At 37.6% G+C, this 144,179-nt stretch overlaps 8 protein-coding genes and 1 pseudogene across 15 annotated transcripts in view; 2 read left to right on the top strand and 7 right to left on the bottom strand.

Moving 5' to 3' along the window:
- mpp2a (MAGUK p55 scaffold protein 2a) overlaps positions 1 to 17,323 on the top strand; it is a 17,875-nt gene extending 552 nt beyond the window's left edge. Inside the window, exons 2-14 of one of the 4 annotated variants that reach the window (XM_051713251.1) lie at positions 5,818 to 5,849; positions 5,971 to 6,019; positions 6,961 to 7,061; positions 9,116 to 9,268; positions 9,355 to 9,510; positions 9,853 to 10,080; positions 11,134 to 11,265; positions 11,900 to 12,002; positions 12,660 to 12,728; positions 12,832 to 12,993; positions 13,139 to 13,341; positions 14,129 to 14,257; positions 14,394 to 17,323. In XM_051713251.1, coding sequence (XP_051569211.1) covers positions 5,989 to 6,019; positions 6,961 to 7,061; positions 9,116 to 9,268; positions 9,355 to 9,510; positions 9,853 to 10,080; positions 11,134 to 11,265; positions 11,900 to 12,002; positions 12,660 to 12,728; positions 12,832 to 12,993; positions 13,139 to 13,341; positions 14,129 to 14,257; positions 14,394 to 14,570 — 1,644 coding nt within the window. In that variant the 5' untranslated portion in view covers positions 5,818 to 5,849; positions 5,971 to 5,988 and the 3' untranslated portion in view covers positions 14,571 to 17,323. Of the gene's footprint in view, positions 1 to 871; positions 885 to 5,817; positions 5,850 to 5,970; positions 6,020 to 6,960; positions 7,062 to 9,115; positions 9,269 to 9,354; positions 9,511 to 9,852; positions 10,081 to 11,133; positions 11,266 to 11,899; positions 12,003 to 12,659; positions 12,729 to 12,831; positions 12,994 to 13,138; positions 13,342 to 14,128; positions 14,258 to 14,393 lie in introns of those variants that run through there. The other 3 variants (XM_051713254.1, XM_051713252.1, XM_051713253.1) reach the window with 3 other exon arrangements.
- Positions 17,324 to 26,869: 9,546 nt separating this feature from the next.
- Positions 26,870 to 32,006, bottom strand: si:dkey-283b1.6 (uncharacterized). 3 transcript variants are annotated; one of them, XM_051713266.1, is made up of 4 exons: positions 31,918 to 32,006; positions 29,729 to 29,793; positions 29,311 to 29,542; positions 26,870 to 27,409 (listed from the first exon to the last, which is right to left on the bottom strand). In XM_051713266.1, exons 2-4 carry the CDS (start codon positions 29,758 to 29,760, stop codon positions 27,332 to 27,334), a joined length of 342 nt encoding a protein of 113 aa, XP_051569226.1. In that variant the 5' UTR covers positions 29,761 to 29,793; positions 31,918 to 32,006; the 3' UTR covers positions 26,870 to 27,331. The 3 variants fall into 3 exon arrangements, with proteins under 3 accessions (XP_051569226.1, XP_051569227.1, XP_051569225.1); XM_051713267.1 differs by having other exon boundaries at positions 29,311 to 29,491; positions 31,918 to 31,986; XM_051713265.1 differs by lacking the exon at positions 31,918 to 32,006 and having other exon boundaries at positions 29,311 to 29,953.
- Positions 32,007 to 32,380: 374 nt separating this feature from the next.
- On the bottom strand, positions 32,381 to 46,779 carry abi3a (ABI family, member 3a). Of its 2 annotated transcripts, XM_051713260.1 has the most exons (11): positions 46,369 to 46,779; positions 45,399 to 45,569; positions 40,639 to 40,818; positions 39,053 to 39,111; positions 36,755 to 36,850; positions 36,097 to 36,392; positions 35,805 to 35,924; positions 34,819 to 34,950; positions 34,447 to 34,542; positions 33,659 to 33,784; positions 32,381 to 33,370 (listed from the first exon to the last, which is right to left on the bottom strand). In XM_051713260.1, exons 1-11 carry the CDS (start codon positions 46,498 to 46,500, stop codon positions 33,207 to 33,209), a joined length of 1,572 nt encoding a protein of 523 aa, XP_051569220.1. In that variant the 5' UTR covers positions 46,501 to 46,779; the 3' UTR covers positions 32,381 to 33,206. The 2 variants fall into 2 exon arrangements, with proteins under 2 accessions (XP_051569220.1, XP_051569219.1); XM_051713259.1 differs by lacking the exons at positions 34,447 to 34,542; positions 34,819 to 34,950 and having other exon boundaries at positions 46,369 to 46,773.
- A 1,562-nt stretch (positions 46,780 to 48,341) lies between these two features.
- LOC127449738 (Ig-like V-type domain-containing protein FAM187A) lies at positions 48,342 to 49,595 on the bottom strand (annotated as a pseudogene).
- Positions 49,596 to 49,763: 168 nt separating this feature from the next.
- ccdc103 (coiled-coil domain containing 103) lies at positions 49,764 to 51,027 on the bottom strand. The gene is made up of 5 exons (XM_051715450.1): positions 51,005 to 51,027; positions 50,916 to 50,924; positions 50,719 to 50,832; positions 50,394 to 50,523; positions 49,764 to 50,262 (listed from the first exon to the last, which is right to left on the bottom strand). The coding sequence occupies exons 1-5, from the start codon at positions 51,025 to 51,027 to the stop codon at positions 49,765 to 49,767; spliced, it is 774 nt and encodes a 257-aa protein (XP_051571410.1). The 3' UTR covers position 49,764.
- Positions 51,028 to 52,781: 1,754 nt separating this feature from the next.
- Positions 52,782 to 54,913, bottom strand: rpl23 (ribosomal protein L23). The gene is made up of 5 exons (XM_051713264.1): positions 54,832 to 54,913; positions 53,922 to 54,005; positions 53,477 to 53,605; positions 53,149 to 53,262; positions 52,782 to 52,908 (listed from the first exon to the last, which is right to left on the bottom strand). The coding sequence occupies exons 1-5, from the start codon at positions 54,842 to 54,844 to the stop codon at positions 52,826 to 52,828; spliced, it is 423 nt and encodes a 140-aa protein (XP_051569224.1). The 5' UTR covers positions 54,845 to 54,913; the 3' UTR covers positions 52,782 to 52,825.
- Positions 54,914 to 55,960: 1,047 nt separating this feature from the next.
- On the bottom strand, positions 55,961 to 60,200 carry si:dkey-283b1.7 (von Willebrand factor C domain-containing protein 2-like). The gene is made up of 3 exons (XM_051713261.1): positions 59,682 to 60,200; positions 57,939 to 58,068; positions 55,961 to 57,164 (listed from the first exon to the last, which is right to left on the bottom strand). The coding sequence occupies exons 1-3, from the start codon at positions 60,033 to 60,035 to the stop codon at positions 56,920 to 56,922; spliced, it is 729 nt and encodes a 242-aa protein (XP_051569221.1). The 5' UTR covers positions 60,036 to 60,200; the 3' UTR covers positions 55,961 to 56,919.
- A 3,265-nt stretch (positions 60,201 to 63,465) lies between these two features.
- Positions 63,466 to 81,683, top strand: LOC127449733 (GTP-binding protein 1-like). 2 transcript variants are annotated; one of them, XM_051713249.1, is made up of 13 exons: positions 63,466 to 63,920; positions 66,256 to 66,367; positions 66,463 to 66,643; positions 67,676 to 68,024; positions 69,107 to 69,230; positions 69,324 to 69,438; positions 69,621 to 69,765; positions 69,844 to 70,026; positions 70,390 to 70,525; positions 71,218 to 71,396; positions 73,996 to 74,160; positions 74,509 to 74,559; positions 80,480 to 81,683. In XM_051713249.1, exons 1-13 carry the CDS (start codon positions 63,729 to 63,731, stop codon positions 80,576 to 80,578), a joined length of 2,031 nt encoding a protein of 676 aa, XP_051569209.1. In that variant the 5' UTR covers positions 63,466 to 63,728; the 3' UTR covers positions 80,579 to 81,683. The 2 variants fall into 2 exon arrangements, with proteins under 2 accessions (XP_051569209.1, XP_051569210.1); XM_051713250.1 differs by lacking the exon at positions 74,509 to 74,559 and having other exon boundaries at positions 63,468 to 63,920.
- An 11,719-nt stretch (positions 81,684 to 93,402) lies between these two features.
- On the bottom strand, positions 93,403 to 132,392 carry LOC127449732 (small G protein signaling modulator 3). Its single transcript, XM_051713248.1, has 21 exons — positions 132,240 to 132,392; positions 116,603 to 116,667; positions 115,400 to 115,485; positions 105,951 to 106,014; positions 105,603 to 105,814; positions 105,192 to 105,299; positions 104,537 to 104,680; positions 104,236 to 104,431; positions 101,324 to 101,469; positions 100,918 to 101,151; positions 100,374 to 100,556; positions 99,684 to 99,839; positions 99,513 to 99,567; positions 99,324 to 99,373; positions 99,041 to 99,193; positions 98,782 to 98,852; positions 98,624 to 98,672; positions 98,131 to 98,216; positions 97,933 to 98,055; positions 96,910 to 96,970; positions 93,403 to 94,573 (listed from the first exon to the last, which is right to left on the bottom strand). The coding sequence occupies exons 2-21, from the start codon at positions 116,607 to 116,609 to the stop codon at positions 94,490 to 94,492; spliced, it is 2,268 nt and encodes a 755-aa protein (XP_051569208.1). The 5' UTR covers positions 116,610 to 116,667; positions 132,240 to 132,392; the 3' UTR covers positions 93,403 to 94,489.
- Positions 132,393 to 144,179: the final 11,787 nt, after the last annotated feature.

The raw sequence follows: 144,179 nt of genomic DNA, 5'->3' as shown, positions 1-144,179 counted from the left end.
TACTCCTTTTTTTTTTTTTTTTTTTCTGTATGAATTGAGCCATTCATTATTTCTGATGAAACACAGCAGGTACAAAACAATAACTGGTTAACCATATCCACTGAGAAGATTCTTGACTATAGGGACTCCAAATTAGAACCAAATGTGTTAGACATTAATGATATTTATATATTTGAGTGTAGCTCATCAGCTGTCCATTTTCAGAAATTGCTTACTCTATGATAATAATAAAAAAGCTGGATAGCCTAATGACATTTCTCCAGTGCTACACGGTGATCCAGAGGCCTGAATGGTGTGTCCTGATGGTCTGTTTGGTTATATATTTCATACGAAGCATAATGGAATTATAAAACTAAATTATAAAATTAAATTCCAATAAATGTTTGCTGGTGATGCTCTTATTGTGCGTTCGATGAGTGCACAGAAAACATGAATGGCATTGTTACAATAGCAGATTAGGAAAGTGTTCACACACACATGAATATTTATGAGCTGTCAAAAGCAGGTGATTAGAAGCAAAGAATAATCTGGCATAGTGGCAGCGTGTCGGCATGGTTCCTTGAAGGGGAAGCAGACCTATTTGTGTGTGTTGGAGACAGATGGGCCTTTTTCTTGCTTATAGGAGCAGATGGAGAGCATGGCTGCATGTGATGTGGGCTGGGCCTGACCAGGGTGTCATTAGCACAGGGGACCCAGCAAGGTCTGCAGGAAGGATGGGAGTGGAAGGGGGTGGGGGTTCCGGAGATGCCAAGCAATGATAAATTCACCATCCTTCCTATTTACAAATGGCTGGAGGAAGACCCCATTAAGCCTTTTCTTAGGGTGATCTCACCCAGTTGCTGAGCTTGCATTCATACCTGGACAAAACGCAGATCTGTCAGCAGGTATATTGATAATGAGACTGGAATGTGAGGCTGAGCATCTCCTGCTGTTGGCTGACAGCTCTTGGAGATGTTACTGAGGTTAATATACGTGTAGATTTGTAGAAGCTTAGAAGCTCTTCGCATCATTAGTGTCTTTAAGATATAAAATTTTCTTTGTCTCAGGTCTGAAACATGCTGTTTTAAAACTGGAGTCATTTTACGAAACCCTTCATATATTTACCACGTATACTGTTTTGGATTCTTTATTTGGCTATTATTCATTTTTTCACATAGTAACACTTTATACCAACTTTATTAATAAGTCATTAACAAACAGTACTGAATAAATTATGTTTCATAGACTGTTAGTTAGTTGAAAAATTAAGTACAATGACAAAAAGGTAATTGACAAATAAGGTTGTCCGAGGTGATAAAAATGAGAAATCTTCACACAGTCTTGACGGTCTCTCAGTTGTATGTTTTCTGTTTGGTTTTTTTTTTGTTACATGACAACAAACTGGCAAAATAAATGTTGGTCTTGATATGGTGGACAGAATATTTTCAAAGATTAATATTTTAAAGCAAAATTGTTTCACTGCTTATTTTTTAAAGAAATAATACAAAAAGATTATTCAGCAAGATTTTTTTTTGTTTGTTTGTTTTTTTCAGCTTGAGATTGGTTCTTTTTTTTTTTTTTTTTTTTTTACTGTCTCCAGACATTTACACCATATGGAATTTTTTACTTTAGGCCCCAGAAAAAAAATCATCAAAATCACTTTTTCAACTCAGCAATTGAAAACATGTTCATCATAGAAAATGTTGTAACAGTTCATGGATAGGCAAGGAGGAGGCGGGAAATGGCTGAACAGTAAACATAAAGTTTTAATGAGAAACTCAACTTAAAACAAATGTAAACAAACACAGACACATATGCAACGCGGTTGCGTGCGTCTCTCTCTCTCTCTTGAACTGGCGTCTCCGGCTGCCCTTTATCTCGCTCTCCCGCTGATCAGCTGATTCAGCGCCGGCGTGCTCCATCACGGCCCGGCCACTCCCTCCTCCTCGTCACAAATGTGTATTCAAGTAATTGTTTTATGTTGCTTTTTTAAATGCATTTTTATATCAACTTAAGCCTAATAGACCCGGACAAAAGAAATGAGCGTCACGTTATTGACCCAAAATTAACTTTGAAAATAATTGAAAATTGATTGAAACCGATTTATATATTCACTTATTAATGAAAGTTATTATAAAGTGTTACCTTAAAGAAATGTTGTGTGTCATAAGCATTATATTTATTTTTGATGGATATAAGCTGGGTGAAATATTTGACTCAGATTTCATATGAGTGTCTGTGTTTGCCTTAACTAAACCGTCACCCCAGTCATCCCGATATAGCAGCATCACTTTGAGCCCTGTCATGACCGTGAATAAGCAGAGGTGTGAGAATGAGATGTGTGTGCAGTCTGACCTCTCCGTCCTGCTACGACTGATCTCAGAGCTACATAAAAAACATGATCACACTGGTATCATAAAGCCACTTGATCAAAGGGCCATCGCAATGCCATTACTTATGTTTTGCTGCTTTTTTTTTTTTATTTTCAAATTAGGTCATATATAATGCATTGCTTCAAACCCTATCTGAAAAAGACTCAGGAAAATCAACTCATAATTTAAAATTACAAATTGTTTTATTTAGTGGCCCAGCAAAACTCATCACTGTTTGTTATATAGTAAAGTGAATTGAATCAGTCGAAGGTTTTGAAGTCCTTACAGGAAAGTAATTTTTAAATGCAGCTCATTAGGATTTCATATAGGGAAAGCACTGTATGCTTATTTGACCTTTTTTTTTACCCCATATGCATTTAGTACAGCTAAGTAGTAGTAGCATTGCAATAGTCTAGATTCTTGATACAATTTTGAAGTCATTACAGCTTCCCAGGATTTATCTCAGTTTTCTAGAAGCTGGAATGTTAGTCATCTGTTTTTTCCTTCCAGGGAAGTACCAGTCAATAAGCTTATAACCTACGTAATGTGTGGGAGAAAAAGCATCGCTATAGCAACCACCTCCGTCACACGGTGCATGTGAAAGCGGTTCTCGGGTGTATGTGTATTTAGGAGATTTTTGGGAATCAATTCCATTATTTGAGTTCAAAGCTTCATTATGCCAATAAAAACGGGATCAGTTTATGTTCCCATGGGAAGATCCCTCTTTAAGTTTAAGTAATTAAGGCAGTGTAATCTCTAGAGTAAACACAAGTAATTTACAGCCTTCCAGCAACTGTATCTGTTCATGTGTGTGCAACTGAATAGAGAGAAGGTGTGTCAGGTCTAACTCATCTAATCTTTCAGGTCTTTTATAAGGATTACTGTACCTGGTGACTGGGACACTTTTGTGCCCTTCAAGTAGAGTCAGAAATTATTAGTTATTCAAGTCTCTCAAGGAAATGGAAATCTTTGGATTGTGGTTCATAGTACATTAATTGAAAGGATTTGTTTAAAGGAATGTATTTTTTTCTCTTCCATTTATCTATCATGAAAGGGATCATGTAGAGTCAGCAAGACATTGGGGCAAAATAAACCCAGACAGGGTGATTAGGACCATTTATCAGGACTTGTAACACCTGAAAGGGTTTATTTTGTGACAATGACCGACTGGCTGTAAAATAAAAACAGTATTGACATGAAATATTGATTTGAATTTACATTATTTTGCTACGTGAGAAGAAAGAGACTTTAGTGTGATCCAAGAAACATGAAACAAAACACTAAATAAATACTAAGGTTGCTCTCAACCCTGGTGACATAAAAGATTAGACCTAAAATGTATTGAAAATTAAAAATTAGTACAGCTCTGGTTTCTTTTAAACCAGCGCTTAACCAATATTATGAAAGATTTATGTCTGTTATTGATTTTAATTCAGATGATAGCATGTTCCAGAGTTGTGAACCCTTCACAGAAAAGGCCCTTTGCCCCTGAATTGTTCTGTGGTAGTCAACCCTACAGTTACCATTCACTGTGCTCCTTGTTGTTCTACTACCATCCTGTCTATTTAGCAATTTACATAATACCTGGAGAATTATTGTGGATACATTTATACACACATTTTATGTAGGGAAAATTTATAAAAATTGTAAAACTAAGAATATATATATATATATATATATATTGCAATGATGCACATGATTTGGTTTATTGTCCATGATTTTTAAAGCCTGATTGTAAAGTGACATTATACGATTTACTGTGGATTCACTTGTTTGAGTCCAAACTGTAATGCAATATGAAATATGAGACAAAATAATTGCATGCATAAAGAGCTGAGCCGCCTGCTTTGAAATGCACTGTCTAATATATTTGAAACAATGTAAGTTAATCTTTATCTTTTTTGAAAGTTTCTTTACGTGTCTATCAAATATGAGTTGAAAATCTAAAATAATTCGTAAGAAATTGACTCTTTTACCTCTTCTGTTTCTTTATTTTGTATCTTAATTTTAACTTTTCCTTTTTGTTTTCTGGTAGAGAAACACATAGAAACTGTTTTTCTGATGTTCAAAGTGAGGTGGTTATTTTGGAGCCACTGATATATTCCCTCCAAGTTTGCATTTAAAATCAGTGCAGCTGCCTTTGCTGGTGTTTCAGCTGATGTGTAAAAAATGGTGTCATCAGCATAAAGCTGACACTTAATATCTTGGCAGCAACTTGGCAAATCATTTATAAATAAACTAAATAGCAGTGGACCTAAAATTGAACCTTGGAGTATTCCTAGTTTATTGTTAATAAAAGATGATTTTTCCTGCTCAGTTATCACACATTGCTCACTTTTTTGTAGGTAAGAGAAAACCACTCAGATATTTGATTACTAAAATTAAAAGCAATTAATTTAGACAAAAGAATATCATGGTTAACAGTCTCAAATGTCTTTTTCAGGTCAATAAAAACTGCTCAACACATGCACAACATGCCCCTGATCCTACATTTTCCAAAAAATAACATTTTGTGGTTTCCGTAGTGCTGGGGCCTAAAACCAAACTGCTGTGGTGAAGGAAATGATTACTCTCTAAGTGATTTATTAATTGTTCTGCCACTATCTTCTCTAAGACCCTTGACATGACAGGTCGAAATCGAAATTGGGTGATAATTTGAGACCAAATTGAAATCACCAGATTTAAAAATTGGAGTAATTATAGCTTTTTCCAATTTTCTGGGAATATGCTTTCTCTTATTGATAAGTTTATTAAGTGATATAATGGAGCTGTCATTAAGGAGCTATATTTCTTAATAAAATTACAATCCAAGTTGTAAATATCTTTTGCTGTAGATTTTGATAGTTTGTTTATGATTTCACTTATTTTTCTTTCATCCGTTTCCATAATAATAAAGGGGTTTCGTAATTCTTCCTCACTCTTGCCTTTTGACAATGTTAGTGTAAAATTTTGAGCCAATTCTTCTGCTGAGCATATAAAATATGTATTAAATTTGTGTGCAGTAGTGGCTTTGTCACTAACAATCTCTCCCTTTATTTGTAGCTCTTTGATTCTCTGATGATTCCGGGTTTTATTTGTTAAATTATCCAGTTGTTTCCATAAATTTGAACTTTGTTCATTAGCGTCCTCTATAAGTTGAGTGTAATATGATGTGTAATATGTAATATTTTGAATTACGCAGTTCTTGTACTACTTTGTTTCTAAGACTTTTATAAATTAAGGTATCTGTTCTTATACATACAGTATATATATATATATACAGTATGAATGTTTGTCTTTCAGCACTGTGCTGTCACTCCTACCTTGTCAGTCATTGTTCTTTCCACACGCTCCTTTTGTAAACATCTCTGTCACTTTACACACACACACTAAGACTGCATTTCTCATATTTATTGTCAACAATGTCATAGCAACCACAGCTTACTATTGAATGCCCCCACTTTCTCCCTTCCATCTTGCTCCCCAGGATCCCAGCAGCAATATAATCCTGTCTTACATGTATGTTCATTCACCATCTTTCATTTGCTCCAACCTACTTTACCCTCTTGCACACATACTCTATCTACTCCTAATGTTAGTGTTAAATATTAATGTAATAAATCTCTCTATGATGCTTTAGACACAGATTTCAACCACTATGCCTGTGGCAGCCACCAGCACTGAGCATGGTAAGTCTAATACTATTAAAAGCTAAAAAAAAAAAAAAAAAAAAAAATCACTGCATTTACAGCATACGTTATAATTCAGTAAAGATCAGAAAAATTACTTATGTTTTTTCCTGTGTTTGTGCTTTCATCTTAAGTATTTTATCTTATTTTTGGACTAATACAGAAGGTTCAGCCTCAGTACTGCATCCTGTTGTTTTGTGCTTCTGGCGTCAACAGTAGAAAACTTGTTTAAATCATTCCAAGAATTTGAAGTAGTGCCAGAATTGGATAGACCATAGCTGATGAATCACAAAGATGATGATCATTGAACTCCAGTTGATTGTTTGCAGTGATTGTTTCTAGGTAATTTGATGGTTTGTGGTGAAGATTTTCCTTATACTTATAAACATGGGCACACTTGTGCCACAGATGGCTGGCAGAGATGGCCCAGCTTCAATGATTTCATTCCCTGAAATCTACTTGACATTTTCTTGCCCTACAATTTCTGCTAATAAATACCGTGCGATTCTAATTAAACTCATTCGCTACAGTTGATAATATTAAGGGGCTGTAATTACAGCAAAAGGTCAGTCTTATAGTTTAAACCAATTAAATCGTATCACCTACTCCACCAGTCAAATTACACTAGTTAAATACTATTTAATGGCAGCTTCAATGTTTAAGTCCCATTATACAGAACCAGCCTCTTATTGTGTGTTGTTGATGCCTGTATTTAATGAATGAAACCTGTCTCGATGCCCTTACAAAAGTACAGTGTTCCGGCTAATGTCTGGTGAACATTGCTTCAAATATGCCAAGTTCATATTTTATTTTCACATGTTAATAAGTTGAGCTGTATATTTGAAAAGATGTAACATAGAATAAAGTCTGTCAGTGTTTGATCGTGGAATATATTTGTATCTCAGAACCAAATGTTTGATCAGGTCTCTCTCTCTCTGCAGCAGTGCCACAGGTGCTGGACACTCTGAGTGACAGCACCAGCTCCACCACTGCCAATGACCTGGACCTCATCTTCCTCAAGGGCATCATGGAGAGTCCAGTGGTCAGTTTTCTCTCTGCATGAGACAATTCCTCAGCCCCCAGCATCTCAGTATACTACAGACACCTGAGTCTCAGCCTCAGTATTACTTCCATTCAACCAGTTAATCAATGTAATGAAGCATAGTATAATGTATAGTGGGCTTTTAGTTTGGTGTATGAGCAGTTAATGTATAACATGTTATTGAACATTTTTTAATTAAGATTTTAGGTTAAAGTTTATTTGAATGTGTAATAGAAAGTGTATATTTTAGGTGCGTGACTGGTCACTAATCACCTATTTGCACTCACTTGTTCATTTTATATGGTCCTGTGGTGTTACAAATTTATTTTTAAGTACAAATAGTCTGTATAGTCTCTCATAAAAAAATAAAAAATAGCTAAATGCTGTTTAAAATAGTTCTAGATGGAGTATAGCATGTCAAGTTCCCTAAAGTATTTTACATACAGTATGTTAACTACTAGCATGTAGCTTGCTATATAGGGAGTGTTAGGTAAATAATGGTGTACTTGTAATCTGAATTACATGATCAGACTTCAAAAATGAAGTACTTGTAATTAAATTACATTAGCTTTTTAAATGCACAATCAGATTACAGTTACTCTGTTTTAATTTAGATGATTACATATGAATTACATTACCTATCAGTCTTGATTTTGACAAAAAGCAAACTGATTTTTGATTTCATGCTTACTAATGTTTAAAGAAAAGGGTGTAAATTGGATAAAATTCAAATTAGATCAACACTTAAATTAGACTTTCATCAAAACATGCAATAAGTAATGTAAAGTAATTTTATTAGATTACCTAAAAAGTGTTATCTAAAAGATTACTGGTTAAAACTTTAGTTGTGTATTTTGTAATCAGTACCAGATCACATTTCACAATGAATATACTCAACACTGTCTATTGGCATCAACATAAAAATGGAATTTATATTATGGAGCTATATATACACCGATCAGCCACAACATTAAAACCACCTGCCTAATATCATGTAGGTCCCCATCGTGCCGCCAATACACCTCTGACCCTTCGAGGCGTGCACTCCACAAGACCTCTTAAGGTGTCCTGTGTTATCTGGTACCGAGACGTTAGCAGCAGATCCTTTAAGTCCTCTAAGTTGCGAGGTGGGGCCTCCATGGATCGGACTTGTTGGTCCAGCACATCCCATAGATGCTCAATCGGATTGAGATCTGGGGAATTTGGAGGCTATGTCAACACTTTGAACTTTTTGTCATGTTCCTCAAACCATTCCTGAACCATTTTTGCAGTGTTGCAGGGTGCATTATCCTGCAGAAAGAGGCCACTGCCATCAGAGAATACCATTGCAATGAAGGGGTGTATGTGGTCTGCAACAATCTTTAAGTTGGTGGTACGTGTCAATGTAACATCCACTTGAATGCCAGGACCCACGGTTTCCCAGCAGAACATTGCCCAGATCATCACACTGCCTCCACCGGCCTGCCTTCTTCCCATGGTGCATCCTGCTGCCAACTCTTCCCCAGGTAAACGACGCACACGAACCCGGCCATCCACATGATCTAAAAGAAAACGTGATTCATCAGACCAGGTCACCTTCTTCCATTGCTCCATGGTCCAGTTCATGGTCCATGCTCCACAAGACCTGCCATTTTGGAGATGCTCTGACCCAGTCGTCTAGCCATCACAATTTGGCCCCTGTCAGAGTCGCTCAGATCCTTACGCTTGCCCATTTTTCCTGCTTCCAACACATGAAATTCAAGAACTGACTGTTCACTTGCTGCCTAATATATCCCACCCCTTGACAGGTGTCATTGTAACGATATAATCAATGTTATTCACTTCACCTGTCAGTGGTTTTAATGTTGTGGCTGATCAGTGTATGTGTTGCTATAATGTCCTACAAAGGCAAAACTCTGTAACTATGCCAACAAAAAATTTAGAAGAATGGTTTTTAAACCTATCTGTCACAGGACAGACCATTGTCTAAGAGATCCAAAAGCTCAGTTTTAAAAAAAATGTGTAGTAGTGTATAGTCTGTTTGTAAAGAAAAACCTTTTGCATAAAACTCGCAGAGTGCAGAGAGTCTAGAGGAGGCACGTCTGGAGGCCGTGAGGGACAACAACGTTGAGCTGGTGCAGGACATCCTGCGAGAGCTGAGCCCCTTCACAAATCGCAGCAACACTGCCGCAGAGCTCTCTCGCATCCTCAACCAGCCCCACTTCCAGGTACACAGCTGCAGCTCAACAAACATGTGAAATTAAATAAGAAAAATGCAAAGCCTGATTAATCACTGACACTGTTCTTTCCTCAGTCTTTGTTGGAGACCCATGACTCTGTGGCTTCTCAGACGTGTGAGACTCCACCTCCAAGCCCCTGTGCTTTCATGGAGCCGCCCATCAACAGTGTACCAGTGCCAGCTGATGCCATACGCATGGTGGGCATCCGCAAAGTGGCTGGAGAGCACTTGGTAAGGTTGCATTCACTGATTGTATAAGATTGTGTTTTTCTTTCCCATTGGCAATTTTTTTTTTTCTTGTTTTGAGCATAAATCTAACACATTTTTTAAGGTTTATGCTTAAAATGGGGGTGGAGGGGTGGGTGGGTACAATTCACCAGTGGGGTAAGAAAAATAACCTTAATGTATTATATATTCTCTGAAAACCTGTCTTACTATACTATCTTACACAATTTAATTTCTTTACATTTACATATTAGATATATTGTTTATTTATCTTGGTATAGAGTATTTTGACTACTGGTACTAGTTCTAATATCATGATTTGTTTTCATGTTGCTGTTGTTGTGTCAGGGTGTCACTTTCCGTATTGAGAATGGAGAGCTGGTGATCGCACGCATTCTCCACGGAGGGATGATCGATCAGCAGGGCTTGCTCCATGTGGGTGACATCATTAAGGAGGTGAATGGGAAGGAGGTGGGTGGCGACCCACGTGTTCTTCAGGAGATGCTTCAGGAGGCCAGCGCCAGTGTGGTGCTCAAAATTCTTCCCAGTTATCAGGAGCCACACCCACCCAGACAGGTACCATCCCCTCTTAAATTCAGAACAGGACATGTTAAATTTCTCATTCAATGTATACTCAATGCCTGGGTGTCTGGATTGCACATCATTTGGTGCATTTTCACACTTGCTGTGCTCATTTTAAGGAGAAATATGCAGAATTCTGTGGAATGGATGTAAACATGGTAAAATGTGTGATGTTGAGTTGAAATTACTACACTCTTACACATAGCTGAAAGCACCATTCAATTAGTCAGATTACCTAATGGGCATTTCTACATCTGGAGAGTTTTCTGCAGTTGCAGATCCCATGCGGGCCTGGGAATGATGCATGTGGGAGAAATCATAATGCAAACTGTAGCCACTATACCATGTACATATGGCATGGGGAGTATTTTTAGCCTTTCATTAAGAACACAGAGGAGGAATGGGCAGATTTGTTTTTTAAATGGTGATGGCTCCACACATGCACATCACTGTTTCCTACATTTCTCTTGTTTTTCTCTACTTCTCTTTCACGGTTGTCATGGAGACCAGAGTAAGGAGTGGAGTGATCATAGCAGTAAAAGCCAGATGAGTTTCACTGTGAGAGGAGGCGGGATTGTGAGCTGGAAGGCAGAATCATGTTAGTCTCAGTAGACTGTAGTCACTCCACTATTAGACTCGCATAGCCAGACCTTTGAATAAAAATGGCAAAGACGTCTAACATGGTAAGAGCACGAACTGTGGGCGGCTCTTGGGCGTACCGACTGAGGTTGAGACTATTCCACTATTAGCGTTTTACTTTCTGAGCCCTTCATCTGTCCAGAGTGTCCAGGCAGCATCATTTTAGTTTTTAGATGGTTGGTTAGATATACTGTATATCATTATATAATGAATATCCTAGAATCAGTTCTTGCCATAAATAACTTGTTTCTCATGTATGTTTTAAATAAATCTTTGTCGAATTTTGACCTCTGAAATTAGTTGTATACCAGTCGGTCTGTAACTTTGAAGTCTTGCACTATGTGGGCATTACAGCTGTGGGCATAGAGAATCTGGACTAATGTTATCTTTGAACCTTTTTCTCTACAGGTTTTTGTGAAGTGCCATTTTGATTATGATCCTGCAAATGACAACCTCATCCCTTGCAAGGAGGCAGGACTACAGTTCACCAGTGGAGACATTCTGCATATTGTTAATCAGGAGGATGTGAACTGGTGGCAGGTTGGTTGGTTGGTCAGTTTAGAACTACCAAAATATCTTTGTGCAAAAATGGCATTTTTTATACAGTATATAGTACATGTCAGATAGTTAAAGTAATAGTTCACCCAAACATGATAATTCTCTCATCATTTACTCACCCTCATGCTGGATCTTACTCGTATGACTTTCTTTCTTCTGAGGAACACAAATGTAGATATTTTGAAGGATTTTTGATGTGTTTATATCTATACAATGCATGTCAATCAGGTCCAAAATGTTCAAGCTCCAAAAAGGAAATAAAAGCAGCATAAAAGTAATCCATACAACTCGAGTGGTTTAATCCATGTCCTCTCAAGCGATACAATTGGTTCTGGGTAAGAAACAAACCAAAATGTAACTAATTCTTCACTATAACTCTTCATGAGAGAAGCTCGATTATAATTCCTTGCACCAAGAGTAAGGAGTTACATTTTGGTGTGTTTGAGATAATTCAAAATATTTTGTACTGTTCTCAACAGTCAGGATAGAAAAATTGTAACACAAACAAACAAACAAACAATATTTTCTCAATCACTGGTTTGTATAGTTCATAGCACAATGTTTGAGTGATTTACCTGGAGAGATGTGCATTAAAGTCATATTTTTTTACCCACAGGCCCGTCATGTAGAGGGAGGCAGTGCTGGCCTGATTCCCAGTCAACTTCTGGAGGAGAAGAGGAAAGCTTTTGTGAAGCGAGATGTAGAGCTGTCACCAGCAGGTAGTCTTATATTACAGACATTTTAGTATATGTTTGGTTGTTGTCGTATTTTTTTTTATTATTATTATTATTATTGTTTTTTTTAAACCCAGTTTGACGTCATCATTGAATGGTAGATTTGTGTATATTGCCCCCTAGTGGATTTTAAGTGTATTCTCTTTCCTAAAATCTTAACTAGTCTAATCCTATTTTTATCTGACATTTACACAGTAAAGCTCATGATAAAGCACAAACTTTGTGTATGTGTGTGTGTGTGTGTGTGTGTGTGTGGCCGGGTTTGGGTGGTTTACAAGGATGATTTTTTTAGGTTACAAACTGGTAATTACAAGGGTATTCTGCTATACATGTGGTTTATGAGGACATTTCTAGTGTCCCCATAATTCAAATAGCTTAAAAAACATACTAAACAATGTTTTTTTGAAAATGTTAAAATGCAGAAAGTTTTTTGTGAGGGTTAGGTTTAGGGGATAGAATCTATAGTTCATAGAGTATAAACATCATTATGTCTATGGAGAGTCCTCATAAGGATAGCTGCACCAACGTGTGTGTGTGTGTGTGTGTGTTTAAGGTAAAGCAATACTAATAGTATTTAACCAGTGTCTTAAACTAGATCTAAAACTTGAACTAAAAGCAGGCCATTGTCGCTGTGTATTTCAGCCAATCTGTGTACTGGAATGGTTGGCAAAAAGAAGAAGAAAATGATGTATCTGACTACAAAAAATGCAGGTAAGAAGTATCTTCACTTTCATATGTCCACTGTGTCTTTTGAAACTCAACCACACTTAAACTTTTTTCAATCCTTTATTCTCACTCTTTCATTCCCTGGCAGAGTTCGACAGGCATGAGTTGCTCATTTATGAAGAGGTAGCAAAAGTACCTCCTTTTCGCAGAAAGACGCTGGTTCTGATAGGTGCACCAGGAGTGGGCCGACGAAGCCTGAAGAACAAGCTGCTTGTGTCAGATCCTCAGCACTACGGGACCACCATTCCCTGTGAGTCTTACCTCAGTGTGTATTGATCTTTAGTATTACAGGACAATGCAGGACATCTTTGGACCCACCTTTTTCTTACGAAGACAAGGCTGTTCATGCTATACAACTCCCCTAAATTCCATATGGCCTATGTATCTGTCCACAGACACCTCCAGAAAACCCAAATCAGCAGACAAAGACAATACGATGTATGCATTCACATCCCGCAGTAAGATGGAAGCTGATATTAAAGATGGGTGCTACCTTGAACATGGTGAATATGATGGTAACCTCTATGGCACCAAGATTGACTCCATCCATGAAGTAGTGGAGGCTGGCCGCATCTGCATCTTGGATGTCAACCCACAGGTGATTGCCCTCCGACTCCCTGACAAGATTAATGCTTTTGTAGTGTTTCATAACAAACAATTTGAAATCATGTTAAATGGATAGTTCACCCAACAATGAAAAATTTCATTTACTCACCTTTATGTTGTTTCAAACCTGAATTAATTTCTTTCTTCCATGGAAGACAAAAAGGAGATGTTAGGGACTGACAGCCTCAGTCACCATTCACTTTGATTTGATCTTCTTCATCTTATTTTTTTCCATACAATTACAGTAAATGTGGACCAAGGCTGCCAGTCCCTAACATTCTGCCTAAAATGTACTTTTATGTTTAAAGGTGCTGTAAGCAAAAAATGTTCCAAGTCCCTTAAGATATTAATGAAATAAGTGTCCTGAGATATCTCACCAGTCTCTGCAACAATTGTAGACTTTGTAAACAGCAAACAAAAATGTGTCTGCGGACAGCGGACATTGACGCTTTTCACAAGTGGATCATTGAGGCTATGATTCATAATTTTTGTCAGTTGAGGGCGCTATTGTGCCACTGTTGAATTTGACAGCCACAGGAACAAACAGTGCTGCTCTTTTGCTCTGTTTTGGTCTCAAAATTATCTTTGGAGGGCAGGGTTTTAGAATGAGAGGGTGAGGCTAATTCAGCGGCTCAGTCACGTGAAAGCTTCAGAACACTAAAATCGCTTACAGCACCTTAAACGGAAGAAAGTCAAAAGGGTTTGAAACAACATAAGGGTGAGTAAATGTAACGATAGCAGAATTTTCTATCCCTTTAAATGTAATCCTTCTGCCGCAGGCCCTAAAGATCCTCAGGACATCAGAGTTTTTGCCTTATGTGGTGTTCATCAAAGCCCCTGAGGTTGAGGTGCTTAAGGAAATGAATAGATCTGGGATCGAGGCAGGAGTGGCGACCAAACGCCTAACAGTAAGAGGCTCAACTTGCAGCTATATGTTATTCTGAACTTTAGTAACATGCTGTATACAATATGTGTTGTCCATTAATGCAGATTTATTTTGTTCCTTCCTATAAATCAGCCTTTTTTTCTCTCTTTGACCAATAGGACATAGAGCTGAAGAGGACAGTGGATGAGAGTGCCAAGATTCAGCGAGTGTATGGACACTACTTTGACCTCACCATAGTAAACGACAATTTGGATCAGGCATACCAGAACCTCAAGGCCTCCTTAGAAAAGTTAAAGGGAGCTCAGCAGTGGGTTCCAGTTGGGTGGGTCTTTTAGAGATAAACCATCATGGAGCTCATCATAGCAACTATTGGTTTTTTCATGTGAGATTTAAAAATAGTGCCACCCGTTTCATATCATTAGTGCCAAAGGTAGACACTGATTATGTTACTGGTCAAAGAGATCTGTCTCTTGTATGAGTGCATGTGTGAGTGTGCAGAGTTACCACCTCCACTTTTCTAACAAGGCTACATCCTGATACAAAATTTAGAACCTCGGTGTGCAACTAAATATTGTGCCAGAATTTAGCCACAGTCTTATCTTTTTATTTACAGTATAAGCAGTGTTTCAGTTCAAAGTTTCAGTTTAAACACATATTTGGAATTACAGATCATTATTACATATATAATGAGAATGAGATACATATATTAAAGGTGAAGTGTGTAATTTTTGTCAACGAACGGAATTGCAAAATAATGGCTGGTTTCAAAAATGTTTCCAGAACACTCCCCCTGAACACAAACATTCCAAACGTAAGTTCGGGAGGAGCTTGTTCATCTTGACCAGCCAATGATATCTCAAGAATATATAAGCAGCTGCTTTCCTCACTGACAATTCTTCCAACCTGGTCTCATAGAATGAACGTTTCTCTATATACATTTTGCAAACACACTTTTACGTGCTGCTTTCTACGTTTCACTGCAGTTTCCTGGTCAAATAAACACAAGAGGCGCTACAACAACTGTGCCTTTTATACAGTCAAATAAATCACGAGTACAATTGCTGATTATGACTTCATAAAAACATGTTTTTTTTTATTATTTACCCCCCACTATGTTATGATATCAAAACACTTTTGCTTTAACACATGATTTAAAAAGCGATACATTTTAACACTTGTATTACAGACCCAACTACATATACACACTTATTCCTACACCGTTAGCTTATTTGGTAGCTCACTTGAAATAGCGTTGGACTTTGAACTCTATGACTGCAGTTCAAAACCAGCCAAAGACGCACGAAAGTGAAAGTGGCATAGAAGCGACATGAAATGATGAAGTTGCTTCAGTAAATGTATTTCTTTATTTTAATTTACATTTTATTTAAAACACTTTAGGTAAGGGTAAGGTTTTGGTTAAGGGTAAAGATGTCCGTTTTGTTAAACTCTCATTTATTTTTACGGTATATCTAGTGACACTATTGGTTAGATTTAGGGTAAAGTTTTAGGTTAGAGAGGTAAGTTTTACTTATTAAAACCTCCATCTAAAATTCACCTTAAAACCCTTGTCTGATTGCAACCTCATTTTGCTCGGTTTTGGCGCCCCCCATTGGACATTTCACTTAAAAACTGCAGCCAAATGTGTAATGAAGCACATAATTTCAGATTTGCAAAAACATTGCAATGTTCACTTAAATTTAATAAGACCAGGCTGAATTCTTGTGGCATACCTCCACCTCCCCATCTCCACCTTTATATTTTATAACGCCTTTGGAAATTAATATTCAAAATTGTCTTCGTTTCTTTAGTCAGATAGTCGGGAAAGGGGGGGGGGGGCATCTCAGAGCTCAAGCCCAGTTCCGTGTTCAAGCCCCTCCATTATGGACAGCATGCAAAATCCATTAACTTCAATGCGCTCCAGGACTACATGAACCAGTGAACTTATGAAACACTTTTCAGGTGAATCAACCTACAAATGGCTTACTTATATTTGTCTCTGGATATTGAGCTGGGATTGGGAAAAGTGCTTTATCATTTAAAATAAATTACACACATCACCATTTAAATATTATTTTGTTTTTCTTCACAATCCTAAATTAGGTATTTACAGATTTGTATGGGTGGTAGGCTGATTGGACAGTGTTTCATCTCTGAATTCTATTTTTATTATAAGGCTCTATTTTGTGTGAGCTCCTATTGGTACGTCACCTTTTGTACAGTTTTTTTTTTTCTTAAACATCCACAATACAGCACTATTTTGTCTACATCTAGTGACAGAATATACTGAAATGTAAGTGGTCAAATTGAGACTCTGAGAGCACACTGACAGGGGTATAGTAATAGAAACAGTAGGCATTGCATAGAAATTATATTTTGATACACAGATACTTACCTCACAGTGTACTGTGTAAAAAGTGACAGAATGCAGTCATGTATTTTTTTTCAGACGGCTGTTTTTTTTTAACTCATCATAGCCAGTTAAGTCAAATATATATTTCCATATCCTCATACAAACATATGGCAATAATTTGGAAAGGTTCGAGAGACCAAACATTGCTTTTACCCCTTGTTTAGAAAAGAACATGTGAAATGAAGACAAGTACAGTGCTAGAGCATGACATTTGAGACCTGTTTATAAAGATCTATGAAGATACTGTTGGTGTAAAATGTAGTCACTGCATGTGTCTGTGTAATGCCGTTCTCTGGTCTGCATACATCACAATGTATTTATTCATATTGCTGTGCATGCTTCTTTGATGACTATATATCTTTTTCTTAAAGGCAAACCCTCTCTACTTTTTTATTATGTATTTTCTTCAAGTGATAATTTATATTAAGTGATTATCATTCATGCCAATATTTGGCTTGAAAACTGGCAGCTATTGCTTATTGGTTTTTATTATTTATATTTATGTGTAAGGTGTTGGAATCAGGATTTGAGTTTTGATATTACTCATTTTTTACATATCACATAATGGTAGAGTATAAGATAGAGGCAAATGTAGTCATCATGTTTCTCTTTAAAAAATCAGTGTATGGATTGAAAAACAATCTGTAAATTGCCCGATGTCTGAAATAAAATGTTTGGGGAAATAAAGTGTCAATAAATTAATGACTTATTGCATGGCTATAAAAATAAATTAACATTTTATTATGTTCTGACAGTTAATGACGATCTAAGATATAACTTGAAGCATTTTATGCACCCTTCACTTGTTTAACTGTATTGTTGAAACAGCAGTGAATGTACTTTACTGTCTTTATTTCTACACAGACTAGCACCTGATGTGACCAGGGCCATAAAATGTATGTTATTATCAGCTTCTGCAATTTATAGAGTCAATCACTTATACCAGCCTAAATATGACCTAAGTCAAGGACTATAGATTGTTATTGTTTTTAATTATCTTTGATCACCTGAGCCAATTAGGGCATTTGAGTAAATGTGTTTTTGTACATTTTCAATAGTTGCGGGCACACTGGTTTTAAGAAATATACAGGATGTCTATGTTGATTTAGCAATTGTTGTGGTGTAGCCAGACTTATCTCGATGAGACTGCAAATTCGAAGACAGTAGGTCGACAGTTCTTGAGATAAACTAGGTGTCTGTGCTTCCCGCAATTCGAAGCACTGCCCCCAGAGGCTGAAGGGCACGTGTGAGCTCCAGTTTCCGGGTGAACAGTCCAGAGTGGCGCCAAAAGCAAGTTTTTAGTTCATGATCTAATACTGTCAACACTGAATTAGTATTATTAGATTTTTTTTATTTGTTTTTTTTTATTTAGTTTTTATTGCTATTTTATATTCAGTTTGTCATTACAAATTAGTTTGGTTTTCGTTAGTTTTCACAGTTTGTCTGTTAGTTTAATTTACCTTTTCTCAGTGAATTGTAGTTTCAGTTTATTTAGTTTTCATTTTAGTTTTAATATTATTTTTTTTTTTTATGGCTGCCAAAGCTGTGTTTACTGGTGTAATTTAAAAAGTCTAATATCATTTCAATTCTCATGGCAGTCGTGTGTTACCTCTATCTAGTGGTATTTTCATGTTTAATGTGGAATGTAAATGTTGCAAATCTATAATACAGGATGAATATGGGTAAAGTGACAAAGGACATTTGCGCTTGATACACAGTATATCCATATGTATTTCCTTAAATGATTATAAACCATTACTAAACTAATCTTTGGGGAGTAAACAATTAAAGGGATAGTTCACCCAAAAATGAAAATTTTCTAATCATTTACTCACCCTCATGATATCTCAGTTGTTGAGCTTTCTTACTTCTGCTGAGCACAAAGATTTTTAGAAGATTTCAACTCTGTAGGTCCATACAATGCATGTCAATAGAGCCCAAAACTTTGAAGCTCCAAAAAGCACATAAAGGTGGCGTAAACGTAATGCTTACAACTCCAGTGGTTAAATACTATGATAGGTGTGGGTGAGAAACAGATCAATATGTAAGTCCTTTTTTACTGTAAATCTTGACATCAGCTGTCTTCTTGGCAATCATGATTTCAAGCTCGATTGTATTTCCCAGCGCCATCTAGCACTCTGCAGACTATATGTGTAATCCAGCTTGAAATCATGATCGTTCCTTTGAAAAGGAGTTACATTTTGGTCTGTTCTCACCCAAAACAGATTAGATTACTTCAAAAGACATGGATTAAACCACTTATGACTTTTATGCTGCCTTTATGTGCTTTCTGGAGCTTCAAAGTTTTGGACCCCGTTGACTTGCATTGTATGGACCTACAGAGCTGAAATATTCTTCTTAAAACTTTCAATTATGTTCAGCAGGTAAGGGGTGAGTAAATGATAAGACACCTTTCATTTTAAGATGAACTATACCTTTATCTTTTTAAGGTTTATATAGATTATTTTACTTTGGGATGTGTGGCAGAGCTCATTTCATCACCACTGATGGGAAAAGCAATGGTAAAGAAAATTATGTAAATCTTGTTAAGGTTATACAAAAATAAATAAACTTAATGTTAACTTAATGTTGTGAAAGTGTATTAGAAAATATAGAAATGAATTCCAAATACTTTTCTAGAAAATAATTTTTCCTCTGTCCCACTTTATCAGTGCTGTTAAAAAAAATATTGTATTTGATCAAAAGAGGGTCTTCAAAAGTTCTACTTCCCAGTATTGAATATTTCTTAATTTTTGCTTTTGACAAAGGTAGAAGACATCCTAAGCTTTTTTCAAAGGTATAATCTTAGGTTATGTGGCGTTTGGATAATAATTCAGTGTCAAGAAAAGTACAATTTCCAAAAGAGTCCCACTTTGACCATATTAACCCTATTACATCAAAAACTAAAACTAAAATGTATTCAAGATCATTTTTATTTTTATTTTAGTTATTTATGGAATTATGAAAAAGTATTTCAGTTTAGTTTCAGTTTTTTCCAATAATTTAAGTTTTTATTTTAGTTAACGAAAATTATTTTAGTTAGTTTTAGTTTTAGTTTTCGTTAACTATAATAACACTGCAGTGAATGCATTTCTACAGTCCAGTCAAATGGTTCTGTCCTATTGTTTCTCATGCAGCTGACTTTTATCAGTTTGACCACAAGAGGGCAGAATTTATCTCACAAAAATGTCACAACATGGGCTGAATGTAGGTCACATATGAACAACACAACTCTAAATCTGAGAGAGGTTATTGGAAATATAACTGTGTGATATTCATCACTTTCATTCAGTAATAAAATCAATCCTCAACATCCAACCTCACCCAACCCTACACTCTTAAAGATTTTCCTGTCAAAAAACAGTAAAGAACTGGCAGCAGGGTTGCCAGCATGTTACTGTAAAATTAACGGTGTCTTGCTGTTGCTGAAATTAACAGCTATATACTGTTTTTACAGCTACAGTATACAAATGTAATTTAGCAGCATATAGCTGTCAAATTACATACTATCTACTGTTGTTGAAATTTACAGCTATGTTCCCAGCATGCACTGCGGCATGAAGAAATTACTTTGATTTTTTAATATGTACTAGTTTATTTTGACGTTGTTTTTGTTGTAGTCTAAGTTACTTGTATTTTAATGTTCAGCTCTTACTCATTTACATAAAAGTATGTTTGCTAATTGTCACCATTGTTGCATTTTGTATGCTGAGAGTTGATATCTGTGTGTCTTGATAACAACTCATGTTATGCTGTAACTTCATCAAACTTGAGTTATGCTGTAAGATCATCAAAAACATCAAACATTCAATTTGTTGATAACATTTTGTTGAAATATCCTTTATTGTTTTTGCTTTTATGTATAATGCATCACTATTGCCACACATAGCACCATTTGCAAGGTAGGATCAGACATTCAGGCTACCCTTAGGTTTTGTTTTCCAAGTAGCACAGTGCAACAACTTGTCTTTTACTTTAACATAAATTGACTGGCTGGAAGAACAAAATATAATAATAAAGAAGGTCCAAGGTGCCAGCTCAAGAGAACACTAATCACCATAATGGTGACTTCAATCAAAACACAACTATAGATAACAAAACATCAACACTAATTAAACTAAGACTTCTATAAAGTCTGAACAAATAATTTTGTACGTGTTTTTTTTTGTTTGTTTTTTTTTTTTTTTTTTTTTTTAACCATGCCAAAGCATACATACTTATTCAAGTGCAAAGGCTTATGGGTATTTCACCATTATAACCCACAATGCAGTGCTATACTGTTACTTTACTGTGTACAGATGGTTGTAGTTTTGTTTTTTGTTTTTCATAAAAAAAATACACTGTTCAATCCTGGCAAAAAAAAAAATGTTTTATTATTTGACTTCTCATTAGACAGACAAGTGAAGGCTGATGTGAGATGATAAAGAACAGAGGAGTTGGTCAGAAACATCATGAACATTAACCATGTTCCACAAACTAAAATTTTCATGGGGGGGGTTAAAATATACGTTTCAAAATGTCACTATAGCTTTCACCAAAATGATATCATGATTTTAAATGTTCATATTCCCCTAATGCCTTGCACAGAACAGCTATTTACCGTAAAACTAGTTACTTCACAGTGAGCCTGCTCTTGATCTCCCAGAATGCAACATTTTTAACAGCAAACTACTTTATTTAAGAATCACAGTAGATTGCTGTAGGAATTTGGCCGTAAATTTACAGCAATTTTTTACAGTGTAGCCCTTGATTCTGTCTTGACCATGTCCTTCTTCAAATATGATCTTTGCTATCAATGTTTTTGTTTTTCAGTAATAACACATTTATTATCATCATAAAACGTTATTATTTGGAGTCTTGCAGTTAATCTTGAAAAGGCTACTTCTTCAGTCTTTGAAGGAAATTGCTTGGCTTTCCAGTTGACTTATTCAACTGTATGTGTTTTAATGAGTAAAATATTGCAAGTCCCTTTTTATCAATGCAAAAATATGAATGTGGAAAAAATAAAAACATGCACTATATTGCACAATCAAATTCCCGTAACAGTTCGGTTTTTTTTTCCGGTGAAAATTACCTTCATGCATGTTGCATGTCCATATAGTCACTACTATAGTGGTGTTTTACATAGTATTTCATACCTCCTGACCTCTATTTACAACCGTTATTTATGGATACTGCCACCACTCCCTTCTTTAACATGCAATATCTTGCTTTTCTTCACGTGTGGAGGTGAATGCCCGCTCCAGCTCAGATCCCAATCAAAGATTCCAGTAAAGGGGCCATACAACAAATGAAGGAGTCCCTTGCCAGGCACAACAAAGTGAAAGGGTGAATGGCTTTAGTACTGTGTAGGTACGGTTGAAACAGACAGTATTTGTAAAGATAGGGAACCAGTCATTCTCTGTACTGGAGGTCAAGTTGCTTTATAATGACCTGATGACTCTGAGAAAACAGCTCAAGTAGCAGAAAGCAAGAGAGAGGGCATGAACACAACAAGAGAAAATGGAGAAAAAAGAAGAAGAGCAAATGGGGGAAAAGGAGCAAAAAGATAATTTTATGGAGGACGTTTTTAACGTGTTTCTGTTGGACATACAGTAAATCTCATTTCACTCTTCGCTTTATGACAGTCCATTGATGTCATTTCTGAGAATATAGCCTGTAAGTCATAGAACCTATGTCTTATTACATTGTTTAAGATGACATGGGCGTGTTTTATTCTTTTTTCCACTGATTTAAGACTTGATGTACAAGGACAGTCGCAATGCTGAACTTTGTACTGGTAAACATTCCATTACATCCTTCATTACATTGCATATTTACAGCCAAGACACTTCTTTTATAACATTAATCCATTCTTTAAATTTCTCTTAGATCACCTGATGTGTGTGAAATGAAGTAAAGATGGAGGCAAAAATGGGTCGTCCGAGCACAATGTCAAGAGGTGTTCTGAGACATTCCTCTCATCATAACAGTCTTTTGAATGTGGATAAAATATTAAATAAATTGATTTTTTTCTCTCAAATTTTTTTTTTGGACAATGTGTTTGTATTTTCACAAGATATGCTGTCTGAATGACCCCACAAAGTTTTACAGAAAGCACTACACCTAAAGTTAAAGACCCAAAAAGTATTTGGACACTTTAGCCACACTTAAAAATTATAAATGCCATTGCATTCGATAACAAGATGTTAAACCCATTGGCATTTGAACCAACTGGTCCCCAAGCTCATTGTTATTGCATGAATGAACTATGAAGTCAGTTCCCCTCAAGTTGGACATGATCCACTAATGTTGAACATGTACAGTAACATAATTATTTTGGTCTTCATTTGAGCAATATATATTGTTTTATAACAGAAATGTATTTTGCTTGAAAAGAGTGCTTGTGCTATCTTGAAAAAATAAAAATAAAAAAATAATAATAACAATAATAATAATAATATATATATGCATTTCACTTGCATTTTAAGGCTGCATCTGAAAACAGCTGATTTGCTGCTTTGCTGCCTAATCAGTTAAAGGCTTAACTGACAGATGTTTTGAATAATTGCTGTAAATTTACAGCAATCTACTGTGATTCTTAAGTACAATAGTTTGCTGTTAAAAATGTTGCATACTGGGAGATCAAGAGCAGGCTCACTGTTAACTAACTAGTTTTACAGTAAATAGCTGTTGTGTGCAAGGCATTAGGGGAAAATGAACATTTAAAATCATGATATCATCTTGGCGAAAGCTAGTGACATTTTGAAACATATATTTTAAAACCCCCAATGAAAATTCTAGTTTGTGGCATATGGTTAGTGTTCATGATGTTTCTGACTAACTCCTCTGTTCTTTATCATCTCACATCAGCCTTCACTTCTGTCTAATGAGAAGTCAAATAAAAAATTTTAAAAATCAAGCTTTGAAGCAATGTACATATTAAATTGTAAAATAACACCACCAAGAGAAATACCCGTAAGCCTTTGCGCTTGAATAAGTATGTATGCTTTGGTAATGCAAAACTAAATTTGGGGCTACAAAAACTGTAAAATAAAATAAAAAATACATTAAAAAAAAAAAGTTTTTATTCAGACTTAATAGAAGTTTTAGTTTAATTAGTGTTGATGTTTTGTTATCTATAGTTGTGTTTTGATTTAATTCGCCATTATGGTGATTAGTGTTCTCCTGAGCTGGTATCTTGGACCTTCTTTAATATTATATTATGTTTTTCTAGCCAGTCAATTTATGTTAAAGTAAAACACAAGTTGTTGCACTGTGCTACTTGGAAAACAAAATCTAATTTCAGCCTGAATGTGTGATCTTACCTTGCGAATGGCACTATATGTGGCAATAGTGATTGCATTACACATAAAAACATTAAAGCAAAAACAGTAAAGGATATTTCAGCAATATGATATCAGCAAGTTGAGTATTTGATGTTTTTGAACTTACAGCATAACAAAAGTTGACAAGACACAAAATGCAACAATGGTGACAATTAACAAACATATTGTACTTTTACGTAAAAAAGTAAAAGCTGAACATTAAAATACAAGTAACTTAGACTGTAACAAAAACAATGTCAAAATAAACCAGTAAATAGTAAAAAATCTAAGTCATTTCTTCATGCCGCAGTGCATGCTGGGAACTTATCTGTTAATTTCAACAACAGTAGATAGTATGTAATTTGACAGCTATATGCTGCTAAATTACATTTGTATACTGTAGCTGTAAAAACAGTATCTAGCTGTTAATTTCAGCAACAGCAAAACACCGTAAATTTTACAGTAACATGCTGGCAACACTTTACCCTTTTTGACGAAAAAGTCTTTAACAGTGAAACTAGTCTCCGAACAGTTTGAAAAGCACATTATTTTTATCCTGACTCTGTATACAGCCTCCAAAGGCAGCATTTTCCTAGTTTCGGAAGCAGCCTAAGTGTAGCCTAAAGGTGCACTCAGTACGTTTTTGTTCATATCGGCTTGGACTTGACTCACTGACCCCTAGGGGCACGGATGCAGCATCATTCAAACACAATAGTAATCACTTAAGATCCTAACATGGCAGCCCCATGAGGGGACATGCTACATGTAGAATAAAATACACTATATGGCCAAAAGTTTGTGGACACCCTCTTCTAATTAATGAATTTGGTTACTCCATTAAATCCAGTAAAGAAAAATCTTAATGTTTCTTTATGTAATGGCTTGGGCTTTGTGTGCTTCCAAATTTGTGGCAACTGTTTGGGGATAGCCCCTTTCTGTTTCAGCATGACAATGCCCCTGTGAACAAAGTGAGGTCCATAAAGAAATGGTTTACCATGTCTGGCGTGGAAGAAATTGACTGGCCTGCACTAAGCCCAGACCTGAACCCCACTGATCACATTTGGGGTTAAACTGTTACAGCAACTGTAAGTCAGGCCCCATCGACCAACATCAGTTCCTGACCTCACTGATAGCCTTGTGTCTGAATGAGAGCAAATCCCTGCAGCCATGTTACTACATACAGTATAGTGGAAAGCCTTCCCAAAAGAGTGGAAGCTGTTATTACAGCAAAGGGGGAAACTGATGCCTAAGGTTTTAAAATCAAATGTTCATCAAGCACATATGGTGTCCACAAACCTTTGGCCATATAGTGTAGCTTTTATAAGGGTACTAATATGACCAAAGTCTTCATCTCATGTGAGTGTTTATGATTATATACATATGTTTCAAAATTGCAATTAATTTCTTTAGGAGTAAAACTTTTTTAATGAGGAAAAAAAAATAATACATTCTGGGGGCCTCTGTATGTGATTGTGTTTGTATATATTATTGTGAATGCACAAATAGCTTTAATATGAACAACACCCCATGAAGTCCATAATAACAGAAAGGAAACCCAAAAGCAGATTTTCTACAAATAACTTAAAATAAACCTGTGAAAGCACCATACATGTACTGTATGTGATGCTTTTACCAACTTGGTTCCTTTTTTAGGCCTATGTGAACTTTGTAGCTCTGTGTAAATGTATCCTGTGGAGATTACATGTCCGATGTAGGCTTATGTCACAGTGACTAGGATAGTGAGGACAATGACTAACTCACACAGTCGTAATGCAGGAGGTGGAGCTTTGAAACAGTGCTCACCTCGTCTGTTGTAACAGCAGCACAGGACTTTGGCCTTTGAGAGTGCAGGTGAGAGTGGGGGTGAGATTGGCATGTTGACCGATGAACAGCGACCTCTCAGACAGTTGAGAAAGATGGCTTATTACTACAAATATTTTTAATAGCATCTCTGGTCAATATTTAACCCTTCCATACGTAATAACTGGGCTCCGCAGAGTAGCGTCACACATATGTGTTTCTGCAACAGCCAATTACATTACAAGCTGCCAGATTCAAATCAGCTTTTACGCAGACACAGGCTGCGCTGGTCAAAGGTCTGTAATTTATATTCGCTCAAACAGATACTCATACAGTCTTTTAAACCACAGAATAAGTTTATTTTATATACATCCAAATCGTCACCAAAGTACCATGACCATGCTTCCTCCGATGCGTGCTGCCATTTGTTAACATTAGTAGCGGCTGCCATTCGTCAAGCAAACAGCTTCTCAAAGAGTCTTTTCAAGCACATAATATGTTTATTTTATGTAACAAACAGCCTAATTGTCACCAAAGTACCACGATAACAGTTCACAGTTTGTATATGCACAGCCATAATATCTAAATGCGATCTTCCCATGCACGCAGCCACGTCTGCTTAGGTGCAGATGTGGTTTTCATTCAAACAAACAGCAACTCAAACAGTCTTTTCAGGCATATAATACATTTGATTTTCTGAAATAGACAGCCAAACTATTACAAAAGCACCATGATAACAGTTCAAAACTTGTATACTCACAGTGAAAACATGCTGATCGAGCGTGATTATCCGATGCACGCAGCTAAGTCTGTTTACATTAGCGCTTATAACACACACACACACACACACACACACACACACACACACACACAATATCTGAGATGTCAAACAGTGCATATGCAAACCGGACTGCTGTTATTATTTGTTCATTTGTTTTTAACAGCTATAAGTCATGCAGTGTCATGTGCAAAAATTAGTCACTCCAGGGGGCATGGCAGAGGAATTTAGACCCTACTCATGAAAAGGTTAACAATATTCAGGGATGCAATGCTTTAATATGAGACTGAGAACTTTCAAGAGATGCACATATTGAATTGATTATAAAGAGTCAGTATTTCCACAACAATTTTATTTTAGTATTTGTTCCATCCATAAAGTTTTCAGCTCATTTTCACATAAGTCAAATATTTAGCTTTATATTTACCATTATAAATGAACACAGTTCACTCCACTTACAAAATCAGTAAAATACAGAACATGTACAAATATACAAGTATTCACAAAACAGAAGATATACTAAAATATACTTTAAAACTTTTCACCAAGTTCCTGCTGCTCACTGTACAAAATAGTCCACCTGTATGACTCTGTAGGACTGACACAGAATCCCATCTGAATCACACTGTAAAACATTGACTTTATCATAATTTAAAAATATGCACAGGTAGCATGAGTCCTTGGAGAAATCTTGGGAAATTTTGAGTTTCCTCATTTTCCGGAGGGTTTTTCCACATATCCACTCTCATGAATCCAAGTGCTTGTGACAGTCTTGTATATCTGGAGACACAGTTGGTGTGGTTATAAATGTGCTGATGGAGGAGAGACAGACTCTGAGTATGCAGGAGGAGGTTCCACTGGAAAGGCCTCAGGCTTCAGCTGTAAGCGCAAAAGTAAACACAACTCTGAATAATGTGAAATCATTAACTTACAACAACAAACAAAAAACAATTTATTACAAGGTAATGCTCAAATACATTAGTACACTGCAAATTACTTTTCTTAAGCAGTATTTTTGTCTTGTTTTTCAGTGAGAACATCTAAAAATCCTTAAAACAAAATGAATTTAGATGCAAAACCAACCTCAACCAGTGTACAACACATGGTTAAGATGTAAAACTATCTAATTTTTTCAACTCAGCAGCAGCACCATTTTTGTTAAAGTAAATAAAAAGATATATAATATGCTAATATGTATTGTTGCTAGCTTGTAGCAAGCTGTAAAGTTCAATGGAGTTATTTGGACAAATCAAATTTAAGTGAGGTTTAACTCAATTCCTTTGGGTTTATTCAACATAAAATATTTGAGTAAAGCCTACATTTACATTTTATATTAAGGAAACTCATTTTCATTGTGTGGAACCGATGTCCACAATTGAATTATGTAAAACCAACAACATTCAAAATATTGGAGAGTTGTCTGTCCCGCCATTGCCAGAATGTTGACATGCAAATTAGCCAACTCAGCATCCGTTTTAAAGGATTTCTGGGCTTTAAGCTGTCTCCATCTTCTAAAGGTATCTCCAGTATTTATCCTTGTTTTACTACATCTCTGGTCATGGTGGTTTTTAGACAGATGGCGAGGCTTTTTAGGTCGGGTGGAATCTGGTATCTCTGATCCAGTTCGTTTGCTGGTTTCCATGACTGCAGCACGCAGTGTTGTTTGCCTGCAAACTTGTTCAAATCTGGTAACCCGGCGGTGTCGAAATACTATTGGTGAGTGGGCAGTGGGCAGTGGGCGGGATCACACAGGCCAAAACAAACAGAAATTCCGGCCGGAATGGACACTTCAAAGTAGAATATATTGGCTGTAGCATTTTTATAGGAGAAGCCAGTAGTTCAACTTAGCAGGTTTCCTAGTTCTCTAATGATATATTATGGTCATTTTATGATTTAGTATAGTCAAAATATTACATATAGCACCTTTACCTCCTTTACTGAACATCATTATTAGATCATTAAAGACTTTACACTCTTGTTGGATGGATCAAATTAAACTAGCATGCTTTTTAGTGTGTCTGACAGAGTTGACACGAATTACAGTAAGATGTAAGTTACATAATTTATGAGATGGCTATTTCATGTAATGTTGCACGATTTTCTTCGCATAACAACTTCGTACAACTTCATCACGTTCAAATTTCCGGATAATGCGGAAGTAAGCGCGAGTTCTGTGCATGAGGCGTTAAGGACATATTTATTAATATTATGACCTTACCCAAACCCCTTTTACCTAAACTTAACCAATCAGTAGAGTGTGTGAACATGATAGGAAGCTGTTGTGTGTGACAGGAGCAAGTAATTGTCGCGTATTAGATGTAAACGATGTCCAGCGACGTCACTGATTTTAGTGAAAGTCGTGGAAATTAAAACAAAAGTGCAGTCACCATATCATACGAATTAGCCAAATTTAGAAATGTCGTTCGAATCCTGACGTTTCGCTGTGAGAATGTGTTTGTTATGAAGTGAATGAATTTCAATTTTCAGAAAAAAGCATTTTTATAAAAACCTGTTCCCTTACATAGTTCGTTTGAGACCTTTGTCTACAAATAGGCTATCCCTTTTCAAATTAATTTAGTATAAAAAATAAAAACTCATATTTTAAACATGTTTTGTCCCTTATCTCAAGAATCAGTGCGCTATACAGGTATTTTCTGAAAACAGTTCATAATATCATGTACTTTTCTGCCTCAAGGATATTTATTTTATTTTAATTTATTTTTTAAGAATTTTGAGGTATTTTTACGGTATACAAAATCTGTCAAATTAACATCGAGTACCTCATTATATGCAGGAGGTGGATCGTAGAATTGTACTGTGCTGTATCGTGGTGGTCTGTGCAGGTCATCTTCAGACAGAGACATTGGAATGACATAGACAGGCACTTGTTCCAGGGCTTGAGCCTGAGCTGCTAGACGCTCCAAACGCTCCTTACGGGCCCGCTGGAAGAATTTACAGAAACTAACACAGCAGATTGCCAAAAAAGCACACGTTACAATAGGTATGAAGATCCTGAAAAAAAGAAAAAGAAACTGTACTCTATGATTTAGATACAGTATGAGTGTAGCATGGAGGTGTGATTTTGAGCTGTTGGTAATCAGGAACATAAACTTTACATAAATTATGGAAATACAGAGGATATTAATAATATATAGAATGTAAGCAAACAAACAGTTTGTTCAAAGGAAGGATGCATACTGAAAAACTGGAAATGGATAACTCATTTCCATGGCAATGAAGAAATCTCCAATTCAGATGCACCTCTGCAAAGAAATAAATCATATTTTGTGATCACAGACATTTTTATTCTCCATGTTCATAATTCATGTGAAATTACACTCAGCTTAAGTGGCAGAATTTGTTATTTCCAAAGACTGCAAAAACACATTGTAACCTGCAATTGTTAACTTAAAGGGATAGTTCACCCAAAAATGAAAATTCTCTCATCATTTACTCACCCTCATGCAATCCCAGATGTGTATGACTTTCGTTTTTTCTGCAGAAAACAAATGAAGATTTTTAGTAGAATATCTCAGCTCTGTAGGTCCTTACAATGCAAGTGAATAGTGACCAGAACATTGAAGCCATGAAAATCACATAAAGGGAGCATAAAAGTCATCTGTAAGACTCCAGTGATTGAATTCGTATCTGCTGAAGTGATATAATAAGTGTGGGTGAGAAACAAATCAATATTTAAGCCCTTTTTTTTACTATCAATCTCCACCTTTGACCAGCCCCGACTAGTAGGTGGCTGAATGTCAAAGTCACTTGAGCACCAGAATGTGAAAGTGAAATTGAATGTGCAGATATACCGTTAAAAAAGGACTTAAATATTGATCTGTTTCTCACCCATACCTATAATATCACTTAAGAAGAAATGGATTTAACAACTGGAGTCGTATGGATTACTTTTATACTGCCTTTTGGGGCTTCAAAGTTCTGGTCACATTTTACTTGCATAGTGAGGACCAACAGAGCTGAAATATTCTTCTAAAAATCTTTGTGTTGTGCAAAGAAAGAAAGTCATTCACATCTGGGATGGCATGAGGGTGAGTAAATGATGAGAGAATTTTCATTTTTGGGTGAACTAACCTTTAAGGAGCATTTAGGTAGATTTGTTGGTGTTACTTAATAGATGATTCAGTGTCATTGATATTAAATAATAGTTTTGGCTTAAATAAAACCAGTTAATTTAGATGTTACCACAAGAAGCAAATTTTTTAGGTTATTTTTTATTTTATATTTTTCAAAATAGGTATAAACTAAGGAAGCTTAAAACAATCATTATTAAGAAGATTTGATAATCGTCCGACATTCATCTTAAAGACAAAAGAGGTCAGTATGTTTTATTCATACAATATCAAAAGATGAAATTCTTTGTAACTTGTAATGCAAAGCTGGCAAAGAAAAAATATGGACAGGTTTGATATTTAGGCCTACTGGTGGATGCAATCAAATTTATTTATTTATTTTTATTTATTTATTTATTTTTTTTTTTTGCAAAAGGACTCTAAAACTGAAATAATAATCAAAAACATGCATTTTCCCTTTTTTTAGAAATCCCATAGGAAAAGGCTATTTCTCTTTGGATAATTTAAGCCAGAACCTTCATTATGAGAGTTGCAATCATTTTAAGCACATGTATACAAATGTATACATTTCCTATGAGACCTTTGAAAATCATTGTGTAATAACTGAATATTTGAGCACCTTTAACACCCACAATAAACTTTTGTAACCTAATGAGTCAAGACAATTATGTAAGGCACAACAATCTTACCCAGAAAAACAAGGTGTCCCTATTCTATATTGCTGGCAGATATATAAGATAACAAATCACTCTCAAACTAAATTAATAAAAATAAAAAATAACTGTAAGATAAATCTTCTGGAATAACAATACTGGTTTTATGAAAGTGAAGCTTGGTACACTACAGATTGTAAATTTCTATTCACCCGACAATTTGCCATTATCATTGTATAAATTAGATTATCTCTGGTGTCTCTTTTGTGCTTTTAAACCCCACTAGAGTTTTTTTTTTTTTTTACTGACATCATAAGGCAAAAGCAGCCATTTTGATTCTCCTGTAGTTTTCTACTGCCAGCATTGTGCTCACAGAGCGCCTGTCCTTTCAAAGGCATAAGGTAAAAGAAGACTCAGTGGTTGCTGAATAATATTGAAAAGTTGGAGCCATCAGAAAAAGAATCCTGCTTTCAAAATTATTAAAGACCCAACAGATCAAATATTTATTCAAGTCACATGTGATATGAGCCCATAGGAGAACATCATACATGTTTTACTGTTGTAGTAAAGTGAATTTATTTCTTGAACAACAAAATCTTACCAGTTTTTAAGTACTTGATTGGAAGACAAATAGAACTCTTACCTCTTAAAGAACTTGGGTGATTACAGCACTTAAATGGAGGCTCTAGTGAACAGCTCTGATTTGAGAGTGAGACTTATCCAAGGGAGGGTTTAAAGTGCTGATAGTGAAGTTTGAACACTTTTATGGTGACAGTCTGGCGTTTAAAGACACAGCACCTGTTCCAGGGTTAAGTTCTCCCTATTAGTAAATCCAGCAGGCCAATGTATGCTGGTTAGTGTTGTTTTTGGTTTTGGTATAGCACTGGACCAGCACTGATGAAGCTAATTGACTTATTGGTTACCAGCAACCATAACACAAGATTGGCTTTTGATCACCTATACTGGTCTTTTCAATATATCTCCAAATATATCTTTTTTTTCTCCTCAGTGTTTTCCCTTTTGTGTGAAATAACAAAGAACATGTTTAAGTGTAACAGTCAAAAAGTCTTTATATATGAAGCAATAACAAAAAGGCAACTGGTTACTGTAAAGCTGACATGAAAGTAATTGAGCTTTATTCCAAGACATTAACATTGTTAACAAGATTGTTGATTCTCTGGACATTAAACACAAACTTGGTTTTGCAGAACAGTGAATTTGTAACTGAATTGCTGAGATATTCCTGCACATGTACATCTGTACACTTCTTAAATGTTCCCAGAGTTGAAGTGAAAAATGACATAGGTATAGAAGTCAACCAAGAATATGCATTCCTTAAAAATATTGTATTAGCAAGGGATTTATGTACATGAGTAGTATGAATTTAGCATGATCACTGTGTCGAATTATGGCACACAGAATGTACTAAACAAATTTACTGTACACAGTAGCCTATTGAAACATACATATCTAATAAACACAATCTGGAATGTTAAAAAAAGTTAACAAATGATCAAACACAGCTAAATGTGCAACATTTTTGTTTCTTAATATGTTGTACATTTACACTATAGCATAAAGTCCTGAGAGATTTCAGAAGATCATTATCATTATTTAAAACCAAACTAAACGTAAAAATACAAGAGGCTTTTTATATCATCAACAAAAGCTCACCTCTGCTGAAAACAGGTCAGCGTGTTAGTTATTTATATATATATATATATATATATATATATATATATATATATATATATATATATATATATATATATATACTGTATATATATTTCTAAGAGAGTGAAATACTCTCATTTATACATTTCTATGGCACCAAACAATCAATCATTTAGTAGATTACAGTGTTTCACTTTACAACATTTGTATTTTAAGGTGCCATGATGCTCAATTGTTTGTTCCCTGACAGATGGCCAGTTAGGCGGTGGACTCCACATAGTTACCAGGAAAATAACCCCTAACCCCATGCAGAAATCCCTCACACCAGCCATCCTCATTTCTGCTGGTAACGTAGATGATATCTCCCTCCTGAAAGACCAAGTCACCAGTCTTGCCTGTGTCAAAGCTGTATAGTGCCACCACTTGGTAAGAAAAAAAATAATTACAAAAGGATATCAGTAACTATTAGTAACTGCAGAGCTGTTTTTTAATGTGGGGAACTCGTAGGCTCAAATGCTGCATGCCACTACAAATGCTTCCTAAAAAGTGTCAGCTGAATAATACAGAAGTCAATACAGACTGTCAATACAGCAATTCTGCAAACACCTAATGCTACGATATGCTTTATGCTATTCATAATGCAAATCATTTACTTGTATAACCACATCCTCTTTACAAAAAAATTAGTTTGACTAAAATAAGTTGACTACCTTTCTCCAAATAGTCAGCTGGTGCGGACATGTCATAATCAATAGGGGGAGGTAGAGGGGGCATGTCCTCAAAGTCATCAAAACGTTCAACTGGTGGCGATGGGGGCGGAGCAGGAATCTCAAGGTCTAGATTGCATCGACATACAATGTTAACATATACAGTACTGAAAACACTAGAGCAGAGAGAATGCTGTTCTTCATCCTCATGAAAATTCTTCACCCTTATGTCGGTCCAAACATGTGTGAACTCATCTTGTGAAACAAAAGGTAGGAACTGACAGCCTCAGTCACCATTCACTTTAACTGTATGGAAAAAGATGCAATGAATGGTGACTGAGGCTGTCAGTTCCTAATATTTGTGTTTGGAACAACATGAGGGTGAGAAAATGATGACAGAATATTCAGTTTTGGTTGAACTATCCCTTTAAAGGTGAAATGTGTAATCTCTGAGCCACAAGCAGCAGAAGATAATAATACTGTATGATCTCAGTGGGCTTCCATGTGTTTGAAAACAAATATTATTTTCCATTTGGTGCTGCTAGTGGCACAGAAACTACACACTTTACCTTTAAAGCACCTAACTCATTTGAGTTTTCAAAAAAGATCTAACTTCACTGAGGATGTAGCCATGAGAACAAGTGTTGTGTCATGTTGTCTGCAGGAGTGGCGTGATGAGAGGTCAAATAATATGTTGATTTGGCTTGCTGAAGCACGGACTAGACTGAGAAGTGGTAGATAGAAAACAAGAGAGTCACAGCAATGCACAAACACACTTATGGCACACTTACCCAGATGCTCCAGGCGGGCAGGGATCCTGCACAATGGGCTCAGTGAAGTGGGTGGAGCCAAAGGAGGCGGGTATGGAGGGGGTGGGGGTATCATGACTGACAGGTGTGTAGATGACATGGACATGATATGTAGAAACATGATACCAACTAATAAAACTGTCCAATTTAGAGGCCCATTTTTCTATGCAAATAAATATTCTAAACTCTGTTTCAGTGTTAAACATAATAATAAAACAAAATAGTCTTTGAGAGCTAGCTAGGTATGGTTAAATTCAAATCTATTTTTGTTTTTTGATTCAAGAAGAGAAACTACCAATGAAATCTGAGACAGGGCTTTAATGAATCAGGTCTCAGGAAAGAGCAGGGCCTTACGTGATTGAGCAGAAGGCAGAAAAAGGGAGCGTGTGTAGAGCGAGCGAGCACTGGGGCCCATGCGGACCCTCATAGAGAGAGAGCGAGAGCTAGGAGGATGACGTCGCACTCGCGAACGCCGAGAACGCGGAGCTGAGTGAGAAAACGAGACAGGTGTGAAAACAAAAGCGTACAAAAAGACCACAGACACAAATAAAAGCAACACCATCAAAAAGGCCATAGATTAAATAAGTGGTAAGACAAAGCATACGTCCAATCATTCAAACTAAGCATTTTGAAGACAGACATATTGCTGATAGATAAAAGAACCGCAGACATTTATAAACTAAACATTTTATAACTTATTTTTAAACAAATAGTTCGGATTCTAAATTCTTATTGAAAGAACCATGTTCAAACCATTGTAAAATGACAACACATTCACTTTGAACCTCCAAAAGCACATAAAGGCAGCATAAAAGTAATACATATGACTCCAGTGGTTAAATCCATGTCTTCAGAAGCGATATGATTGGTGTGGGTGAGAAACAAATCACTATTTAAGAGGTTTTGTTTTTTACGATCAATCTTCACTTTCACTTTCACATTCTTCTTCTTTTGTTTTTGGTGATTCACATTCATTTCACCTACTGGGCAGAGAATTTATAGTAAAAAAGGACTTAAATATTGATCTGTTTCTCATCCACACCTATCATATCGCTTCTGAAGACATGGATTAAAACACTGGAGTCATATGGATTAATTTTATCCAGCCTTTGTGTGCTTTTTGGAGCTTCAAAATGTTGGTACCCATTCACTTGCATTGGTAGGATCTACAGAGCTGAGATCTTCATTTCCGTTCAGCAGAAGAAAGAAAGTCATACACATCTGGGATGACATTAGAGTGAGTAAATTATGAGAACATTTTCATTTTTGGGTGAACTATTACTTTATGCAAAATACAAGCTTTAGATGAACTTGCACTTTTTGTTTGGCCATTTTTGTACCTTCAATGTTCTCATCCCCAGGCAGAGGTGGTGGGGCTGGAAGATCAAGGCCGTCAGAGGTTGGTGGAGGAGGTATGTCACTGGGAGGTGCTGGCAGAGGAAATCCATTCTCTTCGGCCACTAGACAAAAACTCAGATCTATTACAATTCTCAAACACTATAGCTCTTACACATAAATTTAGATTTTAACTATTTTCATTCAATTCTTTCCCTTTGACCCTAAGCTTCTAAAACCTTTGAATGACCTGGAATGTTGTTGATGCTGAAATGTGTCAACCAGACCCAAACTAACCTGTTTCAAGAGGTGGAGCTGGTGGAGGAGGTGGTATGGTCATCAGGCTGCTTGGATCAGATGTGTTCGCTGAAGTGGGCATAGGAGGGGGTGGAGGAATGTCGGCACAGTCAAGTGGAGGAGGTGGAGGTGGACCAGTATCCTGCACATGATACTGCTCTACTTCTGTCTCCATCAGTGGGGGCGGAGGGGGTGGGCCTTCATCCAGCAGGGTGCTAATGATGTCACCACTACCATCAGAGCTGATGGGCCAGCTGGGCACTACTGGAGGTGGTACGGCTTTACCAAAGCTTGAACTGAAATAAAAAAAGTTAATCAATTTACAAAACTGTGAATTTAGTATTACAGTAAGAAACATTAAAAGGATAGTTCACCCAAAAATACAAACACAAAAGAAGATGTTAGGCAGAATGACAGCTTCAGTCATCATTCACTTATACAGTATTGCTTATATCTTTTTTCCATAGAATGACAGTGAATGGTGAATGAGATTAACATTCTGCCTAACATCCCCCTTTCTATGAAAGGAAGAATGTCATATGGATTTTGAACAACATGAGGGTGAGTGAATAGATTCAAAGATTTTTTCTATTTTTTTGGTTAACTATCCCTTTAAACCTTTACTAGAAGCAAAAGTAAACATATTATCTGCTCTTACGCGATTGAATTGTCATTAAGTGAGTTGACGGATGCTCCATGGGACAGAGTGGGCACCACAGGGCATTGGACAGGCTCTGGAGGACGGCTGCCCCGACTGCGACACAGAAACACATATTGAGACTGCAACAAACCACAAATTGAGTTCTGTCAAACAGTTAATATTAGATGTGTACTTCCACATTTTATTTAGTGTGCATTGTAGGGAGGAGAAACATGGTACTGTATGCTTGTGCTGAGACATTGAGGTTACCACAGTGTTTTCAGTCTGTGCAAACAGAGGAAGTGGGTAGAACAAAACTAAAATCACTTCCTGTAGAAAGGCTCTCTAACTAAGGAGGAAGAGGAACAGTAGCATGAGACGTGTAGGGTTAGTATACTGTAGGTATGGATGTTATGAACGCATTTACATGCAAGTTCTTACACCGATTATGCTTAATAAGCAGACAATGTGTGTGGTCATATAAGTGCATTAAATGGCTTTCCTTTATTGGTGTAATGACATAAATGGCTTAAGAATAAATTGTTTGACACGGGTAGATTTTTGCCCATTACCCTGACTTAACGTTGCATGTAACCACACTTTACCAGCGTTCTTACTGGCTTATCCAATGTCTGCAAGTGTTGTGTGCATGCTTCTTCGTGGTTTGATGTCAAAAGCAGAGAATTACCAGATTATGTCAAATCTCATGTAAACGTTATTTCCCTATCTGTCACTCGATATCATGACACTAGGGGACACAACGTCTCATTCCCTCCATCAGGGAACGGAGGTTACGAAAGTAACCAGGACGTTTCTTGCTTTGTCTGTTTTTTTTTGTCTGCATATTGGTGTGTATGTAAGTGGGCTTGTTTACAGTGGAGTATATTATCCAGAATAATGTTGCTGAGCCTAGACCTGACCAACTGAAGCAACCCCAGATCATAACACTGCCTCCAGAGGCTTGTACAGTTGGAATAGGGTAAATCTGGACTCATCAGACCACATGACCTTTTTCCATTGCTTCACAGTCCAATCTTTATGCTCCATAGCAAATTGAAGTTGTTTTTCCTGATTAGCCTCACTAACAAGTGGCTTTCTTGTGGCCACAAGGCTGTTAGTCCCAATCCTGTAAATTCACGTCGCATTGTGCGTGTGGAAATGCTCTTACTTTCACTATTAAACACAGCCGTGAGTTGTACTGTCAGTTTTTTACAATGTGACTTCACCAAGCGTTTTAGTGATCTCCGATCAAGATTTTTTTCTGCAAAGCTGACGGTTCACCACTATCCTTCCAAGTTTTAATAATGCGTTGGACAGTTCTTAACCCAATTACAGTGATTTCAGCGAGCAATCTCCTTAGTTGTTTTCTTTGCTTGATGCAGGCCAATAATTTGCCCTTCTGAAACACAGTAACATCCTTTCCACGACCACAAGATATGTCTTCCGACATGGTTGTTTAAGAAATGAGAAGCTACACACTGCATCAGTTAGGGTTAAAAGAATTGTTGCCAAATGAAACATATTAATCACTGCAATAATGATCCAATCATAGGCTCTTAAGTATCTGCTTATTTAAATCCAAAAGGTGACTTTTTCTTTGGGCCAGTCAGTATATATATATATATATATATATATATATATATATATATACACACACACACACACACACCAAAAAAGTTATCACTCAGTAAGGGCTAGCTAGATTGAGATCAAATGTTGGTTTGCAGTTAATGATCAACTTATTATTCAAATTATCAACTGATCCCATAAAGTAATTAAAAAGATTGGTTTAATCATTGTTTCTTACCATAAAGTATATACCACAAATATGTTACTTCTTGAGTGGAGCAATTTGTAACAGGGTTGCAGAGCTGTTAAAATGTGGGACACAGCTAAATATTATATTTTTGGTCATTCAAATTATTTAATAAATAAGCTCTTTACTACAAAAAATATTTTCAACTGATCTTGTCACGATTATGACACATATAAGACAGATACAAACATATGATGCATTTAATATGACGACCTACTTGGTTAATTTTATGATAGATCATATTTTAACATATCTAATAGTTCTCCCTCTCACAATTTAAAACTAATGTTTCTATTAAAGTAATGGGACACCAAAGTGTACACTATTCATGGAAAATGGCAGATATGATGACTACCATGATAGGTAGTGACAGGGCTGTTAAAGTTGTGTGGGCGGCCAGAGATTGTGGAGAGAATAAATAAACGTAAATGTCATTCTAATGCTGCCTGACTGCAGATGTGACAGATGAGAACAAGAGAACCTGAGCGCATTGGACTTACCTCAGTATGCTGCTGCTGCGGGTCATGGTCGCTGTTTTTAACTGTGGCTGCCCAGAATCCTGAAAACAACAAATCTGCCTATTAGTGGTTTCTAGTGGGAATTAATTTATACTGCAAATCAAGAAAAAAAAAAAAAAAAAACACAAACACAAACCAGCTAAAGACTGACCACCCTGACTCCATATTGGCATTAGTCATCTACTCATGTTCAACCACTTAACCACTGTGTTTTTCTGAGAATGCAAAGCATATTGAACAAGTATTAACTGTGATACACAAGAGCTGATGGGTCAGTCAGTAATGTCTGTATTAATGTAAATGACTGCACTGTGTGCTAAAACCATGAAGTGAATAAATGAACAAACAGTGGCCCCAAAAAGTATTTGGACACTTTAACCACTCTTAAAAATGTATGAATGTCTTTGCATTATATAACAAAATATCAAAGCAAAATTCATTTATTTAAAGAAAGATAAAGCAACAGATATATTGTTCAAAATTAAGACAACATCAGATAATAGACAAAGACATAGACGAACTAATTTAAATACACTTGTGATGACTGTTACTGTAGGTAACCAGTGTGAACTTGAGAGGAACTGACTTCATACATTCACTAAAAATTGAAACCAGATGAATAAACTTAATTGTGAAAATGGCTGAGAAAAGTGATGTTAGTTCTGAGAAAAGCATATGCCACTTTGTATAATGTTTTGCTATTTAATATACTGCAATTCATAAAATTTAAGAGTGACTCAAAAGTGTCCAAATACTTTTTAGGGTCATTGTATACAAACAGCATAAACTTAAAATTAACATTTCAAATGAAAAACTGCCTCCTAAGAGTATATGAAAAATGTGTTTGTGCTTAAGTGTACATGCATACATGTATACCGTAAGCCTAGGTGTGCATGATACTGTAAGTGATAGACTTCCTAAATATGTGTCCTTTAACAGTTTTCTGTGGCTTTGTGCCTATCTTTTGCAGGCATGCCATGTGCTGCATTCTTGTGAAATTCTTGTAGCTTTGTGGTTGTTTGTCAGCTGCTGCAAAGACCTTGCAGGGTATCAATGAACTAGCTTAGCATGGGTACCACCAATTAATGACTCTCGTAGTTTTTCCCACACTACTTAGTGGCTAGAAGCCAGCCAACTGTGTGTGTGTGTTTGAGGGAACAGAAGGGAGTAAAGAAGGTAGCAAAAGAGAGTATTTGAATGCACAGTTGCTGTGAGTGCACTCTTAATTGAGGTCAGCCTAACTGCTTTATAGCAGGATGCGGTCAAGTGTGACAATGCAACAATGGATTGTACAAAATTTCAACTTACAGACAATAAATACTTCATACAATTTATTTTTCTCATTTTTTTGCTGTTAAGATATTGAAAGTTCCATGTTGAAACAGTTCAAATGTAAACATTGTAATTTTAACATCACTTAAATCACATTTTAGCAGAACAAGAGAAGATATAGAGCTAGACCAGAATATTAAATGTGCTTTCAATGTAATTATGAATCACAAATAATTACAGTTACAGTTGAACTAACTACTTCCATTGCATTAGAGTAAATGGCAGGATGTGCTCACCTTCACACCGTGGCCTACAGAGTCCAGGCTAGAGAAAGAGATGGGTGTGCGGGTGAACTTGGGCTTGGGCTGTGTACTTTTTGCAGGGGGGACAATCTTGTGATTTCGAGGAACCCTCTTGGCAACCGTGAAAACTCCAATCTCTCGACGAGCCACCTTCTCTCTGTGCATATCCACCGTCTGCATACAAGCACAGATACTGGGAATCTGACACCTGGATAACTCTTCTAAAGGGGCGGACACACTAGACTTCGAACATGAGAAATTACTTCAGACACCGCAATGGAACGTACTGTACATGATGTCATGCTCAAGGGCTTCTGGTTTTAATAAACAATAAATCACAAATGTAAAATAATATCATATTCAAAATGGTAAAAAATATACCAGGGGTTGGGGGGTTGGGGTGGATGGGTTGGTGCTGGGGGGATTAGGGTTGACCACTGCTGCGGGAATAACAATTTTGTCATTACTTTCGTTAACAAGATTAACACAGAATACGATTGTTTGACAGCACTTAACAGGGGGTGCTGCAACGCCCCTACTTCACACGGCTATGGTCTACTCACTTTCCTGCAACAATAAAACACACAGCTTTTAAATATGTAATCTTTGTATTGAGCCAAGAGTATTTGTGTTGGTCACACATCTTATTTTTATTCATATTCGCAGGTCAAAGTTAATCGAACTTAAACATTCCGGTCTCCCATGTTCAGATGCATTTGAATGGAAGTGAATGGGGCACAAAATGAAGTGTGATCTCACCTGAATTGAATATTCTGGGTTCAATACAAGTTAAGCTCAGTCGACAGCATTTGTGGCATAATGCTGACTTCCACAAAAAATAATTTTAACTCACCCCTCATTTTCTTTTTTTTTCTTAAAAAAAAAAAAAAAAAAAAAGAGACACAATGGAAGTGGATGGGGCCAGTATTTAAAGGGTTTAAAGGCAGAAATGTGAAGCTTAAAATTTTATAAAAGCGCTTACATTAATTCTTCTGTTAAAACTTGTGTATTATTTGAGCTGTAAAGTTGTTTAAATCATTGTTTTTATGGTCATGTTTTAGGGTTTACTGTGATACATCATCATGGCAACAAAGTTGTAAAATTAGTTACAACTTTATGCAGAAAAGGTTAGCAAGCGAGTTTATTACACTAAAATCACGTTAACACACACATTGTTTACATCTTGTGGTTCTACTTTTATTTTAACAATTACAGATTGGCCCCATTCACTTCCATTGTAAGTGCCTCACTGGAACACAGATTTTTGCTTTTTTTAAAGAAAAGGAGGGACAAGTCAAAATAATTCTTTATGGTAATCAACATTATGCCACAAATGCTGTCGACTGTGCTTAACTTGTATTAAACCCATAATATTCCTTTAAGTCTCAAGTGTACAAGGAACTGATTCTTTAAATGTTTTTACCAATATAATGGGCCTGTTACGATATTAGCTACTTCCTGAAACACTAATCTCGCTCTTCCTCGCAAGTCAAGTGAAGTCAAAATGTATTTATAAAGCACGTTTAAAAACAACAGCAGTTGATCAAAAGTGCTGTACAGTCCGATAAAACAACATTTAAAAGGAAAAATATAGAAACAATAAGACAATGTAAAAAAAAAAAAAGACAAAACAATAACAGGCAAATACATCAACTCATTAAAAAGTATCAAAAGATTTAAATGAAGATTTAAAAATGGCTAGTGAAGGACTGGACCTCACGTGAAAGGGGAGACTGTTCCAGAGCTTGGGGGCAACAACAGAAAAGGCATGTCAAAAATGACTCCAAGATTTTTTACATGCCTATGTATGTTAGAGGAAAGTGGATCTAAAAGGGCTTCAAGGGCAGGGGAGAGCCTAAAATAATAACTTTCATTTTACTTTCATTTAACTGCAGAACATTTTTGCCATCCAACATTTAATGTCCTCAAGACAATTAATGAGTCTCAAAAGGACAGCCCATAGACAGGGTGAGAAGGATCCCCATTACCCCAGGTCTACTTGTTACAGCTCTTCCTGGGTGCTGGACAGACAATAGAGAACAATCAGGGTCTAAACTTTGCCTCTGAATGAGAGAACAGTGGCCCTTTCATTCCAAGTCTGGGAGCTGGCTTACCCCCTCTTAGCCTTGCCTCAGGTGACCTGGTTAGGCAGGCCGGGCACGGAGTGTGCTGGAATGCTATACTGGAGTCCCAGCCGGGGGGGGGGGGGTTGGATTTGGTGGCATGGAGTATTATCACCCTGGTGACAGGGGCCCCAAACAGTGAGTACCTACACTGAGCTTTGGGGCATTATTACTACAGTATTTTGTCCTTAGTACTTTATAGCAGAGCAGCATTCCCTGAGAGACATGTGATTATGCAATCAAGCAATTTCATTACTGTAATGTCTATAATGTTCTATTAAGTTTTTGGTCAGGAAAAAATAACAGCCTTTTAAAAAAGTTTCATATTCAGATAAAATGTGTGACAAGAAACCTGGTTCCATTCGAATAATTAGAATAATTATTAACCTGACCTAAGGAACGTTATTATTAACCAAAGTTATTATTAACCAAGGAACGTTGTCACATTTTTATCAGGACAGGTTGTCACATGTTTTAAATGTCATAAATGTATACAATTTATCAATTACAATATTTGTAGGCCAAAACAATGTTTTGGTATTTTTAAATCTTCCATTTTCCATTTTTGTTGTTTCATGAGTCATTTTGTGCATCATACTTGTAATACTTTGTTGATAAGCCAATAATAGGCTGCTTAATGCATGCATAGATAAAAAGAAATATATATATATATATATATATATATATATATATATATATATATATATATATATTTGTATTTGGGGGAATACAAAATTCACTGGAGAAAAAAAGTGAAAATTAGCCCAGTCTCCCCTATATATTATAAGTTATCCTGTTTAAAGAGGGTGAATTTGCCAGGTTAATGAAAGCACTTAAAGGGTTAGTTAACCCCCCAAAAAATCAACATTCTCTAATGATTTACTTAACTTATAGCCATCCCAGATGTGTATGACTTTCCTTCTTCAGCAGAACGGAAGTGAAGATTTTTATAAGCAGATTTCAGCTCAGTTTGTCCATACAATGTATGTAAATGGGTGCCATCAGGCTGTTGGCTGTTTGAAGGTCCAAAAGGCATATTTAAGCAGCATAAAAGTAATCCACACGACCCCAGGTGATCAATTAATGTCTTCTGAATCGAATCGATAGGCTTGTGTAAAAAAGAAATCAATAACTAAAACTTTATTCACTTTTTCTCCCAATTTGGAATGCCCAATTCTCAATGTGCTTTTTAAGTCCTCGTGGTCACGTAGTGATTCGCCTCAGTCCGGGTGGCGGAGAACGAATCCCAGTTGCCTCCGCGTCTGAGACCGTCAACCCACGCATCTTATCACGTGGTTTGTTGAGCGCGTTGCCACGGAGACATAGCGCATGTGGAGGCTTCACGCCACCCACCGCGGCAATCACGCTCAACTCACCACGCGCCCCGCTGAGAACGAACCACATTATAGCGACCATGAGGAGTTTACCCCACGTGACTCTACCCTCTCTAGCAACCGGGCCAATTTGGTTGCTTAGGAGACCTGGCTGGAGTCACTCAGCACACCCTGGGATTTGAACTAGCGAGCTAGCGAACTCCAGGGGTGGTAGCCAGCGTATTTTACCACTGAGCTACCCAGGCCCAAACTTTATTAACTTTTAAAAATCGCTTCCTGCCAGATCCGTGACGTAAGTGCAATGGAGCGTTCACGTGAGAAGTCGGAAGCACGTGCTTTGTTTAAAACAGAGGAATGAACGTCACGCAAGAGTTAGTTCATTTCAAACAGCAATCCAGCGCTGGCTGGAAGCAAAGATTTAAAGTTAAAAATGCTTTAATTATCAATTTGTTTCTTAAACAAACCTATCGGTTTGATACAGAAAACATTAATTGATCGGCTGGAGTCGTGTGGATTACTTTTATGCTGCCTAAATATGCCTTTTGGACCTTCAAACAGCCAGCAGCCTGATGGCACCCGTTTAGTTGCATTGTATGGACAAACTGAGCTGAAATCTGCTTATAAAAATCTTCACTTCAGTTCTGCTGAAGAAGGAAAGTCATTCACATCTGGGATGGCTTAAAGGTAAGTAAACCATGAGAGAATTTTCATTTTTGGGTGAACTAACCCTTTAATATTTGTTCCTATAAAATGCTCAAATTTTTCAGCCTCTGGTTATTACAGTTTATTGAAAGAGAACCAAAACCTTGTACTTACTAAGAAAAACAAGGAACCAGCACATCAGCAAAGTGGTGAATTTAGAAGTGTATCCAAATGACTAACTTCCATTTTTTTAAATGAGTGCGAAATTGTGGATACAGCTAAACAAATTTCTCAGAGTCAACACTTTAGGACTGAACTGCTTTGCACTGTGACTCAAAACATAGTCAGATTTTCTGTACTGTGATAATGTGACCATTACAAATTTGTTCTGAGACTAAACAAAAAAAGGTTGAACAAATTTGCACTAGTGGTCTGATTACACACGACAATGTCCACAGAAATACAAGCAGTTAGGCAGGACCATAACCATAACCATCATAAACATTGGGTAGGACATGTCTTCTCCAATAGTAAGATTAGTGGTCAAACCACATTGGTATTTATATACGGTTGATTCTTAAATTATTAAATTTCCCCCAATCGTGTTAACACTTGTGCTGTAAGATGCAGTATTCATGTGAGGAGGGACCAATACCTGTCCAATCAGGTTGATGGAGGACTCTATCTTGCGGAGCTGTAGTGTCTGTGCATCTAGCAGTTTGAGCACATTGGTAGCCAGGGAGCTGATCTGATAGGCCACACTAGCCAAGGACTGGGTAGTGAAGGCCTTGGTCTCCTCCAGTGCTTTGTTGGTGTCATTACCAGACTGTATTGAGTAGAAACATCCTTTAATTAAATTATTATACAGAAATTACATTTAAATGCAGCTAAACAGTCAGGTTAGTCAAACTTCATCTTCATTTACAGTATGCCTACAACTAGCCACAGCATTACTGCATAATCATGGTGTTGCATGTGAGCACTTACACAATAAATAAGTCAGTACACATAAAATAAACTGCATTAACTATTTCACAGCGAACTGGAGTTCTTACTGCCATTGCCCTTCTTTAATATTCTGTGGCAAACAGAAAAGGGGACACATTTTTCATTCCAAGTAGCCTACAAGATGACTTCTGCTGCTGAACACACACATACACAAAAGACACCAAGGTTTGAGTCAGAAATGGTCTCCATTGTAAGGAAGACGGGATTGCTGTACTTCATCTTCCTTCCTGAATAATGTAACCTCAGTCTTATAAACAGCAAACTTGAGTGTAAACAGGTCAGATCAAACTGTATAAGTTCAGCTGTTTTTCCTGGCTTCTATCTGTTCTAACTGCAGTTTCCACAACAAAAAAAAAAGTTCCCTAAATGAAACTAATCTTGGCAGCATTCACCTTTAGTTATAACACGTATGAGTACCGTCATAGAATAGAAAACTCTATTTTTGTTTATATGAATATGTGTGATAACGTCACTCAAGCATGCCATTGATTAACTAAAGTTTTTATTGTTGTTTTTATATAACACATCTGATCATTTTAAACTTCTCGTTGTCCACATCTCAGAGTGAATCTGAAGTGTGATGTGAATCTGTTGCATCTCTCATTTCAGTGTCTTACCTGCAGGTAGTTGCTCTCGCAGTATTCAGCTACTTTGTGTAAATTGTCGTAGTTGTCTAAAAGTGCTTTACGAGAAGAGGGGGCCTCCTCCAGTATTTTTGTAATTTCTTCGCCGTAGTTTTGGTCCTTCATTGCGCGACAGGCTGAGAGAGACACGTTCAAGAGCAACTGCAGGAACCTCCCTGTGACAGCGACCTACTGATGTCTGTCAGTCAGGTTACTATCCGCCTTCTTCTGTCACAAACGAGAAGCTCGCCGCACATATCTGACCAGAAAGTGTGAACGCATGAGGAAATGATGCCAACTTAAATTACCAAATTAATGTGATTTAAATATGTCGTTATTAAGTAGCCACTAAAATGACTGGACCCCGAAACGTTACTTGTTATACTCCAGTTATTTCGCAAACGGGTAATGAACCTGTAAAAGCTACTGGCTCCATCAGTGGCTGTGAGCTCTTAAATGCGTGGTGAAGAATCGCCCTCATGCGGTTGAATCACACAGTGCAAACTTGTCTGTGATGTTGCTTTTTCTACAGAACATAGTAGGCTAAATATGGCAAATTAGCTATTTAAAACAACTTTTAGTTACTGTGTAATTCACTAAGTACTTTGTTATGTATAACAGTCATGTTGACATTAAATGTCTAGTGGTGTGATGTTATGCTCTATCTAAAAATAGCATTTTAAAAAAATGTTTTATTCTTTTATAAACATTATGTATGCACCTCTATAATTTCATTTAAGGAACATTCTGGGTTCAATACAAGTTAAACTCAATCGACAGCATTTTTTGCATGATGTTGATTACTACTAAAATCGTTTTGAATTGTCCCTCATCTTTAAAAAGAAAAAGGCAAAAATCTGTTACAGTGAGGCACTTAAAATGGAAGTGAATGGGGCCAATCCATAAACATTAAAATACTGACTGTTTCAAATGTATAGCCACAAGACATAAACATTATGTGTTAACATGATTTTAGTGTAATAAAATCGCTTACTAAAAAATGTTTTGTGTAAAATTATATCCAATTTTACAACTTCGTTGCCATGACGATGTAACGCCATAAACCCTAAAATGATTGTAAAAACGACATACAGCTTTTACGATTTTACAACTTTACAGCTCAAATAATACTCTGAAGAATTAATATAAGTGCTTTTATGAATTATAAGCTATACATTTCTGCCTTTAAACCCTCCAAAATATGGCCCCATTTACTTCCATTGTAAGTGCCTCGTTCACTGTAACCTCAATTTTTAACCTGGAAGGGACAAGTCAAAATAATTTTTGTGGTAATCAACATTATGCCACAAAAGCTCTCAATTGAGCTTAACTTGTATGTAAAGCCGGAAAATTCCTTTAATACATTTTTGCCTTTTTATTAATATAGAGACTACATGGAATATTCATCTGTCACACCTGTATTTGAAAAGGCAAAAAAAAAAAAAAAGGCAAAAAAAACTGGCAAAAAAACGATTAAACCTGTGACGAGGAGGAGGGTGTGGCCAGGCCATGATGATGCACGGCCTGCGCTGAAACAGCTGATCAGCGGGAGAGTGAAATAAAGGAGAGCCGAAGGCGCCAGTTCAAGAGAGAGAGAGAAAGACACACACGCAGCCGCGTTGCATATGTGTCTGTGTTTTATGTTGAGTTTCTTATTAAACATTATGTTTACTGTTTAGCCGGTTCCCGCCTCCTCCTTGCTCGTCCTTTATCTGTCACAACATGGATAATTAACTTGCAGTTGATGCATACACTTTTCCTTATACATTCATATACATTTTAATCTAAACCTTCTGACAGTGATTAATTAGTTGTTGTTTTTTTATCTCAAGGATGTAATGCATCAACTACCCACATATCAATTTATTAATCATCCTCACCCTCAATCTGTGTTTGAAAGAACACATCCCATAAACATTAAATTAAAAGTTGTTTTAAAGATGACTCAGACAAGAAATTATGTTTGCAGCATATTTATACCTTGACTAACTGCCAAACAAATCTCGCTAAAACAGTGAAGAGAAACAGAACAGTAATACCAACATAGCAAACAAGTACAGCTCGAAGGGCATAGACAGACTCTTGATCAAAGATTTGGCGCAAGCGACCCAAGCACATATATACTCCCAGTCTGATCTCTGCCACTAGCTTTTCTTGGAGCCAGCAGAAATAAGAGCCTTTATCCTGCAACCGTACAGGCCTGAAGTGTAGGTGGTGACCTGTGTCAATGAAGACACGAGAAGCCTTATTCAGTCCTTCCATATACTGAGAGCGATAAAGTGGTACTGAACCTTTATCCCAGGCCACAGCATACTGTGGTTTGGCACCAGGGCAGGTCAAGACAAGATCAGAATCTATGGGGTGGTTGTGGAAGTGGATGGAGACTTCTGCCGAAGCTTGATCATCATATTCAAGAAACTTCAGCAGAGCTTGTTTCTCTGGGGATGCTGCAGGTTTAGTTGGGCAGGTAGTGTGACAGTTCCTCACCTCAAGCTCTGCTCCATAGCTTCTGTTTGAAAGTCCAAAGCTCGCAGGAACAGCTGAGGTGCCACAGTGTCCGATTCATGACGGTAACGTACGTGGAGATAAAGGCTTTTGACATAACAAAGGCCCACACGGGTCTGCTCTCCCTGGATGTCGCGTTGGTCACATCTAGACCATGGCCTGTATCTGGTGAATACTGGAACAGCCCGGTTTTAATGGTGCTGGGTCCTTCTGCTTGTGCTTGTGTTTTCTTATTGAGGTTCCAGGGAAATAAAACTTGATGGACCTCCTGGACATCAACTTTATGGCCATAGAAGAATTCCCCAGAGGCCGTGCCACAGTTATATAGTGCCTGAGTCAGCGTTCTGAACCCTGAAGATGAGAAGGCTAAACAAACGGATGGAAAAGCGACTACTGAGAAGCGATCCTCTGCCAACTTTGGATGATTCCACCACTTTGGTACCTTCAAAGTCTGACAGATCCTGGATGTTCATGGAGCCTATTTGTTTTTGATAGTACCATACCACTGAGTGAACCTCCTCTGGCTTACAGTGACAAGGCAGTTCAACTGTCATATCAGCTAGGAAAGCATCACTGTCAAAGACGAGAAATGCAGGACAGGCCTTGCTAGCAAAAATGTCTTCTTTATCCTCAGAGGCCTCATAGGCAGAAAGTAACAAAGCAGAGATTGCCCAAAAACAAATTACTAGCACTTCTTTTGGCATAATTTGTGCCATAAAACATTTCTCCACCTTTTCTAAGAGTGGGATACTTCCTAGAATGTTAAATACATTCTCAAGTGACTTTAATGTCTACACCTTTAATTAAAAAAGGGGTTGAACTCCCCAAAAAAGAAAAGAAAATCCCTACACCCTAATAATGGTATTATTTCACTACGAACTATTATTAACTATTTTGGAGGCCATATTTCTCGGTTACTCCTTTGAGTTTTACCAGTATGCCAGAGTCACCTGCATTCACATTTGTTTGACTGGCCTCATAAACTCCTGAAGGTTTATTGCTGTCCAAAGAAGTGACAAAAGAATCCTCTTTAGAAGGATGATGTTCTCCAACTGCAACCTGCAGCTTGTCAAAAAGCTCCACACAGGCTTTCTGTTCAGCCTGACTAAGCAGAGACAGGTTGAGGCTGAAACGTCCAGTCTTTGAGAGCCCTTCCAACACGCCGATCACTTTTTCCTCATCTCCTGACTTTAGACACTGTGATAGAATCAGAAGAAACTCGCCTAGAAGGCCAAAGGCGACCTCGGTGCTGAAGATTCCCAGCAAAACTTTGCCTCCCAGACTGATGAGGAGATTATACTTTTCAAATGAGCTCCCTGCAAGCCTGCGCCACTCACGGCTGAATTCTGATGCATTTCTTGGCTGGATCTCAGATAAATGAGGCTGAAAATAAATACATAGAGATAGTAAATTAGTAACAAATTGAATCCTCAAGAGAGATAGTCTATCATGAGATGAGATGCTAATAGTCATTTATTCATGTGAAGAACTTAAAGGTTTCTAGAACATCTCACCTGGACTTGCTCTGATGAAGGGCTTTCAAGCTGTATTCCTGCAGCAATGGTATTCCATGGCTGTTTTCGGGGTGTGCCATAAATGTCCTTTTTATCAAGGGGCTTTAAGTGAGATGCAAGTACTATATCCCTAAAAAAAAAAAAAAAAAAAAAAAAAAAAAAAAAAAGGATGTTAAAGTTGTTTAAATAAGATTTGTGTATATATAAAGGCAAAAAACATACTGCCTGGTGTTGATGTGGCGGGAGAGGTAGATTTCCAACTCTTAGCCAAGTATTTTATGTTGTGTCTGCAAAATGTGTAATATTGGATAATACTAAATCTTACCTGAATTCCTCGTAGCTGGCGACATTTTGATGCAATGCACGAAATTTGGCGTCGTTTTCCCTCTGGTATTTCCTGTCAGCTTCCAGAGCAGTTTGCAGTTCTCTTTCAAGAGCACTGAAATTTATAATATCCGATTTATCCATACCTGCTCTTACTGTTTACCTAGAAACACGACCCTACCAATTCATCCAATTTACCTTATGCTTCTTCATGCAGAAGACTCGATTAGTTAGCCAAATTGGACTGCAGCTAACTTCCGAACTCGTGCCGCATTTCCATAACAAACTGGTCGTCTTGACAACAGCGCATCTGCGTAGCTCTTTAGGTAATCGACAGCTTTTGTGGCAAATGTTGATTACCACAAAAAATATTTTCTAGTAAAAAAAAACAAAAAAAAAACAATTTTGGTTTCCTACAATGAAAGTGAATACGTGGCCAATCCTTAAACGTTAAAATACTTTCCAAAAAGTATTTTAAAACTATAGCCACAAGACGTAAACAATACGCATGATTTTATTCTGAGATAAAATTGCTTACTAAACGTTTCCTTACGAAGTTATATCCAATTTTATAATTTCGTTGCCATGAGGTCCTAACGCCTTAAACCTTGTAATCCCGGTAAACAATGATTTAAACAACTTTACAGTTCAAATAATACACAAGTTTTAACAGAAGCATTAATGCAAGTGCTTCTATAAAATTATAAGATTCACTTTTCTGCCTTTAAACCCTCCAAAAATTGGCCACATTCACTTCCATTGTAAATGCCTCGCTGTAACCTCAAATGTAGCTTTTTTTTTTTAGGAAGGACTAATCGACAAGGATTTTTTTTTTGGTAATCAACATAATTTTTTATTATACAAACATAGAAAATGCTTAGCAATTCTATTTTATTATTGTATTTTAGCTGGGGTATCATGTAATTGAGGTCTCTTTTGCAGGTCTGAAATCACAGGAAATTGCAAAAATGTTATGGGGGGTATCCAGATTACTCTAATTCAGCCAATTTGAAATATTTCTGGCCATACTGCAAAGTTATTGGAACGTAAACTGGATTTTAATGTGGAAGTGACATCCCAATTAAATGCAGCCCTTAGTAATTGATATTCACTTCATAAAAACTATGCAGATTTACATATAATTAATATAAAATCCATATAAAATATTAAAATACATATAAAAATTGGTGGCATGAGGGGACCTACACAATATTAGGCAGGTGGTTTTAATGTTGTGGCTGATTGGTATATGTTCTAACTTTTTAAATAATCTTTGATGTGATTATTAAACAAAGAATTTATTTTGGTCATGTATGGCACCAACAACCATCCATGTGATTATCTAATCAGCCAATTGTGTGGCAGCAGGGCAGTGCATAAAATCATGCAGATACAGGTTTGGAGCTTCAGTTAATGTTCACATCAACCATTAGAATGGGGAAAAAAATGTGATCTCAGTGATTTGGACCATGGCATGATTGTTGGTGCCAAACGGGCTGGTTTGAGTATTTCTATAACTGCTGCTCTCTGGGATTTTCAAGCAGAACAGTCTCTAGAATTTACTCAGAATGGTGCCAAAAACAAAAAACATCCAGTGAGCAGCAGTTCTGCGGACAGAAACGCCTTGTTGATGAGAGAGGTCAACAGAGAATGGCCACACTGGTTCGAACTGACAAAGTCCACAGTAACTCAGATAACCACTCTGTACAATTGTGGTGAGAAGAATATCATCTCAGAATGCTATTGAGATGCGGGTTGGCGCTGTTTTGCCGGCACGAGGGAGACCTACACAATATTAGGCAGGTGGTTTTAATGTTGTGGCTGATCAGTGTATATGCAGATAACTGTAAAAGACAATAATTCCTGCATGTACAGACAAAACTAGTCAAATAATAAAATTTCTTGTGCTTTAGTTAAAATTGTTAGTGGACATCTGTAAAACCTTACAGAACTTCTGCATTACAGCTCATAAAATGTGATCCGAAATGTATTATATAGTAAACTCCTAACTTTTTAAAGCCTAAAGTCAAGATTTCCACCAATCAACAGACTGCGACACGTGCGTAAACTTTGAATATTTTATTGAAAACAACAAGCCACATTTGAGCTCAGGCAATGCTACCAGCATTGGACGCAATCCTGGGCCACAAGTCTGCACATTCCTTGGCTACGGGTCCTGTGATAGCTGAGCCTATAAAAGAAAATGAGCAATTTAGCACAATTACCAAATGAAATTTAAAAACTGATGACAGGTCTAACAGGAGTAAATGTTCCATCACCGATTGAGATAAAACAGCACATGGTGACTGCCATCTCACCCAAAAGCAATGGGGCTTGCTATATCCTTCCACGACAACTCACCCAGCCACTGACCAGACAAAGCAAGTGCTTTTGAGAAGGAGATTGAAATTATTTTACATTCACAACCCACCTTTCATTTCTCCTTTGTTATTCACTATGACCCCCGCATTGTCTTCAAAGTAGAGAAACACGCCATCTTTTCGCCGATACGACTTCCGCTGTCGTATCACCACCGCAGGATGCACTAAATCATAAGGGGACAGACAGTTGTGCAAGTGCATACACTTAGCAATAAGGTCAACATCATTGAAAATCTCCATTAAGACTACATCATAGAAACCTGACCACAGGTGATAACCAGAACACCCATGGTTGTCAAAAGATGCTAAAGGCAAAATTACTCAAATCAAAACCAGTCTACAGAAGCCCAGCCCCTGTTGCTGGCTAAAAACACTCACCCTTTTTCCTGAGTTCTGGCTTGCCTTTCTTCACTGTGGCCATAACCATGTCGCCCACACCAGCAGCAGGGAGCCTATTCAGACGACCCTTGATGCCTTTGACGGATATGATGTACAGGTTCTTGGCACCTTAGTAGGACGATAGGGACAGATTTATTTAGAAAGAGTAAAAAAAAAAGTGAATTTATGCAATATTCACTCATGCTGCACTACAAATATTAAAGAATGCTTCACACTGCATATACATTGCAACGTCCGACAATCTCTAAGCATTTGTTCCATCACAGATTGAGACTGAACAGCACATGGTGACTGCCATCTCACCCAAAGGCAATGGTAATTACTATTTCCTTCCACGACAACTCACCCAGCCACTGACCAGACAAAGCAAGTGCTTTTGAGAAGGATAACAAAATATCATGCTTGATGTTGGCGGATCTTTTACCTGTGTTGTCAGCGCAGTTGATGACCGCTCCCACCGGGAGACCCAGTGAGATACGGAACTTGGCTCCCGATGACCCACCACGTCCTAAACATCAAAAGAAAAAAAATGCATTAACATTTTACAATAGTATAACACGATAACAACATAAACACATACAATCGTGACATACAATAACAAACTGATTCCAAAGATGTCACTCAATTAAAATTGACAATAACGCTAGTGATTTTATATGCAGCTACAAAACACAGCACAATCAGGTTATCAGTTGTCTGTAGTCAAACAGGTACAAAACCATTTAAGTTTTTAACACGATTTTAAATCTTTAAGATACCTTCACCAGGGAAACAAAACTTTAACAGCAATCTTCTTTAACTCTGCAAATGTCTATTGTTATAGCTACGGTTTAAATAAGAGATCGGACAGTCCACACTCGAGACAGACTCGCATTTTTTTTTTAGCACTTTGCTTGACCTGTCTACACCGGGTGACAAATTTAAATTTTTCGCAATACACCAACAAGCCAACGCGTTTTCCTCATTATCATCTAACTATGTGTACACTTGATTAGTAGCATGATATAACTCCACTATTAGCACCTCTAGAGCTTTATGTCAGTATTTACTTAACATAACAGTTACTATTGTTTCACAAAGTCACATCGCTCGACAGTTTGCGTAAAAAGTGTTTATTCATCTAACTAAAAGCCACACGGTTGTACAGGTTTGCGAACATGGCTTCTGCTGCTAGCAGCAAATGATTAAGATTTACCAACGATATCATCGTGAACCGACAACAATATGCCAAAACCGTAAACCCACTATCATCGATTAAAACAACTTCTTATTTTAGCGGGCTGCGCTATGGCTCATTTTAAGGATGCTTGTGGATTTTCACGTGCGTTTCTTACCTCTCTTAGACATTGTCGCCGAAAGGGAAAGAGGAAGAGAGAGAAAGGAATGCTGGGATACAATCGTGCGCAAAACACAGCATCCGGCGGACACGTCAACATCAGTATTATTGTATCGCCATCTAGTGTTGCGTAGGGGAACTTGGTTGTAAACGTAGTGTTGTAGATATGAATTCCTATATTATTATTATTAATATATAGGAGTTATTAATTTAATCATTATTAATATACACAGCTTCTAGAAGAGGTCAGATGTAGCAGTAGCCACATTCAAATCCACACTGAAAACACACTGATTTACTTGTGCATTTAAATCAAATGGAATAAAAATTAAACTTTTATTATTTCTGTTTATTACATTTTATTCCTTGTTCTTAAAGGTGCACTCAATAATTTTAGTGTTTAAGTTGTCTTTACAATGACACCTTGGGGAGGGGATGCAGCATCATTCAAACGCAATAGTTATTATCAGTTACCAGCGTCAAAATGTAGAAATATACTAATCACAGTCAGCCTTTAATCCATGAGTAAACATATCCAATAACAGGACAGTTACTGAGATTAAGCAAGTGGTATTCAGCTGAACATGTGATCCTAACATGGCTGCCCCCATGAGGAGACCATCTCCATCTCAATAAAACAGCTTTTATAAGGTTACTGATATGACTGGAGTCCTCATCTTATGTGAGTGGTCATGACTTTACACATGAGTTTCAAATTTATTATTTATTTCTTTAGAAGTAAAACTTTTTTAATAAGGAAAAAAATGCTGTGTGCACCTTTAAGTCTTAAAATTGTTATGTGTCTTTAATTTTTCTTTATTTTAATGATGTCTAAGTAAAGCACTTTGATTTACCATTGTGCCTGAAATATGCTATAGAAATAGACATGCCTTGCCTACTAAGGGGTGAATTCGGTTAAAGTGGGACACTTTTTGTCCCACTTTAACATAATTCTCCCATTAAAAGATTGTATAAATAACATTATCATTAGTGAGAGAATATGCTATAAATAGAATCCAGATATTTAAGAATCTCATTCCCTATCCAAATATATTAAATATAGGCTATGCACCTCAATGCTGATGCTACCCTACCCTCTATAGTGGATATTTAGTAAGTCATATAGATTTACAAGACGGTTTCCTTGATTTTTATTTTTCTATTTTAACATTACAACATGCCACTGTTGAAATAAAAACCAATATTCTACAAATATATTTTTAATTAATAAAGACAATTTTGCCATGATATTTACATTAGTCCTTTGCACAATGGCCGCCTTGAATTTCATTCTGTGCATTTTATAAAAGAAAACACCTGTTTACAGTGAGTAAAATCAACAAACCATCAAAGATGCAAAGATTTAGCTGTTATATAAATAATGAGGAAAAGGATCACATATTCAAACCTGAGGTGATCTTAATACATACATTCTATTTTTCCATTTGACTAGCCCTTTGAAAACTAGTTGTTTTTTCATGTCTCATAACATGCCACACTAAACTATTTTAGCAATCTCCAGTCTAAACAAGCACATATGTTAATTGTCTTTCTGAGAACAAAATTGTATCAGAGGTTATATGTAATAATACTGTAATTTAATTAAATAAATACATTTGTTGTAATGGACATTGAAAATAATTATATACATGATATTCACCATGGAAGAAATCAATTCAATGTACTAGAAAAATTGTGAAACCAGTGCATTCATAAACATGCTACAAGAATGAGATGAAAAATGGTATTCAATGATTATGTTTTTAAATATAACACTCTATAATTAAATATAATGCTACATAACTGCATTTTAATAAGAACAGATGTGGAGAATCATATACAGTATTACACACAAATATACACTATACAAACAGTAATAAAGTAAGAAATGTTCCATGTCCAGTAAATACATTGCTACTGCACGTGATTGGCGATCTATGGCAGGGAGGGTAGGGGGGCTGAGTTTGGCTAAAGAAGTCAGCTCTGGCAGTAATCCCAGCGCAGGTTGTGTTCACTCTGGGCACAGACACCTGCATGGTGCTCACTTCCTGCCTTTCAGGAGAGTTGGTGCCAGGCACACTTCCCTTCATGGGATGGCATCCAGCCTAGGCGAGAACACTCTCCCCTTCTCTTTCTCCTGCTCCTCCATCTGTTTGAATGTGTCATCAGAGTCAGTGGCCTCATTGTCTGGTTGCTGGAGCTCCTCACAGGTAGCGTGAGGGTGTGTCTGCCACGTTCCATCCTGGTAGGTGCAGAAACACACTAGACGCTCGTCAATTTCAACACGTTCTCCAACTGGGATCACGCGATTTCCAGCAAAGCAGTTTGGCCCTTTGAGAAGGACATAGAAGCACGACTCATTATAAGAGGAAGCCCTCTTTGCTTTTTGGATAAGTGACCTATAAATAATGCAGAATATTAAACATTTCATATTCATTTTATGTTATCATAATGTTTCTTTGTTGAACATTTGTCAAAATCCTAAAACTTTCTGTTTATTTCCAGGTTTAAATTAGATTTTGAATGACAGATTTCAATTTGATATAAATATAATTGTTCAAATCTGTATACATTACTTATCCATTTATACATATACATTACCCACACAATCTGCAGCCTAATCACAGGCTCAAGCAACCTGTCCCCCTCTTGCCTTCTGTTGTCAGGGATGGCCCAATGCCCCATAGTGCCTCTGCCATCCCAGCATGCTATGAACTAGTTACTATTTATAGACATGTAGTAAGCAAACTATTGGAATAACAATTCCATTGCATCATTGGTTTTCCATTACGTCACTGTGAGCTATGCAGTAATCAGGAGGAAATCAATCAAAACGATATGATGATACGAGGGTTCCACATCACCAAATAACTTCCTTATTGATTGTCATGAGTTGCACAACACACATCACAATCACCACATGCCTCTCAGAGCACTAATAACCCTTGACTGGTGCATGTGAGGAGAAAAAGGATTACGTTACAGTGTGTATGACATTGTATAGGGCAGTAAACATGCATGCACTAGTTCGGGCACTTGGGTCTGACGTCTGATGCACACTGGTCCATCCTCTGTTGCTCTGAGAGCATGTGTGTAGGCTCTCACCAGTCTTGCACACGGGGCAGCAATGGTTGGGTTCATATACAGGATTCACACAATGCAAGGCAGGACAGCCAGATATGGAGCAGTAAACTTCTCGATTGACTTCACACCGACATCGTTCACAGGGAGACAACTGAAATGGATTTATACACAGGAGGTTTAAACTTCTATGAGGATTTGGTTTGATTTTTGTTTTGTTTTTTTGTTTTTTTGAAAGGCATGAAATATCTGTGGAGTATCTGCAAGCATTACCAAAGTGAAGATCATAAGGATGAAATGCATAATTGCAACTGCAGCTGTACCAGTATTTCCAGTGACAATGGCAGACAGTTGTAGAAAATTTAAATGAGATATGAACAACAACCTGGCTTATCCACAGGAATTCATTATAAAACCATATACCTTTATACTGTATATTTGTATACCGATGTAAAATAATGTAAAATACATTTAGCAAACAGTGAGTCATTGACAATCATCAAGAAAAGTATCTATGCATATTGCCTCACCAGAGCATTAAAATGAAACTATACACTCATGCATTCTTTCTTTCCATTTTTTTCTTTCTCACATACACAAACTCACTGTATCAGTCATAGTCATTTAAAAAAAACAAAACACTTATACTGTTGTCAGAAATACTGACAGATAACTATCATGCTACTATTAACATTAGGCCTATTGTTACAATGTCCCAATCTTGAACAGTGTAGTGATAAACTTAAGAATTTAAGATCAATTTAAGATTTTCATGTTTTTAGTTTTGCAAAAGTGCTTTATGAGCTGACAACTAAGCTGTTATTGTATCAACTTGTTCTAAGTTGAATTAACAAGCACATTTGTTAATATGCTTCAACATCAACCACCTCAACTCAAAAACATACACTGAATCAACAAGATATATATAAAGTGGGAACTGATATTTAGATGTATTTTACTGAATATATGCAGTCTGCTCTGTCATAAAAGATCTCATTGTTTTACATTATAATCTATTATGATGTCATCTTAATTATTTTAACCTCCTAAGACCCATTTGTTTTTTAATGTCACTCTGGTGTTGCATAACAAGCATATGATAATAATTGTTTTTCTTTTTTTTTTAATATTTAAATCATACTGTATTTGATGTGCTGAATAGAAATGTCGTACATTTTTATAGACCAAGGTGAGGAAGTTGTTATGGCCAAATAATTTGATCTCTGAAAAGCCCAGAGTGTCCTCTTAAGATACTACTGTGGCATACTGTATATGGGCTATATTTATATATATAATGAACTGCCGGGTCTCAGGAGGATAGTGACCTTTAAAGCCTGCATGAATCTATTCTATATGCATGAAAATATTCTATATTTCTATATTCTAAATATTCTATATTCTATAAGTTCAAAAACAGCTCAATTTTTAATGAATTTTCTATCTTTTATTATTATTATTATTATTATCTCAGGCTTTATATGGTTAATTAATGAATATTTAGAAAGTTAGAAGAAATATCACTTTCTTTCAACTTAAAAATGTTTGAGATAACCTACTGACCAAATTGTTTATTTTAAGTTGTGTGCACTTACACTAATCAAAACTTAACTCAAAGCAACAATATGACTTAACCAAATCAAGTTGTCAACAAATAATTTTTACAGAGTGAAAACCCCCCAAAAACTGTTAAAAAACAAACAGACAAGAAACAAAACTACGAAACTTGTAATGTGTATTTTATACCATCGAGAACTTACACTAACTCACCCTGAATTCTTCCAGCACTCTGTACGTTTTTCCTCCGTACACGCAAACTTTACTGACAGCCTCACACACGGGACAGCACGACTTGTATTTGATGCGCGTGCATCTCGGGTGTATTTTCGGGCACTTGGGTCTGACGCACACTGGTCCATCCTCTGTACAGGTGCAGGGACACGCTGTGGTGCTCGGATAATAAACCTCTCCGATGCCGTACACAAAACCTTGATCGTCGATACAAAACTTGCCACGATAGTCTCCAAATTCGTATTCCAAATCGGATTTTGACGAGTACTCTGAGGCGCTTTTGAGAATGAAGCACTGGAGTGCAAACGAGATGCACACGATATAAGATCGCATCGTTACTGTCAGTATGTTGTGGTAGTCTGGTTTGTCATCAGGGCAGGCGCATTTCCAAACGTGTGGCAGTACTGTACAAATGCCCAATCACTGCGTGCACAAAAGAAAATGACCCACCTCTGAATGTGGGCACGAGTACTTAAATTGCACAGGCACAGCCATGGGCAGGCAATTACAGGCTATTTCATGTTAGGTATGGGGGTTTATTTCTATATATTTTTGTATATGTTAACAACAGCACGTGCATGTATTCTAAGGTTAATGAATGCTATTTTAAAATCATTCAACGAGCCTGGGAAAAACGTTTCCCTTAAAATAATTGACATATATTGATTCATGCCTGGACACGGACTAGTTTTCTTAAGCATACATTAATGTATCACACGTAAAGAGATTCAAGAAAACTGTGGCCCTGCATGCGGACTGCCACATAGTTGAAAAGCTGGTTAAAATCATCTTAGACAATAGACCTATAGAGTATTTCGCTCTTTGACGCCCTCTGCTGTTGGTCAAACGACTGAAATAATGATCCTGATGTTTCCCTGAGTTATTTGAATCACTATCTAATAAATGTGGCATGCTTTGCTCTTTTAGACTTGTAACTTGTAAACTAATAGTTTGTTAAATGGGTGGAACCATTAAAATTTAGTGCTCTATTAAAATGAAATGGCAAGAGAATTATAATAATTCTTGCTTGTAATCTGCTGAAACAGAGTAATCAAGGTATTTTTTTCCTGTTTGAACTAATGTGCATGTTTTTATTGTGTTTTAATGCGATTACTCTCATGACAAGACTTCATACAAGTCAAAAAAAAAAAAAAAAAAAAAAAAAAACAAATCCTTAGGTTTTAGCCAGCTTACTAAGAACTGTGTATCATCCATGTCTTCTTCAGTGGTCCCATCAGGCAAAGTCACACTCTAACGACTCAGAGCACTTTTTACTAAGTGTGTCAGACAAAATATTGTTCTCTTTCCATTGTTCCAGTCTGTTGCTTTCCTTATGGTTTTCGGAGACCCAACCACTGCAGCACCTCGCCAATCCTTTGGAACTCTGATGAAAGTAATATGGAATGGTGTGTGTGCTGTGACTTCATTCTGCCTGTGCTAGCACATTGTCTCTTTGCTTCTTGGCTCATACTGAGACCTGGATAATTAGTGAACATACTGCCAGTTGCTTTTTCAAACTTGAGCTATCTGAATAAGGTTGGATTATTCCAACTCATTACCCACTATTTGCTAATGACCTCTTGAGTACATGCAAATTGATGCTTCATGACCAGTTCTCCTGAAATTCTTACATTGCACATTTTTGCTCTCGTCTTCCCACTGGCTTTGAGTAACTGCACAAATCTCCATTTGTGATCTACTGTAAAATGCAGCCATGACCTAACCATCTATCTATACATTATACACCTATACATTATACATATATTCATCTATATTGTTGTGTTTGGTAAACTGTGTCTGGTAATCTAGCCTTTCAAGATCCAGAAACTTCTCAGTTACTTTTTGGTAATGGGAACTCCTTTTCTAATCTAAAATGTTTTATTGATCTTTTCAATATACATTTGTATTATAGTTAAGACCTCAAATTTTCAATGTGCATGTTTATGGAAAATAGTGGTTTGTTGGAGGAAATTAGAAAACATACAAATTTGTAAAAGATGCAGAAAGTGTTCTGATCAAAAATGTCAGCTCAAAAGGTTAAAAAATAAAATTAAAATAAAGTAAATGTGGAAGGTGCTCTTTGTTATGGAAACTTAATTCGTCATCTAGTAAGTTCCTTGGCACACTTCATTCGTTGAGTAAAACTGCCTTTATTGAATTTGGCTATTTCATAATTGAAACCATTTAATATTCAACAATGTGAATTGCAAACACATGCATATCAGCACAACTGTCTTCTTCGAGGTACCAAAGAAAAACTCAGAAGGCAGTTGTGCTGATACACGTGGGTTTGCAATCCACATTTTAGAGTTTTTTAATTGTTTTATTATGAAATAGCCAAATGCAATAAAGGTGGTTTTTACACTACTAATTTCTAGTTGCCTAGGAAACTGTGTGTGATGACAGAAAGTGTTATACAGTACAGTATATTACAGTTACTTTGACAATCTGGGGCACAAGAGAGAAATAAATTCCATCTGAAAGTGGTGAAACAACTCAATGTATTTTAGACTGACATCAGTTTCTACCACAGAACTGATTCTTGGCTAAAGCAATTGGCGTATTGCTCAAATGCCACTTCGGAATTTTATACATTTTATAGAATGGCCTAGTTCCATCCATGGCACCCATTTGTTTTCTCTGCATCTAATTAGATAACCATTACACAAACAGGATAATCTAGTGAAACATAATGTAATATTCTCGATAAACCTGATTTGTAGTTACAAATGTTGCTACACAGGTGTGTGACACAACCTGTCAAAAGAAATGTCTGATACTTCTTTAAAGGGATAGTTCACCCAAAAGGGAAATTCTCTCATCCTTTACTCACCCTCATGCCATTCCAGATGTGTGTGACTTTCTTTCTTCAGCAGAATACAAAGATATTTTTAGAAGAATATTTCAGCTCTGTAGGTCCATACAATGCAAGTGAATGCCCAATTCCCACTACTGAGTAGGTCCTTGTGGTGGCGTGGTTACTCACCTCAATCCGGGTGGCGGAGGACAAGTCTCAGTTGTCTCCGCTTCTGAAACCGCCAATCCGCGCATCTTATCACGTGGCTTGTTGTGCATGACACCGCGGAGACTCACAGCATGTGGAGGCTCATGCTACTCTCCACGATCCATGCACAACTTACCACATGCCCCATTGAGAACAAGAACCACTAATCAAAACCACGAGGATGTTACATCATGTGACTCTACCCTCCCTAGCAACTGGGCCAATTTAGTTGCTTAGGAGACTTAGGTGATTTTTGGAGCCACAAAGGCCTGATCACCATTCACTTGCATTGTATGGAACAAAAGAGCTGAGGTATTCTTTAAAAAATCTTTGTTTGTGTTCTGCAGAAGAAAGAAAGTCATACACATATGACATGGTATGAGGGTGAATAAATGATAAGAGAATTTTCATTTTTGTGTGAACTATCCCTTTAAGGCAGAAAAGAACTTGTTATAAATTCTATGGTCCACTGACAAATTAATGATTAGTAACTGCAAACTGAACATTTGTACTAACATAAAGAGAAGTTGATCTGGATTCTATCAACGATTACATCGAAATAAACTTCGCAATTTTGTCAATAAATGTTGCATTATTTGCATTGCATTTGTAATGACATGCACCGCACTCGAACTTTCATTGGATAGTAACACATGTGATTTGGATTAGGAAGAACGTGGTTGGCCAGGAATGCTGTTGAATAATTCATGAGGAGAAGAAAAACACATATGACTCATTTTCTTACCATTTTAAACAAACAGTTTAAACACCACAAGAGAATGATTTTAAGGTCAATGTTTCCACTATTATCAGCATACCATGTTATATAGATGCAAGTAATAAGTGTGCATGAATCTTGTTTATCTTCTCGGCACAGCAGGTTTTAGCCTAGTGGTGAGAGGCGTTACAGTCTGAATGTGAATTCACAAGTGTTTGTGCTGTATCAGCTTGCAATTGTTCCCCCTAAAGCGGCATTGTTTTAAAGTTGTTTTAGCTTAATTTTAAAAATTGCTGCCCGAGAGATGGCATCGGTAACGACGACGGAGCCGGGTTTTAATCCTGGGACCTTGGGGTTATCAGAGTCTGTAGTAGTCCCCGCTAGCATGTTTGCTCCAGGCCGGGGATGCGGCGATGATGACGGGACAGAGTGCTTCGAGGACGGGGAGATGTTCAACGGCGAGACCCTGGAACACGGCATAGACTTCTACAGCAAGGTAGGCCTGATATAGAGTCAAGCTTGACAGGCTAAATTATCGCATGTATATATGTAATATCTGTATATTTCTATCGCTATATTTGAATTGTAAACACATTTTGAGATTTCACACGTATACGAGCTAAGATTATTGTGATCCTACAACTGTGAAGCTATCTTTAGCTTAGCAGGCTAAATTAGTCTTTGCAATATTTAAACAATTGCGGGATCTTATGTATCATGCATCTAAAGGAGTGAGGTATACGAATATGTATTTGTGCTTTATCCATCTGTGTGTGGGTTTAGCTTTAATGCAGGCTGATTATAGATTGCATTTCGGCATTAAAGCAAATGAATGAAAGACGGCCGTTATCAATAATTAAAGAGATGACAACCTGACATTACAGTATCTGATGAAATTTCAGTGCAACACAGAGGTTATTTGCCTTTAGAGGGAGGGAGACAGAGGAGATATACTGAAAATGAAACCAGGAAATGGATATTAAATTACTTGATAACTTTTATCCATTGTTAAAGTTTTAACACGATTTATAGCAGTTGAGCTATGAAAAGAAAACCTGAAAAGAGGAACTGTAATTGAATATGAAAAACATGGTGTTTGGGTAGTTGAAAAATAACACTGTCATTAGTAATAATAATTATGTATGTGTATGTATGTATATATTTAACACACACACACATGCAGTATATACAATATGTGTGTTTTTCTATTCACTCAAATGCACCTGCAGGGTGATAAATTATTTTTAAATGGACATATATTTGATATAGTCTCTCATGTAGTATGAGGTCATAACTACATACTTATAGAATTACGTGTAGCATGTCACACTGCTTTGACATGTCATGTCAGCTACCCATGAACTCTAGTGTAAGTATACACTACATAACCTTGATGGATGTGGGAACCTAGACAGATGGCTGTTCGTGAAATAGTCTTGATTGAGCAGGACAGGCAGTTTTCTGCTGTGGCAGCTGCCGCCTTATCGTTCATCAACCCAGTTTTAGACTAACTCTAGGTGATGATCTGTTTACACGTTGATAGGGCTGAGCTCTATTTCTGCATTTTCGAGTGTATTGCATGATGTTCTGTCACTCCGCCTTGTGTGACATTACTCTTCACACTCTGATGTAACATGCAGTAAAGCCAGGTATCCTTTTTCCTCAGTTTATTGATCTTTGTTGACCTTTGTTTACACTGTCATTGAATCAGTCTGTGTGCATTTGTACTCTTTATGAGGTAAGTTACACAAAGAAAGAGGTTTGAAATTACACTCTGTATTTTTTTTCCTCATTAAAAAGCTGTACACAAAGGAATGAATAGGAACTTTAATTATTTTTTTTAAAAATTATTTACTTATGAGATGAAGACTCTAGTCATATCAGTAGACTAATAAAAGCTGTTTTATTTTACTTGGAGTGGATCGCTTCATGGGGACTAACACATTATTTTGGTAACCTTCCCGTTATTGGACACTTTGCCTGGAAAATAAAGTAATCATGGTTGAATATGGCGTTGGAAACTGAAGTGTTTTGTTTTTGTGTGATGCAAACGTGCCACTAGGTTTCAGACCTGGGGAATTAACACTTGGTCACCTCCTGCATTTTTATTAATTGGATTGCACATTCCATTTACACTCGACCACAGCAGTGTGTCTCGGCCAAACAAAGAAAAATCCGATCTAGAATTCCCACACCATATGCTAAAAAAACTTCAGAGTTCACTTCCGTGATTATGCTAATGCCAGGCAGTGAATTAAAAAAATGTGTTTTATTATTTGATTCTAACTAAGTGACTTTGCCCCGCTGTAACTCGAGTCTTTTGATTCTGTTGTGTTCACCAAAAAGATTCGTTCAGATTCGTCATTGATTTGTTCAATGACCATTTCTTCAAGTTACACCTTTGCGCCTGTAAATGGCCTGTAGTAGCCAAATGGCCGTCTTTTAAGTAATTGCTTTGAACCAAAAGCAGTCTTTCATGATCAGAACAAGTCTAATAATTCTTTATTAAAATTTGTTGTCTATACTTTTACTAAGATACTTCCGCACTGCAGGGTGTTTAACACATCATAAGTGTTTCCCCCCAAATGACAACAAAGCATATCTATCATACTGTCAACTGAGCGTGACTTTTTATCAAGCTATACAAAAAAAGACAACAGCCAGATGCATGTACACTTGACAGATTTTCATCTGGAATGCATCTCAAACCACCTTACCATTTGCACCTCTAAAACAAACAAAATGAACAAAATCTGTGTTGCACAATCACTCTGTATAGTATGCTTAAACTTTTAAGTAACAAGTACTATTCTTTTTTTTATGTTTCAAAGTTAGCCTTGGTCAGTCCCAATGGGGAACAGTATGACTTGTTACTACGGCAGCTGCGTGAGAGGATGGATGAGGGCTGCGGGGAGACCATCTATGTTGTGGGAGTGGGTTCAGGTAAGACCATGAACACTGCAAACTCTGAGATGGGTCCTGTGAGACCTTTGAGTTTTTCATGGAAACACACCAGCATGTTTCAATCTCACTCTCAGATGGAGGAGACTATGGTCTGAATGAGAGTGACATGCAGGCATCTGTTGCCACAGTGAAGTCCATGTGTGAGCAGATAGAGGCAGACCTCATCCTTTTGAGGGAGCGCACTGAGGCTGGTGGCCAGATCAGAGATTACCTTATTCGCCGCAGAGTAGGAGAGGCCGACTTCCTGGAGGTTAGGTGAGTGCATAGCACTATTACCGCCAGATGAAAGCAGGCGGTAAAATTAATTTTATTGAAAGAGATGTTTGTGTACATTTTCTATCGATCATATCAGCAGTAATTCATAAAATAATGATCAAAGGTAGAGAAGAGTGTTATAACCTGGCATATGTCCATATGCGCCTGTAGTCAAGCGTACTTTGTGCATGTTAAAGAGATGATTCAGGTGTCTGGATCACAGTGGTCAGATTTACTGTTCAGTCCTGCTAAAGTGTCAGATAACTGTGGTCTGCTGCATCCTCCATTATAAAGCGATCAAAATCGGCACGCAAGATTGGAATAGTGTGTGCACATTGCGCATGCAAATTGTGTTCAGCAGTGATTTTGTGGGCGTGTTTGCACTGTTGCCTGATTTGCATAATCCTAAATTTTGAGCGCTTTATAACGGAGGATGCAGCAGACCACAGTTATCTGACACACTTTGGTGGGACTGAACAGTATCACTGTCCACTGTGATCCAGACACCTGAATCATCTCTTTAACATGCAGAAAGTGCACTTGACTAAACGCGCATCTTGACATATGCCAGGTATTAACACTCTTTAGTGAATTGGGTGCTAAACCAGCATGTGCAAATAGCAGGCGCTTTTACCAGGCACAATTAGTTCTTGGTGAATTCCCCCCCATTATGTGAAAATTATGTAGTCATGAAATGAGTTTCATCAATGACATTTCCAATAGCCTATAACTTTGCAGACAAGGTTAGTAAGCAATTCTGTCACACTAGTTTTGTACCAAGATGTATATTGTTTAGGTCTCGTGACTATACTTTCAAAATAGTGTTTATTTGAATGTATATTGCATTGCCCTGTTTAACTTCATTTTAAGTATGATTAAGCACTGGCAAAAAAGTTTGAACCTGAAACATTCTTTTAAAGGCACATTGTTAATGTGTCTTCTAAGTCTTTAAAGAATCTTTACCTTTATGATGTTTCAAGTAGCCATGCTGCACTGCTGATTCAGTCATGATGGTCTCTCTCTCTCTCTCAGGGTGGCTGTAGTGGGGAATGTTGATGCAGGTAAGAGCACACTCCTGGGTGTGCTGACTCATGGAGAGTTAGATAATGGCCGTGGCTTTGCACGACAGAAGCTCTTCAGGCACAAGCACGAAATGGAGAGTGGCCGCACCAGCAGCGTGGGCAACGACATCCTGGGATTCGACCAGGAGGGCCAGGTAGTCAACAAACCTGACAGTCACGGGGGCAGTCTGGACTGGACCAAGATCTGTGAGAAGTCTTCTAAAGTCATCACCTTTATTGACCTTGCTGGCCACGAGAAGTACCTGAAGACCACTGTGTTTGGAATGACTGGTCATCTGCCTGATTTCTGTATGCTGATGGTGAGGAGGGGAGACATGCAGTCAAACTATCCACCTTTTTCTACATCCTGTGATGCTTAATGTGAAATGTGGGCGTTACTTCCATTATCAAGTGAACGCAGTTGTTGTTTCGGCATATGTCCATTCATTCTTTCATTGTCGTGTTGGGCTTTCGTGGAAATTTCATGATGACATCAATCACTATGTCAGTGTGTTACTGAATGATAATAAGCTGCAAAAAGTCATAATAGACAAAGAAAGCGTGAACAAAACTGGTGCGCGGTTTCTCCCAGATGCAGTTTAAATTTAATCTAAACACAAATGCAGATTAAATTATCTGTTGTTTTAGCGGAGTACCTGTGTTAGTTCAGCTTCAGATGTGTGTGCTTGTCATCTTGTCACCCTGCATGTTCAAATCAGGATGGCGTTTACACCTTAAATGCGATGTGGTCACATGTTTTTTTGTAATCCAATCATAAAACGTTTTGCACCCTGTTTACAACTATATTTACCATTTGTGATCGTTGTCATCCGAAACGCATCTTAATACCAATTGTAAAAAGGGTCTAAAATGACTGCAGCCGAAACTAGTGAATGCTATAGAACAACTTCCAGCGAAATTCGCACACACATCCGTTTCCCGTGTAAGACCCCCAGGAAAAAGGTAGATTAAGAAAGTCTACATAGACAGCTATCTTCTAAGGGAGCATCCTAGCCTAAATGGAACCTTATAAATCATATCTCATGATTTGAAATGCTCCTTATGGGTCAACTCCATTAACTGTCACTCATGTTGCATGGTTAGCACTCCTTGAGGACAGAATAAAATATTTCTAGATGTTTTTACTCAACTTCATCTTTAGATAAAAATGGGATTGCCTTATCCACAAAGGATACATAAGATACTACCTTAAATATTGGCCAAAAAGAAGAACAGAATTAGGCAACAACATTTTGCTGCCTACTGTTTGAAAGCCTTAAAATGTTGCCACAATGGACCGCTCAATAGGGATTATAAACAAGTGTATGCCTCTGTATTTGCACTGATGATTCTCAAACATTCAGAAGCTGAGACCTTCATGGCTATTCTCTTTCTGTCACAGATTGGAAGTAATGCAGGAATTGTTGGCATGACCAAAGAGCACCTCGGCTTGGCATTAGCCCTCAATGTTCCTGTCTTTGTGGTGGTCACTAAGATTGACATGTGTCCAGCTAATATTCTTCAAGGTGAAACACATCCACAGATAGAAGTTAAAACTCCATTGTGTATTGACCACAAAATAATGGAAAGAATACTAAAGAAATGTGTTAATATTTCAGAGACCTTGAAGCTCCTGCAGAAGATCTTAAAGTCTCCAGGCTGCAGAAAGATCCCTGTGCTGGTCCAGAACAAAGATGATGTCATTGTCACAGCATCCAACTTTAGTTCGGAGAGGTAATGCCCTGCAGTCCACACTTCTCTTTGCTCACCTGCCAACTTTGAATCATATGCTATGTTTCTCCTCAGTGGAACACAGGAACTTCTGCTGGGTCATTTGCACATGACATTACCATCGTTCTGAATCCTATTGTAGTGCTACAAATCCAAACCCATGTGTATATTTGTTTGTTTTGTAGAATATGTCCCATCTTCCAGATCTCTAATGTCACAGGAGAGAACATGGATCTACTCAAGATGTTCCTGAACCTGCTCACCTCCAGAAGCTCATTCAAAGACCATGAGCCTGCAGAGTTCCAGATAGATGACACCTATTCAGTACCAGTAAGCATGCTGTCTGTCTCCCTCTATTTATACATGTTATATCTCTCCCCTTTCTCAACAGTCTGATCTGTATGACAGGGAGTGGGGACAGTAGTGTCAGGGACCACGTTACGTGGGCTGATTCGGCTGAATGACACTTTGCTTCTCGGACCAGACCCTTTGGGCGCTTTCCTCCTCATCACTGTCAAGTCTATTCACCGCAAGAGGATGCCTGTGAAAGAGGTCCGTGGTGGCCAGACGGCCTCCTTTGCTCTGAAAAAGGTATTTTGTAATGCCATTTTAAGCCTTAATTTCTATTCTGTCAATAACTAAAGAAAACCGGATATTATTTGTTTCTGGAACAATATGTACATACTTAGGATTGAATCTGCAATCAAAATAATCAAAAATTACCTTATTTACTCTCTTAATGCACATTCCTGGTCTTACTCTGCATGTTATTCCAAATAAAATTTTTGTCTTTTGAATATTCTGTTCCACTCTGAAGTATGTAAGATTAAGAAAGTAAAATAGGTTGCAAAGAGTTGTATTTACCTGCTAATGTTTCATGTTGACTTGCTAATTATGTTTCATGTCTTGTTGTTCATTCCAACCCCTTTCCCTTCTTATTACTCTCTGTTTCAGATTAAACGCTCGTCAATAAGGAAGGGCATGGTCATGGTGTCACCAAGATTAAACCCACAGGCATATTGGGAGTTTGAGGCCGAGATACTAGTTTTACATCACCCGACGACCATCTCCCCTAGATATCAAGCCATGGGTGAGATGCAAATGCTCTCTCAGTGTATCTAATTTTGAACATTTGAGAATGCAAGAGATTGCAAACAGGGGTGCTTCTCATTTCTTAAATTGTGAATCCTTGCTCCTCCGTCCTTGAGCCCGTGACCTGGAAACTGATCAAAATCCAGCATCATTAAAGAAGTATCAGTTCTCTAAATGCACCGCTCGGACAGAGGAAGCTTTCTGAGGACACTTGAGCGAGGAAGCACAGGAGCATCTTATGTGGAAGACTTTTTTTCTCGAAGCGCTTGACAAACTCAATTCTCTTCCCCCTTTAAATCTGACACAAACGTTTTAATTCAAGTTTCACCTTTGCAGTTTAAATAAACCATAATTGTCGCCTACTTTAAAAGTCTTGAATCTTGAATTATTATGTTTTATTATTAAATGTTTCAACAACATAACGGCAAATGCTCTGAAGTAATGCAGCTGCGCAGGGGCAGTGGTGCTCTGAAGTAATGTGTGAGCAAGGACATTCCATTTTACAAAAACATCTTGCTTCGATTCCTTCGTCCTCTTTCTTTTCCTTGCATCTTTTCCTAGTTTTCTAAAAGGGTGGAACTAGGACGTAAGGAAAGGAAACAAGGATGCTCAATTTTAGAAATGAAAAGCACCGCACATCTTACGAAATCCTTCTTACCATCTGTCTCGCTTTTCTCTTTCTTTGCATAGTGCACTGCGGCAGCATCAGGCAGACAGCCACTATACTGTCTATGACCAGAGACTGCTTACGCACAGGAGACAAAGCTACCGTACACTTCCGCTTCATTAAAACTCCAGAGTACCTGCACATAGACCAGAGGCTAGTCTTCAGAGAAGGGAGGACTAAGGCTGTGGGCACCATCACAAAGGTCAGCTTCATGGGGTCTAAAACAGGGTACCCGCAAGTCCTTAAAGTTTTAAATTTACTCTAAAATTTAAGGCCATAAAAAGTCTTAAATATCTGAAATTACAAGAAGTCTTAAATTTTGGTGTGTGAATAGAGGAGATGCTTAAACAGCAGAATCTGCGCAAGTCAAAATCATCTCTCTCTCTGTCTCTCTCTCTCTCTCTCGTGCATCCATCATTTAGCAGCTGATGCTTGAGTTTAGTGTGAGCGCATGCAGGGAAGCACATTTTTACTGAACTTACAATGTTACACATGTATAAACCTTCATAAACCTGTTAATCTGAAATGCAAATGGTGTTATTCTGCGTCTCTGTAAGCAAGCAATGTGCTAACATTATCCCTCCTGCTTATAATCGACAAAGCTGTCAACGTTGTAATTTGCAAGCGCTCGAGGTTGGAGCGGTCTTTTGATGCCTTTCAAATCATGGCGCTTCCTTATTTTACATTACCTTTGACAATAATTGTAAAGCTAACAGAACTACTCAGCTGCAGAATTACATCTGTTACATCTCCATCTCTCTAGATATGACATATACAGGTAGTTTCTCTACCATCTGAATCAGTCAATTTAAATTCTTTGGTAATAATATACTAAACAATAACAATATAATTATATAAATAATATAATATTAATAATATGCATAATATATATTATCTATATTTAATGTGTATATAATCGGTTTTCAATATACATCATAACTAATTATGCAGCACAGTTCTTTCATAATTTAATCTGTTAACATTTTCAGTACATATTGTCAACTTTAAATGGCCATTTTTAAGGTAACTGACGAGTTTTGACTTTTACTTGAGATATTTCACACAAAAATGAAAATTGTCATCACTTGCCTTCATGCTGTTACAAACCTGTATGACTTTCTTAATTCAGTGGATATCAAAAGGAGATATTAGGGAGTTTGTCACCATTCACTTTCATTGGATGAAAAAAAGATGCAGTGACAGTGAATGAGACTAAACGTTTTGCTTAACATCTCCTTTTTTGTCCCACAGCAGAGAAAAATTCATACAGACTCAAGAGTGAACAGTAATGACAGAAATTTCATTTTTAAATGAACTGCCCTTTAACTACCTGTTAAAATATTTGTATCTGCCAAGAAAAAAAAAATATGTAAATGTTATTTGGCACATGCTAGACCTTATTCACAGCAGCACCATCTTTGATATTTAATGGGAATGACAACAAAACTGTGAGGGATAGACTTATAGTCTCTTCAATGGGCTGTACTGCAGTTTAAAGTGTTTTTGGATTGTTCCGTAGACAAAACATTGAAAAATTTCTTTTCAAGGCCACTCAGTAGACAAAAAACTCCAGACAACATGAGTTGTGGTAAATCAGATGGGATCTAGGAGCTTTTTAAAGCTTTATACCGTGCATGCCATTGAAGAGATGGTAAGTCTATCCCTCACAGCCTCATTTCCCTTCCCATTTAAAATCAAACATGGCGCTACTGTGAATAAGGTCTATAGACCAATCCTCTTGTTTACAAAAATGTCAGTGCATGCGCAGTAAGTGGTGGCAGAAAGCCCGCTAACTGTTGTGTTAGATTTGACAAAACCATCATAAATACAAACATATTCTTAGCGATAAAATTACTATAATGAAATGAAATAATAACAAACATGTAATCATGTTTGCTATAAACTTTTGCTGCAAAGTTGTGAGTTGAAATGATCTCCTTAGTCCAGTCAGCTCTGTTGATGGCTTGATGCCACAGCAGTCAACGAGAGCCCTCGGAATAATTTTTCAACAATGTAATCCGATAAAAGTTTACTTTTTGTGCATGATTTTTGCCACCACGTCCGTGTATGACATATGCGGTGACGTTGCCAAAGCATTGGTCTATTGCGTCACGTCTTGCTGGAAAGCAAGTGACTAAAAAGATGGGTCACAATAAAGGCTACATACTTTAGGCTACATGCATTCATAATGAATTCATACAAAGTTTTAATATTGTATTAACTTATTTAAAAAAAGAAAACACATAAATGCACAATAAAATATAAAAAACATGTCCAGAGTCATCCAAGTAGCCTCAGTGGTTTTGTATTTACCTGCTAATGAATTAATGTTTTTTTTTATTGCGAAAGGGGTCTTACATTTTTATTTTATTCATCCTTAAAAATTCTTAAAAAGATTTACATTTCATTCCTTTGAACCTGCAGATACCCTGTAAATGGGTGCAGGTCAGGACCGAAAGCAAGAAAGTGTTGCATTATTTTTAAAGAGGTTGCCAAGCAGATGAGGATTATGAAATGGACGCTGGCATAATTTTTAATCATAATTTTATATCTATTACCTATATATCTAGTTTCTAGCTTCATGTCTCTCATTGCATTCTGTGGTCTTTTTCTTCTTGCATAATACAATTTCAACACATCAATATCTCATGGCCATTTATTTACCTACAGTATTTGATAAGCAAGTAATAACTTTGGGGTCCTGTCAGGGTTTATTACGCAGTAATGATCAGCTGACTGTGCATTATCCCTTATTTGACTGTTTAAACAAATTTGATCACTTTTGTTCTCTTGGCTTGTAGTTGCTCCTATCAACAAATAATCAACCGTCAAACTCCAAACCTCCACAAATCAAGATGCAGTCAACAAAGAAAGCTCCAGTTAGGAGAGAGGATGGAGTGGCACCATCCAGTGAGGAGACCACAACCACAGGAGTGCCAGCCACTCAGCACAATGTACCACAACAGGTACAGAGAATAAAAAAATAAAGGGGGATTTAGGATGAACTTTAGATGTAAAACTATTGCCAGTTTCTCTTTCTGCTGTGGTTTTACAGCAGTGCACATCTGTCCGATCTAATCACTTTGTATCACTTTTTCCCCACACTCCCAATCATTTAAATTTTTCTTTCGATTGTCACGTTCAATATTTCATTTTCTTCACCTGCATCATGTCCTTATGTTTCTCTTTCATCACCTTGAAATCCACCTTATTTCTTTTCAACATGATTTTTTCCTACCCCTCTATCCCTTGCCCACACACTGCTCTATTTTGCTTTCATTTGCCCTTCTCTCTCACACTTTTAACCGCTTCAGACAGAGGTGGAGGAAGACCCTCAAAATAATGTGGGCAACAAAGAGAACAAGGTAAAAAAGAGAACCATTTCGGATGACTCGCTCATTCCAGAGACTCACAGTTACCCTCTCATAGAAATTGTGCTGTGTTTATACTGAAAAAACTTGGTTCTTTGTGTCTCACATTTGACCAAAGACATGGCATAAGGATAGCATGACACTTATTTTACCCAAATTTACTGAGACATGCATGTAGGTCAAGCATGTAACCACATAATTTAATTTTGAGAGGGTGTGTGTTTAATACTTGCTGTAAACATTTTTATATTTATCTTTTATATACATGTCAAATGGGAAGCTCTAAATGGAATTTGGCTTAAAAAATGGTCTAATTTTAGATAACTGTAAAACACTTGTTGCTGTGTAATTGGGTACTAAGTACTGAGTAATACTAATGAACAAACTACACGTACTTACTGTGTAATGTGTGAAGCTCCTAATTAGTTATCACTGTGCTGTTACACAGACACTAGGAATGGGTGAAAATGTAGATTTTCCAATGGATCGCGATCTTCATTTGACCGATATTGATTGTTAAATCCCAAGAGTGTTTTTTCAAAGTTTTTTTAACTTTATGTGCAACTCTCTACAATGCGAGTGAATCACTCGCATATGAGACCAAATTTCACACTACATGACTAAAAATGTCTGTGATTAGCCACTGGCTGATAAATGTTCAAATTTCACTCACCAGTGTTTAAGTTCAGCATCCTTTCACTGCATGTTGAGAGTAAACGTTTGGTTTGACTTGTTCAGTGTGTGTCCAAAGATGAGATCCACGCAATCCATTTGTCATTGAATAATAGCTCTTTTAACATCCTTTATAGCAGGGGTCGGAAACCTATGGCTTGCGAGCCACAAGGGGCTTTTTGTTAAAAATCGAGTGACTCATTGTTAAAAATCAAGTGGCTCGACGGGTGTCTCACCATTCACCAACACATGATCGTTTAAAACTTTCTAGAGATAATTTTCCTAGATTTTCTAGAGAAAGTGTGGGTGCGATTGTAAAGTCATTGACACAGTTTTGAAGTCATTTTTGATTTCTTTTCTCCCGAATTTGTTGTAGAATCTACTACTGGTGAACAAGGTTTGAAATGAACACCCGCCAAATGCAGATTTTTCATGCGCAGTGGGGGGTAATTTTTCTGATGTACCATCCACTGTAGAGGGTGAACTGTAAGACTTTTTGGAGCGATATATTACAAGAAATTAGACACAAAGATGCATGTTTGAAGAAACGTGTGATTTATACAACCCCAATTCCGAAAAAGTTATTACAGTATAAAAATGCTAATAAAAACAAATAGGAGTGATTTGTAAATTATATTTACCCTTTGCTATATTGAAAACGCTACAACTAAACATTATATGATGTTTTACCTTGTGAATTTAATTGTTGTTTTTTTTTTTAATGTACAGTCATTTCAAATCAGATCATTGCAACATGCTTCAAAACAGTTGAGACAGGGGCTAATAACAGTTTGATGAGATCAAATAATAAGGCAATATGAAACAGGAGATGTTAAACAGGTGAGGCAATTGTGTCATAGTATTTAAGAAGCCTCTAAAAACAGCCTAGTCCTTCAAGAGCAAGGATCATTTGAGACTTGTTAATTTGCCAACAGATACTTCAGCAAATAATCCAGCACTTTGAGAACAATGTTCTCCAAAGACAAATTGGAAGGATTTTGGGCATTTCATCCTGTTCAGTGCACAATATAGTTAAAAGATTCAAGGGATCTGGTCAAATCTCAGTACGTAAAGGGCAAGACGAAAACCACTTCTGAATGTGCGTGATTTCTGATCCCTCAGACATCACTGTCTTAAAAAAAACATCATTCATCTGTAATAGATATCATGAACATGGGCTTGGGATTACTTTATTAAACCTTTGTTAGTCAACACCACACACTGCTGCATCCACAGATGCAAGTTAAGACTTTACTATGCAAAGCAGAAGCCCTACATCAACACTGTCCAGAAGCACTGCTGACTTCTCTGGGCTCGGTCTCATCTGTGATAGAAAGTAGACAAAGAGGAAAAAGGCCATCCAAGCTGTTCTCAGCATCAGGTCCAAAAGCCAGTGTCTGTATGGGCCAGGGGTGTGTCAGTGCCCATGGCATGGGTAACTCGCACATTTGTGAGCACACCATGAATGCAGACAGATATGTAACATTTTTGGTACTACATATACTGCCATCAAGCACCGTCTTTTCCAGGTACATCCTGCATTTTCCAGCAGGACAATTTCAAACCACATACTGCCCGGATTTCAAGGGCATGGCTGTGTATGCAGAGTGTGGGTGCTAGATTGGCCTGCCTGCAGTCCTGACCTGTCTCCAGTTGAGAATGTGTGGCGCATTATGAAGCACACCATATGGCAATGAAGATCCTGTACAATTGTGCAGCTGAAGACCTACATAATGGATGATTGGGGGAAAATTCCAATTTCTAAACGTAAACTTGTGTCTTCAGGGCCTAAATGCTTAATAAGTGTTATTAGAAAAAATGGTGATGTTTCACAATGGTAAACACTCGACTGTCCCAACTTTTTTGGAGTCTGTTGCAATCATCTGATTTGAAATTACTGTACATTTAAAAAAAATAAATACAAAAATTAAATTCACAAGGAAAAACAATATGTTTAGTTGTAGTGCTTTCAATATAGCAAAGGGTGAATATAATTTACAAATCACTCCTTTTTGTTTTTATTATCATTTTTCATACTGTCCCAACTTTTTCGGATTTGGGGTTATATTTTGAAGAAATGCAGGGATTTCATGCGCAGGTAATTTTGCTCATCTACCCGCAACAGGCGGATGACCTGTAAGACTAAGATGTCTCTGAGTGACTCATGATGTTAGACACAAGACACGTGCTTGAAGAAACTTTATTATATTTTATTATATAAAAACAGACAAAAGAAAAGCTGTCAATGCTCGTGTCTGATTCGCTGTTTGTTCAGAGGCGTGCAGCAGGACCCTGTCTCATGGAACAAGCGCATGTAAAAAGAGTTTTCATTCCTTTTTCTCTGTTTCATTCGACTGAAAACTGTTTGCAAGAATAATGTCGTCTATGAGAATGCTGCAAATGATCTCCAATCATCTCAGGAGGTGCTGTGAGTTTAGTTCGCTGTTACACATTGTGAATGCAACTCTGCAGTTTCAGTAATATATATATTTCTGTTAAAGAAACAAAGATAAAATTGATTAAATCATAAAGTAATACAAGACACATTCTATTTTCTTTTCTTTAGGCAGCATTAACTGTATTACCGAAACGCAATGCAAACACATTCGATAAGAACACACATTTGGCAGCATTATTTTGGGAACACAAGGGAATTTATTAGGCTTATTTATTATGTTTATTATTATTATCTTTAAATTTATAATTGTCTTTTTGTGGGCTATTAGTAATTTTTCGCCTATTGTTGTTGACAGATGCTTGCGTGATGACAAATGGGGCCGTTGGAGACGGTAAATGTTTGGATTTGGGGAGGTGGTTATATAAGATTTCACTTCGTTATTTTAATTGCTTTTTTAGTTTCTTTTAAAGTGCATTTAGAAATGTCTACGTTTTTCGTGTTTCAATAAATTAATTTTTAAAGCAAAATCTATAAAGCAAAAACAATCACCAACCCTCGGCAGGGGTGTTGACTATATAATCGGATATCGCAGTATTTTCTAAGGTGATTATCGTTAAAATATTTTTTACATATTGCCCAGCCCTATAGGGAAGTGAACTTTTTCATGAACAAATGTAAAATGAAGTGATTTTATTCATTTTATGGAGACCCGCACAAACACGTGTACTCAATTCCATATTGCACCATGTTACTTTTAATTGTTGCATACCACATATGAAGATATTGAGGAAAAAATTTTTAAAACAATGAACATTTTAAAAGTCCTGGCCAATACAGAATGGGCTGCGGACACTACCGTTCTTTTACATCTCTTCAGAACATGTAGATATGGTCAGGCAAGGAAGTCACACATTCGAACACTTGACAGAATACACCATCAGGGAATACGTCTAGCTCTTGGAGCCTTTATAGAATTTATACAGAAGCCGGTGAACCTTCTCTTCAGAATAGGCATCTGAAACTGGCCTTAAAATATGCAGTCAAACTCAAAGCAAATCTCAGTAATCTGGCCTTTACACCAGTATTCCAACCAGAATGTTCGCATCTGTATGAAGCTAGACCTAAAACGATCAAACCTTTTGGAATATGGATTAATCCATACTTGGAGAATTTGAACATCAAACTGGACAACATAAGACAGTATCATTTTTGGCCTGTTCCCCCCTGGACTTTAAAAAAAACAACTATTATGGCATTGGCACAACTAAAAAAGGCAGAAACACTTCCCAACGTGTATCAACAGGAATTCTTGGAACTGAAATGTAGTTTCCCACTCCATAGTACAGTATTCACAGATGGATCCAAAACGGATAACAGTGTATCAGCAGCAGTAGTGATTGGAGATCAACAATATGGCATATGTATTCCAGAACAGAGCTCCATCTTCACAGCTGAGGCCCGAGTGCTGCTACTAGCACTGGAAATCATTGAGCAGGGTTGAGGACAAAACTTTTTAATTGCTTCAGACTCTTGCAAAGTCTTGCCTTCAAGCACTTGAATCCATGGAGACCGATCATTCCATAATCATAAACATTTTGACTAAAATATATCGATTACAGAAGAAGGATTTCAACATTATTCTCTGTTGGGTGTCGGGACATATCGGTCTGGCAGGAAATGAAAAAGCAGCTATGGTTGCTAAAGAGGCATTAAACATGGAGATCTCGGAATGTCTGATACCACCCTCTGACCTCAGGCCATTAATAAACTCATATATCACCAGTTAGTGGCAGTCAGAATGGAATGAGTGCAATAGCAATAAATAATACAAAATAAACCCCAGGGTCCAAAGAAATTACTCTCAAAATGTTAAATCTAGGCATGACCAAATAGCGTTTACCAGATGCCGACTGGGCCATTCAAGACCAACACATGCGTTTTTACTGACTGGTGAAGATCTTCCCTTACGTATACCTTGCCAACTCTTATGACCATCAAGCACTTTTGGAACTATCAGACAATGCTTTTATATGGAGACTTGTTTAATAGATATTTTTTTTAAAAGTACCATCTGAACAGATTTGACAGTTTTTATCATGTATAAATTTTAAATGTCTTATTTAATATTGTAAATATTTATTGATGAACCTTTGTTTGCCATGTGAATAGCCTGGTTGCTGACATGGTGTTAAAACTAAATAAATAATTGTTGCATATTTGTTTGTTTTTGTGTTTTTGAGTTTTGTGCTGTGGACATAAACATTTTATTTTATTGAAAAACGTTTTTTGAAAATAGTAAATTATTAGTTTGTGCTATGGTTCTTTTGGAAAAATGCATCAAACAAAAATAAAAAAATTGGATCCTTAGTGAAAAAAGGTTCCTGACCCTTGCTTTATATTCTTAAGTCAGTTGTTGATCAAAAACAAGAAAAAAAATAAACATTTAATACTAATCACAGAATTGCACAGATGAGGTTAAGAAACCAGTTGTCCTCTTTTTGTTAATATGCGCTCATTTACAGAACTGCTGGGTTTCTTAAAGAGACAGTACCTATTTTTTTTTTTTTACCATGTTTTCTATAAATCAGTGTAAATACTTGTACAAATTATGCTTGTTAACAATTAACATGTAACAAAACATTTTCAATATAATATATTTATTGATGGAATTCATGGACTAGTTCATTTTTAAAAGCTTAAATGTGACCAAAATGATGAAAAACAAATGAACGGCATTAGCTGGGAGAGAATATCTTTCATTTGTTAGTTGCCATATTAGGATTAAGTATAAAGTTTTGACTACAACAATCATCTTACAACTTTCTTTCCTCTTTTCCTCTGAAGCCAAAGTCTGGAGGCAGAAGACGAGGGGGTCAACGGCATAAAAGCAAACCTCAAAGCAACAACACAGTAACCCTTGCTGGTGCGGTAGGGGGCTGCTAAACTCCCCCTCTAAGAGTTCAGTACAGAAGAATCTGAACAGTCCAGTATGCCCTCCATGTTTTACTCTTGCATTTTACCTGCCCATATGGACCATCCCACCTCTATTACAAGACTTAGGAGTTAACAGAGCCAACATGCACATTTTGTGAATTTTAACTTATTATAAGATGCGTGTGTTCTTAAACTGTATATATGGTAGATATTGAGAATATAGGACAAACATACTGCATGGTGGTTCTTTTTTGGCTGTTAATGTCACCTTAAAAAGGATCATCTTTAAGCACCAATCTCTTTTCTTACTTGCTAAATGGCTGTCATTCTTATCACATTGTAAGAAAATCCTTTTGGAAATTGTTACGTAAAGCTTGGGCTGAACTCTTATGTAGCTAACCGTTTTAAAGGGAGTATTAACAAGCCTCATCACACAAACATGTTTCATTCTAATTATCATTACAGTGTGAAGTAGTGAAAATTCCTGATTTTCAGTAGACATAATGGCCTGGATTCACTGGAGGCTTTAAGACACTGACTGCAGAGTTTGTTGGCAGCTAGATTATTGTGGTATGCAAATTGACAATTGAAAATACTTAATCTTGAAGGAATATGTCACACTTAATATTGCTAACATCATAACAGTCTATTTACAGTGCTCCAAAATCCTGTCAAGTTGAGCAAACCCCCAGACAAGACTTTGCTCCAGTTCTGGGAACACATTTAAATTGTAAAATAAGAAATTACGTTAATGAGTGCAATTTGCCACATCGATACCCAGAAAAATACACAAGCGTAAGGGAGGCATTGTAGATGTCAGAGATTTAAAAATGAAAATTTCCTGTAATGGTTTCTCTTAGGGAATCTTTACAAAACATAGTGCCAGTAGTTAGATTTGTTCTTTAATATGGAAGTCAGTTTACATGCAACATTTTATGAATCAAGTTGTTATTTTGGCAATGACAGTCCTCCACATCATAATAAACACTTGCTGTAAATTGGTTATCACTGGTTTTACTATGAGCTTTAGTAATAACACCCTTCCAGACCAAACTCTCTGTTTACATGTTGTGAAACTCATTTTCCATTAAATAAACTGATGTTGACAATTTCAGCAGTGTGTGACTCCCTCTGTTCTGGTCTGTTTTTGAGAGTTTGATCTAGCTGCCTGTGGTAAAGCAGCTCAATTAAGTTTCACTTAATGATTTTCACGTAGTCTTTATATTTAGTTTTATTTACTTTTTAAAATTGAATTACATCATATGCTGAGAAAGGCTCCCAAATAATAAATTAATGTAAATAATTGTACAATATGTAATAATTCAGATAATTTAAATACATAACATTATGGTGGCAGACGACTAACACTGATTAGACAATACAAAAAGCGGCTTTAGAAGTCAATATATTTATTTAATTTCCATGTTATTGAACTTAAGCCAATCAATGGCAATAGGTCAGAGGCAGACTTTAAGGCAGTTCTCAGGACATGTACTTGAATCTAACTACTATTTTTGTTGGTCTATGAACACATGCATCAGACAGACACTTTGAGCGTCTTGGTTGTGTCGAATCTCGTGCTATAACTTGACACAGCAGCATTGCTTTTATAAGTAGTTTTTCATCTCTCTTGAGACCCCTGCTCTCTTGAGAATAATGCTTAATTATTATTATTATTGTACTCTGTCCAGCTGTATTTGAATGGAAGAACACATCCACTAAAGACTCCTTTTACTCATTTATTGTGGCCTTCTTTTGGTCAGTGAGGTCTAGCAAGGTGGTACTTCAATCTTGAAGCTTAAAGCATGCTCCAATGTTGGGAAACTCATTATGGACATATGGAGAGATAGTTCACCCAAAAATCACTCACCCTCATGAAATCCGAACAAAGGAAAATATGTATACATAGAATCAACTTTTAACCCCCATTATTCTCTTTGCCCCTCCCATTCCCAAACCCCACTCTGACCCTCAACAAATATCCCTGTGGTCAAAGCCTGAGTTACACAAACAAAAAAATTAATTTAAAAAAATACAAATAAAAACAACAAATAAAGAGGAGAAAAGAAAGAATTCCACAAAGGATACAATTGACAAATTCGATCACAATCATTTTTCTCTCCACATGGTTCTTACAAAGAGCCTTCCAGAAAGGTCAAGTATTTTTCCCATTTCTTACTATAGACATCTAATCTACCAAGCTGTTTATATGACATCTTTTCAAATGCAATTTAGTGAACCATTCTTGAAATGAGGGAGCGCCTTTTAACTTCCATTCTCTAAGAATTATCTGTCTTTAAATCATTACACTAGTTTGGATCCAGCTTTTTGTGTATTTGTCACCTACTTTAATAACCGCCCCATCACCCAATATACATAGTCTGGGGCAGAATGTAATTTGAGTATCTAAAACTCTTACAGATAAAATTCTGGACTCTTACCCAGAATTCTTGAATTTTAGTGCAGAACCACTAAGCATGGGCTATGTCTCCATTCTCCAACTGACATCACCAGCAGGTAGGTGTGTCTTTTAAACCAAGCCTAAACAATCTAGAGGGAGTCCAGTAGAAACGATGCAAAATCTTAAACTGAAAAAGGCATACCCTTGCATCCCTAGACATAGTTTTAACATTTTTAAAAATTATTTTCCACTCCCCATTCTCAATACTAAGTTCAAATCTCTTTCCCATAACCTCTGAAGAGCTGTTAAGGCCCCATCACCAAGACTCTGAATCAACGAGGAATAAATACACTAATGCTTCATGACCCTTTCCAAAGGCTGTGAGCACCATACAGAGGGTGTATGCAGCTTTAGGGGGAACCAAAATTAGTACAAAGTAGATGGTGCAACTGTAAATACCTGAAAAATTGAGACCTAGAAATCTCAAATTGCTGTTATATTTTTATATGATCTCAAAGCACAATTTTCATAAAGGTCACCAAGTGTAGCAACACACCTCTCCATCCATTCTTTCCAGCAAAAGGGGGACTTGTTATTACATAATTTGGGGTTCAGCCATATTAGGTTTAGTAGCAGAATTGAACATACGAGAAACCTTTGTCCAGACTAGTGTTGTCACGATACCAAAATTTCAGTAGTCTGTACCGATACCAGTGAAATTTCAAGGTTCTCAATAACAATTTTGGTACCACAGCAAAAATATGCTAATATGACAATGTACTATTGTACACCTGTTTAGCCTATTTAAAAAGTTACTTTTCAATGTAAATAATAAGTTAAAAGAAAATGCATTGCTTAAGTGTTTTATTCTTTACCAAATCATGTTTTCCTTTTGTTATTATTTTCCAGAACTCCATGTTTTAGTTTAACTTCATCATCAAAATGGTGTCTAATCAATTCATTCTTAAATCTTTTAACAAGTGAAAATAGAACTTTTCAACATGTCATAGCATTTTTTTTTTTTTTTTTGCCAAAGTTTTATTCACAGTCTTGCTTGTGATATAATGCTTCATTATTATTATTATTATTATTATTATTATTATCATTACAATGAATATTACATTTTACTATACAGTTGTAATATATTTGTCACAATTTCTTCCATTTCAGGGCTCTACTATTTCTATTTTGAAACGTGCTTTTATTATGACGTGTACATATTGCCGCAAGCGTCACTTTTCCGGATAAACAGTAGTGATGGGAAGATCGGATCATTTTACTGACTTGAATCTTTGAGTCTCGTTCAGCAAAATGAAATAATCTCTATTCAAGTCATTTAGTTCATTTGAGCAGAATTAAATAAAAATGTTACATTTTCAATAGCCAAATCCCCCCCAACACATCTACTTATGCAAAGTTTGATTATAGTCCCAATAAGGAAAAATTGATAATGCAGCCAAGGACAAATTATGAGAAGCAGAATGATTAGTTCACCTCTGGAATCTTCTTGTCGGAGTTGTTCGTTCTTTTGTCACTGCATAGTGTATACGGCTGTCATGTGACAAAAGAACGAACGACTCGGACCAGAAGACTTGAGAGGTGAACTAATCATTTCTGTTTCCTGTGTGAGCAATGCATAGCGTATATGGCTGTCACGTGATAAAAGAACGAACAACTTGGACCAGAAGACTCGAGAGGTGAACTAATCATTTCTGTTTCCTGTGCAGCGCCTATGCGGTTTTCACGTAACAAATTAACGGAGGTTGCGCAATGCACATGGGCGGCCAACACAAAACGAACAAATCACTCTCTGAGACTACTCGTTCTTGAGTCGCATAAAAGATTCGTTCAAAATGAACAAATCGTTCATGAACAACCCATCACTAATAAACAGTTCGCAACACTTAAATCACGTCTGAAATCTCATCTCTTTACACTGGCCTTTGAGTCTAACAAATGAAATGTAGGACACAGTTTTGAAGTATTTGTGTTAAGTGGCCTGAACGGTCAGAGTAAAAATGATGTGCTGGTAATAAATGGTGGATCCCAAGAAGTGTTTATTACGGTGCAAAAGTATTTACAGTGAAAATATTTACATAAGTATAAACAACAACTACACAAAAGAAAATTGCAACAATGTGCAAAAATGGCTAAACCAACAAATGGCCCATGTCCACAACACTGTTCCATTCACCTCTTCTCAAAATAAAAAAAATTAAATAAAAAAAAAAGAGCCCTGAACTCTATCAGTACCCTTTTTATAGGGTCTAGCTCCTCCCTTAGAATGAACCAATGTGGGGGGGAAAAATATTACAATAACATGTTTAAACATACAAAATGGGGCCTAGAATATCAGGTCACCCAATATGCAACTAGTCCACACAACACTTGATAACAGAAGAGAAATTAACAGCAAAACAAGGACAAAACTGCTGTTATAAAAGTTCCCCCTCTGGCAATAATAATTAATGGTATAGCCCAATTGGATGGGTGTGGCCAATGCTTTACAACTACATCAAACCAGGAGAACTGTTTGGCTTTGCAGCATGTGAACCAGAAAATGAGCAGCAGGCAGGATGATTTGGTGGAAATTTTTCATGAAATAAAGGTAACTGACACTTGATGAAGTGTTGTGGCCTTATCTGAATATGTATTTTGATTGTACAGAAAACAAAACCAAGAACACAAAACCAACTAACACAATGACAGTTTAAACACCACAAACAATCACATTACACCTTTCTGATTTAAAAAGATCGTAATTGCTGGCATCAATCAGTGTATGTGAGATTTGCGTGTGTGTCAAATGTTGATTTGTAATGTCATCAGGTTAGCCTGTGACAATTTGTATTTTAGATTACTAGTGAGTTTGTGTATGTGGTCATTTTGAAATGTTCTGTTTTAAGTTGTATTACTGTGAAAAACTTTGGTCAACTCTGTTGTTTTAAATGCGATATAAAGTTGAGCTGAGATTAAAGCGCAAATGCTGTGATTTAATTATATAAATATATAGTTTACATGTGCTGTGTGATTCACAGTAGATTAGTGCTCTGCTCTGTCATCTGATACAATGTGAATGATTCTCAATATGTATGAGCAGTCAGACTTATGCATTCATTCAAAGTACGCAGCTCTTCCACACTAAGATTGCAGCCTTTAGCGATGTAATAAGTCACACTAGGACATGGCACAATTTTTATTTGATTAATTGTCCATTTCAGTGTACGGAGTAACAGAGCATGTGCTCAAAATGAGCATTTTAAAGCAGTCGTGGGTCATATTGCTCGCTGGTACTGGATAGAGTTGGTGCTCGGTACTGCAGAAACACTATCGTTACATCTTTTTTATTTTAGTATCGACTTGGTACCGAAGTACTGGTACTTTTGAAAACACTAGTCCATACTGAACATAAATGTGAAATAATAGGATGCATTTTTACTTCTCTAAGCAATTTAATAGAAAGACTTTACAATGGTGAAATTGGGGCAAGGACCGCTTGTTCAATGTTGTACCAGGGAGGGGCTCTCTCAGGTGGAAAAGACCAGTGGGCCAAGTGTCAAAGATTAAAAGCATAGTAATAAAACAAAATTTTGGGGAGGCCTAAACCTCCCTTGTCAGTTGGTCTATGTAACTTTCTGAAATGCAACTGAGGTTGTTTACCATTCCAAATATAAGAGACTGAAGTAAATAATTGAATTTGGGGATACAATTCATTTTTATAACATTGACCTTCCCAGCCATAGACAAATGCAGCAAAGCCCACCTATCAACATTACACGAGAACTTTTTCATTAGTGGGTCAAAATTAACTCTTACTAGATCTCTCAAATTTGCTGGAAATAAAATGCCTAAATACCTAAAACAGTGGAAGGGCAAAATGCTGTCAGAGCAAGAGCTTCCAATTTAGACCAATTCACCCTGTATCCTGAAAATTTGGAGAAAGAATTAATAATTTTATGGAGGCTAGGCATAGATCTTCTAGGTTTGGAGACAAATAATAATATATCATCTGCGTAGAGTAGAAATTTATGCACCACATCTCCTGCTACAATACCAGGAAAATCATCTCTTTTCTTACTGCAGCTGCTAATGGTTCCAGGGCAAGACAGAACAATAAAGGGGAGAGAGGACAGCCTTGCCGGCTTCCCCTACCAAGAGAAAAAAAAAGAAATGAATCCATTAACTTGCACTGCCGATAGCGATCGTTTATAAAATAACTTAATCCACCCAATAACAGTGTTCCTGAACCCGTACATTTCCAAAATCTTAAAAAGCTAGTCCCATTCCAACCTATCAAATGCCTTCTCAGCATCAAGTGAGATGCAGCAATCATTCTGATCATTCGCTACAGACCACATAATATTTATAAAAAGTCTAATATTATCAGAAGAACTACGATCACAAACAAACCCCACTGGATCTATATGTATAATTGATTAGCCAAATTTTAGACAATATTTTTACATCTAACTGGATCAGCAAAATTGGATGATAACTTTTACATTCATTTAGACCTTTATCTTTTTTAAGAATGAGACTGATCAGGGGTTATGTCATGGTTGATGGTAGTTCTTTAATGACTGTGTAAACTTCTAACATAAGTGGAGCCAGTTCTGTGACATAAGATCTAAAAAATTCTGCGGCAAAACCATCTGGCCCCAGTGCCTTACCTGTTGGGAAGGCTTTAATTATCCCAACAAGCTCCTCCAAAATAATATCCAGAGTCCAGAGAGTTTTTTTGATCATTCGTCAATTTAGGAAGTTCTAATGGCTCTAAGAAATTGCTAATATCCTTATCAGTACACGAAGACGTGGAACTATAAAGATTGAAATATAAATATTTAAAAGGTCTTATTTTTTTGTAATTAAAATTTTTTATTGATTCAAAGAGAAAGCACAACAGAGAAAAACACAACATACACACCGAATCAACATTTAACTTTTAACACTCATTAACATCCCTCCCCAAACACCAACCCCACCCTACCCCAAAGAACACCCCTGTGGTCACATAAAATAACACACACACACACAAAAAAATAAAAAAAAATAAAATAAAATTATATATATATATTATATAATAAATATACATAATTAAACTAAACATCTCCCTCCTCATCCCTTCCCCTAGAGTCCTCCAAAACTGCCAAATATCTACTCCACTTCCTGAAAAATAAGTCCTCCCGCCCCAGCCTTCCATCCATCATCTTCTCATAAGCTGCCACCCTCCCCATCTCCGCACACCACTCCGGAAATGGTGGCGCTCCGTCTAACTTCCATCCCCTTAAAATAATTTGTCTACCGATCATCATGCCAGTCAGAACCCAATTTTTTTATATATTTGTCGCCCGAATTTATAACTTCCCCATCGCCCAAAATGCAAAGTCTGGGGCAAAGTAAAATTTGAGTGCCCAGAATGTCATGCAAATAATTCTGAATCTTTAACCAAAAATCTTGGATCTTAATGCATCCCCAAAAAACATGGGCTATGTCTCCAACTTCTGATTGGCATCGCCAGCATGTGGGTGTGTCTTTAAGACCAAGCCTATATAATCTAGAGGGGTCCAATAAAATCTTTGTAAAATCTTAAATTGCATAAGGCGAACCTTGCATCTCTAGATGCAGACTTGACATTTTTCAGAAGTTTAGGCTACACTCCATCCTCCAATGCCAAATTCAAATCTTTCTCCCATAATCTCTTTATAGAAGTTAAAGCTCCATCCCCCATACTCTGAATTAACAGGGAGTAGTACACTGATGCCTCATGACCTTTTCCAAAAGCTGCAATCACCTCTCCCAAAGCATCTGCCTCCTCAGGGGGGTGTGTGCTACTCCCAAAAATAGTACAAAGCAGGTGGCACAATTGTAAATACCTATAAAACCGAGGTCTGGGGATCCCAAAATGTTGGACCAAGTTTTCAAACGATCTCAACACTCCACTTTCATATAGGTCACCGAGTGTAGCAACCCCTCTCACAATCCACTCTGGCCAGCAGAAAAGGGACTTGCCAATACGTAGTCTTGGGTTCTGCCATATGCTCGAGGCAACATTTAAATAAGTGTCAAATTTAAACAATCTGGACACTTTAGTCCATACCGAATGTAAATGCGAAATAACGGGGTGTAACTTAACTTTTCCAATTAGTTTGATAGAGATGCTTTGTAATGGCGAAATAGCGGCAAGAACTGCCTGTTCAATAACAAACCAGGGAGAGGCTCTCTCAGGTGGAAGTGACCAATGAGCCAAATGTCTGAGACTGAACGCATAGTAATAAAACAAAATCTTGGGTAGGCCTAGCCCACCTTTGTCAATCGGCCTATGTAACTTATTAAAATGCAATCTGGGACGTTTACCATTCCAAATGAAGGACTTCGCTATGCTATCGAATTGCTTGAAATAAGAGAGGGGGACATCTACAGGTAGGGACTGTAGCAGGTAGTTAAATTTTGGAATACAATTCATTTTAATAACATTAACCTTTCCAATCATCGATAAATGTAATGAAGCCCACCTGCCCACATCGCTCGAAAATTTTTTTATTAAAGGGTCAAAATTGACACTAACTAAATCAGACAAATTTGATGGGAATAAAATCCCCAAATACTTAATGCCCTGTTTGGGCCATTGGAAGGTGCCCGGCTGGAAAGCCGTTACTGGACAGTACGCTGTCAGAGCCAAAGCTTCGGATTTAGACCAATTAACTTTGTATCCTGAGAACTTGGAAAAGGAATTAATAATTCTGTGGAGGCATAGATCTAGTAGGTTCAGAGACAAATAATAAAATATCATCTGCATAAAGCAGAAGCTTATGCACCACACCTCCCGCAATCACCCCTGGAAAATCATCCTCCTTTCTTATCGCAGCTGCTAATGATTCTAGGGCAAGACAGAACAATAAAGGGGAAAGAGGGCAGCCCTGCAGAGTTCCCCTATCCAGAGTAAAATAATCTGAAATTAATCCATTTGTTTGTACCCCTGCTACAGGGTGTTTATAAAGTAACTTAATCCAACCAATAAATGTACTCCCAAACCCATACATTTCCAAAATCTTAAAAAGATAATCCCATTCTACCATATCAAACGCCTTTTCGGTGTCAAGTGAGATGGCAGCGACCGGAGACTGATCATTCGCCACTGACCATATAATATTGATGAGACGCCTAATGTTATCAGAAGAGCTACGGCCCCGAATAAACCCCACCTGATCTATATGTATAAGAGATGTCATAACTTAATCGGTTAGCCAAAATTTTTTACAATATTTTTACATCTAGTTGGATCAGGGAGATTGGACGGTAACTTTTACACTCACTTGGATCTTTGTTCTTTTTAAGAATCAGACTGATCCGGCTTGTGTCATGGTTGGAGGAAGCTTACCATTCTTTAATGATTCAGTATAAACTTCTAACAAAAGTGGAGCCAGTTCTGTAGCATAAGATCTAAAAAAATTCAGCGGCAAAACCATCTGGCCCCGGAGCCTTGCCAGTAGGTAGGGACTTAATTATCTTGTCAAGCTCCTCCAAGGTTATCTCAGAATCAAGAGAGTTTTTTTGCTCAATTGTCAGTTTAGGAAGTTCTAATGGTTCCACAAAGTTTCTAATATCTTCATCAGTAGACGAAGATGTGGAACTGTAAAGATCAATACAGAACAATTTAAAAGGCATTATTAATATCAATGGCTGAAGTAAAAATTTCACAACCAGCAGATTTCACTGAGGGAATGATAGAAAGAGACTCTCTCTGCTTTATATATCTAGCCAAAAGCTTGCCTGCTTTGTCACCCAACTCAAAGTATGACTGTCTTGCCCTGGATAACCAAAACTCCACTTTCCGTGACAAAACAGTATTATATCTATATTTCAATTGGGTCAATTATCTGAGGCCATCAGCTTACATATGGTGCTTCAGCTCTGCCTCTGCACTTTTAATATTCTCTTCTAACTCCACAAGTTCTCGTGCTTTGGATTTTTTGATGGATGAGGCATACTGTATGATCCGACCCCAAGAACCGCCTTAAGTGCCTCCCAAGCCACGCCCAGAGGATACTGAGGACCAGATGGTCTCCATATAAACATTGATTTCAGTCTTCAACATTTGTTGGAAATCAGGATTTTGCAGAAGGGACACATTAAGGCGCCAACTATATGATTTCTTTTTCTCTATATGTGGCATCACCTCTAAACTCACCAGGGTGTGATCTGAGACTAAAATGTTTCCAATTGAGCAATCAACAACAGATGAAATGAGGGATTTGGATAAAAAAAAAAAAAAATTATTCTATTCTAGAATAAATCTTATGGACTGATGAAAAAAAATTTTATAGTCCCTACCGGATGGGTTCAAAAGTCTCCAAATATCTGTAAGACCAAGATTTTTACACATCCTGTAAAGCGTCAGTGTTGCTCTAGGGGGTTTACACACTTTTGCTTCACTATGATCAAGGACTGAGTCCATCAAAAGATTAAAGTCTCCTCCCAATATTATATCATGAGGGTTGCCAGCGGCTTGCAACATCCCTTCAAGATCTATGAAAAAGCCCTGATCATCAGCGTTAGGTGCATAAATATTAGCCAAAATCAGACTTTGCCCTTGAATTTCAGCTAAAACAATAATGACTCTCCCTAATTTATCTTTAGTCTGTTTGAGACATTTGAATTGTAAATGTTTATTTACCAATATAATGACTCCCTTGCTCTTACTTGAGCCAGCACAAAAAAAACAAAACAAAAAAAACAACATGTCCACCCCATATCTTCCCAAATTTATCAGCTTCCTGCAGGGAGAGATGCGAGAGAATTGCACATAAATATATTCAATAAAATAGGCCCCCTTAAATAATATCATCGAACCCACTAAACGAACTCAACAATAAGTCAATAAAGGGAGGGGAAAAAAATAACACCCACTCTGACTACATCAGCAAAATGTACAATGTGTAGTCTATATTATTGATTAAGTGCAGGCAAAGTTACCCACTCACACCATTGATTTAATGAAGGCCATAGCTTGTCGTGGGCATGTTAAAGTCTTGCATCCATCCTTGCCATCAATTCTCAGCTTAGCAGGTACAACAATGCAAAGCTTACCTTTTGATCGTGCAATAATTTCTTACACTCTTTGAATCTGTCCCGTTTTGCTTGTGTAGCACTAGCAAAGTCTGGAAAAACCATAATGTTGCAGTCTTCCCAGCGCAACATGCCTTTATTTCTCGCCGCTCCTAGAACAAAGTCTCTGTCAGCCGACCGCAAGAATCTTGCCAGGATAGATCGGGGTCTGTCACCCGTTTTGTGAAGCTGACCGAGAGTTCTGTGCGTGTGCTCTATTTCGAGCCGGTGGCCTGCTGTGTTGATCAAATTCGGAATGAGCCAGTCCAAAAACTTTGTCATAACTTGACCTTCCTTTCCCTCAGGGATTCCAACGAAACGAACTTTATTACGTCTGTTCTGATTTTCCACATCCTCTATTTTTTCCCACACCTGGTCCATATCAGCCGTGGAAGCAGGCGGGTTAGCATGTAGCTCTTTCCCGGCCGACTCCAGAAACTTGACTCATTTTTCCAATATCGTCCATTCTTGTGATCGGGGTGGAAAGTTCCGCCTCCACAGATGTGGTCGCTCTGCGTATTTCTGCGAGGCCCTCCATATCGGTCAAGATTTTCGTTAGTGCTGCATAAATGTTCGACATATCTTGACCTATGTCATGAGGCTCGCTGACATTATCAACCGGACCCCCACCATCGTGATCCAGCAAGGCGTCAGACACATGTGAATGCAAGTCCCCACAGGCTGATGATTTCAAATTTTTATGACATCTTACACTCCCAGCACAGTTTAATAATCAAAACTATTTCAGTTCTCACCGGTTAATATTAAAAAGATAATTGTTAATTGGTCCTCTAAGTGACCAACACTCGCATAGCGTCACGTGACTCCACCTGTATGACTTTCTTTTTTCACCAGAACACATTTGAAGAAAAATATCACAGCTCAGTAGGTCCTTAAAATGCAAGTGAATGGAGATTTCTCTTTTGAAGCTCCAAAAATCACATACAGTCAGCATAAAATTCATCATGGCAATGTGAATACATCACACGAGAGACTGCTTGGACTCCACCCTCTCGTGAAGCATTGAATTATAGTTAAAAGTACTTAAATATTGATCTTTTCTCGCATAAAAAATGATCACATTACTTTAGAAGACATTAATTTAACCACTGGAGTCGTATGGATGACGTTTATGCTGACTATCTGTGATTTTTGGAGCTTCAAAAGAGAAATCTCCATTAATTTGCATTTTAAGGACCTACTAAGATAATTTTCTGTTTTTCTTCAAATGTGTTCTGGCGAACATTTACATTTTTTTTTAAATGTATTTATACCATTTTAAAAGTTGATGTTGCACATATATAAGACAAAAATGCATAAATTCTTACAGATATGTAGATTTATTTACGTATACATCAGTGTATGTGAATATGACCAAAGCTCTGTGATTTGGTCATGCTACAACATTACAGAATGTTTGGTTCTTGCATGTCAACCAATCACAAGAACTAGAAAATGGATCCTTTCCATCGTGTGCCACAGTAGGCTCTTGCAGAGGAACAACAGAAGGCCTTTTCACATAATTCTAACTGAGTTTCAAAGCCTGCAATTCAATGTCACCCATTATGACTAATGATGTAGACTGCAATGAAGCTTACAGCTAAGGACTCTACTTTACAAAGTTCATAAGAAATAGCAAAATATGTAACAACCAACAATGAATCACTGACATCCTTCACAGCCCCAACAGAGACAGATTCAATCAGTGACTGCAGTACAAACATCATCAGTGAGAATTCAGCTTGGGGACATGAGAGAGAGATCTGATTACAGTTAATTAGCTTTCTCCATCACCTTCCATCATTAGGCTTGATTTTGTTTTATGTAATTTCATGTCAATTTCATGTTACAGATGAGGGAGTGGTAACCGCAGGCTGTTTTTGTACAGTCGCGCTAAAATATAATAAAGAAAACACGCTACTTGAAAATCCTATATAAAAAAAAAAAAAAAAAGGGTTAAATTGTTTGATACAGCAAAGCTTGATCTTGAAAAATGTTTTTATAGCTTAACATACAGTGGTTAATGGAGCAATTTAACAAAAGTGTGCAAATCCAACATTCACCCATGATCACTATAATCGTGCAACATTTATCTTTCTAGGAGGAAAAGGAAGTGCTTGCATACATACCACACTGGCCCTTTCCGTAGTTTGATACTGAGTGAACTCTTGGCAATGGAAGCATGGGACTCTCTTGTACAGATTGTTGTTTATACAGTGTCTCTTCTGTGGTACACGTCAACATGAAAATATTGTATGGAGACACATAAACACACCATTTTAATGTGATCTAAAGCTGTATGTGAAATGAACATGAATTTTCACATTTGATCCCTGTTTACTGCAGATGGTTTGAAAAGGAAAGTGTGGTTTGGCTATGTTTGTAGCTCACGGGCTACAGGAGAGGGCCATTGTTTAGCCATCGATATCCCAGCTGAAGAGATGATGTTTCACCAACATGTCCTGAACGCCCTCCTTCAGTGGCCTCTGCTCCTTCTCCTGGGAAAAAGACCAGAGTGGGATAAAGTGAGCCCTTCACTAAAGTGCCATCACAGTCGGCAGTAATACTGATGAAACAACACTCTCAATTGCTTCCAATGGCACACTAATTCAAACAAATTGCTGTGCTCATCATTCCTACTGATTTTCAAGACTAGAGTAATGTAATTAAACATGACATTCTATCAGTGCTTGAGAGCAGTCAACCTATGCAGGTCACTATTGAGAACCACGATGCACTAACAATGTACTTAAGTCAGAGCGGAAATTCCTCTACGAGCCAACATCAGTATTACTAAGTTTCATCACATGCTATCTCTAGCATTTTCCAAAACTTTTCATCGACCTTACGATCAAACTTGTCTAACAGCAGCTCATCACCTCAAAATTAGACATCCATGAGACTCGTTTTTAACCATTTAGCATCCAATGTTTCATTTCTTTTGCCCATTTTACTCTTTCCTATTTGCAAGTATCAAATGTAGGATTTTCTTTAAAATTCTTCCTAAAAATACTAACATTCCAGAGTCTTCTCCTCACTATTGCAGATAAAACTGGTGTTTGTCATGTACTGGTCATTGAAGCAGCCAGTTAAGGACCTGTGAGGGGTTTGTTTCTCAAACTAGAGACTCTGATGTACTTGTGTTCTTGCTAATGTGCATCTGGGCCACACACCTCCCTTTCTACCAGTTTGTTTTATTTTCCAAGTCAGCAGTGTATGGAACAGCCGTCATCCCTTAAAAAAAACAATAGACTGATGAGCTTCTTGAGAATTTTTTTTTCTTTTTAGCCTAAAACCAAAATTTGACTTGGTTTGTGAAAAGTGACTTGCAAGAAATACAAGTGTACTCAATACTTCAGCAACAGAAAAAAAGACGCTGTATTGCGATGTCCAAACTTTATTGATTAGCACAAATGTTTTCAATGGTTTAAAACAGTGTTTCTCAGTCCATTCCTGGTGTACCACATATTTTGGATATCTCCTTTATTTAACACACCTGATTCTACTGATTAGCTAATTATAGAGGCTCCATGAAAAAAATTCAGTGTCAAATAAGGGAGACATCCAAAATGTGAAGTGTTAGTGGTACTCCAGGAAAGGATTGAGAAATACTGGTTTAAATAATAGTAATAATAATAAAAGGTTTCTTGAGTATCAAATTAGCACATTAGAAGGATTTCTTAAGGATTAGGTGTTTTCTTAGTAGACTGGAGCAATGACTGCTGAAATAGGGGCTTTGCCATCACAGGTAAAAATTTAATTTGAAAATGAATACAAATGTAAAACAGTTATTTCAAACTTTAATAATGATTTGCAATATTACTATTGTTTTTGGCAGAATTTAACACTTTAAAGCATCCTTGGTGAACAGAAACATGAATTTCTTTCAAAAACAAAAGTGCCTTTGTGATTTCAAACTTTTGAATGGTAGTGTATAATTCGTAAGTCTTGATAATTTGGTATTGTAGACTACCTGGCAATTGATACACAGAATGAAAACAGTAATTTATAGAGCAGGAAGTGTTTGTGAGGGAAACACAACATGATTTAAAAAAACTAAATGATACATCCCTATGAACCTCTTAATCCAGAGACTGGAAATTTGCACTGTGATGATTTACTGTTTTTGGTATATTGATTTTTCATACGTTCAGATGCTGAAACCCCTAACCAATAAATATTAGCTTATGGGTCAAAAGATGTTGATAATTCTTAGTCTCTGTGTTCAAGTCAGACTAAAGCCATAGTGACTATAATGGCTTAGTCACCCACAAGGGGTCGCCCCATAGGGATCTCACCTAGGACGCAAGAATAGTCAGAAACGGCCCTAGCATCAAACATGGCAGGAGCAGGCCTTTATAAGCACACTAGAATACAAGGGTCTTTCAAGAGTTAAAACATGGGCAGAGGGTAGTATTAGCTTTAGTGTTTAATTAGCATTTCACACAAAGGCAGCTAAACCAGTTCTTAGATATTTAGTTTTAGTGGGATTACTCAGTAGTCACATCATGTAATGTAACAATGTAAACAGCATTCAACAGGAGAGAGGGGATACACCCAGCGGCAAAGCTACTACTATCACCACTGTTTGCACTGCAGCTAGTTCCTATGCAGTAGTCTTAACTAATTGCCAGCATTACCCAGAGGTCCCAACTAAAGAGGTGATGTTGGACCAAGACATCCACCACTTCTGATTTAAAAATGGGAGACTTCTGGAACAGCAGACAAACACGCAAATGCTTGTTACCCTGTGTGCACTGTGTGTATTTGTGTGTGGGAAGGGAAATTTCAGTTGAGACATTGAGTGAATGTAACTGAATTGCAGACCTCTCACCTCTTTTTTGGTAGGCAGCTCACAGTCTTGGGAAAGACTGAAGGCAAACTTTGAGAGAACTCTGAAAGCAGCACACACAAACCCATGTCAGATATACACAAGATATACTGTGCAATAAAAAGAAAAACTAAATAACAATGAGTATGTGTACATGCACATTCGTGTAGTCATAAACAGCTCGAGAATAAGTAATTTGACACAGGTAGATGTTTGCCTACCGGCGTTCTTACCGGCTAATCCAACGTATGCAATTGTTGTGTGCATGCCTCTTAACGTTTTCACATCAAAAGCATAATCCCGTTATTCTATTTCAAATCTCATGTAAACATACTTTTCAAGTTGATTTTTGGGAGTTATCAGCATATTGTTGTGCATTTAAATGGGCTCATTTATAGTAATTCCTAAAAACAGGGTTCCCACAGGGTTCTCCTTTAATCTAATTAATTTCCATGACTTTTCCAATCGTTTGTGATTAAAGAATAAGGATATAAAAATGAGTTTGCACTCACAAAGAGCAATTTCTAGCTGATTAAATATTTTAGACCCGAGCATAACTAGAAAAACTAAAGATCACTATAGAAATTTCCATGACTTTTCAGGATTTTATTAATTGCCATGACTTTTTCAGGCCTGTAAATCACAATTCTAAAATTGCTTGATATTTCCATGACCATGGGAACCCTGTAACACACAGATGATTTAAAATATATTTGCAATGTTGATTCTCTCCAAGCAAGTAATCATTTTGAGTTTAAGAATCAGCTAACCAGAAACAGTTGAAGCTACTTGGAGTAAGTAGACATTAAATGGTAGTTTATGACTCTGTGTCCTCCAATTACTGCAGAGGGCTTGGCTTAATGTATGCCTTTGACAATGTACTATAACCTATTAAGCTACATTTAACTTTCCATGCATTATGAACAGGAATCTGCCTCTCTTCTTCATTCAGAACTTCTTACGCCCACTCAATTCCTGAATCATCTTCTACTATTCTTATCAGCCTGTCAAAAGTCTTAGTCTCACCTGAGTTCACACTTTATTTGGACCCAGCCAGGACTGCGCAGGAAAGACCAGGGATGGTACCATTTCTCCACTGCACTCATACTAGAACACAGTACCTCCAGCCACAGGTGCAGCACCTGCTCACTGCCACAACACACACACACGCTTAATAATGAAGTACAACCATGTGCTCAAAAAAAGGCAAAAAAAGTGACTTACTTTAGCCCTACACAGATGAGCGAGCGGAATTTGACATCCATCTGAACATGTGCAGCATCATGGCTCATATTGACAGACTGCACTGCCTAAGATGACAGACGGAGAGCACTCAACACGCAATTGTAAAAACAGCATTAAAACTAACCGAAAAGTGATTAACTGCTAATGCCCGAACCACTGAATTTTTTTTCGGTGAAGGCTAGTTCACCCAAAAATAAAAATTCGGCTGTCACTTACTCACCAAAGCCATATGACTTATTTCACTGTTTGGGTAAAAAGATGCAATGACAGTAAATGGTGACTAAATTTGTCGGTCTCTAACATTCTGTCTAACATCTCCTTTTGTGTTCCACGGAAGAAAGTAAATCGGATTTGGAACAAAATGAGGATGTGGAAATGAGTTTTCACTTTAGGGTGAACTATCCCTTTAAGGATTTTTTCATTGTGTAATCGGCAGTTTAACATGAAGATGAAAATGAAAATCCAAACTTACTCTGTAAAGCAGCTCTTCAGGTGTGAGCACCTTCCCATCTTCATCTAACCTGAAGAGACAAGGATCAGACCAGATATTACATCAACAAAGCACTTTGTTGGAGGAAGGAAAGTTCTGCAGTTAGGTTCCCTCATGTCCCTTATTTAAATGGGTCCCACCTGTAGGTTTTGCACAGCACCAGTCTGGAGTATACAGAGTTGAAATCCCTCTCCACTTCTCTGCTGGCTGCCTGTGATCAATACACACACAACCAATTTTCACAAATATATACATCTATTCTTTCAAAACAAGAAAACAACCTGCTAAAAGATAATTATGGAGTAAAATAAATAAACCTATCTACAAGTAGAATTTACAGTACAAATGTACATGTGCTAATATTCAAATTAACTGAGTCTTGTAAGTGGTAATAGGCACCTCCTCGATGAAGAGCCAGGGGTGACAGGGCCCACCCAGTATGGAGGGCTTCTTCAGACCATGCTGAAAAATAGCCTTGAGTGCAGGACACAACGTCCCTCTAACCAAATCATTCACTGCTTCAGTTACAGTGTCATCTCCAGCCAGAGAGTACTGAAAGACAAAACAGATATCCTTTAGAAAGCACTAGAGCAAATTAACTTATCAGAAACTCAGATACTATGTGACAGTTTTAAAGCCAAGACATTCTTTAGCTAATACATAAAAATGTAACCGCACATACCTCTTTGCTTCGCTCATCCAAGATTTCCACGAATTTAGCAGGAAACCAGCCTAAAATGATTTGAGGGTTGCAGGAGATACTAATTGATGTATTGATTTTGCTTTAACACGTTTTCTGACTGCAGTTAAAGCTACGACGACTTCACAAATAAAACACTGGTTTAATGCTTATAGTTGTAACACAGCTCACCTCTCAGGCCGTTCAGCTCTCCCACCCAGCAGTGCTCATCTTTCTGTGAGATGATCTAACAATGGACCAGGAAGTAAACAGATAAGAAAACAAATAATAAAAATAAATAAAAAAAAAATAAAAAAAAGAATTAGTTGACATTTTCAGATGACTGAAATAGCAGGTGCTTACTGTGATGATGTCATTTTTCCGGAAACCCAGTTCGTCATCGTCATGCCGCTCAAAGTCAAGTAAGGCTTTGGCTCTTCTCCGACGATTCTGGGATACGACCAGGAAGTTCTCATGATCCCTTTGATGACTCTCCATAGTGTAGTCAGGAGTCAAATCCTAAAAATAAGAGAAAGAGTGACAGGAAATACAATTAAAATAAGAATGAAGAAACCAATGTCAACAAAAACCTTAAAATTTCATGGGTTTTACAAAATGGTATTATCAGAAATAATAATGCAATTAATATCAGAGCCTAAAACCCCCCACAAAAATCATGGCAAAAATTATGCTGGAAATATATTTGCTTTGAAAAAGAAATTCTAATATTGGAGTGACTCTCATTTTAATATTGCAATATTGAGAGGAATGCAGGATTATTAAATGAGATATCCAGCTTGATGCCTTTAATTATTATAATTGATAATATGCCAAGACTCTACACGTCTCATGATCTGTTTGCAGGGAATGCGAGTAGGTTTCTATTTCTTGCTGCATAGGGCTGATTCAGTGAGTCATCAGATCAGCATATTGCAGTGGTAAATGACACAGTGTTTTGGTTTTCGTGTTCTTGAGAACGCAAATGTTCCCCTTCTAATTGAATTAGATGTGATATATTCAGAAGTGTGATGACTGTGATTGAGTAGCTCTTACAGTGCTGCAATTGCGGGGGTCCAGGCAGTGAAAGTGCTCTGCAGTGCGGCTGATGGCTTCTCTCAATGCCGCCACCAGCTCTGTCTGTTTAATGTTTTTGGCCTTCAGCGCCTCAACCTCATCCTCCCCGAAGAGCAGCGAGCTCAGGGTGGATTTCCTGTGCAGGCTTTGTCTGCGCACCACCTGCACAATTACCCAGAAGGCTGAGTCTTCAACCATAACTGTATATTCTTATAAGCTAATGGAGTACAAGTTTTACATTTAAAGGGATAGTTCACCCAAAAATGTTCCAAACCTGTATGACTGACTCCCCTGGAACACAAAAGGAGATGCTAGGCTCAGTCACCACTGCCTTACATTGAATCTTGCATTGAAGTTTTGTGTTCCAAGGAAGAAAGAAAGTCTACGGGTTTGAAAAAACATGTGTAGGTACCCAATGACAGAATTTTCATTTTTGGGTGGATTATCCCTTTAAATGTGTGGGAAACTGTCACTGGGATACTAAAGTAAGTGTATTACACATAGATTGTGTTCATGTTTTCACCTTGTTGAAGTTGTTGTTGAGGGAATGGGAGTTGTTGGAGTTGTGCTGGGCTTGCTCTGCTAGGATGTAGGCCAGATGCTTGTGTCTGTGAGCATCCAGGTTTTCCTGAGACAGAGATCCTGCCAGACGCATGGCCTCACCCAGCACTGCTGCCCCATCCACCAGCTGACTGGGCAGGTCTGATAGCGTGTTGAAGATCGATGCTGAGTTTTCAGAAGACACCAGCTCATCTTCCTTTAGCATCCAAGAGGAAAAGATTATTGGCATATCAAATATTAAGTGTATAAGATTGTCTGTGAAAACAAACACTCATCATTGCCTTTAAAGGCTTAGTTTATGTTTTGTTTTTTCTACAAAGTCAATCAATAAAGTAATACAAGCAATAAAGTAGTAGTTGGTGAGTTACCTTAAACTTCAGCATACCCAGTGTGACCTGAAACAATACCACAGAGCTCTCATAGAAAAGCAGGTCCCAGATTCGCAGCAAGATACGAATGTCCACCACACTGGCGAAGGCAGTGAGGAACCAGTGTAGTGTGATTAAAGACAGCTCTAAGAGGACAGGAAAGAGCAAGCACAATAACATTAGTCAGATGTATGAATGAATGATGTTCACAATGTACTGATATGAGGTCCCATTACATCCCACTCTCCACATACAATTTAGGTCTTTGTCTCTTTAGTTATCAAGCTTAAGCCACAATTGCTTTATATTATACAGTACTGTGCAAAAGTCTTAAGCACATAAGATGCTTCACAAAAACATTTGTCTTAAGATGGTTATTTATAGTTTCAGCTTTAGTGTGTCAATAGGAAACATACACTATATTGCCAAAAGTATTCGCTCATCTGCCTTTAGACGCATATGAATTTAAGTGACATCCCATTCTTAATCCATAGGGTTTAATATGACGTCGGCCCACCCTTTGCAGCTATAACAGCTTCAACTCTTCTGGGAAGGCTTTCCACAAGGTTTAGGAGTGTGTTTATGGGAATTTTTGACCATTCTTCCAGAAGCGCATTTGTGAGGTCAGACACTGATGTTGGACGAGAAGGCCTGGCTCGCAGTCTTCGCTCTAATTCATCCCAAAGGTGCTCTATCGGGTTGAGGTCAGGACTCTGTGCAGGCCAGTCAAGTTCTTCCACACCAAACTCGCTCATCCATGTCTTTATGGACCTTGCTTTGTGCACTGGTGCGCAGTCATGTTGGATTAGGAAGGGGCCATCCCCAAACTGTTCCCACAAAGTTGGGAGCATGGAATTGTCCAAAATCTCTTGGTATGCTGAAGCATTCAGAGTTCCTTTCACTGGAACTAAGGGGTCAAGCCCAGCTCCTGAAAAACAACCCCACACCATAATCCCCCTCCACCAAACTTCACAGTTGGCACAATGCAGTCAGACAAGTACCGTTCTCCTGGCAACCGCCAAACCCAGACTCGTCCATCAGATTGCCAGATGGAGAAGCGTGATTCGTCACTCCAGAGAACGCATCTCCACTGCTCTAGAGTCCAGTGGCGGCGTGCTTTACACCACTGCATCCGACGCTTTGCACTGCACTTGGTGATGTATGGCTTGGATGCAGTTGCTCGGCCATGGAAACCCATTCCATGAAGCTCTCTACGCACTGTTCTTGAGCTAATCTGAAGGCCACATGAACTTTGGAGGTCTGTAGCGATTGACTCTGCAGAAAGTTGGCGACCTCTGCGCACTATGCGCCTCAGCATCCGCTGACCCCGCTCTGTATTTTACGTGGCCTACCACTTCGTGGCTGAGTTGCTGTCATTCCCAATCGCTTCCACTTTGTTATAATACCACTGACAGTTGACTGTGGAATATTTAGTAGCGAGGAAATTTCACGACTGGACTTGTTGCACAGGTGGCATCCTATCACAGTACCACGCTGGAATTCACTGAGCTCCTGAGAGCGGCCTATTCTTTCACAAATGTTTGTAGAAGCAGTCTGCATGCCTAGGTGCTTCATTTTATACACCTGTGGCCATGGAAGTGATTGGAACACCTGAATTCAATTATTTGGATGGGTGAGCGAATACTTTTGGCAATATAGTGTACATTTTAGACTCCCAAACATTTCTTTTGCAAATAGAATAGAAGAACAGAGAGCCCTGCAACAGATGGCATGGACCCCATAGAGCCCCCAACTGAACATCGAGTCAGTCTGGGATTACAAGAAGAGACAGAAGCAATTGAGATAGCCAAAATAGAGAGAAGAAATGTGGTGAATTCTCCAAGAAGCTTTGAACATCCTATCTGCCAACAACCAAGAAAAACTGTGTCCAAGTGTCACTCAGCACTCCCTGGATTCAAACTCGCGACTCCAGGGGTGGAAGTCAGCGTCAATACTCGCTGAGCTACCCAGGCCCCCAGCGTGAAGATTACCTCAGCATCTACGCATCGTATCATGCAGTATTTTAATCGGGAGTATTTGCTCAAAGTAATCGTGTGTAACAGCATTTCATATTCTGTTTAAGTTTCATGAAAAAAAAAAAAAGACAAATAAGCCACATCTGTTGTAAATCTATGCTGTGCACAAATAAACAGCTTAAAGTCTGTGAGTAAAATAGTATGTCTGTTGTATTTTATTCATTCATTAACATTAGCGATGGTCTATCTGTGGATGTTTCTTATATTTGCAATCCTGTTTGCTACAGTATGCACTATCCTGTTCACTGACTGAATATTTTAACTACAAGTGTGATGAAACATCGTTTTGTGGGCACGTGAGGAGTTGCGTTTGACAGCGGTCTACAGTTTGTTAGAAAGATAATGCTGACAGTGGTCTAGAGTTTGTTAGAAACAATGTTATGATGGACAGAATATTTAAACTGGTTGCATAAAGCACTTTGTAAAGGGATAATACTCTGAATAGGCTACTTTAAAACACTACTATGACTGTTTTCATCTGTTTGTGTATAAGCATATGTTTTATTGTGCGGCGTGTTTGACCGGCCGGTTATGTTGCCCATAAATATGTATATAAGTCGCTTCAGACTATAAGTCACAGGATCTTTCAGATGATGAAAAAAAAAAAGAAAAATGGAAAATACGGTATGTTAGACAAACTACCTGCATACACAATGAATTGTACAGTCATACAAAAAATAATGTCCAATACCAATTCAGATTCCCCAATAGTAATTAAGACATTGTGATGCTTTTCATATCTGTGTCATATGATCATTCTGACATGACTTGAAAGCAACATTCATTAGTCCAGTGTCTTTGAACAAAAGTGAATTTTGTTTAGAAATAATTTTTCCCTCTCTCCAGAGGGAGCACTCTCTGTGTTGCGTGTCTCACCGATGTCATGCTCCTGTAGTAGCTGATCAAGGCAGGGCAGGTACTGCACTATTAGCTGTCTGAGCACACGTTGGTCAGTCTGAACTCCCAGCAGAGTGGAGGAGAAGTAAGAGGGAGGCAGTAGGTCCTCTATCAGAGCACACATCATCCATAGAGCATCCTCCTCCTCCAGGAACAACAATAGGCAAGACACCACCTGCATCGGAGACCATACACACAACCGAGAGGCTGATATCCGAGTCAATGACCAGAACACAACATAGCAGAGAGTCATAGATTCTGTTATATAGTGGCCTCTCACCATGCCTGTGCCTTGACAGTAGCCAATGTCTGGGTACAGCCATGCCAGCCCTCTCAGGACCCGCCTGAGCTTGGGCACCCCCACACTTGTCAAAGTGCTGAAACATGCATTAGTGGGCATGGTCCGCAAAAGATCCTTCTCTATCTGCAACAGAGATGGAGAGAGAAAGAGAGTCATCATGAAGGGAATAGTGGAAGATTTGGCAACACCTTAGTGCAGCTATTTTGTGATCGTTCAATTACAGCTCCTATAAACTTGAATGGGGAAAGAATCCTAAAACTCCCAAAGAAAGCTCCAAAATGGTTTGCCAAGCTTCGTTTCAATATTATATGTCAAATCAACAATACAATCTTACAACAATGGTATCATAAGTTTTGCTTCTTTAGCCTAAATCAATGATTTTCTTCCATGGAACAGAGCAGATGTTAGGCAGAATGTTAGCCTCAGTCACCATTCACTTTCATTGCATCTTTTTTTCCCATTCAAACATTCTGATTTTAGTGCCTTACATCTCCATTTGTGTTCTACGAAAGACAGTAAGTTATATTATGCTAGAAAGTTATAACTGTCCTTTTAATATTTACAATGAGATCATATCATATGAATTTTATACAGTACCATGTTACATCAGATCTGTGGCAGAGATGCCACGTACCTGTTTGGCTGCTGTGGTGTCATCATTAGAGCTGTTTTTCACAATTTCTCTGTAGGAAATTTCTGATGTTCTCTTTTTCTGTAGGGCCCCTGACAAACGCATCCACAACTAAAGGAATGCACGAAAGATAACACAAAAATCTAGCAGAAAAGTGGTCGGAAGATCACAGATTTGAGATAATCTACTGTTCTCTAGGGTATCTCTAAAAATAGCAAGACAGCATAAACAAGACATTTGCAGGACATGTCCTATTTCAGTGACACTAAGATACCCTCAAGCATGAACATAGTTGCCATGGGAACATGACATCAGCAGATTAGCCGCCTGATAGTGTGTAACAATAGAAAGAGTGCCTTAAATATGCTGTGGAGACTAAAAACACAAAAGCATATTTTCTGTCTCAATGCTAACCTGTGGTCTCATGCTGTGTGGTATGCCTCCAAGAACCAGTGACCGAAGGCGGTCTGAACGGGGCAAGTTGGGGGAGATCTTGTCCCAGGTCAGGTCTCCAACAGTGTGGTTGTGGGTGAACTCCAGATGGGCTTGCCAGCGAAGTCTTTGCTGAGGGTCTTCTCTTTGAGGGGCTCCCTCACCACATAGCCATTTCCGTGTCTCCACCCCGTCTGACAACAAACACAGATTCAAATGCTCATCAAATAAGAGGAAAGAATGACAGTACCAGATTATTCTGCAGGCAAACAAAGAGGATTCTAGACATGCTCTTTAACTTTTGATGAGTGCTGATGTTCCCACACCAACCTTCACTGTCGATTCGGAACCCAAATTCATCGTACAGTAGTTCTGATTCCATACTGGGGTCTTTCTGCAACAGTCAGAACAGTGTCTTTGTGAACTAAACAACTTCCCATGACAATGAAGATTATAAAACTACAGAGTAGCTTTTATCAACACTTCTCAATCTAGCACTGAGAGTATCAAGTATCGATGCAGTGATGTATCGACCAAAAAAAAACAAAACAAAAAAACTTATCAGCTGATAAAAGTATCTATCTGCAGTATTGGACATCAGCAGATTGTTTAACAACAGCCAATGAACTAGGCCGATTATTTAGTGTTAATCAAAAGAGAGTGGAAAAATGACCCCATGACAGAGCACAACTGAAAGAAAATATCCCTTGTGTGGAATTACTTTGAACTGTGTGACAATGACAGCAGAGTTGCAATTTGTAAGCTTTGCACTGCTAGAATTTCACAAGGTGGATCATTAACATTAAAACTTATAACACAACTAATTTGATTACGCACCTTAAAACTCACAGCAAGGAATATGAAAAGTTCATTACAGCTAAAGTGGAGGCTGCTTCAGCTAAAGCATTCAGAATTTAGTTACCGAGTTAACCCTTGAATGCGTTTGTAACTTCATCAACCTTTTATGTATAAGTGGGTCTAAAAGACCCAGGTGAAATCTAGATGCTTATTCTTTATAAACCTATTTTTTTTTTTTTCAAGGAAAATTAACTATAATGGTAATTTTATCAGTAATTTAAATTTTAGTTAGTTGATATATCTTTTATTCAATTCCTCAGGTTGCTCCATTAAGATTCCTTTGGATATAAGCATCGGCTGAATGACAACTTCCTATACTTATATACTACACATAATTACAAACAATGCATTACAAAAATAATGCCAGTGTCAAATGCACTGAAATCCACATATGCATTCTAGGGGTAGTGATGCAAATATTCTTATAATTAAAAAAATATATTAAATGTTAAAGTTACTTAGCATTATAGAAGGCACATTAATTCCACTTGTTGCTCTGGAAGTGGTGAAAATAACTGATGGATGAACAGGGAGAAGGAAAGAACTTGTTACCTAATACATTTAGTTTGATGTAAAAAAAAAAAAAAAAAAAAAAAAAAAAAAACGGTAGATGAAATGGCAACACCTTTAAACTTTTATTCCATTATTTCTGTGGTTATCTGAATGTTGGTAACATAAAAATAAAGATATTGTGCCACTGAAAAGACAAATCGCTTCAGCCCCTCTTTTTTGGTAAGTGGCAGATCACACACACACCAGTTTGATCGCATGCCTCAGGGATGTGTTCAAACCAATCTGATCTCAAGTGCGGCGGCATCGTAATCGAATTGTGCGGCCAGTGAAGATTCACACCTCTAACGTGAATTGTGTTTTTTAAAAAGCTTCTCACTCTCCAAAGTTTTATTTAAATTCATATTATCCATTAGGAGACACGACCGTCAAATTAACATGCTGGGATTCAGACAAGCATGGGACAACCACACATTGAAAAATAAACAATACCATGTAAGGGGCAAATTCAAAAGACTACATTATTGGTCTGATTCAAATGGTTTTAGCGAAAATAATATTTACTAATTGCACATACAACATAACTTACGGTACTACTGTTTAAAAAATAATGTGGCACCGGCAGTATTTTGAAGCTTTATTATTGCGATACTACCGTAGCACAGGTATACCGTGCAACCCTACTACAGGACCCAGCATTTCAACAAATGATAAAGATAGTTATCAAGTTAATGCTTATGTAGAAACCAATTGGTCTTCAGTGTCTTCTGTGGGCGTAGCATGGGAGGCGCTTAAGGGAGTTATTAGGGGGCGGATCATACAATGTGCCTCATTCATTGAAAAGATCAATGCACAGGAATTCATAGAATTGGAAAAGAGTATTAAAAGTGCTGAAACAGAGCTGAAGCACTGAATGTCATCCAATGGTCTTAGAGAGCTGACTCAGCTAAAATATAGGTACAACACTATTTTGCCACAGATGGTAGAGTTTTGGCTATTCAGGGCAAGACAGACATCTGAGACTTATTGCCAGATACATAAAACAGAGTTTTTTCCCCCACCATTCCTTCAGTGAAGTCTTCTGGAGGCAATATATTTATTTCTGCCACAGATATTAATAAGACCTTTAAAGAATTCTATTTCAATCTTTATAGTTCCACGTCCACGTCTACCGATAAGGATATTAGCAACTTCGTAGAGCCATTAGAACTTCCTAAATTTATGAATGGTCAAAGACTTTCTTGACTCAGATATTACTTTGGAGGAGCTTGTTGAGGTAATCAAAGCCTTGCCAACAGGTAAGGCACTGGGGCCAGATGGTTTTGGCGCAGAAATTTTTTGATCTTATGTCACAGAACTGGCTCCACTTATGTTAGAAGTTTACACAGAGTCATTAAAGAAAGGTGAACTACTGCCACCCATGACGCAAGCCCTGATCAGTCTCATGCTTAAAGATAAAGACCCAAATTAATGTAAAAGTTATCATCCAATATCCCTGATCCAGTTAGATGTTAAAATATTGTCTAAAATGCTGGCTAATCGATTAAGCAGAGTCATTACATCTATTATACATACAGATCCAGTGGGGTTTATGCGTTTATAAGATTAATTAATCTTCTGATTATATTAGATGTTTTATAAATATTATGTGGTCAGTAGCAAACGATAAGACCCCAATCGCTGCCATCTCACTTGATGCCGAGAAGGTGTTTGATAGGGTGGAATGGGACTATCTTTTTAAGATTTTGGAAATGTACGGGTTTGGGAACACTTTTATTGGGTGGATTAAGTTACTTTATAAACAACCGTCAGCGGCAGGGCAAACTAATGGATTAATTTCAGATTTTTTTCTCTTGGTAGGGGAAGCCGGCAAGGCTGTCCTCTCTCCCCTTTATTGTTCTGTCTTGCCCTGGAACCATTAGCAGCCGCAATAAGAAAAGAGAATGATTTTCCTGGTATTGTAGCAGGAGGTGCGATGCATAAACGTCTACTCTATGCAGATGATATATTATTAATTCTTGATTGGTCTAAATCGGAAGCTCTTGCTCTGACAGCATATTGCCCTACCACAGCTTTCCATCCTGGTGCCATTCAATGGCCCAAACATGGCATTAGGAATTTAGGCATTTTATTTCCGCAAATTTGAGAGTGTTAGTTAATTCTGACCCATTAATGAAAAAGTTCTCGTGTGATGTTGACAGATGGGCTTCACTGCATTTGTCTATGGCTGGGAAGGTCAGTGTTATAAAAATGAACTGTATCCCCAAATTCAATTATTTACTTCAGTCTCTCACTTGGCCCACTTGTCTCTTCCACCTGAGAGAGCCACTCCCTTGTACAACATTGAACAAGTGGTCCTTGCCCCAATTTCACCATTGTAAAGTCTTTCTATTAAATTGCCTAGAGAAGTAAAAATGCATCCCATTATTTCACACTTACATTTAGTATGGATAAAGGTTTCCCGTATGTTCAATTTTGATACTTACCTAAATGTTTCCTCAAGCATATGGCTAAACCCCAAATTATGTAATAACAAGTCCCCCTTTTGCTGGAAAGAATGGATGGAGAGGTGTGTTGCTACACTTGGTGACCTTTATGAAAACTGAGCTTTAAGATCATTTGAAAATATAACCCAACAATTTGAGATTTCTAGGTCTCAATTTTTCAGGTATTTACAGTTGCACCATCTACTTTGTACTATTTTTGGTGGTAGAACACAGCCCCCTAAAGCTGCAGACACTCTCTGTATGGTGCTCACAGCCTTTGGAAAGGGTCATGAAGCGTCAGTGTATTATTCCTTGTCGATTCAGAGTCTTGGTGATGGGGCCTTAACAGCTCTTCAGAGGTTATGGGAAAGAGATTTGAACTTGGTATTGGAGGATGGGGAGTGGGAAAGAATTTAAAAAAACGTCTAGGGAGGGGGCCTGGGTAGCTCAGCGAGTAAAGAGGCTGACTACCACCCCTGGAGTCACACGTTCGAATCCAGGGCGTGCTGAGTGACTCCAGCCAGGTCCTTTAATCAACCAAATTGGCCTGGTTGCTAGGGAGGGTATAGTCACATGAAGTAACCTCCTCGTGGTCGCTATAATGTGGTTCTCTCTCTCGGTGGGGCACGTGGTGATTTGTGCGTGGATGCCGCGGAGAATAGCGTGAAGCATCTGCGGTAATGCGCTCAACAAGCCATGTGATAAGATGCACAGACTGACTGTCTCAGATGCGGAGGCAACTGAGATTTGTCCTCCGCCACCCGGATTGAGGCGAGTCACTACGCCACCACGAGGACTTAGAGCACATTGGGAATACCAAATTGGGGAGAAAGGGGGAGAAAATAAAAAAAAAAAATCTAGGGATGCAAGGGTATGCCTTATTCAGTTTAAGGTTTTGCATCGTTTCTACTGGACTCCCTCTAGATTGTTTAGGCTTGGTTTAAAAGACACACCTACCTGCTGGCAATGTCAGTTGGAGAATGGAGACATAGCCCATGCTCAGTGGTTCTGCACTAAGATTCAAGAATTCTGATTAAGAGTCTGGAATTTTATCTGTAAGAGTTTTAGATACTCAAATTACATTCTGCCCCAGACTATGTATATTGGGTGATGGGGTGGTTATTAAAGTAGGTGGCAAATATACAAAAAGCTGGGTCCAAACTAGTGTTGTCACAGTACCAAAATTTCTGTAGTCGGTACCGATACCAGTGAAATTTCATGGTTCTCGATACCAATTTCGATACCACAGCAAAAATATGCTAAAATGATAATGTGCTATTGAACAACAGTTTAGTCATTTTTAATTATTTAATCATTATTTTAATATTAACAATAATAAGGAAGACATCACTTCAGTTTTTTTTTATGGACTTCGGAGGATGAACTGATCCCAACTCCAAATGTAAGACATCAGATACTTCATATGCCACTGACTGAACCTTGGACTTAGGATGGACCCCACCGAACCTCACCGAAATGACCTGACAGTTGAACTGCGATGCACCTCATTGATCTCTGCCTGCATCACCTTTGTTTACTGATGGACTACACTTGAGATGGAATACATAGACAATCAATTAACTGTCAACAAAAGCCTTCATCAGCCAACTAACAAAAGACAATGCATCTATGTGAACATCTACAGTTAATCCAGGATGGACTTCAAAGACATTAGTCATTAATTTTACAGTTCATACAAAATCTTTGTTTAAACACTGGCCCTGGCACACAAATAACTAATATTGGCATTATATTCATGCTGTTTAGCTAGAGGGGAACTGGCCTCTACAGTGAGTCTGGTTTCTCCCAAGGTTATTTTTCTCCATTAACCAACATCTTATGGAGTTTTATGTTCCTTGCCACAGTCGCCTTCGGCTTGCTCACTGGGGTTCTAAATACAATTATTATTTAACTATTTAATTATTTATTTTTATACACAATTTACAATTACACAATGATGACTCTAAGACTTTATAGATATTACAGTTTCATGTTTTGTTAAAGCATGATATTCTGTAAAGCTGCTTTGAAACAATGTGTGTTAATTAGTTACTTGACTAATTATTTTCCAGAACATTTTCTGGAAAAACTTTTAACAAGTGAAAATAGAACTTTTCAACCAGTCATTGCATTTTTTTTGTTGCCAAATTTGTATTCAACAGCTATCTTGCTTGTGATATTTTGATTAATTATTATTATAATTATTACAGTGAATATTACATTTTACTATACAGTTGTAATATATTTTTATTCAATTTCTTCAATTTCAGGCATCTAGATTTTATTTTGAATCATGCTTTTATGACGACTTATTTTTTGCTGCAAGCTCACTTTTCTGGATAAACAGCTCACGACACGGGCCAGTGACTTTTAAGTCACATCTGAAATCTCATCTCTTTACACTGGCCTTTGAGTGTGAAAAATGAAATGTAGGACACAGTTTTGAAGTATTTGTATTTTACATTACTGGTGTTTGTGTATGTGGTAATTCTGAAATATTATGTTTTAAATTGTATTACTGTGAAGCACTTTGGTCAACTCAATGAGTTTGGTCAACTGTAAATGCGATATAAATAAAGCTGAGCTGAAAGCGCAAATGCTGTGATTTCCAGTGTTTCCAGTGTATGAACGGCCGGATTTATACAGTACACAGCTCATCCACACTATGATTGCAGCCTTCAGTGGTTTAATAAATCACACTAGGACATGTCACAAATTTAATTTGATTAATTGTCCATTTCAGTGTAAAAGGACTAACAGAGCACACGTACAAATAAGCATGTGAGCATTTTAAAGCTGTTGTGTGTCAGTCATACTGCCTGCTGGTACCAGATAGATTTTGTGCTCGGTACTACCGGTACTGCAGAAACACTGGTATCGTTACATCTTTTTTATTTTAGTATCGACTTGGTACCGAAGTACTGGTACTTTCGACAACACTAGTCCAAAGTAGTCTAATGATTGGCAGACAAATAACTCTTAGAGGATGGAAGTCATTTGGAGCTCCCTCATTTCAAGAATGGTTAACCGATTTGGGCAGGGTGGTGACATTTGAAAAGATGTCATATAAACAGGCAGATTAGATACATATGGTAAGAAATGGGACATGTATTTGGCCTTTCTGGAAGGCTCTCAGCAGCTGCTTTTCCACTATCGAGCCAGTGCAAGCCAGGGCCATAAACTGGTCAGCCGGGGCCAAAAGCCTCGGACCACGAGCCGCGAGACCAAAATCGCTCTGCATTCCCACCATCAGGCCCTAAAGCCCGCCTTTAATATGCCACCCTAGGGCTGCACAATTAATCATACTTTAATCGCGATCACGATTTCTGCCTCTCACGGTTAAGCATAATCGTCTGTGATATTAGTGAGCTAACAAACAGAAATTATCAGCCAGGTAAAGTTGCAAATTGTTGCTCATTTTTATAATAGGCTGTGTCTACAGATGATAGGTCAAATCGCAAGAGCTTTTGAAGTCTATTTTCACCTAACCTGACCAATCGTGCTCTCTTCAGATGTTTGCCACTGACCAATCACTTTTTCAGTTTTGAGCACACGCTGACATAAGGAGCCGCAGATGTTTATTTATGCGAGTATGTTCCTTATGTGCTTCGCTTTGATTGATACGAGGCTCGCATCAGAAAGCTGGAACATGCTGCCTTCGGATACTATATGAAGGTAGGATGAAAATCAGGTGCCTTTCAAACTGTTCTGAGACCAGTCATTCAACAACTCTGTCTGTTCAGCCATCAACTGATTACGCAGCAACTCAGCTGAATAAACTTTGGTTGCAGTGTGGTTTTACAGCGGTTTTCGAGTGGTTCTGTGCTCAATAGCGATGAATTTCATCTCGTGCTCTCATTATATATATTATACACAGAACAGCAGTGCTCTGAGTTCGGTTCGTGCATGTCGGTAACCGCGCTAAAAAGTGCTCCAGATTTACCTCTTTGCACATTTGCGTAATTTCAGGTATGTTTGGCCGTTACAAATTTAAAAAAAATCTAAAGTAAACCCATGGCACCAGGGTTTTGTGGGTCGAGGAGGAGATAAGAGCATTTCACCATGTCTGGATGAAGCACCAGAGCCTGCCAAAACTGTTGTCAACAGAAACAACACACAAGCTTCCTTCAGTATTTTTTTTTGTTTTGTTTTTTTACATCAAAAATTGTAAAAATTTACATTACCGCCTGCTAAATTATAACAGAAATATATTACTACTGTTTATTGCACTAATAATAATAATAAAAGTAAATCATTTTTTAAATAGAACTTAGAGTAAAAACTCAAACTGGAAGTAAAGCATGGGCAAAACATGACTTAATTTTGGTCAAAAAGAATAAATTTACTTGTTTGTAGTTTTAACACCTTGTTCAACACGAGAGCTGCTGTTTAATGTAATTTTATTGTTTATTTCAGAACAAAATATCAAAGCTGTGGCAACAGTATTTTTTTTCCAAATCGTGCAGCCCTGCAATAAAAAAATAATATAAATAAAACTTCAAAAGGGCAGAATAATTGTGATTAAAATTACGCAAAATAATCGTGATTATAATTTTACCCTTTATTGTGCAGCCCTGTGCCGCCCTGCTGCAAATGTCACAAACCCCTCCCATTTTACAAGCCAAAACAAACACGCATGCTTTCCAGAATACCAAGTTTATATTGTATAGAAACGTTAGCTAGCTAGCAAGATAACTGAACATTGACAACTCACTGACTTTAACTGCCATGGTGTCCCGAGTGGTCTCTCCACTAACAGCAGGATGCTGTACCAGCACAACGTCATTTTCCAATCATCTGGCAATGGAATTCCTTTATAGTCGGAGATCGGAGAATTCAAGTAGGATTATCCCACATCCGACTCTAATAAAAAGCAGCACGAGTGTCTCGCTAAACTCCGCCTTTGACTTTTACCGCATCTCAATACCCAGTTGGCCTTCTTTAGCCCAAGGGTAATTGGCGGGCCAAAGGCCATTATAAGCCCTGAGGAGGCACGATTAAGCCCCGGAAGTGACAGTGGGAACGCAACTGGCCTTGGCACGCACAGGCATGCCTTCATTTGGCCTAACAGTGGAAACACATCTAGTGAGGACCATGTGGAGAGAAACAGAATTGTGGTGGTAATTGTAAATTCTATTCTTTGTGGAATTCTTTTCTCTTTGTTGATTTTTATATTTTGTTTATTTTCTCAAATATTTTCTTTTGTTTGTTTGTTAGTTTATATGTGTGCATGGTGTAATTTAGGCTTTGACCACAGGTATATTTGTTGAGGGACAGGGTGGAGTTGGGCAGGGGGAAATAATGGGAGTTAAGTTGATTCTGTGTGTATATGTTTTGTTTATTCCATATTTCACATAAGGCACCTTAACTAAGGAAAACCTGGAGTGGCAGATCAAAAAACACTTATGATTAATAATGTAATCTTACCAATTTAATGCAAGCCTAATAGGAGGCTAAACAGAATTCAGTTAATGTGAGTTAATAATGTGTTTTTTTGTTTCAGTATTTTGTTTATAACTAAGACCAGTTATTCTGAAACCTGGAAAACAGAAATATACATTAGAAATGCATAGAAATGTAAATAACTATTTTACTGTCTAAGTTGTGTAATTAATTTTCAGTGATTTAAAACAAGATAGCATGAAAAAAGCAGAACCACCAAACTATCGGTATCTGCATATTTTGTTCTAAATAATCAGACATCAGAATCGGCACACACATTTCATATCAGTGTAGCCCTTTTATCAACAGGCTATATGACTTAAAGCATTTTCAAGGAAAAAAATATAACTGCACAACTCAAAACGCAAGTTTATTTATTGATCAATGTTTCAGCCTTGGGACTACCAGCCTTTTTTAAGCTACCAAAGATCCTAACATTACCAAAACATAACCACTAATAACTAAGCAATAGGAGTAAAATACCTGATAGTACTTGGCTAGGATGTCCTGAGGCCACATGCTGGGTGTGAGGGCCGAAAAAGGTCCCCCTGGGGCTGGAGTATAACTACCTGTTAAACAGATGAGAACAGTTTAGAGGGGGTTCACCTGCTTACATGTGTGTACTTTCACAATACACAAATATTCCCTTGCCCTTCATTTTTGGAGTATATATGTAGGAGTGTAGAGCTGCACGATTCTGGATGAATTGAGAATCACGATTTTCTGCTTAGAATAAAGATCACGATTCTTTTACAATTTTGAAGAAAAACATTTTATTTCAATGATTTACAAAACCTGAGCATTAGGTGTTGTGTTGCACTGGTAAATAAATAAGCAAATATGCTTAAAACACTCAAACTCTTAAGTGTTTCTTTTGTAAAAGTTGCTTTTATTAAATAGAAAACTGAGTAACAGTGCTTTAAGATTTCAGCAACAGTAGCAATTAAACATTAAAAAAATATGAAAAGTTGTCTAATGCAAAATAAAACTACTTAAATTATTTACAATCTTTACTGTGTGATTATTAGATATACATTAATACTATCTTAATTTGATGCAGTCAGAATGTCTATTACCGAGAGCAGCAGGTGTATTATAGCATTTTCGCACAGATCCAATAATTTTGAAATATATGATTTGTCCCGTCTGCTTACATATTAACAGCAGTGTTTACATTAATATCGTGTCAAGCATTTTGACTTGAAAAATAGAGCATCTGGCTGTTCACGCATGCAGCTCCATTCATCACAGGACACAAGCGCACTGGCAGACATACGCATGTGAGCATTTGAAAGTACAGTTAGCCAGCTAAAACCAAACAGCATGTGGCTACCAAATTGAGCCAGAGCTTGATACTGCCGGGCTACTAAAATACTGATCTGAGCAGAGATTTCATGGCACCTTGCAGTTTGGGAACCACTGCACTAGATTAAAATTTTTGGCCGTTGCGTTTCCTAGTTTATTTAGCATGTCGTGCAGGAGCGCTGTATTTTAGATGCCATATCACGTTAACTTCGCCCTTTAAAAACGTCTCTCGAAGCGAATTTCAAATTAAAAAAGGCATGCCGCTGGAACGTTAACATACATAGCTGAATCCTTGTAATTAAGGAATAAGATCGCATGGGTGTCTGAATCAAGATTGCAGTCTTTTAACAATGAATCATGCAGCTCTAATGGAGTACTTACTTGACATGGTCCTGGAGTTTGAAGAGTTGAGTAGATGAACTTGAGCAGGTCAGGTTTCACAAGCCCTAGACAAGAAGAGCAAAGCAAACCAAAATTTCAACAAACACACAACACTGATCCCTAACAGTCCCACAAGACAATGGTAAATAATCAACACACACAAAATGCATTATTACTTGATAGTCAATGCAAATAAATCTGTAAAAATTATCACACAACAAAAAAGCATTTTAAAGAAAAAAAGGCACAGCAAAGCAGAATATCATATAACAAAGCTACTTTAGTGAAATTCAAAGACAAAAAAGGCATGCTATGAGGAAGTAAAGTGGCTGAAAGTTTTTCAAAGCTTGAACTTGTGCTGCAGACACCTTAATACTGTATTCCTTCATGCTCCAGTTCCCCAAATCAACACAGACAGACTGAACGGAGCACTAAACTTTCAGCAGCACAGCGTGTTCTGATAAATTAATCGTACCAATGGGCCCATAGACAACACGCAACTTTACATGACTTCTCTTTCCATTACACTGACATTAGCTGTGTTTACAACCCAGTATAAGGCAGCCTTTGTTTCTTGACTAAACTCATGACATACCCATTAGGCATGCGAAAGGGGGAAATGGGATTATAGGGTCACCCACATCAGTAGAGACTGAAGCAAACCTGATCCTTATTCTTATAACTGGATTCTCACCAACAAGTGCTGCTGTAGATCTTTTGGTCTTCTGAGAATATTCCAGACTCTTCTGCCCCAGCTGTTCTAAAAGCCCTTGAAAAGTTTATGGCTGCTGAAATAGCCATGGGGCTTTTCAGATATTATAATGAACAATTAATTCCCATCATTAGTGTAAAATAAATGTCTTCCTTGTTGAAAGAAAGCCAAGGTCTGTTTGGAAGTGGAGGGAAAGACTGCTCTATAAATGCACCTTAACACAATGTCAGAGCTTATCTTCCTGCTCTGCCTACGTATGTGTTCTGTAAAAGGAAAGCAATGGAAAAACCTAGATATTATCTGGATATACATTATTCAAGTATAAGTCCCTGGTCTTGGAAGCTCCATCTCAGTGAGGATATAAAATATAGACAGAGTGCTTGTACAATTATTTGTCTAATATGACAATTACTGAGCCATATAATCACCAACTAAAAATATAGTTCAGAGCTGAACAGAAACATCCTGTGGTGTTACACTGACTTGTGTGGGCATGAATGTCACAATAAGTTGCAAAATATAGCAGAAATACATGTTTCCTTAATGTTACTGACTGACTGGCTAATTGGTTCTAAATGGATACAGTGGCCCAAAATAGGGATGTATAAAAGCACATAATTTCATAATCGAATAGTGGGTGGGTTGCCTGAACAACTGATCAACTAATGGTCTTGTATAAAGGAAGCCCTTTAAAATTAGGGATGGGCATTTGGGTAATTTTGTCTACTTGAGTACTTATGGCTGTCACGATTATGAAATTTGGTTGACGATTAATTGTCAAACAAATAATTGCGATTATGACGCTTAATTGTCTTTTTTAGGGCTATGGCGATTAATTGTCTCTTTAAGGGTTTCACTGTTAATTGTCATATAAATTGTCTTAAGGTGTGCTTTTTTCTGCATGCGTGCTTGCATACGTGTTTGGCTGCTGCGTTGCATCCCGATGTTCCAGTGTCTTGCCTATTAATTTATATAGGCTGTTATTAGGTAATATGTTACAAAAAATACAAAAGATTGCATAATCAAAATATAATGCATCATATTTTTTCATTATGTTAAGTCTTGCTGGCCAACTCAATTAAAGAATGCTCAGAAAGCAACTCTGCTCTGCTCTTCTTTCAGGTTACCATATTTATACCATATTTATTTAAATAATAATTCAGCAAAACATGAAAATTCTCTCATCATTTACTCACCCTCATGCCATCCCAGATGTGTATGATGTTCTTTCTTCAGAAGAACACAAAGGTTTTTGGAAGAATATTTCAGCTCTGTAAGTCCATACAATGCAAGTGAATGGGTGCCAAAATTTTGAAGCTCCAAAATGCACACATAGCTCCAGTGGATTAAGTCTTCTGAAGCAAAACGCTATGTGTGTGTAAGAAATAGATCAATATATAAAACTTTCTTACTAAAAATGTTTGCTTCCGGCCAGCTGTGGTATGCATGTTCATGGAGTTCAAGCTGCTTCTCGCATGACACAAGCGTGTTGGCATGTCGATATCATAGGATCCCTTGGATGGTCTGAAATCGGCAGGGAAAAAATGTTCATTGCACAACCTCAATATTTTGACTCAATGGGTGTTTTGATATCCCATAGCCCTTTTCCACTGATATGGTTCAGCAGCGGCTCCTGGGCCATTGCCAATTCTTGAAATGTTCCACGTGTTTCCACTGCAGAAAAGGCCATTCTGGGGCCGAAAACCTGGTTTGACACTGGCACCAAAAGTTTGCTGGTCTTCGTTTCGACACCAAGTTTTCCCAAACAACAAAAGTAGTTACCATCTGCAGCAGAGTACTTCTTCACTCAATAAAAAAAATAAAAAACCTACAAAATTATCAGACATCAAAAACGAGCACTCTACATTCGATAAGGACTTTACGGAGATCAGAGAGGCACTAGAGATATCGCAAAGGAAGAAAATTGTCTACGAGAAGATACAGCACGAAATGATGCAGGTGAGGTAGTCACATGAAACTATTATGTAGCCCGTTACATCACTGTTTGGTTCTCAAGTCAGTGGAAAAGTGCAGCCAGTTTACAAAAAGCTCAATATTGCCCCGGCCGTGAACCAGCAGAGCACAAGCTCAGCACGAGAACCATCATTATTTCAGTGGACAAGGGCTACCAGTGAACAGCGAGCAGCTTTATCTTCAGTCGCTCAGGATCACTGATAGAAAATCTGTGCAAAGTTAGTCTTTCCTCTTACGATGATATCCACGGACGTAATCTAATGTTTTTTTTTTTTAGCAGATTGAAGCATCCAGGATAAGCACACACAAGCAAAAAGAAACATCTTGAAAAAGAAACAGATACAAATACAAATCTATAGCAAAACCAATTCAGCTTCTGTAAAACATTTCTCCTCTGTGGTAAACAACACTGCGTTTCCATATTTTTTGTATATTTAACATGTCAGTTCTCACCTGCACTTGCCAACGTATTTACGTCATGCAAGAGGCAGCTTGAAGTCCACCTTCATGAACGGGCATACCACAGCTGGCCGGAAACAAACATTTTTAGTTAAAAAAAAAAAAAAAAATATTGTTTTAATATTGATCTATTTCTTACACACCTAGCGTTTTGCTTCAAAAGACATTAATCCACTGGAATCGTATAGATTATTTTCATAATGGCTAGGCTATATGTGCTTTTTGGAGCTTCAAAATTTTGGCACCCATTCACTTGCATTGTATGGACCTACAGAGCTGAAATATTCTTCCAAAAATCTTTGTGTTTTGCTGAAGAAAGAAAGACATACACATCTGGGATGGCATGATGGTGAGTAAATGATGAGAGAATATTAATTTTTGGGTGAACTATTCCTTTAAGTTTCTTACCAGATGTTGGCGTTTCCCCCAAAGACAAAGTCTGCTGTGATCTGTGACATTGTTTTGTCACGACTCTCTGCGTCGAAAGTTCAACCCTTTACTGACAGCCCAGAGTGTTCTGAACTTAAATCAGTTAGTTAGTTAATGCCATGCCAGCTTCCATGGTTATTTTCATGGCGAAAAACAAGTAAAAAATATGCTAAAAGGTAATTAAAAACCTATATAAGGTTTTTAAAATGTATTTTCGAAAAGAACTCTAAAACTGACTCAGGGTTGACTTTGTAAAAAACAAATCTCTTCAAAAGTGTTTGCGGAGTAAAATTTATTCCTAAAAGAAATAAAACCGGCACAATCCAATAAAATATGCCTCAAAGATAGTGGATTCTGACATGTGGTGCATAATGGTGGACCTTCATCTGATATTAAAAACGTGTGTGTGAGCCTGGAATGTCCTATTCGGCATCAGGTGTAAATGATCTGATCCCAGTTATTACTGAAATTAAAGATATGTCTTTTGCCCACTACAGGGTTGATTTTATGCAACTGGTTTGTAATGCATTGATCCCATTATGTTTGCCATTTGTTGATGATGTAAGAGATTATGGTAGGTTTCAGATCTGAGGGTGGTATGTAGCATTTTTTAAGATCTGTAGAAAGTGCTGCTTTAGCAGCAGAGTCTGCTTGTTCATTTCCAAGGATTCCACAATGGCCAGGTCCCCAGCAAAAGCAAATATAAAGATTCTGTTCCTCCAGAGCTGACAATTTGATTAGAATCATTTTTGAGTGATGTAAGCTCTTGAAGACATGAATTTATTATTAAGAATGTTCTGTTGTGTGGTCTTGATGTAATCCAGTGCTAGAATAATTGTGTTGGCCTCTGCTGTAAAAATGTAGCTCTGATTGGGGATCCTTATTTCGCTTTTTTGTTGATTGATCACATATGCAGCCAACACATTATCTCCAGAATTTGATCCATCTGTATATATAGATGCGTGTGATGGAAACATCTCTTTGATATCCAGGAGTTGAAGGTATTCATTTGGATGGGTTTCAGATTATTCCAGGATTATTTTTGGTTTTTTGAGATTCCAGGGCAGGATACTGCAGAAGTATGTCTGTTCCAGTATGCTTAAATCAACTTTTATGTTTCCAAGATAGGATTTAATCCATAGACCAGGAGGTTGGATATGCCTCTGTATTCTCTCACAGAGATATGAATATTAGGGTGAGAAGATTGCATAATATGCTGGATTTTCTTTGTTGGTCTTTACTTTTGTTGAGTATTGCAGTACTAATTTGAGACGTCTGTTCTCTAGAGAAAGTTCATTAGCCTCTACATATATACTTTGAATTGGTGATGTTCTGAAGGCCAGACATATGCCTTGCTGGTGAACTGTGCCCAAAAGTCGGATATACGATTTCCTGGCTGAGCCATACACTACGCTTCCATTGTCCAATCGTGATCTGATCAGCATTCTGTAAAGGTTTAGGAGAACTGAGCTCTCTGCTCCCCACTTAGTCTTTGCTAAAACCTTTAAAATATCCATTGCTTTAAAACATTTATCTTTTAAAATCTTTATGGGAGGGATAAGACAATTTATTGTCAAAGGTTATTCCTAGAAATTTGGTCTCCTTGACAACTTTGATAGGATCGCCATCCATAAATATCTCTGGGTCATGATGGAGAGCACGTAACTATGGCAAAAATGCATACAGACTGTTTTACTCTTTGAGAACTTGAACCTGTTGGACACAGACAAGGCCTGGACCCTATTAATTGTCAGCTGGATTTTCCATTCAATATGGTTCATGAATTTGCCTCTGTAGCAAATACAAATGTCGTCTACATAAAGGCTGCAATGAATGTTTGATCCCATGACTTTTGCAAAGCTGTTTATTTTGATACTAAAAAGGGTCATGATAAGATGGTTCCTTGAGGTACTCCTAACTCTTGTCTTATGGTCTGATAGGGTAGTACTTACCCTGACTTTCTCCCTCTCTCACATCCCTCGACATACCGGTAGGGGTGGGGGAACAGGTTTGCTCATTCCAAACAACTGGACATTTTCATCACACTCCTCTCCATGTAACAATGCTTCCTTTGAATTCCATGCGATTACTACAATGCAACCCACAAAAATCCATGTTGTTGTCATCTATCGCCCTCCAGGTCAGCTGGCAAACTTTCTTGAGGAGCTGGATGTCCTGCTGTCCTCCTTCCCTGAAGATGGCAGGCCGCTTGTGGTTCTTGGAGATTTCAACATACACCAAGACAAGCCCCAGGCCACTGAACTTCATGCTCTAATGGCCTCATCTGACTTGGAAAGACTAAGCACTACAGCAACTCACAGACTGGGCAACCAGCTGGACCTCATTTTTACACATAACTATACCAACACAAATATTCTTGTTACTCTTTTACATGTCTCTGATCACTACTTTGTTCAATTCAACATGTCTCTCCCATCTATAATAAAACAGACTCCACCTTTGGTTTCCTTTCGCTGTAACCTCCGTTCTCTTTCACCCACATGCCTTTCCACTGCTGTCTCTACCTCTCTTCCCTCACAAAAACTTACTTTCCAGCATGGATGTAAACACTGCCACAGACACACTAGGCTCTACTTTAACATCCTGTCTAGACAGCATCTGTCCTCTCTACTCTAGGCCAGCACGTATGACACAGCCCAGCCCCTAGTTCTCTGACGTTCTTCGTGAACATCGGACTTACCTCGGGATGGCTGAGAGGAGATGGCGGAAATCTAAATATCCAACAGATCTGAATAAATATCAGTCTCTGATTGCATCTTTTTCCAGATAACGTTAAATCTACAAAAACTTCCTTTTACTTGGACAAGATCAACAGCACCAGACACTCCACCCTCTCTACTCTGGGCATCACAGGAACTGTGCTTGACTGGCATATGTCCTATTTCTCAGGTAGGTCCTTCAAGTTAGCCTGGAGAGGTGAGGTGTCCAAGTCACATCAGCTAATTACTGGGTACCTCAGGGCTCAGTGCTTGGGCCACTTCTCTTCTCTATATACACAACATCATTGGGACCCATCATTCAAGCACATGGGTTCTCTTACCACTGCTATGCTGATGACACAGCTCTACTTGTCTTTCCAGACCAACGACACCACGGTGATTGCTCGAATCTCAGCCTGACGGAACACCACCTGCAACTTAACCCAGAGAAGACTGAGCTCTTTGTCTTTCCAGCCAACCCTGCTGCGGAACACAACATCACCGTTCAGCTGGGTTCAACTACATTAACACGGAAATCTAGGGGTAACCATCGATAACCACCTCAATTTCACAGACCACATCTCAAAGACATCACGATCATGTAGATTTACACTACAATCAGGAAAATAAGACCCTTCCTTTCTGAACATGCCACACAACTTCCTGTTCAGTCACTTGTCATAACTAGACTGGACTACTGTAACACTCTAATGGCAGTCCTCCCTGCATGCGCAATTAGGCCCATGTAAATGATCCATAATGCAGCAGCACGTTTGGTCTTTAACGAACCAAAGAGAGCACATGTTACACCACTCCTTGTCTCTCTTCACTGGCTGCTGGTTGATGCGTGTATCAAATTCAAGTCTCTGGTGCTGGCATACAGAACAGTCACTGGGTCTGCTCCAGCATACCTAAAATAATTTCTGCAGAGCTACGTTTCCACCAGAAGCTTGCGGTAGGCTAATGAATGGCACCTTGTTGTACCAACACAAAACCTTTACTGTTACTGGCAGTTTGTAGTTTATCCTTTTGCAGCCAGGTCAAATCTGTCTGGCAATCCACTGAATGAATAATTTTACTGACCACAGAGGTGAAAGTTTTATTTACAAGGAAGAAGGGTGACACAGAGACCAATTTGCGTGCTTCATTATGGCAGATTTTCTTTGTACATCTTATTCTGGATTTCTTTCTCTTTAATCCACATCAAATATTCTTTTGACGTAGCCATTTGTTCTCCTGCACAACTGCAGCATTTGGGTGGCTTTTGACAGCTTTCTTTGTCACAATTGCAGCAGACACGCTTATTCTTTCAGCTGTTTGATCCATACTTTTGACAGTTAAAGCATCTCAGTGGATTTGGTATAAATAAGTCCACTAGAACACTCATATACCCGATTGTGATTCTTTCTGGAGGATTTTGATAATCCAATCTTCTCTTTTGATTGTTATTCTTTTCCCATACATCACTCCATGAGATTTAAGTCCAGAAGTTATTTCTTCTTCATCTACATTGTCCAACTCTCTGGTACATATCACTCATTTGCTGTAGTTGAGTGTTGAGTGGATGTGGATAAGTCTTTATATCAAGTCCAGTCAGCAAATTGGCACAAAAAAGTTAGCCTTCTGAATTAGCCTTCTTATAACATTCCACCAGAATCTGGCCAGATCGCAGTTTCTTTACCTCCTTAACATTACCAGCTATTCCTGTAATGCCCTTGTGAATGGCGAAAAGAGATAGCTTTGTGACTAGCATATCTGATGATGCAGATTCAATAATTATACATTTTGGCCAACCTTCATTGTTAGATGTAGAAGCACACTGATTCTCAGAAGTGCAGTCCATGTCCAGGTCTAAAAGTCATTTTTTTTTTTATGCATGTTTGGTAGCCATGTTTAGCGTATTATGCTTCATCTCTACTTCCCACCCACCTTGGAATCCAACAAGTGGATGCACAGAGCCGCGGAAATCCTGCAGATTATGCACCAGGGATATAGGGATGGTATAGTCGAGAACAAAGAACGAGAGATGTACCATCTACTTGAATGACCCTTAGCCAAAGCCTTCAGGGGATCCTGAAAAGATAGCTGATGTTAACTTATCACTTAATAATACCAGGGCATGTCTTGACCAGCTGATTGACAGGATCGGGCCTTTCCAATCTCCTGTCTAGATGAAGTAGGAGCCAAAGCACAGTGTTGAAATAATGGAAGCCGCAGCAAACCACATTTCTCAGGAGCCAGGATCTCTTCCTCCACAGACATGGGTCGAAACTCATGGCAAACAAGTCGCCCTCTTTTGTCGTATTTTACGATTAGCAGGGGGATGCTAGGACTTTAACTACTCAGGGTCCTTACGGAGAGGTAGACACTGATGGAATAAGAAGATGGGCAAACTCAAGTACAGTAGAGAGAAAAAAATAAATAAATATATACAAACAACTGTGACCCTAGTATAGGAGGCTCAAGGGTTATTAATTCTTGCCTAGCACTATGGAGGGAAGGAGCGTGCCACTGTTCCTTTCATGAGTTACCACTACAAATGTGGGTCCCGCACCATACCCGGGAACTGAAATCAACTGGTTTAAATTAAATTAAATTATGCATAGCGTACAGTGAAGTCAAAACACAGCAGGGGGTCGCAAGAGGATAATAAACACGCACCACATTAGCCTTCCAGTGCGTTTGGGGCCTCATTAGTGGACAGTCAAGACAACAGGGCAGACTACTTTCCATCAGCTACTGGGTCTATGTAGCAGTCTCAATCATAAACAAACACTCACTAACAAAATGACATTCCCCATTGCCCCACCAAGGCAGTGAATATCACCATTAGTGTCATCCCTATGGCAACAGACCCCTCAGCAGCCAAAAGACACAGCAGTTGAAGACATCACATTAGTGATCTGCATGGGAGAGGAGTTAGCATTTCTGGCAGATACACTGACAAACACTGAAACTGTTAAAGAAAATGTATGATTTACTCAAAAGTTGGTTAGAAATCCAATGACTCTCAAGAATATTGGACCTGGACTGCCAGCTATTACAAAAAGGATTTAATCATGTTCATGAAAGTAGAATAATCATGGTAATTTTGTCTTGTCAAGTAAACATGTATAAGTGCTTCAAAAGAGGAACTCAGTTTGCATATAAAGAAATGAATAGTAGTTAAAATCATGTGCACTCACATGAGATAAGGAGTCCAGTCATATCAGCAGCTTTATAAAAAAAGCTGTTTTATTTTACCTCATGTACCTACAGTAAAAGATTACTCACTTTATATCTGTAACCTCCCATTACGGAGCGCAACAGTCTGGTTCCGTATGTAAAAATCTCCTTGATTTGTTTCCATAAGGTAATTAACTTATGACAATCATAACATATAAACCTAGAAAGACAGACCTACAGAGAGCTCTGAGGTTGTTAATCGATGGTATATGCTCCTGCTAAAGCCATTAGCCCTCCATTAGTAGTAATTTATCTTCATTTTTAATTGGGCTGCCCCCTAATAGTCGACCAAAAGTTAGTCAATGAGGAGTTTTGGTCGACCAAGTTTTGATTGGTCGCAGAAAAAAAAAAAACTCCACAGGAAGTGGCAAAGTCTGAGTCAGTGAGCTACAGACATGATCGTTTACACGGCTGCAAACCGACGAACACTGGTATTACCGCTGGTTGAACGCTAGGTGGTACTCTGAGGTAATTTTCATTAAGCAGGGTTAGGGTTAAGCCTACACAATAAACCAAGACTTTGAACTTTATTTTTTATTTATTTTAACTAAAAATTCAAATTAAACTGGAAAAAAAATAAGTGCAATTAAAATGTGTGTTGTTCAACTTTTTGAAAGATGGTTTTACAACAGTTATCAACATCTCTCTGGCAAAGAACCTACTTCATCTGTGCATTCTCTACCTCTACATTGGAAACCCTGGGGCTGACGAAAAACATAAATCAAATATATTTCTTAATTCAAACTGCACTCCAAACAAAATGAAAATGCAATTAAAATGAAAGTGATCGAAAAAATAATATATACAAGTAACCGCCTTTCCATTTACCGTAAGGCAAGTATCCGTCTAAACATGCAGGCGGATAATTACACAAATGAAGACATAAAAACAATTATAAATGTAAAAACAATAATTTAATGATGATAATAATCACTGTAATATAAATCATGGTTCGAGGTGAACGTGTTTTTGTATTATTTTATGTTTTAAATCACAGCTATAGAGGCTGCAGAGCTGTGGTCACAATGATCTGTTCTGTGGAAATAAAGCGAACTGAACTCAAAGCACCTCCTGAGCCGAGATGTCTGAGGTCATTTGCAGCACTCAAAGACAATACTGTTCTTGCAAAGAAAAAAATTCAGAAGACAGAAACAAAGAAAGAGTGAGAACCTTTTACATGCGCGTGTTCCACGAGACTGCACGCCTCCAAACAAACAGCATGTCATACATGCGCATAGACGGCTTTTTTGTCATCTGTTCTTAATAATATAATAAAGTGTGTTCCTTCAAGCGTGTATCTGTGTGTCTAACGGCAAATTATTTGTAATATTAATTTGATAACACTAGCCTAATAATAATAATAATAATAATTTAATACATTAATGGGAAAACGAGCCAAATATCATCTTGACATCGTCATAAGCATCAACTATTGGTGATCACTCTGACCATCGTCGATCCCCGAGATCATCGTCTGTCGGCACAACCCGAAAGTTTATTTCTCTCTATAAATTAACAAAATGTTCAGACAGCCTCCTTGCTGGTTTTTCCGACACATTCAGAATCACTACCGCTTTTGCCTGTGTCACTGCGGCTCGCTTTGTGCATGCGCTTGTAAAATGTGTATATATATATATTTTTTTTTCTTCTCTTTTCTCCCCAATTTGGCATGCCCAGTTCCCAATTCCCTCTAAGTCCTTGTGGTGGCGTAGTGACTCGCCTCAATCCGGGTGGTGGAGGACGAATCTCAGTTGCCTCCGCATCTTAGACAGTCAATCCACGCATTTTATCACGTGGTTTGCTGAGCGTGTTACCGCGGAGATATTGCGCGTGTGGAGGCGCAACTATTCTCTGTGGCATCCACGCACAACTCACCACGCACCCCACTGAGAGCGAGAACCACGTTATAGCGACCACGAGGAGGTTAACCCAACGTGACTCTACCCACTCTAGCAACCGGGCCAGTTGGTTGCTTAGGAAGCCTGACTGGAGTCACTCAGCATGCCCTGGATTTGAACTTACGACTCCAGGTGTGGTAGTCTTGACTTGCTGAGCTACCCAAGACCCTGTAAAATTTATATTTTAAAGGCTCATTATTACGGTTTAGTATTTCTCTGTAATGTAGAACAGTGTTAGCAATGTTACTTATAACATTCTTTCTCAGCCCTGGAACTCATTTTCTGATGCTCACCAAAAAATATATAAGCAATTAAATTAATATCATAAACTTGCGACAACTAGTTTACTAATGGCTTAAACTAACGACTACTAGTCGACTAGGAAAATATATATGATATTAAAATATATAATTTGGTAAATAATTATAAAGCATTTTAACAGAGCTATTATCTCTGTCATTTCAAAATAAAAGAGTCTCCAGTGTTTCATGCTTGTTTATTGTTAAAGTCTCACATTATGCACCAAATCTACATTTTGTTTTTCTGGTTATTATTGGGATTTTGGTTGAACAATAAACTACATCTGGGATTTTATTAGGGCTGCACAATTAATCTGAAAAATAAACGCAATTACAATTACGGCTGCTGCAATTAACTAATCGTGAAAAGTGTCAATAACAGCATTCCATTTAGATCTACTCCCGTAGCATCAAAATTTCCATTTAAATATTTTTCAGTGGTTGAGCATTGTAACCAATCACAGACATACCCACTGAGTACATGTGCTTATCAGAGATGTGTGCGACAAAACTAGAACAATCTTTTGTAATTTAACAATATAACTTCAATGAAGTAATTTGTTTTGGAAGTGTAGCGTAAATAAAGACTATGGTTTGCATTTGACCCACACAAAATGAGTAATATATTCTGGAAATTAGGGATGCACCGATCCGATACCTGGATCGGTATCGATACTGACATTTTTAAATGGATCGGGTATCGGTCCAACAAGGCCGATCCAAATCCGATACTGTGTGTTAGTCATGTTCGTTACTGTCAAGCTCCAAAAATGACATAAAAGAACCATAAAAACACCAATAAAGTAGTTCATATGACTCATGCATTTTTTTCAAAGCCACTTGAAGATGTGCGATAGCTCTGTGAATCACAATAGGCAGTTTAATAAGTAAATAGTATTTTATATTTTATAGTAATATAATATGCACGCACATACTGGGTGATTCACTTGTGCCTTCACTAGCCTTCACGCAGTGCGCAATATTTGAGTGCTACTCGCGAACAACATCTCAGATGTTGATGCTCAATAGTTCGGTTCACTTATAATATACATTTAGAACGGCACCGGAGGTGCGTTTTACCAGAATTTGGATAAGAAACGAATTAAACTACTGTGAATTTGCTAACAAACAGACACATACAGGACTTCCTGGAGAGTTTAGAATGTCAAAATAAAAGCGTGAGGGTTTAAAAAGTGCACGATTTAAATATATTACTGTTGTATTTAAAATTAAATAATTATTTAAATAATAATAAACAATATTATTATTATTATTATTATTATTATTATTATTGCCATCATTAGTATTTTTTTTACAGTTTATAACAATATTTAAGTTGAATGGGTTCCAAAACAATAATTGTGTGAATGAAAAGTGGACTGATGTCTTACAACTAAATTGAACAAAAAAAGAGATCTGAATCCTTTAAAGTCCAGATGCAAGTTGAAACATAAAAAAAAAAAAAAGGCAAAAAACAAAACACTGGTTTCTTTTCTACTGAAGACTGGAATGACTGTTAATTTTGCTGCTACATTATCCAGTATACTAGTTAACAATAAATTGTTTCTCAATAAGCTGTACATTTTGAAATGTGTAGTTAGAGGTTTGTGTTTCTTTACATATTAAAGAGCACACCAAATTAGTTCCACACAATAAAGACATTCTAAACTGATTATGCAAAAAAACAACACTGGTTTCGGAATTGGCCAATACTGAGATTTCCGATATCGGAATCGGATTGGAAGAGAAAAAGTGGCATCAGTGCATCACTACTGGAAATTCTATTAATTAATGAATAAATAACCGTGACACAATATCAAGGGAAATGATCGACAATAATGATTTTTGTCATAATCGTGCAGCCCTAGATTTGATTTATTTTAGACCCTTGTAGCCTCTATATCTGTAACAGGCATAGTAAGGACATTTTTTTTAAACATCCTATAAATCGATTTACAAAACTATCGGCCGATTAATCGGGTATCAGCATTTCCCATCATCTTAGTTATCTGTATCAGCAAAATCCATTAGGTCATCCTCTAATTGTTAGCTGAAAACTTTTGCTTGACGCTGCACCCACGCCGTTAGGCTGGCTTATACAGATGTCTGCTGTATAAGCCAGCACAACATTAACAAAAATTACTTGGTGCACATTAAAAATAACTGAAATTCTTGTGCGTCTGTGTACACAAAAGTATGTTTGTGTGTGTGTGTGTGCAATTGTAATTGAGAGACAACTGCCTACCGAAGGACATTCAGGCCGAGAGCTGAGTGGAGAGGCATGTGGCAGCTCTCTGACGACAGCAGGACAGGGAGAACATGGGGAACCGGGGAGGGATGGGGCCAGAATACTACATGACTCACTGTGTGTTGTGACTAGAAAAAGCTGGAAAAAGGAAAGATGGAGGTGGGGTTGATAAAAGCAAGGGGGATCCTTCAGTATAAGGTGGCTGTGCTCTTTAAAGAGTATTTTACAGTACCGGCTTTTGTATTACTGTCACAGCTGAGCTGTACATGAATACCCTTTACTCCAGATTGCACTCTGAGGCCAGCAGTGCAGCCCACCAGCTGTGTGAGCATTAGAAGCACTGGCTTGTCCAGGGTCTCATAAGCTGGTGCTCTTTACAGGATCTGTTGACCTGCCCCTTGTTCTTATTAAGGAGGGTGTGAGACATGTTAGACAAACAAAGCCAAGCCTTACAGCCACAGTATACGCATTTCAAGGAAGTGTCGGTTTAAAAAATACATTAAAAAAATTCAAGTAGACATTCAGTAATCCACCAAAGTTTTTGTGCAATACATGAGTTTTAATACAATGCATGCATATTCCTGGTTTAAAGCAACATTTCAAATCTTCTCTCCCAGGAAGGGCCTTGAGAAAAACTAATTTAAATCCTATAGAGCGAAACGAATGCCATTCAATGCTGTCCAACTCTGGGCCAACGAATGCATAGAGCTAATTGTATTACATATCAATGAAGGGTAAACATTATGATGACGCACAGCTTCATAGAATTGAATTAAATTTGTGACAATGTTTGAAAGTTAGTATCATCTAAATATATGAATCAATGCTAACTCCATCCATCTTGACTGCACAATAAGAGAAGTGAACACTGCGTCCAGATTTTGACTAAACAAACTAGTGTGGGCAAAAGGCGTGTGTAATACACAAAGGTGGTGTAAAACACCAGCACGTGCAACAAAACCCATTCAAAAACAGATGAGACCAATTAAAACCTTTATACATCAGCCCAACGTGGCCAGATACTTAATTGGAGGAAGGGAGGGAGAGAGGGAGAGAGAGATCAAAATGATCAGTGATAGGACGCGGCTCATTCACCATATGTCGTCTGAAATAAGTTTCAGTACGAACTAGCGATCCGAAGGCTACATCTCAGTGAATCAGAATAACGGACTGGTAACAATAACTGTTTAGCGTTACCGAACCTGCCAAAACACACGAAGGTCAATCACCAATTTGACATTAGAAGAGCTACTGACGTATCTACACGTACCGGGGAAGAGTTTTCATGAAGTACACAGTGTGACAAGATGTTGCCCGTCAAGCAAACTTCGAAGAATAAGTTGTACACCTTGAAACAATATATTTTAATGTTTGTAAATGAATATTATCTTGTTTTACGTGAGGAAAGTATAATTGCCTATACAGGACAAATTATAGCAAAAGTGCTAATGTATTTACATAAATACACGATGCTCTCAATATGTGCTAACTACGGCTGAGAGAACAGTTATGTGCTGCTTTCGTAGCAGATGTTACTAAATAATACAGCAGAAAAGGACTAAAACATAAAAGAGACTGGTTTACACAACAACAGTTGCAGCCGTTCAAGAATCATTTAATCAATGATTAGCCAACGAGCTAGCGAAACAACAAATGTCACCATCTCGTCTTACCTTATGTCATGTTGAATCTCTTTCAGAAGCGCTGCGCATTTGTATTGTGGATATGTTTTAAGTCTGTGATATGCGTAAACGCTCCTCCTGTTTTCTGATTGTCAACGGTCAACTGCGTCGACCGACTGTTTTGCGTCATACACCTGTTCGTGGCGCGCACCAGAGCAGCAATATCCTTCCGCCGAAAGAGATTTCCAAAAATAAATAGTTCCCATCCTGCAAACAAATTATGGCCTTTTAATTTATATGAGCGGGAAAATACTTTTTGTAGAAACAGTTATAATGAATTAGTCATATTTATAGCGTATTATAATTTTTTTTTGATTTGATTTGATTTACTTCATATCTAGACACCTAGAGTGAAACTTAGCGTGTAGGCTCTTCATCGCAGGAAATGCATATTTCGTACGAACTGCTCACATCAGCTGCATCATGTAGCGCATTTTGTGTAGTGTAATACATGTAATTCTGTGACAGCGGTGTTTTAACCATGGGGCTTGATCAGCAAATCAAGCAGGAGAGCAGGAATTAGAGCAGACTGCCAACACAACATCATATTCATCCGCCGCCTTGATCAAACTTCATGACGTAGCTGTACAGCGTTGATTAATCAGTTCATTCGGTGTTATGACCTCTTTTGACTACCTACGTTTTTAAAGCATGTTCTTTGCTCCCCCATGTAATTATTTTTTTTCTCTACTGGATTTCCATCTACTGCGAGTGATAAACACAGGTGTTAGGACAAAGTCACACGCGTCGAATTTGGTACTGAGGAACTTCGCATTATTTTCGCAATTTTGTGATGTAAATTAAATAATAATAATAATAATAATAATAAAATACATCTGGAATACAAAAAGGAGATTAATGTCAATACATAACTAGAATGATTTTGAATATACTGTATATAAGTTATAAATCTAATGTTATAATGTATATGTATAATAATAAATATTATACATATATATATATATATATATATATATATATATATATATATATATATATATATATATATATATATGATACATATTATATATAATCTAATAATAATAATATGTATATATCTAATTTAAATTATATATATATACAGTATATATTTATAAATTAAACATCCTCTCACTTTCAACTGCTTTTATTTTCAGCACTTAACATGTGTAAATTAGTATGAACATAAAAAGATTCAAACAACTAAGACATAAACTGAACAAGTTTCACAGACTAACAGAAATTGAATAATGTGTCCCTGAACAAAGTGGGGTCAAAATCAAAAGTAACAGTCAGTATCTGGTGTGGCCACCAGCTGCATTAAGTACTGCAGTGCATCTAATCCTCATGGACTGCACCAGATTTGCCAGTTCTTGCTGTGAGATGTTACCCCACTCTTCCACCAAGGCACTTCAAAATGTGACCCTCAACACTGGAGCCTCACAGGGCTGTGTTCTCAGCATACTCCTATATTCCCTGTACACACATGACTGTGTGGCAACACATAGTTCCAATGCCATCATTAAGTTTGCTGATGATACGATGGTGGTAGGTCTGATCACTGACAATGATGAAGCAGCCTCAATGGGATATATATATATATATATATATATATATATATATATATATATATATATATATATATATATATATATACACACACACACACACACACACACACACACACACACACACACACACACTACCGCTCAAAAGTTTGGGGTCACTTGCCTGAAATGTTTCTCATTTCTTTTGATCTGATGGTGTATGCTTAAATGTTTGAAATTAGTTTTGTAGACAAAAATATAATTGTGCCAACATATTAATTTATTTAATTACAAAACTAAAATTTTATAAAAAAAAATAAATAAAAAAAAAACAGTTTTTGAAATGGATGACTTGGACCAAATAATTATGAATATCAGCCAATAAGTGCCCAGCATAGATGGAAACTCCTTTTTAAACTCCTACTGTTTAAAAAGCATCCCAGGGTGATACTTCAAGAAGCTGGTTGAGAAAATGTCAAGAGTACATTTCTGCAAAATCTAGGCAAGGGGTGACTACTTTGAAGACACTAAAATATAACACAGTTTGATTTATTTTTTATTTTTTTAGTCACAACATAATTCCCATAGTCCAATTTATGTTATTCCATAGTTGTGATGACTTTTCTATTATTCTAAAATGTGAAAAAATAAAATAAAAAATAAATAAAAATGACCCTACATTTTTGAACGGTAGTGTATGTATGTGTATATATATATATATATATATATATATATATATATATATATATATATATATAATATATATAGCCTTATTTATTTAACAGTATTTACTTTATATTTATAACATTTCTTAAGAAAACTTGCCAAAATTACGTGAAAAGTGCCAGTTCCAATCTTCACCACAAGGTGTCAGAAGAATATTGTACATTATTTGAGTAGGACAAACGCATACTACCCTGAAATTTCATAACTGGAAAAAGTTCTATTTTATTTATGACATACTTCACACAGACACAGAGAACAAATAGAGGAAGGGACATATAGGAGCAAATCGGGGACTGAAGTTAGGAGCAGGGTTGGGGAGTAACGGAATACATGTAACGGGATTACGTATTTAAAATACAAAATATAAGTAACTGTATTCCACTACAGTTACAATTTAAATCATTGGTAATTAGAATACAGTTACATTCAAAAAGTATTTTGATTGCTGAAGAGATTACTTTGCATTTTATTGTAATTTGATATTTAGTCCTTTCAGATGGAAAACTACATATAAATAACGCGATCCAAAGTGCATTTGAACAGCTGTGAAACACTTTCTTATGATGTGTTACATTCATACAAGCAGACAGTGAAGTACGTTTGAAGTAAGTTTGGAGCAGAAGAAATAGAAATAAACCTTGTGTAAATTGTCAGCTTTACACTAAGCTAAAATACTATTTCTAGCCATTTTACATGCAGGTTACCAAACACGATCATATTTCTTATCAAGAAAATTCACGTTGGATCATAATTAATTTTTTTCTAGTAAGACCTTTGATATTGGGGTGAAAATCATATTCTTGATAATAATTTTTGTATTGTTTTCCTGTAAAAATATCTAAAAATCCTTAAAATAAGATCAGTTTGATTTATCTTGTTTTAGAAACAACACTGCATAAGACATTTTGTTTTTTCAGAGAATGTATTTTTAACATGTATTTTGTCCTATTGTACTGGCAGAGTTTTTATAGTCAAAACAAGTGAAAAAAATCTACCAGTGCTGAAGAAGTAATCCAAAGTATTTAGAATACGTTACTGACCTTGAGTAATCTAACGGAATACGTTACAAATCACATTTTACAGCATATATTCTGTAATCTGTAATGGAATACATTTCAAAAGTAACCCTCCCAACCATGGTTAGGAGTACACACTGAGAAATAGATAATGTGAGAATAACTGTACAGGTTTGTGGCTAACAGTGTTGGCTAACCTCCTTTCTCAGAGAACATAATCTCTGTCTCTTGAGGTATGAAACTGTTGAATAGCGTAAAAATTCAATCAGATATACACACATGGATTGGCCTATTGCTGAGTAAGTACTCACTTGGTTCACAACTTTACAATATTATAGCATTTCATAAGTTTTGACTAAAACACTTTTTCTAATTTGCTTGCTTGTACAATAAATATATGTTGTAAGATATAAAAACTAAAACATCAGATCACATCAGTCTTATAATCATGAAGATCTTTGAACCTTTAGAAGAACAGTGAAGTCTATTGTAACAAAATGACACATGGTAATACCTAGACACTCATATAGTCCACTGTACCAAAGCAACTTGGCCAAAAGGTCAGAGAAGTGACCAAGAGGAAAACTAGAACACTGACAGAGTTGCAGAGTGCTTTGACTGAAACAGGAGGAACTGTCCAGACATAGCCAATCTCTTTAACACTTTACAGATTCAGCCGCATTGGGAGTGTGGCTTGAAGGAAACCAATCAACATAAGTTATGCCTGAAGTTCGCTAGAAGCCATTTCATGACCTGAAAACCATTGAAGGAAAATTGTAGTCTGATGAGACCAAAGTTGAGATCTTCTACCTGCAAGCGAAGCCCAAAACACAGGTAGCACCATCTATATTTTCCAGAATAGTGATGGCAGCATCACATCACAGTGATCGTGCTCTGGGGTACCATTTCCTTTTCCACAGCATGTTACTAGAATGAGTCACAAACAGGTAATTCCCTTGTCTAGGGAGAGCCTGTTTCAGTCACTTACAATATGAGTTTCATTTTTTCAACTCAAAGCATATGGCTTGGATAAAAAAAAGTTTAGTATTCTGGAATGAACAGCCAGAGTTTAGTCTCGAATCCAATTTAAAAATCTGACTTTTCAAAATTGCTGTTTTCTGGCAAACACAAACTTGGAGTTTAAGCATATTTGCAGTGTCGATTTTACCCATTCTTCAGTCAATTCAAGAGTTTTTACCCATTCAAAGCATTCCTGGAAGTGATTTCTTTGTCTGGAAAACGTTTTTTACATTACATGTTTTACTGTGTACTATGTACTTAGTGTGAAAGGACGTTCATTGCCGTTATTCACCAGCATTCATATTCAGTTCAGAGTGTGTTAGAGTTGCGGGTCAGAGGCTGGTAGGCGTGGTAACAAGTCTTTCTTTAGTGGAATGTGCATGTGCGTATATGGCTCCTGTATGTATTCCCAAGATAAAAAGCTTTTTAGCTGTAGCTATTAATCAAACACAGAGACCAGCAGCATTACTCAGACCCTGAGTCAGCATCAGCAGCATTGTACTTTCTTAGAATTCTAATCAACTTCCCATTTGTCTAGACTGTGTGTGTATTATACATCAATCCAATGATTATATGACAATCGACACTTTGTTATCATTCAGTCTTATGTACCCGTCAGCACAAGGGCTAGTTGATGCATAATAAACTCAGCAAAAAAAGAAACGTCCTCTCACTTTCAACTGCTTTTATTTTCAGCAAACTTAACATGTGTAAATATTTGTATGAACATAAAAAGATTCAACAACTAAGACATAAACTGAACAAGTTTCACAGACATGTGACTAACAGAAATGGAATAATGTGTCCCTGAACAAAAGTGGGGTCAAAAGTAACAGTCAGTATCTGGTGTGGCCACCAGCTGAATTAAGTACTGCAGTGCATCTAATCCTCATGGACTGCACCAGATTTGCCAGTTCTTGCTGTGAGATGTTACCCCAGTCTTCCACCAAGGCACTTGCAAGTTCCTGGATATTTCTGGGGGGAATGGCCCTAGCCCTCACCCTCCGATCCAACAGATCCCAGACGTGCTCAATGGGATTGAGATCCAGGCTCTTCGCTGGCTATGGCAGACCACTGACATTCCTGTCTTGTAGGAAATCACGCACAGAATGAGCAGTATGGCTGGTGGCATTGTCATGCTGGAGGGTCATGTCAGGATGAGCCTGCAGGAAGGGTACCACATGAGGGAGGAAGATGTCTTCCCTGTAATGCACAGCGTTGAGATTGCCTGCAATGACAACAAGCTCACTCCGATGATGCTGTGACACACCAGACCATGACGGACCCTCAACCTCCAAATCGATCCCGCTCCAGAGTACAGGCCTCGGTGTAACGCTCATTCCTTTGACGATAAACACAAGTCCGACCATCACCCCTGGTGAGACAAAACCGTGACTCGTCAGTGAAGAGCACTTTTTGCCAGTCCTGTCTGGTCCAGTGAAGGTGGGTTTGTGCCCATGGGCGATGTTGTTGCCGGTGATGTCTGGTAAGGACCTTCCTTACAACAGGCCTACAAGCCCTCAGTCCAGCCTCCCTCAGCCTATTGCGGACAGTCTGAGCACTGATGGAGGGATAGTGCATTCCTTGTGTAACTCGGGCAGTTGTTGTTGCCATCCTGTACCTGTCCCGCAGGTGTGATATTCGGATGTACCGATCCTGTGCAGGTGTTGTTACACGTGGTCTGCCACTGAGAGGACGATCAGCTGTCCTTCCTGTCTCCCTGTAGTGCTGTCTTAAGGGTCTCACAGTACAGACATTGCAATTTATTGTCCTGGCCACATCTGACCACCTGACCACATGCCTCCATGCAGCATGCCTATGGCATGTTCACGCAGATGAGCAGGGCTCCTGGGCATCTTTCTTTTGGTGTTTTTCAGAGTCAGTAGAAAGGTCTCTTTAGTGTCCTAATTTTTATAACTGTGACCTTAATTGCCTACCGTCTGTAAGCTGTTAGTGTCTTAACGACCGTTCCACAGGTGCATGTTCATTAATTGTTTATGGTTCACTGAACAAGCATGGAAAACATTGTTTAAACCCTTTACAAAAGATCTGTAAAGTTATTTGGATTTTTACAAAATAAAATACAGTGTCGTAAAAAAAGAGGTGTTTCTTTTTTTGCTGAGTTTATATCCATAAAGTTTTTTTATTTCTTGTGAGGGTCCCCCCTCTTAAAAAGGTTGCTATATATTTTTAAGTTTAAAGACCAGTTTAACCTGTGTAAGTGTGATATTATAAAGACAATTTAAATAATTGGCTTTTATATGGCTAGTGCACTAAAGCCAAAAGAAATGAATAAAATATTATATAGAAAATATTTAGCCTGCTTTGTATTAAGCTGACAGTGTATTTTATTCTACCCAATATTTGAGTCATGTTAAATGTATAAACCTGAAGAGAAACATTTCAGTTAATCTGAAATAGCAATACTGTCAAATTTTGTGCATTTAGTTTTTTTTTTTTTTTTTTACCTTTTTTACATTTATAAACTTTTCTTTCTCTGAAAATTTTCACGGACCCCCTAGCATCTCCTCGCGGCTCTCTGGGGATCTAGACCCCAGTTTGAAAGCCCCTGTCTTAGACTATGATTTGAGCTGTGACAGATGTGTTTAACTCAACTATGTCTACATTTAGTTGGACAATCAAAAAGCTCTGAAGCCATTTTTCTCAGTTTCAGTGCTGGCGTAGTTACTGCATTTAGGCTTTTGTATGCAGCAAAGACAAATAGAAATTGATCTTTCTCTTAACAAGATTCTTAGTTGTGTCTCTGCACTATCATCTTATCAAAGACAGAGTCCAATCCAACACTTTCTCTCTCTTCTCCTGCTGTGTGCCCTTTCGTGTCCCTTTCATTCTTATCCTTCGCATGTTCCCCAATCTGCCCTGTTGCTTCTTCGACTGTCTTTTTTGTTGTCAGCTATATCCTCCTTCCCCTCTGTCCATCCTCCTTTTTTCATTCTCTCCATCAGTCTTAAATTCTGTTTCTCTTATCTGTGCCTGATCCCCTCTGCTCCTGGCTCATCAGTGTGTCGGATATGCATTAGAAGCTGAGACAGCTGCAGTCTCTGTGATGTCAGTGGAGAGAGTAAGAGAGATGGCAGGTGATTTTAAAGAGAGACTCTGCACATTTTTCTTTCTTTCATGTGCCTGTTGAATCAATGTTATTAGACAGTGTGGACGTGAGATGGCTACAGGATTGGGATGTGATATTGACCCACCTGGCAGTGTTAATATTTATGGGGTGTGATTCAGCAGGCCACGCTCAGGGAGATGGAGGAGTGGAGGAGAGTGCTGGAGGGGAGAGAGAGAGAGATTTTCTAAACCTCAATAAATCCTGCTCCTCATTTACCCACCTAGTTCACTGCAGTAATGCAGCTTCTCAAGCAGCTCAACAGATGGTACTGTTGCATGCTTGAATAACACATACTGGATAGTCAGTGTTCTTAAGAGTATGCAAATTTAATAATATATATGTGTACATGTACTTGCCAACATGAACTGATTCATTATACATACATATATGCTGTGTGCATAATGTAGATTGCATATTGCATTTTAAGATCTTTATGACACTATACTGTTGGAGTCAGTGGATGTTCACGTTTTGAGGATCTGAACATGTGTAGTTTCATTGATGTGAGAAAGTGTGAGCAAATGTTGTCAGTAGGTACTCTTTTTGTCCAACCTTTGGAGCTGAATACAACTTGAGGTTCTTCAACATCATAAACTAGTCAACCTGAGCCTTACCAGAGCAAAGTTTTTGCTTATGTTATATGACTGTTTTATGTAACTATATTGCATCATCTGGCTTTTGAGTTGGTGGTCTCTTAGGTCGAATGTGAGTCTTTTCAACAGATGCACAACTAGGATCTCAGATGTTTTTTTTTTCACATTCATTGGTTCACATGTGTCATGCACTTTTGTCTATGACTAATTTTCAGAATGGCATACGATTGTACTACTCATACTACTTCTGCAGTATGCAGTATGTATTTTTTGTGCACATGTGTGAATCCCATGGGCACATGTCTTTGGAGCTAGTGTGTTGTAACAGCACCAGAATGTGCAAAGCATAGCACCTTGCTTGCTTCAAAGTGTTTGAAAGTGTTACATACAAAAGCCATGTATGTAATAGGGGTGTAAATTGGACGTTTCATCATGATACGATCTTGTATCGATTCTCTTGGCCTGTGATCCAACATTTGCAGATACTTAAAAGTCTGCCGCGATACGATTTGATTCAGGGGCCAGCGATCGACATCCGATATTATGTGCCTATTTTACACAATCGATAAAAAAAAATGTCTGGCCTCAAATGCAACCAAAATATAATTTGATTATTTTATTCAGCTCTCTGTATCCACATTTGGACATTCACAACAAAATAACTTCAGATGTTGAAAAAAATTATACAGATAAATAATATAAAAAATAATGTCACACAAGTGATCATCACTTGTTTGATGACAGCTAATTTTTCAGTTTAGTCCAATTCAAAATACTTACATACCCATGACTTGGGGTGGTTTTCTTGGCTACAACTTCCACAGTTGTAATGAAAAAATCTGTTACAGTTAACTAGAATAAATGTTAGTAAGGGTGTTGATGTGTAGATGTGTAAAGTCTTATAACTGATGCTGGAGCTGAGCAGATGTTTCTCTTTCCCTCATTAGTGCTGTTCAGATAGGGTGACTATATTCTGGTTTTCCAAAAAGAGGAGGGTGGGGTGGAATAATAGGGTTAAAAACAGTGTTACTATGAATGCAAACTTTAATACAGAGAAAAAGGCACTCTATTAGCATAACGTACATATAAAAAAATACAAATTTCCAACATTATTTTTAATGTCCATGTACTAAAATAAAATATTTGATGCCATGAGTGTACCTTCATTTACTATTACTATTATTTTGAATGGCCATGGAAAATGAAGCAATGTGATAATTTTACCTGGTCGCAAAAAGTAGTCTGTTAATTTACCTGATGAACTTTCACCTTTTGCTGACCCTTTATACTTCGCAGAGCTAATGTGTGCTTCTAAATCACTTGCACCTTTATTAGCAACTGACACATAAGTGCCAGCTTTACATGTCATACATTCTGCTTCCCACGGATCTCGACCTGGACGAAAGCATGGGAATTTTTTGCGCAAATCTTCTGTAAATTTGCACTTTCGTTTGGGCATTGTTTCCACTCAGCTGTCATTTGCTGCTACTGTCAAGCAACTGTTTGATGCCGAACACAACAGCGCTTCACGCATTCACGGAGAGATTGACAGGCAGGAGTTTGGCCAATAGTTGCTGCACGCCTCTTATAATCGACCAATTGGTGTGCGAGAAGGCGGGACTTACAAAGAGGGGTTATTGCAATGCAAATATGTGCGCATACACAAAAGTATTAGACCAGATGCACATCATAATGCAACTAAAGCGGAATCCCGGACATTTTCGCAAATTTAGAAATCCCGGCTGGACGCTTTTTTAAGGTCCGAAAAAGAGGACATGTCCAGGAAAAAGAGGACGTATGGTCACCCTAGTTCAGAATGTCGGCATTGTCAAGACGTTTCATATGGTTGAACTTTGCCATGGTACTTTAAAATGACAAATTCTCCTGTAAAATTTAAAGGGGTCACATGCGCAACAATATTGATGGAAGCGTTTGTCACAAGAGCTCACATTTTAAGGAGTGCCCGGTTGACGTTCTTGCACTGATCCTGTCAATGCAGCTCGCATTTCGCGCGTGCGCATGCCACACGGATGGCAGAGCACAATTTAGCTTCAAAGAGCCCAGGCAGATCCTTGTCCCACATGAAAAGTGTATTTAGCACTCATAAAGTCAAATGGATGTAATAAGGTTGCTTCATCGCCTGATGGAAATGCGTACGGGTGTCACTGACATGAGAGTATTAAAATAAATGTACATCTTAAAAATATTTCTATATCGATATTTACACATTGTATTGATAACATTGGATCGTTGGTCTCTGGATCGATGCATCAATCCAGATCGATAGATCGTTACACCTCTAGTATGTAATGCACTCTTTCAAAAAACCTGTATACATTTTTCTACACTATAAAAATGGAAAGATACTCTAGGCACCATTTAAGGTTCCTCACATGCAATACTGGCAGAACCCTTTGGAAATCCAACAGATACCATTTGAAGGAACCTGAAATATCCTATTTATGTAGTCAAGGAAATTCAAGATGTATTTCAAGAGCATCAAAGCCTTTCCCTTATGATGGGGTTACTGAAGGAATCATTAACAGTCCTTGCAGGTAAAAAGGTGTCTCTAGGATCTCCAGAGGGTCCTGCTGGTGTGGCAGTTGGGGAACCCCAAATGGTGCCTCGAGTATCCTTTAATTTTTACACTGCATTTATGCTCTGCACTAAAATATTTAATCGGCTAGATATTGCTCTTGTGTACAATAAAACGTATTTGCGAGCCATAGTGATGTTCTATTTTTGAACAAATGATTTTCAAAAACCTTTATCCAGTTTCACCAACAACTGGAAAGGTCATGGAAAAGTCATGGAAATTCATTGGTCAAAAAATAAAGGAGCCCTGTAACTTGCCAATCAGAGGCTCAGCTGTATGTGCTGAAGGGGCTAGAGACCCTGGTGTTTTAAGCTTACACTGTCTGCACCAAAGGGTCCCAGGTGTTCAGCTCGTGGAGTATCTGCTGAGGGGCCTATGAGCTCTAGTGGTCAGCTCACACTGTATGCACTGAGGGTTCCGGGGTTTTTGAAGGTCCCGTGGTAGTTCCCGGGCAATGGCCCAACTGACTATACAGATGACTTATTACTTGGCTTGGGATCGATGCCTTTTTCATACAATGGGCTACTCGTTGCTACAACAAACCCTTAAATCTACTGCAAAGGCTTACTAGTATTTGTCGGTAGCTGGTGAGGTCCAGGAGTCAGTAGTAAGAGCGATGCCCTCCGCCTTCTCAAGATGCGTTTGCAGCATGGTGACTTAAACTCCGGTTTCATTTCCTCTAACATGTTGCAAAAGGGGACTCTCCACCACTTTAAGCTGCTGCATATCTCCAACTATAAATGTAGCTACACAATTTGTTAGCTTCTTTGCCTGTGGCGAATCAATTGATAATTTTTTCCTAGGGTTCAAAGCTTCCGCAGTTGTAGGTTGTAACCATTTATTGCCTTCCACTGCACATTCCTGCCATCCGCCATGATATCTGTTTATATGGGATATTAGATCAGTTGTATTCCTGGAGTATGGCAATTCTGCGTTGCACTTTTTACACACTGTTTTTGATTTATCCAGGTATTGGCCAGCTCCATCAACCCAGAGTTCGAAATTAATCCAAACTTTGCTTCTTTTGCCCTTTCCCCAAAACTCTCCAATTTGTTTATCCACCATAACATTGCCCACACCAGCTGCACAAATGTAGGGGTAACGGAGGTGACGATAACTTAGTATTAAATACAGTACATTTTATATCAACCTCTTGTGGTCTTCCAAAGCCATTATGCCAGACAACATTAAACAGAAGTCCAACTGACTGTGAATTGGAAAGCACACAAATTAGGCTTCTAATTTAAATGTCGGCTAATGTTAAAACCTCGATGCCTCAAAAATGTATCAAGAAAATAACGTGCTGATCAATAATCGATGTGTC

This window comes from Myxocyprinus asiaticus, chromosome 13 (assembly GCF_019703515.2).
Source record: "Myxocyprinus asiaticus isolate MX2 ecotype Aquarium Trade chromosome 13, UBuf_Myxa_2, whole genome shotgun sequence".
Taxonomy (NCBI): domain Eukaryota; kingdom Metazoa; phylum Chordata; class Actinopteri; order Cypriniformes; family Catostomidae; genus Myxocyprinus; species Myxocyprinus asiaticus.
Note: the sequence above shows the minus strand (reverse complement) of the source record. Positions and strands in the feature narration are given on the sequence as shown.

Bases quoted from the DNA above. Each gene is read 5' to 3' on its own strand.
- LOC127449732 (XM_051713248.1), bottom strand. The intron at 100,557-100,917 runs GTGAAAACATGA...GTAATTGTGCAG, and splicing joins TCAACAACAACTTCAACAAG to GTGGTGCGCAGACAAAGCCT. The intron at 99,840-100,373 runs GTAAGAGCTACT...TCTTATTTTTAG, and splicing joins ACCCCCGCAATTGCAGCACT to GATTTGACTCCTGACTACAC.
- abi3a (XM_051713260.1), bottom strand. From the start codon at position 46,500: ATGAAGGACCAAAACTACGGCGAAGAAATTACAAAAATACTGGAGGAG. The intron at 35,925-36,096 runs GTTAGTTTGGGT...GTTTTTGTCTAG, and splicing joins AGCTCCACCTCTTGAAACAG to TGGCCGAAGAGAATGGATTT. The intron at 33,785-34,446 runs GTAAGTGTGCCA...GATGCAATCTAG, and splicing joins TGCCCGCCTGGAGCATCTGG to ACCTTGAGATTCCTGCTCCG.
- rpl23 (XM_051713264.1), bottom strand. The intron at 53,606-53,921 runs GTAAAAGATCCG...CGTCCTACTAAG, and splicing joins CAACTGCGCTGACAACACAG to GTGCCAAGAACCTGTACATC. The intron at 53,263-53,476 runs GTGAGTGTTTTT...CTTATGATTTAG, and splicing joins GCCAGAACTCAGGAAAAAGG to TGCATCCTGCGGTGGTGATA.
- si:dkey-283b1.7 (XM_051713261.1), bottom strand. From the start codon at position 60,035: ATGCGATCTTATATCGTGTGCATCTCGTTTGCACTCCAGTGCTTCATT. The intron at 58,069-59,681 runs GTGAGTTAGTGT...AATCCATTTCAG, and splicing joins GAGTGCTGGAAGAATTCAGG to TTGTCTCCCTGTGAACGATG. The intron at 57,165-57,938 runs GTGAGAGCCTAC...TCCTTCTCAAAG, and splicing joins CTGCCCCGTGTGCAAGACTG to GGCCAAACTGCTTTGCTGGA.
- ccdc103 (XM_051715450.1), bottom strand. From the start codon at position 51,027: ATGCGCTGTTGTCAAGACGACCA. The intron at 50,524-50,718 runs GTAAGATTTAGT...TTTTTTTTTTAG, and splicing joins GCCAGCTACGAGGAATTCAG to GGATATAGTACTTGCATCTC. The intron at 50,263-50,393 runs GTGAGATGTTCT...ATTTATTTTCAG, and splicing joins CTTCATCAGAGCAAGTCCAG to CCTCATTTATCTGAGATCCA.
- si:dkey-283b1.6 (XM_051713265.1), bottom strand. From the start codon at position 29,637: ATGTTCCTGATTACCAACAGCTCAAAATCACACCTCCATGCTACACTC. The intron at 27,410-29,310 runs GTACTCGATGTT...TTGCGCTTACAG, and splicing joins CACCTCCTGCATATAATGAG to CTGAAGCCTGAGGCCTTTCC.
- LOC127449733 (XM_051713249.1), top strand. From the start codon at position 63,729: ATGGCATCGGTAACGACGACGGAGCCGGGTTTTAATCCTGGGACCTTG. The intron at 63,921-66,255 runs GTAGGCCTGATA...TATGTTTCAAAG, and splicing joins GCATAGACTTCTACAGCAAG to TTAGCCTTGGTCAGTCCCAA. The intron at 68,025-69,106 runs GTGAGGAGGGGA...TTTCTGTCACAG, and splicing joins CTGATTTCTGTATGCTGATG to ATTGGAAGTAATGCAGGAAT.